The 125613-nt window shown below is 34.0% G+C and overlaps 2 protein-coding genes across 2 annotated transcripts; both read left to right on the forward strand.

The window, feature by feature from the left end:
• Nucleotides 1–790: 790 nt before the first annotated feature.
• Nucleotides 791–85397, forward strand: LOC134726053 (neuronal acetylcholine receptor subunit alpha-2-like). Its single transcript, XM_063590448.1, has 7 exons — nucleotides 791–1203; nucleotides 37850–38064; nucleotides 60712–60821; nucleotides 68802–69259; nucleotides 70356–70442; nucleotides 76111–76229; nucleotides 84926–85397. The coding sequence occupies exons 1-7, from the start codon at nucleotides 1152–1154 to the stop codon at nucleotides 85367–85369; spliced, it is 1485 nt and encodes a 494-aa protein (XP_063446518.1). The 5' UTR covers nucleotides 791–1151; the 3' UTR covers nucleotides 85370–85397.
• Nucleotides 85398–97832: 12435 nt separating this feature from the next.
• LOC134726740 (uncharacterized) lies at nucleotides 97833–98525 on the forward strand. The gene has a single exon (XM_063591158.1). It carries the CDS (start codon nucleotides 97833–97835, stop codon nucleotides 98523–98525), a length of 693 nt encoding a protein of 230 aa, XP_063447228.1.
• The last annotated feature ends 27088 nt before the right edge of the window (nucleotides 98526–125613 follow it).

Genomic DNA, 125613 nt, shown 5'->3' on the forward strand with positions numbered 1-125613 from the left:
TGTTGCTTTAACTTCTGAGATCAAACATGCATACATGTCAAGTTTTCTGAATGTTTCCTTATCTGAACTGATAACCTTTATGTTACTTTACTTTTTAACCCCGCCACATTATTTATGTAAGTGCCTGTCCCAAGTCAGGAGCCTGTAATTCAGTGGTTGTCGTTGGTTTATGTGTTACATATTTGCTTTTCGTTCATTTTTTTACATAAATTATGCCGTTAGTTTTCTCGTTTGAATTGTTTTACATTGTATTTTTGGGGTCTTTTATAGCTGACTATTCGGTATGGGCTTTTCTCATAGTGGAAGACCGTACGGTGACCTATAATTGTTAATGTTTGTGTCATTTTGGTCTTTTGTGGATAGTTGTCTCATTGGCAATCATACCACATCTTCTTTTTTTTTTATATTTAACTGATTTAATATATAATTTTAATTTGGCTTGTCCTTATGCATATGTATTTATAGAAGTAAAGTATGTGGCTTGTCCTTGAAAGCTGTATATGTTTTTTATGTCTTAAACTTAACAGTTGTATGCCTTTAATGTAGCTTGTTTTTAAAAGCAATATATCTTTATTTCATTCGATCCCTACGCCGATAGTTTAAAGCTAGTTACTAATTTTCCATTTTCTTAATCAGAGTTCTATAAAATCATCAATACAATTACAATGAAGTAGAAAATACAGCTGATTAAAAGACATCAATAAGTTGATCGTTTACCTGGTTTTTATACAGTAACGGAATGGTAAATAAACCTTACAACAAAGATCAATATAGATATATAACTTTATCATCTTTTGTTTCATCAAGTAGGAGTCACACTGGAAGGTTTGACATTAAACACACTGGAACCGGGTTTTATCATCTTTTGTTACATCAAGTGGGAGCCACATTGGACAATAAACACACTGGAACCGGGGAATTGTTTTCATTTCCAATTATGTACACCTTTCAAAGGATATATACCCAATCAGGAATCAGGAATAATAATATGTATTGAAAGAATAACAGTTCAGTGAACGTTGACAAATGCGCCAATCCATGATTAGGTTCAAATGCAGCATGCAGTACAATTAAACACAATTGATTTTTTGAGACGTGGTGAAGATTGTGTTGAATATTTTACAAGTTACAGAAGTGTAAGAGAATGAAGGATGTATTCAATTAAGTTTGTCATCGGAATTCTCTTTCTTCTCTCATTGAAAGGTAAGATCGTTTAAATATCATATATTTCAATCTTGTATAAAATTATATGGTTACTGTATGTTTTGAATCAAAACTAGTGAGTACTTCATTGATACAGTTATTATGTGTTTACTTTCTTGCTGAAAATAAAATAAAATGGTTAATCAAAGATTTGACTGCATGCAAGAAGTCTACTAACGATAAAGATTCTTCGGACTTCTCTTGAACTGAATTTTAATGTGCGTATTGTTATACCTTTACTTTTCTTCATTGGCTGGATATATAGGAGGAGGGTTGAGATCTCACAAACATGTTTAACCCCGCCGCATTTTTGCGCCTGTCCAAAGTCAGGAGACTTTGGCCTTTGTTAGTCTTGTATTATTTTGATTTTAGTTTCTTGTGTACAATTTCGAAATTAGTATGGCGTTCATTATCACTGAACTAGTATATATTTGTTTAGGGACCAGCTGAAGGACGCCTCCGGGTGCGGGAAATTTCTCGCTACATTGAAGACCTGTTGGTGACCTTCTGCTGTAGTTTTTTTCTACGGTTGGGTTGTTGTCTCTTTGACACATTCCCCATATCCGTTCTCAATTTTATTTTGAAAGATTTAGTCTCTTTTGAGTAATATTGGAGAATGTGTTAGAATTAATTGCTGTATATGAATGTGAAGAGTATTTTACTTGGTTCACATAAAAAAAGGTACATTTAACGATTAGTCATTAGAGAAAAAGATATCAATGAAGGACTTTATATAGAGTATGCAATAGCTGTGCATGCCTTTGAAATAAATAAACAATACTTAAAATGCAATTTTATTTAGGTAAATTAAGTGCATTTGAATGTCTCTTCTTCAATTGACAGTTTAATGTGTTTTCCATTCTCTTCATTACGCTTTCACATATTCTAATGAATCAAAATGTTTCTATTTAAATGTTTTTTTGAAATATCCGATTTCAAAATACTTGCTGCAAGTTATGCTTTCTTCTGTCATGTAATGAAGAATTTAATTATGCTTGATCTACTTACTAGATAGCTCTTTGGCACCATACATGTACGTTTCGACAAAACAGTTTACTGACAAATCGTAGCTAGTCTTTTCAGTTGCAGAATGCTCCTGTATCATTATGAGCCACTGTTTATGGCAAAACTCAGTGAAGATCCGTCTTAATTACTTTTAATTGAGATATTCAATAACATTAACCTTTATATTGATGATTTATTTTCGTTTAATAATCAATAATTCTCTAGATAGACTTATGAAAAAAAACCTCACTTAAAACATGTAAAAGGAACAATTTTTTCAGTGCATATTATTTAATATCCTTTTCCCACCTGTTGTTGCATTTCCTTATTTGGACATTGTTTACAGTGTTTTTATATCCCAACTTGTCCACAATTATGTACTGATATTTTGGATTTTAGTTATGGAATTATAGCTTACTGGTCTCTACTGGAATATAAGTCAATGATTTCGTTACCACAGATTGCAGAACTTTGCCATATTTTTCAAGCATAAACATATTTAGTTTTGATGTTTGGTTACATCAGTTGAAACCTTACAGTTATTACGCATGAAAAATTACATTCTACATTTAACAGTGATGATGTTTATCGTATGTTTGTGTTGATATATCTTAATTGACACGTTGTTTGCATGCATGTTCACACTTTACTGACTTCTTAGAAGTGATCGTCATACCTCAACAGAGTTATATAAGAGGAGGAACGATTAAGAACGTTTTTTTTATTCTATGGCTAGTCACCACTTCATTTTAATTATGTATATCTATTATATAGTCCTTTTATAAAATTCACTGTTTGCAAAACTATGTATTATTCTTGATAATAATGATGTTTTTGTCCCAGGCGTATAACCCTGGCCTCACAACTTTTTGGAACTTTTGGTCGATCTTCAACTTTTTACATCTGAGCATAGTTTTGTGTGGAAGTAGCACGCGTCTGGCGTATACAAATATTTTTTAACCTGAGTATATGGCTATTATTCGTTTGTTTCTCTGTCCTATATTTTCTCCCATTTATCTGTTTATTCATTGTAACCCTGTCGTGTAATGTTGTAATTTTAATGTTATAATTAACACTGCCATTAAAGCAGGAGGTTTTGCATGCCACAAAACCAGGTTGAACCAACCGTTTTTTCATAAAATGCCCTGTACCAAGTCAGGAAAATGGCCATTGGTACATTATAGTTCGTTTCTGTGTGTGTTAAATTTCAGTGTTGTGTCTCTGTTGTGTTGTAGTTTTCTTATATTTGATACGTTCCACTCAGTTTTAGTTTGTAACCCGGAGTTGTTTTTTTCTCTATCGATTTATGAATTTTGAACTCATAATACTACAGTTGCCTTTATTTATAAGAGGAGGAATGATTAATACAATTGAGATAGCCCAGCAAGCATAGTGGACAACGGAATTTATTAATTTATTTTCATACATGTATCTTAATATATATATATATATATAAACATCTGAAAACAACAATAACCACAATGACTCCTAATAACAAAAAGGGCGCAAGTTCCATAGCAGGAAAGTCGCCTCCCAAAACATCAATATGATAATAATAATAATACAATTGAGAATGGAAATGGGGGAATGTATCAAAGCGACAACAACCCGACCATAAAAAAAAACAACAGCAGAAGGTCACCAACAGGTCTTCGAGAAATTACCGCACCCGGAGGCGTCCTTCAGCTGGCCCCTAAACAAATATATACTAGTTCAGTTATAATGAACGCCATACAAATTTCCAAATTGTACACAAGAAACTAAAATTAAAATAATACAAGACTAACAAAGACCAGAGGCTCTTGACTTGAGACAGGCGCAAAAAATGCGGCGGGGTTAAACATGCTAATGAGATCTCAACCCTTCCCCTAAACCTCTAGCCAATGTAAAAAAGTAAGCGCATAACAAAACGTACATTTAAAATTCAATTCAAGAAATATTCGAGTCTGATGTCAGAAGATGTAACCAAAGAAAATAAACAAAATGACAATTATACATAAATAACAACAGACTACTAGCAGTTAACTGACATGCCAGCTCAAGACTTCATTTAAACTGATTGAAAGATTATGATTTCATCATATGAATATCAGACACAATCCTTCCCGTTAGGAGTTTAGTATCATACCATCATAACATATATGAGAAGAACATAACCCGTGTCATGCCAACAACTGGTTTTTGAATAAATGTGTTATTTATTTCCGATACAAAGACCCTATTAGGGAATCAATATTAACGCCAAACTAGGCAATCTTTAATGACCTGACACCAGTATTTGACTATATCCCTTTCTAATAAGTCTATTTAAAGGATTTGTTAGTTTCTGCGGTGAATACTGATATTTTTGTGCTTTATAAAGAATCTTTCCATAAAAATTGGATGTGAAATACCGAAACGTTTAAAAAGTCTGCATGTTGAGCTATATTTACGAATGATGTCCTTATACCGATGATAAAATTTAGTAAATGTTTTGACTAGTTTGTGATATCGAAAACCCCGGTGTAATTATTTTTCAGCAATACATAAATTTCTCTCGTTAAAATCTAAAATATTGTTACATACACGAGCGAATCGTACAAATTATATATAATATATAAGCACCGTAAGATGGTGATAAGGGAACGTCACCATCTAAAAAAGGATAATTTACGATAGGAAATGAAAAATCATCTCTTTTATCATTAATTTCAGTATTAAGCCTTCCGTTAGTGATATAGTTCTTGACACTCCAAAAGTAATTAATTCCACTATTTTCGAAAGTCTTATTTGAACAATTTATTATCAGGTTTTTTATTGTACCAAGTGTACTGGTCAGAAGAATAGACAATTTAGTTGTGGAACAATGGCTTGAAGTCGAAATAAATCTATATTTGTAAGGTGTTTTGTGGAGCTTCAGAAGCCAATACATAGTTGGGATTTTCATTGTATTTGGTTCTGCTTGTAAAGCGGAAGCTAAAAGTTTATTTTTGTTACAGATGTCGTTAAGAATGAAACTCAATAAATTTAAGGACACCATTCCAAATTGGTTGATCTATACAATATGTATGTGTCTTAACTTACTTATGACATTATGACACGTGATGTGTTTTAAGTTCGGTTGGATATTTTGGTAAGTCTTATGTTCACTATTTGAGACGACGTAGTTTGGTATATACATATTCCGCTTTCGGTCATTTAGTTGTTTTTTTTCTTTTACGTGTGCTTCCGATGGGACATTTTGTGCTGTGACATATTATGAAGCGGACATAGAGTTGCTTGTAATTAATCTATAGAGTTTTTGTTTGATGTCGATTTTTTGGATTTGATCTAAAATGATCTTGGCCGTACGATGACCTATAGTTGTTAATGTTTGTGTGATTTTGGTCTTTTGTGGATAGTTGACTCATTGGCAATCATACCACATCTTCTTTTTTATATTGCTTTATATTACAGTTATTTTATTACTATTATCTATATGTATGTAAAAAATATGATGAAAACTAGCTACTTCATTCATATGAATTTACGTTATGCACAGGATTAAACAAAACTATTCTCAGTTTTGATTTAGAGGAAAAACCAACAATGTTTAAAATTTATACAATAACAAACATAAATTAATTTTTCTTTTCATGGTTAGAAAACACATTAAATAACATCATTTAATACAAACTGAATCAAAAATTTATATTATTTTACGTATCTTTAAATAGAAAAAATCTATTTAATAGTTCTTTTGAAATATCCGATTTCAAAATATTTGCTGCAAGTTATGCTTTCTTCTGTCATGTAATGAAGAATTTAATTATGCTTGATCTACTTACTAGATAGCTCTTTGGCACCATACATGTACGTTTCGCTAAAAAAGTTTACTGACAAATCGTAGCTAGTCTTTTTAGTTGCAGAATGCTCCTGTATCATTATGAGCCACTGTTTATGGCAAAACTCAGTGAAGATCCGTCTTAATTACTTTTAATTGAGATATTCAATAACAGTAACCTTTATATTGATGATTTATTTTCGTTTAATAATCAATAATTCTCTAGATAGACTTATGAAACAAAATCCTCATTTAAAACAAGAAAAAGGAACAATTTTTTCAGTTCTTATTATTTACTATCCTTTTCCCCCCTGTTGTTGAATTTCCTTATTTGGACATTGATTTTTGGACATTGTTTAGAGTGTTTTTATATCCCAACGTGTCTACAATTATGTACAGATATTTTGGATTTAACTTATGGAATTATATCTTACTGGTCTTTACTGGAATATAAGTCATTGATTTCGTTACCACAGATTGAAAAACTTTGCCATATTATTCAAGCATAAAAAGATTTAGTTTTGATGTTTGGTTACATCAGTTGAAAACTTACAGTTATTGCGCATGAAAAATGACATTCTACTTTTAACAGTGATGATGTTTATCGTACGTATGTGTTGATATATCTAAATTGACACGTTGTTTCAATGCATGTCCACTTTTTACTGACTTCTTAGAAGTGATCGGCATACCTCAACAGAGTTATATAAGAGGAGGAACGATTAAGAACGTTTTTTTTTATTCTATGGCTAGTCACCACTTCATTTTAATTATGTATATCTATTAAATAGTCCTTTTATAAAATTCACTGTTTTCAAAACTATGTATTATTCTTGATAATAATGATGTTTTTGTCCCAGGCGTATAACCCTGGCCTCACAACTTTTTGGAACTGTTGGTCGATCTTCAACTTTTTACATCTGAGCATAGTTTTGTGTGGACGTAGCGCCCGTCTGGCGTTTACAAATATTTGTTAACCTGTTTTTATGGCTATTATTCATTTGTTTCTCTGTCCTATATTTTCTCCCATTTATCTGTTCATTCATTGTAACCCTGTCGTGTAATGTTGTAATTTTAATGTTATAATTAACACTGCCATTTAAGCGGGAGGTTTTGGCATGCCACAAAACCAGGTTCAACCAACCGTTTTTTCATAAAATGCACTTTACCAAGTCAGGAAAATGGCCATTGGTACATTATAGTTCGTTTCTGTATGTGTTACATTTCAGTGTTGTGTCTCTGTTGTGTCGTAGTTCTCTTATATTTGATACGTTCCACTCAGTTTTAGTTTGTAACCCGGAGTTGTTTTTTTCTCTATCGATTTATGAATTTTGAACTCATAATACTACTGTTGCCTTTATTTATAAGAGGAGGAATGATTAATACAATTGAGAATGGAAATGGGGATGTATCAAAGCGACAACAACCCGACCATGAAGAAAAACAACAACAGAAGGTCACCAACAGGTCTTCAATGTAACAAGAAATTACCGCACCCGGAGGCGTCCTTCAGCTGGCCCCTAAACAAATATATACTAGTTCAGTGATAATGAACGCCATACAAATTTCCAAATTGTACACAAGAAACTAAAATTGAAATAATACAAGACTAATAAAGACCAGAGGCTCCTGACTTGAGACAGGCACAAAAAATGCGGCGGGGTTAGACATGTTTATGAGATCTCCCCCTCCCCCTATACCTCTAGCCAATGTAAAAAAGTAAGCGCATAACAATACGTACATTTAAAATTCAATTCAAGAGAAATTCGAGTCTGATGTCAGAAGATGTAACCAAAGAAAATAAACAAAATGACAATTATGCATAAATAACAACAGACTACTAGCAGTTAACTGACATGCCAGCTCAAGACTTCATTTAAACTGATTCAAAGATTATGATTCCATCATATGAATATCAGGCACAATCCTTCCCGTTAGGGGTTTAGTATCATACCATCATAACATATATGAGAAGAACATAACCCGTGTCATGCCAACAACTGGTTTTTGAATAAATGTGTTTAGTTCCGATACAAAGACCCTATAAGGGATCAATATTAACGCCAAAATGTGCAATCTTTAATGACATGACAACAGTATCTGACTATATCTCTTCTTAATAAGCCTATTTAAAGGTTTGGTTAGTTTCCTGACATTTTTGTGCTTTATAAAGAATATTTCCATAAAAATTGGATGTGAAATACCGAAACGTATAAAAAGTCTCTACGTTGAGATATTTTTACGAATGATGTCCTTATACCGATGATAAAATTTAGTAAATGTTTTGACTAGTTTGTGATATCGAAAACCCCGGTGTTATTATTTTTTCCGCAATACATAAATTTCTCTCGTTAAAATCTAAAACATTCTTACATACACGAGCGAATCGTACAAATTATATATAATATATAAGCACCATAAGATGGTGATAAGGGAACTTCACCATCTTAAAAAGGATAATTTACGATAGGAAATGAGAAATCAACTCTTTTGAACAGCGGTATACTACTGTTGCCTTTATTTATCATAAATTTCAGTATTAAGCTTTCCGTTAGTGATAAAGATATCAAGAGCGAGGAAAGGGAAGTGGTCATTGTTAGTATTACAGTTATTTTATTACTATTATCTATATGTATGTAAAAAATAAGATGAAAAATAGCTACTTCATTCATATAAATTAACGTTATGCACAGGATTAAACAAAACTATTCTCAGTTTTGATTTAGAAAAAAAACCAACAATGTTTAAAATTTACACAATTACAACCATGAATTAATTTTTCTTTTCATGGTTAGAAAACACATTAAATAACATTATTTAATACAAACTGAATCAAAAATTTATATTATTGTACGTATCTTTAAATAGAAAAAATCTATTATGTTTTTAGACATTAACCTGTCTGTTTTTATTCAGCGGTTAACATGTTGTACTGTATTTTTATATTATCTATTTAATGTATTTCTAATTTCTTAGGGTTCTTGCGTTTTACTGTATTCCTTTCACGTAGAGTTTTTTTCTTGAGTATTTCTAATATTGTTATTTTTAATACTTGCAGTACGTTGTACATTTATGTATCATTGTAATTTTGCAAAATGTTTTCTGTTCTATTCTAACATCGGATTCGGACTTTTAAATTTTGTTGTTGTTTCTATATTTTAAAGTGAAGCATTCAAGCTATGCAAGATAGAACTTCCAAGATTTCTGTTATAGATAATGCATATTGTAATGGTTTTCTTGTCGTAGAACACACCGAAGGGTATCAGGATTGAACAAAAAAAAGACCTTAGATGGGAGCAAGAAATCGTGATACATGTACATGTAACATAAAAACGAATATCAATAAATACATGTAGGTCTCTGTTTGATTTTCTTTTCCGAATATGTCAAAGCCGTCTTTTTTTTCAAGTGTTATCAAAGTTTTACATTGAAATTCATTTCACATATATGATAAATGTCTCTGTACTGAAGCGATAAATTAACAAAATTTCAAATTACTTCTTTTTGATATCAAAATGAGGACAATGATGTTTTTACACTTTGATAGATTGAACTTTAAATTAATTCCAAAATAAGCAACAAAAAACATATAAAATTTTGAAGTCAATTGTAGTTTTCATTTTTAGGTGGGAAAATAATAACTTCACACCGGCAATTATTTTATGCCTTGTAGCATAATTAATTGAAACATGGTAACACCCGGGTAAATCTATCGAAAGAATGACCTCATCATATTCGATCTTAATACAAGAGATATATTTTCTTCGGTGATAAGGCCCTGAGGTTATGTTGTTAGTTAATAAATAAATAAAATAACTTATACGTATAACTACGTAGCATCTGAGTGTTCCACGTAGTGACTATAGCTAGATGTACAAAATCAAAATAATCAGAAGAATATTCCCTTAAGTGACATCACACCACACATTCCTCAAATGAAATGTGACTAGGCGCCTACTAATTTTGTTATATTATCACTGGTTATGAACTTAGGATTACTTACATATAGTTAAAACATTAAAACGAGAGGATATAATTAATAAATTCTGTTCAACTTATTTTTATTGATAAACGTTCTTGTTATCATGTTTAAAGGAATAAACTGTTGTGAATATTTCACATAAAATCTGAAATAGGGTTGGAAATTGCTCATCAAAAACATTTTAATTACTTAGGAAAGAAAATTTGGAAAAAATGCTTTAAATATGAATACCTAATAATAATCATTTCGTTTGACTTTTTTTCACAAGAAAATTGCTGTAAAATAGTTAAAAAGTGAAAGAAGCGGTAAAACTCAAGTGAAAGTAAAATTTTATGCTTTATGAATTTAAAAGTCTTTCTTGTCAAACTCTTGCCGCGGAAAACCTTTGCCTGACATAAAATGTCTTTTTTAGTCAACACTTGAAGATATAATAGACCGTTTGGGATATGACGAATGAGAAAGCATAATAGGTTCTCATCATTGGATACGGACATTAAATCTAACAATGGAAGCATATAATGTATAAATACAATCTGAACAGACCAATTCATTCTTACAATCAATGCATACAAAATGCTAAATCGAATAAATCTGGTTAGTGAAGAGCAGAAAATTATAACTCAAGGATCCAACTGTCATTGTAATCAAACAACTATCTATTAGCAGAAGGTTCCCAGATGAAAGTTTAAAAAACAAACTGTTTTATACTAACTTTAGATATCCTATCAAATGTAATACATAACAAACGAACAACAACAATCTCATAATAGTTATGGCAAATTAGATATACAAATGCAATTTATATATTTCCAGTGCATTTCATAGTGAGTAAACTAAATAAAGATACCAGGACTAAATCATGAACCATAGCACCAAACTACCATTTGTAAAAATGTGCTGTGCTGTATCACATGTCTCGTTATTTTGTACATTTTACGTTTATGTACTAGCAGTTATTTTTTTATGTTTTTTTCTGGTTTCGGTAGGATAATGTGTTATGTCTTATCGTATGAAGTCCAAATAATTATAAAAAAGCCTTTCTACGTTGTCATAAAAACAATTTGGACTGGCAATGCAGAAATACATGTATATATATACAGATTTTTAAACGACCTATATTGCTATTGCACTGTCGGCTCGTGCCCGGAGCTGATTGTTGAGTAAGGTTTTTTTCTACATTTTGGTTTAAGTTAGGTGCTTTTTTTTGTACATTTTCTTTGCATATACCCCCTAACGGCTGTTCCATTTTTTCTTAATTGACCCAAACCAAGTTAGGAATATGGCAGCTGCTTTGAAATAGTTCGTTTTTATGTATCTTGGCGTTGTTTTGATGCACCTTATTGTTTCTGTTATTTCTTTGTTTTACTCTTATAGTTGATGTTTTTTCCTCGGTTTTAGTTTGTAAACTTTTCTCTGAAACGATTTATTACTTTAAAACACCGGATTACTATTGTTGCCTTTATTTTTCAATAAGTAATCAATCCAATGTGTATTTCTAATAACCATTGCCGCGGTGCTTATGGATCTTGCAATATAAGAGGGACGAAAGACACCAAAGGGACAGTCAAACTCGTAAATCTAATACAAACTGACAACGCCATGGTTAAAAATGAAAAAGACAAACAGAAAAACAATAGTACACATGACACAACATAGAAAACTAAAGAATAAACAACACGAACCCCACCAAAAACTAGGGGTGATCTCAGATGCTCCGGAAGGGTAAGCAGATCCTGCTCCACATGCGGCACCCGTCGTGTTGCTTATGTGATTACAAATCCGGTAAAAAGTCTAATTCGGTAGGTCAAATTCATGAAAGGGAAGGGGATTGTAGTTACGACGTAAGGAACATATCCGATATCATTTGTGAAACGGTTATTCCATAACGGTCAACCAACTCGTGATGGCGTCCGTAAAATTTACGAAGGGATGATTTCAACTTCACCATTTGGAACTCTTGGTTTAATAGCTTCCTTGTGAGCAGTAACCCTCTATCAAGAAAATCATGATAGGAAATGCAAGCACGGGAATATCGTATCAATTGGGAGATATATACCCCGTATGCAGGTGCTGCTGGAATGTTGCTACTTAGAAATGGAAAGTTCACAATTGGAAAGCTGAAATCATCTCTTTTGTCGTAAAGTTTTGTCTTCAACCGACCCTCATTGTCAATTTCTAGATGTAAGTCAAGATATGAAGCCGACTTAACTGTATCTTAAGTATCTTAAAGTCTTGTATTTATTAGAATACAGATTAACGTCACGACAGGATAGCAAATGCCTTTTGTTATAGCATTTGTCCATTTATTTCCATCGTCTTTTATAAAAAAAAATGTGGTGGTCGATTTTGGTGGGACTGAATATTTTAGATCTCCTGAATATGGAATGTATTGAGTCCATATATATCGTGATATGTCACTAGCAAACTGTGTAGCTTATAATAAGTCTTTATATTATATTCAACTAGTGTTATATATGGGTATGTATCAACTTTTTAATATTTTTTGGCAGTCGACTTTGTATGGAATGATTTTATTTAACCATTTTTTTTACTTTATCAATATGAAATTTATTGACTCCACATATATCGTAAACTATGTAACTGCTGTTAATTCTTCATACTATGCAACTAGTGTTATATTTGTGTATTGATCTAGTTTTTATTGTATGATGAAGGCATGTAAACTTGAAACTAAAGAAGTTTACGTTATGTAGCACTTAAATTTTAGTCTACAGCTACCATACAATACATTAAAATGAAAACACTATGCCAAACTATACATAACTATACAACTCTTCACCATTCTAAGCTCTTTACCAATCCAAACCATCATATTCGATCTTAATACAAGAGATATATTTTCTTCGGTGATAAGGCCCTGAGGTTATGTTGTTAGTTAATAAATAAATAAAATAACTTATACGTATAACTACGTAGCATCTGAGTGTTCCACGTAGTGACTAGATGTACAAAATCAAAATAATCAGAAGAATATTCCATTAAGTGACATCACACCACATATTCCTCAAATGAAATGTGACTAGGCGCCTACTAATTTTGTTATATTATCACTGGTTATGAACTTAGGATTACTTAAATATAGTTAAACATTAAAACGAGAGGATATAATTAATAAATTCTGTTCAACTTATTTTTATTGATAAACGTTCTTGTTATCATGTTTAAAGGAATAAACTGTTGTGAATATTTCACATAAAATCTGAAATAGGGTTGGAAATTGCTCATCAAAAACATTTTAATTACTTAGGAAAGAAATTTTGAAAAAATGCTTTAAATATGAATACCTAATAATAATCATTTCGTTTGACTTTTTTCACAAGAAAATTGCTGTAAAATAGTATAAAAGTGAAAGTAGCGGTAAAACTCAAGTGAAAGTAAAATTTATGCTTTATGAATTTAAAAGTCTTTCTTGTCAAACTCTTGCCGCGGAAAACCTTTGCCTGACATAAAATTTCTTTTTTAGTCAACACTTGAAGGTATAATAGACCGTTTGGGATATGACGAATGAGAAAGCATAATAGGTTCTCATCATTGGATACGGACATTAAATCTAACAATGGAAGCATATAATGTATAAATACAATCTGAACAGACCAATTCATTCTTACAATCAATGCATACAAAATGCTAAATCGAATAAATCTGGTTAGTGAAGAGCAGAAAATTATAACCCAAGGACCCAACTGTCATTGTAATCAAACAACTATCTATTAGCAGAAGGTTCCCAGATGAAAGTTTAAAAAACAAACTGTTTTATACTAACTTTAGATATCCTATCAAATGTGATACATAACAAACGAACAACAACAATCTCATAATAGTTATGGCAAATTAGATATACAAATGCAATGTATATATTTCCAGTGCATTTCATAGTGAGTAAACTAAATAAAGATACCAGGACTAAATCATGAACCATAGCACCAAACTACCATTTGTAAAAATGTGCTGTGCTGTATCACATGTCTCGTTATTTTGTACATTTTACGTTTATGTACTAGCAGTTATTTTTTTATGTTTTTTTCTGGTTTCGGTAGGATAATGTGTTATGTCTTATCGTATGAAGTCCAAATAATTATAAAAAAGCCTTTCTACGTTGTCATAAAAACAATTTGGACTGGCAATGCAGAAATACATGTATATATATACAGATTTTTAAACGACCTATATTGCTATTGCACTGTCGGCTCGTGCCCGGAGCTGATTGTTGAGAAGGTTTTTTTCTACATTTTGGTTTAAGTTAGGTGCTTTTTTTTGTACATTTTTCTTTGCATATACCCCCTAACGGCTGTTCCATTTTTTCTAAATTAACCCGAACCAAGTTAGGAATATGGCAGCTGCTTTCAAATAGTTCGTTTTTATGTATGTTGGCGTTGTTTTGATGCACCTTATTGTTTCTGTTATTTCTTTGTTTTACTCTTATAGTTGATGTTTTTTCCTCGGTTTTAGTTTGTAAACTTTTCTCTGAAACGATTTATTACTTTTAAACACCGGATTACTATTGTTGCCTTTATTTTTCAATAAGTAATCAATCCAATGTGTATTTCTTATAACCATTGCTGCGGTGCTTATGGATCTTGCAATATCTTAAGTATCTTAAAGTCTTGTATTTATTAGAATACAGATTAACGTCACGACAGGATAGCAAATGCCTTTTGTTATAGCATTTGTCCATTTATTGCCATCGTCTTTTATAAAAAAAATGTGGTGGTCGATTTTGGTGGGACTGAATATTTTAGATCTCCTGAATATGGAATGTTTTGAGTCCATATATATCGTGATATGTCACTAGTAAACTGTGTTGCTTATAATAAGTCTTTATATTATATTCAACTAGTGTTATATATGGGTATGTATCAACTTTTTAATATTTTTTGGCAGTCGACTTTGTATGGAATGATTTTATTTAACCATTTTTTTTACTTTATCAATATGAAATTTATTGACTCCACATATATCGTAAACTATGTAACTGCTGTTAATTCTTCATACTATGCAACTAGTGTTATATTTGTGTATTGATCTAGTTTTTATTGTATGATGAAGGCATGTAAACTTGAAACTAAAGAAGTTTACGTTATGTAGCACTTAAATTTTAGTCTACAGCTACCATACAATACATTAAAATGAAAACACTATGCCAAACTATACATAACTATACAACTCTTCACCATTCTAAGCTCTTTACCAATCCAAACCATCATATTCGATCTTAATACAAGAGATATATTTTCTTCGGTGATAAGGCCCTGAGGTTATGTTGTTAGTTAATAAATAAATAAAATAACTTATACGTATAACTACGTAGCATCTGAGTGTTCCACGTAGTGACTATAGCTAGATGTACAAAATCAAAATAATCAGAAGAATATTCCCTTAAGTGACATCACACCACACATTCCTCAAATGAAATGTGACTAGGCGCCTACTAATTTTGTTATATTATCACTGGTTATGAACTTAGGATTACTTACATATAGTTAAAACATTAAAACGAGAGGATATAATTAATAAATTCTGTTCAACTTATTTTTATTGATAAATGTTCTTGTTATCATGTTTAAAGGAATAAACTGAATATTTCACATAAAATCTGAAATAGGGTTGGAAATTGCTCATCAAAAACATTTTAATTACTTAGGAAAGAAAATTTTGAAAAAATGCTTTAAATATGAATACCTAATAATAATCATTTCGTTTGACTTTTTTTCACAAAAAATTGCTGTAAAATAGTTTAAAAGGGAAAGTAGCGGTAAAACTTAAGTGAAAGTAAAATTTTATGGATTTTTTATACAAAAAGCAAACTATGCTATTAAAGATTAGGTCATTAAAGATTAAATATTTTTGCGTTAATATTGATTCACTTATAGGGTCTTTGTATCGGAACTAAACACATTTATTCAAAAAAACAGTTGTTGGCATGACATGGGTTATGTTCTTCTCATATATGTTATGATGGTATGATACTAAACCCCTAACGAGAAGGATTATGCCTGATGTTCATATGTTGAAATCATAATCTTTCAGTCAGTTTTATTGAAGTCTGGAGCTGGCATGTCAATGGACTGCTAGTAGTCTGTTGTTATTTATGTATTATTGTCATTTTGTTTATTTTCTTTGGTTACATCTTCTGAAATCAACTCAGACTTCTCTTGAAACTGAATTTTAATGTGCGTATTGTTATGCGTTTACTTTTCGACATTGGCTAGAGGTATAGTGGGAGGGTTGAGATCTCACAAACATGTTTAACCCCGTCGCATTTTTCCGCCTCGCCCAAGTCAGGAGACTCTGGCCTTTGTTAGTCTTGTATTATTTTAATTTTGGTTTCTTGTGTACAATTTGGAAATTAGAATGGCGGTCATTATCAAGGAACTTTATAGTATATATATGTTTATGGGCCAGCTGAAGGACGCCTCCGGGTGCGGGAATTTCTCGCTACATTTAACACCTGTTGGTGACCTGCTGCTGTTGTTTTTTCTTTGGTCGGGTTGTTGTCTCTTTGACACATTCCCCATTTCTATTCTCAATTTTATGCTACCCTACATACACTTCACTTAAATTAACTACAGTTAAATTCATAGCAGTCAAATACATTACAATATAAAACGATTTCATCCGATCCAACCCTGGCCGATACAACACAATGCAACTACATTTCAATACAACACAATGGACTTAAAAAACAAACCAATCCAATACAATACATTACAATTTAAGACAACACAATACAACACAATACAATACAATATAATATTGTACAATATAATACAATATTGTACAATACAATATTGTACCAAACAATATAATATTGTACAATACAATATTATATTGAATACCATATAATATTGTACAATACAATACAATCTTATTTTGTAAAATACAATTCAATACAATTTAATACAATACATTATTTTCCTATATAATACAGTATAATACAATGCTATACAATGCAATCCATTTCAATACCAAAAACACACAAAACTACATTTCTGAACACGTCACTCCAACCCACATCACTTGAATGCGCTATAGACTAATACAGCTAGTCATTTCAACTACAATACAATACATTTTCCACTTATTTCCATCCTATGGGTCTGATAATTGGTCATTAATACAGTTATGAAGAATATATATATATATATATATAAATATAAAACGGATTTTCTAGCATTTGAATGGGTTTTCACATTCTTTTAGTCCATATCGTTGCCTATAATTGAAAACATCCATTTGATTTAATTTTTGGTGGATACTTGTCTCATTAACAATAGTATCACATCTAACTATTATTATAGAGCTCATCTAATACGAGGATTATTTTCTCTAATCTTTTTTGTTGTTCAAAAGGTGTGTTATATGTCAGACAGGTTCATGTTAAAGTTGGTGTCACTTTCCATATGTTGGAATATATTTTCCTTAAGTATATACGATTATGGCCCGAAGACAGTGTAAATATCTAGTTGTGTCAACCGTAAAGGGTCATTTCTCTGTGAGAACGCCGTGTGAACTGTGATATATTTTCTTTTAGTACATACGAGTATGGTCCGAAGACAGTGTAAATATCCAGTTGTGTCAACCTTAATGGGTTATTTCTCTCAGGACGCAGTGTGAACTGTGATATATTTTCTATAAGTACATACGATTATGGCCCAACGACAGTGTAAATATCTAGTTTTGTCAACCGTAAAGGGTTATTTCTCTCAGGACGCAGTGTGAACTGTGATATATTTTTCTTTAAGTACATATGATTATGGCCCGAAGACAGTGTAAATATCTAGTTTTGTCAACCGTAAAAGGTTATTTCTCTGAAGACGCAGTGTGAACTGTGATGCATTTTCTTTAGTACATACGATTATGGCCCGATGACAGTGTAAATATCAAGTTTTGTCAACCGTAAAGGGTTATTTATCTGAGAACATAATGTGAACTGTGGTATATATTTTTAGGGTTAGTAATGTTGAACATGCTCCGCTTTAAGGGGACAACATTTGTTAAGTTATACCGAACTAATAAACAATTATCTTTTGAACATTGAAAATACATGTTTAAGAATCTATTTCACATTGTTTTATCATAGAAACAGATTGTCTTAACACTCCGTATGCCGCGTATGTACATCAAAGTAGAATATTTGAATAAACGACCATAAAAAAGGTCGTTTGTGTATGTATTTTCGAACTTAATATGGATTTCGAATGATTTTTTTTGTATCACTTCTAACGAGGTTGCTGCAATTTAGTAAATAAAATAGACGTCAGTGACGTCATTTCTATTGGATATAACTAGTCTCTGAAATGGTAATTGAACCTAGAATAAGAAGGCAATTCATCTTTTACGAATTATTGCATTTGAATAAAAATAAACCCACTAATACCTATTTTACTCTTCTAAAAATCGGTTTTATTCCCTTTATTATATTTGTGGTTATTTTGAGTCATTGGTTAATGAAGGTATCAAGCAATTGGTGTTTTCATTTTGATCCTTTATATATTCCTCGTACAATCTTATTCGGTCTCAATTAGCTGTATTTGAACTTGGCTCTGCCGCTAGCTTGTATAACATACCTCGATCCAATACAACGAGACAAATTGCAGGACTATTTAAAAAACAATGCGCATTTCAAAATACTATTTTTAGGTAAGATAACACTTGTTCATAAAACATAACAAAGTATTGTCTTAACAATTTAGAACATATTTACACCTTCGAGTAACATAACAAAAAGAGAAATCACAAAAATTATTGAACTCCGAGGAAATTCAAAACGGAAGGTTCCTAATCAAATTGGAAAATCAAATGCTAATACACATCAAACTAATGGATAAAACCAGAAACATTCCTGACTTGGTACAAGCATTTTCTTATATAGAAAATTGTAGATTAAAGCTGGTTTCATAAATAGCCACTCCTCTTATGACGGAACTTCATCAACACATTTTATTAAATTAGAATCTTTAATAAACTTATAATATTTCCCCCCTCAAACTATAGTATTTATAGTATTGTACGAAACATATTATTCACCTCCATCAACCCATTAAAGATATAAGAATTAAAAAAGAAAAAGCTACCAGAGTAGAAAACGATTTAACAGTTATTTATCTATCTGTCTTTCTTGTTAAATTATGTTATAAAGATCAATGAATTATAGTAAATTTCATTCTGTTATTACAATTAATCATTTATAATTATTCTCATATTGTTATTCAATCATAATTCTCTTCAATAATCAATTTGTTGTAACAACTTTAAACCTGTTATGACTAACTGTAATTCCAATATCATCTGTAAATACAGATTTCCTTAATGATTAAGCATTCTCCAGACATATTACTGATTTAACGGTTTTATTTTGATAACGCGGTATCTATATGATCACTTCGGGTTTAAAGAGTATGCAGATTTGTGAGTTCAAGACATATCATTAATCGGATAATTTGTATTTTAATTAGTTATCAAAGGTACCAGGAATATAATTCAATACGACAGACGTGTTATTTGATGAATGTTTAAACACTATTGGAAATATCTACTGCCATTATGTAACTTGATCCTAAATCCGTAAAAAAGAGGTCAAAGGTCAAACAAATACATATGTTTAGGTATATATACTTCTACATAGTTCCCCTGCTAATAAAAAAATATATATCATATTATAACTTGATTCAAATAAAAGAGGTTTCAAATTGTTAATAATTACATTAGATGTATGTTTCATCATAATACTTTATTCTGATTGGCTAACTACACATCACGTTTTATTCCTTAAGCAATTGCATAACACAATCAAACTTATCATTCATGATAACACGAGTTCCTGATATAAAGTGAACAGGTGAATTCAATATTTTTTTTTATATAAAATTCGTGTTTTCATGATCCTAACTATAAAATGTAATTATAAGTATTGACTGATTCTTTTTGTAACTTCATAGGGTTGTAAAAGCGTTGACCGTACGCACATTTATAGAATGAAGCGCTTCCGCGTGTCATTCAAAATGTACTTCGGTCAACGCTTTCACACTCCAATACAGTTACAAAGAGAAGCATTCAATTCTGGAATAAAAATTGTGAAAGTATTTCATACAAATGTTTCCTTAGGTTTAAGAAACGTTTGTTCTTTTTAATAAGTATGAATTCAATATAACGAATAATTAATCTACCATATCAAATCCTGTTCTGTTTTACAATTTGTTGTGTTGTGAATTTTTATTCTGTTATTTCAATTGTCACATATTAATGATTTCAACAATATAAAGAACTGCATTTTAATATTTAAACAATATGATTTTAAAATTCGGTAGAGGTAGAGGTGCAAAGTATAATATGATTTACATTTAAAAATGTCTTGATAACAATTAATATTATAACAATTATATTATAATAGTTATCAAAAGTACCAGGATTATAATTTTATACGCCAGACGCGCGTTTCGTCTACATAAGACTCATCAGTGACGCTCAGATCAAAATAGTTAAAAAGCCAAATAAATACAAAGTTGAAGAGCATTGAGGATCCAAAATTCCAAAAAGTTGTGCCAAATATGGCTAAGGTAATCTACTCCTGGGGTAAGAAAATCCTTAGTTTTTCGAAAAATTCAAAGTTTTGTAAACAGAAAATTTATAAAAATGACCATATAATTGATATTCATGTCAACACCGAAGTGCTGACTACTGGGCTGGTGATACCCTCGGGGACGAAACGTCCACCAGCAGTGGCATCGACCCAGTGGTGTAAATAGTTATCAAGAGTACCAGGATTATAATTTTATACGCCAGACGCGCGTTTCGTCTACATAAGACTCATCAGTGACGCTCAGATCAAAATAGTTAAAAAGCCAAATAAATACAAAGTTGAAGAGCATTGAGGATCCAAAATTCCAAAAAGTTGTGCCAAATATGGCTAAGGTAATCTACTCCTGGGGTAAGAAAATCCTTAGTTTTTCGAAAAATTCAAAGTTTTGTAAACAGAAAATTTATAAAAATGACCATATAATTGATATTCATGTCAACACCGAAGTGCTGACTACTGGGCTGGTGATACCCTCGGGGACGAAACGTCCACCAGCAGTGGCATCGACCCAGTGGTGTAAATAGTTATCAAAAGTACCAGGATTATAATTTTATACGCCAGACGCGCGTTTCGTCTACATAAGACTCATCAGTGACGCTCAGATCAAAATAGTTAAAAAGCCAAATAAATACAAAGTTGAAGAGCATTGAGGATCCAAAATTCCAAAAAGTTGTGCCAAATATGGCTAAGGTAATCTACTCCTGGGGTAAGAAAATCCTTAGTTTTTCGAAAAATTCAAAGTTTTGTAAACAGAAAATTTATAAAAATGACCATATAATTGATATTCATGTCAACACCGAAGTGCTGACTACTGGGCTGGTGATACCCTCGGGGACGAAACGTCCACCAGCAGTGGCATCGACCCAGTGGTGTAAATAGTTATCAAAAGTACCAGGATTATAATTTTATACGCCAGACGCGCGTTTCGTCTACATAAGACTCATCAGTGACGCTCAGATCAAAATAGTTAAAAAGCCAAATAAATACAAAGTTGAAGAGCATTGAGGATCCAAAATTCCAAAAAGTTGTGCCAAATATGGCTAAGGTAATCTACTCCTGGGGTAAGAAAATCCTTAGTTTTTCGAAAAATTCAAAGTTTTGTAAACAGAAAATTTATAAAAATGACCATATAATTGATATTCATGTCAACACCGAAGTGCTGACTACTGGGCTGGTGATACCCTCGGGGACGAAACGTCCACCAGCAGTGGCATCGACCCAGTGGTGTAAATAGTTATCAAAAGTACCAGGATTATAATTTTATACGCCAGACGCGCGTTTCGTCTACATAAGACTCATCAGTGACGCTCAGATCAAAATAGTTAAAAAGCCAAATAAATACAAAGTTGAAGAGCATTGAGGATCCAAAATTCCAAAAAGTTGTGCCAAATATGGCTAAGGTAATCTACTCCTGGGGTAAGAAAATCCTTAGTTTTTCGAAAAATTCAAAGTTTTGTAAACAGAAAATTTATAAAAATGACCATATAATTGATATTCATGTCAACACCGAAGTGCTGACTACTGGGCTGGTGATACCCTCGGGGACGAAACGTCCACCAGCAGTGGCATCGACCCGGTGGTGTAAATAGTTATCAAAAGTACCAGGATTATAATTTTATACGCCAGACGCGCGTTTCGTCTACATAAGACTCATCAGTGACGCTCAGATCAAAATAGTTAAAAAGCCAAATAAATACAAAGTTGAAGAGCATTGAGGATCCAAAATTCCAAAAAGTTGTGCCAAATATGGCTAAGGTAATCTACTCCTGGGGTAAGAAAATCCTTAGTTTTTCGAAAAATTCAAAGTTTTGTAAACAGAAAATTTATAAAAATGACCATATAATTGATATTCATGTCAACACCGAAGTGCTGACTACTGGGCTGGTGATACCCTCGGGGACGAAACGTCCACCAGCAGTGGCATCGACCCAGTGGTGTAAATAGTTATCAAAAGTACCAGGATTATAATTTTATACGCCAGACGCGCGTTTCGTCTACATAAGACTCATCAGTGACGCTCAGATCAAAATAGTTAAAAAGCCAAATAAATACAAAGTTGAAGAGCATTGAGGATCCAAAATTCCAAAAAGTTGTGCCAAATATGGCTAAGGTAATCTACTCCTGGGGTAAGAAAATCCTTAGTTTTTCGAAAAATTCAAAGTTTTGTAAACAGAAAATTTATAAAAATGACCATATAATTGATATTCATGTCAACACCGAAGTGCTGACTACTGGGCTGGTGATACCCTCGGGGACGAAACGTCCACCAGCAGTGGCATCGACCCAGTGGTGTAAATAGTTATCAAAAGTACCAGGATTATAATTTTATACGCCAGACGCGCGTTTCGTCTACATAAGACTCATCAGTGACGCTCAGATCAAAATAGTTAAAAAGCCAAATAAATACAAAGTTGAAGAGCATTGAGGATCCAAAATTCCAAAAAGTTGTGCCAAATATGGCTAAGGTAATCTACTCCTGGGGTAAGAAAATCCTTAGTTTTTCGAAAAATTCAAAGTTTTGTAAACAGAAAATTTATAAAAATGACCATATAATTGATATTCATGTCAACACCGAAGTGCTGACTACTGGGCTGGTGATACCCTCGGGGACGAAACGTCCACCAGCAGTGGCATCGACCCAGTGGTGTAAATAGTTATCAAAAGTACCAGGATTATAATTTTATACGCCAGACGCGCGTTTCGTCTACATAAGACTCATCAGTGACGCTCAGATCAAAATAGTTAAAAAGCCAAATAAATACAAAGTTGAAGAGCATTGAGGATCCAAAATTCCAAAAAGTTGTGCCAAATATGGCTAAGGTAATCTACTCCTGGGGTAAGAAAATCCTTAGTTTTTCGAAAAATTCAAAGTTTTGTAAACAGAAAATTTATAAAAATGACCATATAATTGATATTCATGTCAACACCGAAGTGCTGACCACTGGGCTGGTGATACCCTCGGGGACGAAACGTCCACCAGCAGTGGCATCGACCCAGTGGTGTAAATAGTTATCAAAAGTACCAGGATTATAATTTTATACGCCAGACGCGCGTTTCGTCATAAGCAACACGATGGGTGTCACATGTGGATCAGGATCTGCTTACCCTCAAAGAGCACCTGAGATCGCCCCTGGCTTTTGATGGGGTTCATGTTGCTTATTCTTTGGTTTTTTGTGTTGTGTCAAGTGTGCTATTTTTCGAATCAGTTTATTTTCGATTCATGAGTTTGATTGTCCCTCTGGTATCTTTCGTCCCTGTTTTTTTTAAAGTTAATTTTATGTTCTTGTTGTGATTTAAATACAACTGTTAATCTGCTGTTCTAACTCGTAAACAGTTTCCTAGGAATAGAATCCTGTTGATATTTCCATGGTCACATACATATAAAATATTTAACTAGACGTAGCGAAATATCAGATATCTCACTATAAATAATAAACTGTTATTTGCGAGTCGTAATTCCTTCGTTAGTATATAGTGCCGTATTTGTGAGTCATAATGTGCCGTTTTGTTTTTATAAAGGGACGTACCATCGCTACAAACCTTGTATGAAATAAGCCCCGCCTCCCTTCTTACCTAATTTGGAATATAAAGGGACATAACACCGCTACTAACCGTGAATGAAGTAAGCCCCGCCTCCATACTAACCTCATATGAAATATACATGGTCTCCACGCGGATACTCTTAACCAATCATATCCCTAGAAATGAATAGGAGGTAAGATAAATAGATAACACTTGAATATATGAATAACACTTGAATACAGATTGTGTCAAATATTTGGCATAGGTTTTATATAATTTTCATCAATATATCTGAATAAGAAATTGAATGATCTGGCGTCTCTCATCTTCTGCTTTTTGAAAAGTGTCCGAAGAGGTCGGCACATTTTCGTTCCCATAGGAATGTTGACAATTTGTTGACAAAATTACCTCTAATTCAACAAATGTGTTGTCATTAAGAAATATACTGATCAGTTGATGCTCTATGTAGCTTGTTTTACCTGTTTGCTTTCATTATTTAACAAAAAACGCCGTATGGTATCCTAGAGTGCAAACGTATTATGCGTATGCTACCATTTTTATGTTGAATAACATTGTGGATTATTTCAGTAAGCTACCATTTTTATGTTGAATATCATTGTGGATTATTTCGTTGGACCTTTTTTTTAATATCCAACTAATTTCAGAGAAAGATTGAGATTTAAATTAATTCACAAGTTCTTTATAATAAAGTTTTTTATAATCCAAATAATTATGGTTAATACCACTACGCAGGTAAACATTTTCACAGTATTTCTGACGATTATCTTTTGCTGCGGAAATAATCTGATCTAATGGACAATTCTTTTGTCGAACTGAGAGAGGCAGATGAGCCAGTAATCTATCGTTGTTTGTACGGAATGTTTGGGTATCAAATACAAACAAGATAAGTTGATCTATTGTTCGATATAATGTTCATTGAAGCCACGAAGCACTTATGATTCTCCAACATCACATTAAATTCAAATGATATGGTTTTGTATGTTGGATTACACAAGTGCGCATTTATTTGTACGATTGTCTTGAAAAAGAATTAGAAAATTTCTAATTTTTTTTCAAGACAATCGTAGTAGAACCATTTACAAAGACAATATCACTAGACGTCGACCAAGAATGAACATTTTCTTTCTCCGTAACAGATATCAGGAAGAATGTAAATCATTTTCTCTCTAAGGATTATCGTGTATTCCTGATCACAGTTCAAAACAAAGAATGTCTTCAAATTAATTGTCCTGAAACACGTTTAACAGCTTGAAACAATTAAAAATTGCAACTGACTATAAGTTAAATTTTGAAACGAAGAGAAAAAACAAAACAAGTTTAGAAAATTCATAACTTCATAATTACAATCAAATGCAAGCACTTTCAAAACAATGAAAAGAAAAGAAAGCAAACTATTTTTAGTATAAGTTATAACATAATTAATGTATCCGCAGTTGGTTAGAATAGTCATTTACAATATAACAAGTTAAACATGGAATTGAGATAACTTTTCAATTTCAAATTAAATGAATATTATTTGAATACGAACACGTTAAACTTTCGATATTATGCTATCATAGTAATAAATAACAGCGTAATGTCATGTGTCCTTTCTGTCTTGATACACTGTTCTATAAGGATTAAATGTATACAGAATACCATTTTTTTTCAATTGATATTGATTTTTTTAACAGTTTATGAAATCTTATTTCTTTCAATTTCCATTCTTTGTTATAAATCCATATATATAGTAACCTAGAACATAAGCCGATCGGGTATTGTTCATTACTTTGCGGTACAGCGGTCGATATATAAATAAACCTAATAAATTTTACCTGATATTATTGAAATTTCAACAAATAATAGACATAAAAAGGAAATATATTCCTGATTTTGAGCAATTTGTATTTAATCTCAATATGAATAAAATGTTTATCAAACAAATAGCATTACTAAATCAATATAATTTGTTTCATATACTATAAGATTTATGAAGAACAGAAAAGAATATATAAATAAAACAATCTAAGTTCGTGTTCAGGTAAAAATAAAACATGGTCGCAATATTAATACAAAGATACAAAAGATTCCCAATATGGAAACAAGCAACTACTAATATAGTCTCAAACACAATTAGCATTACAAAATCATTGTCCAGAAACAAGCAACTACTAATATAGTCTCAAACACAATTAGCATTACAAAATCATTGATTTCAGTCATACTTCCAGTTTTAAAACATTTGATACCACATACAATAAATAAAATTAAAAACTTATTATTCAAGAAAAGATAAAAGATCAACGTACGTAATAAAATGTAAAATGGATCCATAACTTACCGATGAAAGGTTATGTGGAATAAACCGAAGCCATTTATTAAAGTTTGTGATGAAATGTAGAAATACGACAATTCTGTATCGATAGAAAGAAATTTCATCTATACCGAAAGTAGTACAAACTCTATGTGATAAAATGTGAATTGCAACTTATCTGTACTGATCAAAAGACATGATGAGTATACCGACCTATTTTACTCATGTATGTGATTAATTGTAAAATGAAACCATTCATTACTATTAACAAGAAATGTAGGACATACTGAACTCCGTAATAACTGTATGGGATAAAATGTATAAAGCAATAATTCCGTACAGATAAAAAGACGCATGAAGAAAGTTGACGTTCTTAATAAATGCATGAGATTAAAGTGAAAAATATCCATTCTATACTGATTAAAACATAATGTGGAGTAAACCGACCTACTTCAAAAAATGTATGTGATAAAATGTAAAAATGCAACCATTTTATAATCAGCAAACGATTGATGGAGTATGCCGAACTACTAGATTAATGTATGTCACAAAATGTGAAAGTAATACAATCTGTAATTTTTAACTTTTATTTGTCTTTTTCTTTTTTACGGACGCCATCACGAGTTGGTAGACCGTTATGAAATAACCGTTTCAAAATGATATCGGATATGTTTCTTACGTCGAAAATACAACCCCCTTCCCTTTCATGAATGTGACCTACCGAATTAGACGTTTTTACCGGATTTGTTATAACATAAGCAACACGACGGGTGCTACATGTGGTGCAGAATCTGCTTACCCTTCTTGAGCACCTGAGATCACCCCTATCTTTTGGTGGGGTTCGTGTTGCTTATTCTTTAGTTTTCTATGTTGTGTCGTGTGTTCTATTGTTTGTCTGTTTGTCTTCTTTCATTTTTAGCCAGGCGTTGTCAGTTAATTTTCGATTTATGAGTTTGACTGTTCCTCTGGTATCTTTCGTCCCTCTTTTTCATACAAAATATCATGTCAATGTCAAAAGCTTAGACAATCGACACACTGTGTTATGATAATTCATCCTCATACGAAATACCATATCAATGTCAAAAGTTGAGACAATCGACAAAACATGTTATGATAATTCATCCTCACACAAAATACCATGTCAATGTCAAAAGCTTAGACAATCGACACACTGTGTTATGATAATTCATCCTCATACGAAATACCATATCAATGTCAAAAGCTGAGACAATCGACACAACATGTTATGATTATTCAGCTTAATACGAAACACCATGTCTATGTTAAAAGCTGAGACAAACGACACATCGTGTAGTGATAATTCATCCTCATACGAAATACCATATCAATGTCAAAAACTGTAGTTTGAATGCAAAAAAGGTTCTATGTGAACCACTTTCCGTTGTATTATTCGGATCCTGTCACACCACTTGTACTCATCATATTTTTACTTCCTTTGGCTTTATAACTATTTTGATCTGAGCGTCACAGACGAGTCTTAATTAGACGAAGCGAGCGTCTAGCGTATTAGATTATAATCCTGGTACCTTTGATAACTCTTGACAAATCCTACGATATACATTGTTTGTTTTACTCTGTTATAATATTTGAGAGATACAATTAACAATGGATAGTCAATGCTCTTTGTTATTTAAGCATTGACTTGTTTCATTAATTGACTAGAACAGCTTTATTTGTTGTTTAAGTATCGAATTGCCAAAATTAAAGACCGGTCCAGTTCTGTCCTTTATACAAGCATTACCATTATTAAAAACCTCACTGACTTGGTCATGCTCATCATATTGATTTATGATTTAATACATGACTTGCCCTTCTATGTTCATTGTCTGAATACACACTTAATGATTTATTTCACTTAATTCTTTCTTCAAAAGTATCAGATATTATCAAATACCGAGAATATGTATTGTAATAGTTCAATCAAAACTATTGTTTTGAAAGACAAGAAAGTTGCTTTAAATTGTTACTCACTATTAGTATATACCCGCTGATAATTTTGACATATTACAAAAAAGAAAGAATAATGCTAGTTTCGTTTCTAAATTATAATCCTGGTACCTTTGATAAATATTCCTTTGATCCTTTCGATGCAATCTGGATGACAGAATAAGAAAGGGAGGTTTCATTGTTTCTCTTGATAACCTTATATTGAACGATATAATGAAGTAGTGAACTTTTCCGCAGTTCGGTTTGTTTTATTCTATCGTCCTTGTGTTGAAAGAGATAATTTGTTACACACAACTCTATAGGGAATAAAAGAATCAGTGACAATGATTGGACTCAGTGATTGAAACGTTATTAAATTCTGTTGATAGAGTACTACAAGCGATGATGATGGCCCTAAGAGATTATTATATTTTAAAGATAAATTTGGAAAATCTTTGAAAGTGAAACATATCATTAATGTACAACTTTCAGTGTAATAGATTTTTGTACAAATTGATTTTCTGTCGAATTACCCTAAATATATCATACATAAGCGTGTTAACGACGTGACTATATTTTCACAAAAGCTGTGTTGGGAATCATTAATTAAATCATAAGTATATAAACATATACAGTAATTATATGTATTTGGCATTGATGATAAATGTAGAAAGAGTTCCATCAATTGTCATTTGCTGTGCCATTCTCTTGCTTTTTACGCTCAAAGCAATTGTACAACAAAACTTGGAGCTATATAATAATATCTTATATAATGAATGACATGATAGTGAATATGAAAGAATATTGCATGGCATTAGTCGTTCATCATTATAGTTCATAAGTATGTAGTTAGGTGCCGTTAAAGAGAATCTAGAATGCTAAATTAATTCTATAGGTAAAAAAATTGAAAATATCTGCCAAAATTATTGATATATTATTGAACTTTTGTTCGATATATTAAATTTGTCAAGAATAGCGGCAAAATGCAAACTTTTATCTAAATCAATCATTGTATTATTTTGGTCTCAATCTATAGGAAAAGAAATCTAAAATCTTCTCAAGATTTGGCGATGAGTTGTTGAAATCTTCTATGAACAGCAAATTGGTTGATAAAGGACAAACATTTTTATCCTGCATCGTATAAAAACAATCGAAAAAGTCCAAAAATAAAGACTAAAAACTCTCCTTATGTATTTAGTTTGACTGCTTCGAACCTCATATCAAATATTCACATTGAAGTCTCGTACTGAAAAAATATATATAAAAAAATAATCATATCTGAATGGACTAAGCGATACTCGCAATCTCAAGCCTATGCATCTATATAACTTTACGTGAATTATTTGCCATGCTTACAAGAGAAAGAGAAAAATACTAAAAGAGACATGCAAACTCTTTAGTCGAATGAACTGACAACGCAATGACACAGAAAAGAAACAGACCATAAAACAAACAACCGTATACAAATTATAACATACAAATATAAAGACTGATAAAACAGAAAACCCAGGTGATCTGAGGTGCTCTGGAACGGTAAGCAAATCCTGCTCCATATGTGGCATTTGTCATGTTTACCATGTATAAGTACAAATCCGGTAATATGTATAATTCGATAGATCATATTTTATATTCAAGATATATTTTATTTGGTTACTTATTCAGAGAGGACATATTTAATACACATGCATTACTTTTCATACGCCTTCAATACGCATACAATCATTAAATGCAAACGTTCTACTTTTAGCACCCAATACAATGGCATGGTTTACTTTAAATGTCTATGTCATACACATGTTTATCACAAAATACCTGCATATCTACTTTCAACTGTCTTCAAACATTTGAATGTCAAAAGAAATTATCAAAGTTGATTGAAAAATAGAATTTATTTTTAAGACTTTCTATTTGAATAAAACAAAATTGATGAATGTTTCTAATGATTGGTTTTTTCTATAACATACATCATTCAAACTTTTAAATCTTTATCATCTAAAGAGGAGATTATGAAAGATGAAGTTCATTCAAGTATTTTTATATAACAAGTTATACCTATACGGTGATCCCTTTTTTATTTTTATTTCCTAAATGCATACTTAATTAGTTATTTCATGTTAGAAATCAAACCCTCCAGATATCTTTTATGCCTTTTTTATGTTTATTCTTTACTGAATCTGACAATTTTTTGCGACATTTGGATACAGAAGAGTTGCCCAATACTTTTAGTTACATTATATTAAGACTGAATTGAGGCAAAATATTCTATATTCCGTCTTAGACTTACATCTACATTAAATTACATTCTATGCATTTTGTTTTATAATAATATCTACATATGTATCATTTCTTTTTTAGCATTAGTATAGTGTACTTTCTACACATGTGAATAAAAAACACAAAAATACTGAACTCCGAGGAAAATTCAAAAAGGAAAGTCCAAAATCAAAAGGCAAAATAAAAAGTCCAAACACATCAAACGAATGGATAACAACTGTCATATTCTTGCCTTGGTACAGGCATTTTCTAATGTAGAAAATAACATATCTTTCACTGTTTACTTGTGTAATAATTCTTCAATTATATTTTACTTTCTGCACAGGTACTACTGTCTATAAACCTATTGATGATTTCTACAGATGTATTACTCTTTACAACCTTTAATATAATGTCTGCAGATGTATTACTCTTTACACACAAATAATATAATTTCTGCAGATGTTTTTACTGTCTTCAAGTATTTAACCGTTTTAACCTATTTTATATTGGTTTTAAATCCATTCTCAGTGTTTGATCAACTAGCAAACACTGAAACAAAATTAACCCTGTCTATCCTCTTGTTATTGGAAATTCAAGGTTCACTGTCATTGTTGTATTCTACATCAAAATTGATATTGAAAACCTTTTAGCGCTTTGATAACATGTTGAAATACTATAAGACAAATTTATCAGAGTTTATTGGAAACGTACAGTTTTATTCTGTTATATTTATTATGTTCAATCAATGTTTGTTTTCGTCTGGAGATTCCTGCCGTTGATATACACTGAAACTTTCAGTTTTTAAGCTTATATTACTTTAATATATGTTGCAAGTTTTAGAAGGATCACTACGTTATAATGAAAATTTAATTGTGCTATAAGAGCAGACATTTAACTTCGAGATGAAAACCGGTTAAATACTCTGTCAAGTATGATCAATAACAAGTCGAGAAACTTATTCACTATTCAAGCGAACGTAATTGTGGTATATGAATCAAATGAATTTTGCATTTTCGTTCCTCGCATCTCAATGAGCCGCCTTCATTATTTTGTAACATCAAAATCTTATGAAAAATGATATTGTTCAATTACAGAAGTAAATGATTCGAAAAGATCTAGAGAAAACAAGACAATTTAGAAGTAATAAATCGCTAATGGTATACGAAAGCCATATCGGCGTCATAATCGAGCTTCCCTAAAAAGCAATTTGAAGTGGTATAGTAAGAGTAATTGGCAGATTGTAAAGAAATAAATAGATTATAAGAACGTGGATACAGATCGGATCAGATTAACATTGGACAATAAAACACCATTTACCAAAACTAAGAATCGATTCGCCGAAGTTTTATTGCATTCTGTCCGAATCGGTAAACGGAAGGCTATCAAATGTTCGCTGTACCAGGAAAATACATTTTATTACGTCGAAAGTTGTAAAGTTTGTAATTTGTTGAATATTTAACAAGGTTTCCATACATTTTGTTTTCTGTCTGAATAGACATTTTCTTGGATGTTAGGATTCAGATATATAACTACGAAAAATGTATATTTAATTTATTATTCAAGTTTGTACTGATCATTGTAATCTTTTATAATACATTTACTTTGATTAACATACAAATTCTTTACATACAAATGTACAAGGAAAATACAGAGTTAATGAGTACCTTCTGAAGACAAAATTAGTAAACACACTATTTCTCTTTAAATATAAAGAAACAAGACCGGGAATGCACCATCACAAAACAAAGACACTTCAAGGGAATATACCAATCTTTACCATTTACCATTAAGAAACAGCAATAGTGCAAAACAAACCATCAGTTCAATATTTCACAGTAAGTTGATTCCCTTCCCTTTTCATGAATGTAACCTAACGACTAAGACTATTTACCGGGTTTGTAATAACATGAGCAGCACGACCGGTGCCACATTTGGAGCAGGATCAGCTTACCCTTCCGCAGCACCTGAGATCATCCACAGTTTTTGGTGGGGTTCGTGTTGCTCAGTCTTTGGTTTTCTGTTTTATTTCTTTTTGCTGTCGTTTGTCTGTTTGTCTGTTTGTCTTTTTCATTTTTAGCCATGGCGTTGTCAGTTTGTTTTCGATTTGTGAGTTTTGACTGTTCCTCTGGTATATTTCTCCCTCTTTTAGAAACCCCATCTGGGATATAATGATCCTATTCTTATCATTACAAGATACCATCAGAGAAACATAGATATTACTCACTGAAATAAAAAAAAGTCACTACATACATGGGGTTGTAGAACGAGATGGGACAATTAAACACATCAAGGCTGTTTCAACCTGTCAAAAAGAAGAAGAGTGTCCGGTGTAACAATGGAATATCCAAATCTTGGAACGGATAGTTATTGCTATGAATACTTGATTGTATTTAAAATAATTAACTTTGGGTCAATTTGATCAGTACATTTAGAACATTTTTTTATTTTTAACGAAAAAATATCATGTCAATACCGGTATTTGTTTACCCCTGTGTATGTAACTAAAACGCAATTGGACCTTCAAATATACAGAGCAGACCTAAGCTGAGCTTTGGGTGCGGCATGACTATTTACCAAATGACCCTGTTGAGCGTACGGCCTTGAATATAGTTGAATGTATAATATCATTCTCTAAACAATTTCCATGTAGTATTTACGTCATACCACCACCTTATTATTTGCTCCTTTGTAAGCCAGTACGAACCCAAAACACTTTTCGAGTAAGTGATTTTTGATTTTAACGTTAGAACTGGGCGTATTATTTACTTTTTAATTTATTTCATTATTATTCTTTCGAAATGCTAATATCAACAATATTTACGCATTTATTTTAAAAGGAATCAATTCATAATTCATAACGAAAAAAAAATCTATTTAAGACCCCTTTTTTTTATTTAGAAATGTTATGACCTCCCTGTCTTGAACGATTTAAAACAAAATGAACAGATTTATATCTGTATTTCTATTAGAGATTTATTGATTTAAAGATAAAATTAAGGGCATTTATTGCAGATTGTATTTCCCTTCTATGAAAATTCTTAACAACATATCTTAAATTTAAAGTATATTTCTCAATTTTCATACAACAAACCCAACATGCCAAAGTTTACTAAAGTCTGTGACATAAATAAAGGCAACAGTAGTATACCGGTGTTCAAAAGTCATAAATTTATGAGAAGAAAACAATCCGGGTTACAAACCAAAACCAAGGGAAACACATCAACAATAAGAGGAATACAAAGGAGAGGAACAGCAGGAATACCGAATAGTGCGGTGACAGAAGTGTAAAAAGTCGTCTAGATCGCGAGTTTAATCTCCCCAAATAACACACGGCTAAAAATGGTCTTAACTTAAAGACAAATATGTCTTCTTTCGTTTTTGCCCTGTCGTCATAATTTCGTACGGTCACATTTTTCTAAAAAGTCGTTTTAATGACTAGTAGTATATTGGAGAGTTTCAACCCCCCTTTTTCAAAATGAAAAATTGTGTCTGTTTGTCTACATTTAATTGAAATAGTTTTTCCTGAAGCTATGTTTATATGTCAAAATATTCTATTCAGTACTTTATTTTCTTCTAATCTATAAAATTTGCGAAGTTTGACTGTTTTAAATTGTGGTAATTTTAATGCAAATTTGGACACAAACTTTAGCTTCTTCTTCATAGTAGTAATAAAGATTATCCCATTATATTTTAAGCATATAGTATTTCATAAAACTAATAAGTGATCAAAATTTCGGAACCAAAATATGAAAAAAACCTTAAGAAGTCAATGGAAAAAGAATGAGTAAAAAACTTTAATTTCAACACGGAACTCAATCACTTGCCTTCCGTCACTTTTTGTGTATTAGTCAATAATTTGCTCTCAACTGATATATGAAATTACTACCTTTTTCGCTATTATATACACACATAATTATCAAAGTGCACTGATATATGCCACATACGTTGTATGTTTATGTTTATATTCTATGATTTTTTCTTATAAACCATTAAAAAAAGTGTTATTGTAAAATCAAAATAATTGACGGATAGTTTCAGTAAATATTCCGTGATATGTCAAGTCCGTTGCAACTTGCTCCATTAAGTCCAAAGAACAGACAAAAGTCGTTAAATTTTATGCAGTGCTTAAATAATATGCCCCCCAAAAAAGTTCGACTGAAATTTTAATTTACCAGTATAGGGAAGTCGATTTTTGTATCTGCATTGGATAAAAGATTGGATGAGGTAAACATGTTAATTTGAAGAACTCCGTGAAGGCAGATTATCATCGTTCGTGCTACAAAAGTTACACTAGTAAACATATGTGTTCCCCTTTTTAGAGCAAAGAAGCTTCTTATCTCTGATATTCAATGACGACATACAATTATCTGTTGTCCCTTAGTTTCGGGTATTTGTAGGCGTTCTAGAATGCAGTCGTTCAACTGGAGCGCTTTTATTTTGTTGGAACAAAACATTTTCAAAAGATCAAAAACTACTCAAGCTTGAATCAGATGAGCGTATTAAAAATGATTTATCCGTGTCAGTCAAAGTTAAGGTTGAAATAGTTTCCCGTCCAACTTTTAAACTTCAAGCACTCTGTCATTTTGTTTGCATTGCAAATAATTTGCTAAAAAAGAAAAAAGAAAATAAAATCCAAACCCGCGGAAGCAGATATCTCAGATCACGATACTGCTTTTACTAATTTCATTTTGGCTATTGATAATGATTTAATGGTCATTCCTTATGACACCGTTACTTGATAAATATCATAGATCTTTCCTTCCGGCTGATTCTAATATAAAATATTCTACTTATAAAATGCAGTCGAAACTCATTGATTTCTATAGAAATACAGCTGTCAAACAACTTCAACAAGTTGAAGGCAAATATAACATAATATTCAGTAGCAAAATAACTGTTTGAGATGCCATATCTGCTGCTAGTCAATTGAAAACTGACCTCAAAATCGCAATGTCAACTGTAATAGATACAAATCACGGACAGATATTTCATTCCGCTGCAAGTATATTTAGAAAAGACATCGAAACTCTACAGAAGAAAACCCAACTTCGGATGAATTGTTTCTTCCTACTTCCATTCAGTCAATGCCTTCGTATTTATTGCAATTCATTTTATGGTTACTCGATAAAACTGCATACAGCCAAGACTTTTCTCAGGAAATGGCACCAGAGAAATTGCATAAATGCTAATCAATTGTTGAGTCAATTGTTTGTGTGGCAATTTTCTTTTTACTCCTTTTCATTTAGAATTGGCTTCACAAATGTACCATGAGTTTAGTTCAAAACACCCTGTTCAAACTGTGAATGCAAATGGATTTTATGCTTCTTAAAGTGAAGTGCGACGTTATCTAATGTGTTGCCAACCATGAAATTGAGCGAATTCATGATAGTGTGTATGTCTCGTATGTTTCCCCAGCATCTTTAATTTGCAGACAAGCATATGGTTGTCATCACACCTTCCTAAACCCTCCTTTTAGATATCTGTTAAATCTTGGATGAATTTATAGGAATGGTTTGAAGCTGGTGTTTTTTTTAGGAACAAATGTCTTCGGACTTCCTACAATACCTTGTCTGCACTTGTAAAGAAAAACTCAAAATAACGTGTTTGCTTTGAGCAGAACCTTTCAAGTGCAGACCTGTGGTCATGAGTAAAATGTATAGAAATATTAAAAAATGTCTTGTGACGGCTGATGACAATGAAGAAGATGGATATAAAGGTTGATTTGGTAGCTTGTTGCACTGATACACACAGTCCCAGCCCCCAGGTTAGGGGAGTGTTGGCGCACCCGTAAAAAAGCTAAACCCCGGCACATTCTGTATGTGTCTGTTTCAAGTCACGAGACGGTAATGTAGTGTTCATTTCGGGAATTGAATACTATGCAGTATAACTTTGACTCATTTTTGAAGCCCGTACGGGACCTATAATTGTAAATTTATGTCTCATTTGAAGAGTTGTCTCATTTGCAATCATATCACATCTTCTTTTTCTCATATGGAATACTTTTGAAGTTTGTGGTACATTGCAAGGGCAAAAAGGGGGGATATAGGTACTAAAGCTATAATGTAATAGATTTTAACCAGAGTAAAATACATGTAACAACAGATAATATTATGCAAGCAGTAATAATTGTGAAAAACCCCACAAAAGCAATGAGTAGTCTATAAAAAACATGAAGTATCCGCAAATTCAATTTGAAGTCATATTTGACTGTAGAGTTCTATTGCTTTGGTTTCATACCTCACCCAATATGATAGTTTAAAAAATAATTTTAAAGTATTGTCTTGCATGACACTTAATTTTTTACCTGAAATCGATTTTTCATAAGGTTAAGGTGCTCAAAACATTTTATAGGTTGAAAACTTGATTTTTGAAGTTTTGTTTATTAAACGTCGTTTTAGTATTTTTTTTTATAAAAAAATCTAAATGATTTAGGTTTATGTATAATAATGAACATTACTTAAGCAAAAACAGTATCATTTGTATTTAGGTACAGTTTAGAAATAGAAAAAAATGTCAAAATTGAAACCCTCCTAAATTTTCACAGTATTTTACATATGACCTTTGACCTCAATTTGTAAAATATGTGACCATATCAGGTCCTGACGACAGGCATATTACTATAGATCACGATTTCCTCTTTCCAACGATATATTATATAGGTGTGTGTTCGGTGGGGAGATTAAATTCGAAAAAATCTGCCTTCAGTCACCGCACTAGAAGTACAACAAAATCAAACGCCAACGCACATAACTTATTCACTGTACATTTAGCGTAAATTCGAAAAGTTCTACCTAATTTAGTTTTTTTTTCTACTTTGGGATTCAAGTCAATACTATTCATGTTATTTCTCAATAAAAAGTTTCACAATTTTGTCAAGATCGACATGTTTGAAAACCGAAATGTATGTCAAACTAAAGATTTGTCTGGGTTTGTCTGACAAAATATAGGAAATTAAGAAAAAGTTTGATTCTCTTCATACGAAACCATTACAGCTACGCCAGATAACACTACATACCTAATACCCGACATTAGGGAATATATAATTATAAAATAGCTTTTGTAAATATGACATATACATCAGATGACAATTTCACATAAAACACTTCATGAAAGGATGATTCATTTGCCTTTGTAGATCGCATTGATGATAATTTAACACAACATATACAAAAAACAAGTCATGCAAGGATTAGTAATTTACAAAATTGTTATATTTTGTAGATTTGACAGCTGCATTAGATAACAATACATTCGCCTCGACAGAAAAACAGTTGATTAAAGCACTGCTGGACCGGTATGCCCAGTTTGGTAGAATAGGACGACCGGTAATGAAGACCGACGAGAGTATAGATGTAGAGTTTGGTATGTCACTTATACAGATTCTCGATGTGGATGAAAAAAATCAAGTACTAGAAACAAATGTTTGGTTGACTTTCGTAAGTATATAGTAATAAAATTAACGGTACCAATTTTCTTGCACCAGATGCGCATTTCGACAAAACATGTCTCTTCAGTGATGCTCGAGGCCAAAATATTTAGTAAACGTTTCAGTTTAGTTTAAGAAGAGATGAGAAATTGCATTAAGGTGAAAAAAAAGAAATCTAGGAAACTACTAAAAAGACAGACAACATGGAGAAGGATTAACACTGAACCCAATGAATATTACAATGATGACAGTACCATCCTCTGTCATCAGTACCCCCTCTCCCATCTCACCAAAATAAAATGGAATACTTAATAAGCGTGAGGTTTGGCATGACATTAAGCCAGGTTCAACCAACCATTTTTGTTTAAATGTCATGTACCTAGTCAGTTTCTATGTGTGTTGGCGTTTGTTTTTGTTGCACTACGGTGTTTCTGCAGTTCCTTTGTTTTCCTCTTATAGTTTGTGTGTTTCTATTGGTTTGGTTTGTAACCCTGTTTTGTTCATTCTCAATCGATTGGTGACTTTTGATCACTGATATACTATTGTTGCCTTTATTTCAAAGAAAATAATGATTTTGATTTAAGCCTAGAAAAACACGCAACTACATAAACTGATGTTCCAAAAATTTCCATACGAAATGCATTATTGTTATCACCTTGTAAACAGAGTAGCAATCAAAGGTAGGCACATATTGCTCAGTCTTAACTTGATGTCTATTTTTACTAATTACTATTGTAGAAATGCATTTTACGATTTTGGTCGATACCTCTGCTCGTAGACTATATATCACCAAGGGAATCATGAGCCCTGTAGTCAATACTTGAGTACTGACATAATGTATAACACACCTTTCTAAAATTGGTCGTATATAAATTTTGAAATTATAAAGAAACTTCGACCTGAACTCCCTCAAGCAAAGTCTGCTTTTAGATTGATTTGGCTATTTTAAAGTCCTTTTAGTCATATAGTTCCTCAAATGGTTTGGTTCCTTGAACCTTTTAATTTCCAACTATTTGATGATGAGTGGTCCTAAAGATAGGTAATTCAGAAAGGCGCTGCAGACGTATGCCATTAATTTCGTGTTGTTTTCATTTTCGAAAGACTTCATACATGTAGGTGTTTTGCATAACTTGTCCCAATCGCGCTGTTGATTATTAGAACAAGTCAGCAGTATTCACTGTGGTATACAAAATTCTATGTCAAGGGATAGAATACTTAAACTGCATAAGAAACGATAAAAGACAATATTTAAAACATTTAACTGAAACTCAAGTATGATGAAGACTAACAAAGAATACATTGAAGCAACAGTAGTGAACTGATGTTGGAATTTGATGTCCTACTATTTGTGATGATTCTTTATTGTTCATGTACTCAATTATTATTATTATTATTTTTTATTATCTTCATGAAATGTTTTTTCAAGCGTATACCAAGTAATATTAAAACAAATATGTACCGTAAAATAATATTGCAAACTGTATTAATACTCAATCATGAACACTCATGTATGAAAAATACTTCCAAAGGAAATGATATAGTTTTCTTGTTATCAAAACATTTTAACTGTAATAAAGAAACAAAAATGCTTTTCTTACTGTAGTATTGTCTTTCCAATAATGTTTCATATTAATTTGCGAAACATTGGACATATATTTCCTGTGCTGCTTTGATGTTATAAACTTTATTTAAGGATAAGACATTACAATCTATGAATACGCAGCTTGATGTTTCTAATTAGATATATCGATCTTTATCTTTAGACAATTATAGATTCCAAGTTTATCAAATATTCACATTAAACCTAAAGCTAACGTTTTCACTTTTCGTAGGCCTTGCATAGTCATTCAGTCAAGTTCGGTTGAAAGGGTCACGCCCTGTGAATATGAAAGAACCTTTGCAACAACTTTTTGAAGCATCTGTATGTAGGCTGTTGCAAGGCAAACTATATTAGCCCAATTTCCACTCAACTTATCAACACTAGATTAATTTCCAGCAATTATTTATTTTTTACTGTTTTCAACAATAATACAGTTCCATGTATGAATTTTGAAATTTAAACAATATACTTGCTTATTTCTAATTAGATCCTAGTCTTATAGATGCCTAGAGGTAGCTAGTTATTCTATAAAATAAAGAAATATTCAAACTTATTATTCAGAAATATTTTCGTCTACCTTATATATGCGATTTAAGACAATTTTAACAATTTGACCATATCATTGATAAAATTCTGACATTTGAAGTGACAGAAACACCAGAAAAATGTTTAGTTTGCGTATTATTAATGAAATACCAATTTAAACTTGACTGGGAAAATGCAGTTGTCATAAAAGCACTTTTGTAACCATATATTTTTAGATTAAAGTCATAAGAAACCTCAAATCAAAAAAAAAATAATGGATATGTTTTTTTATAACTCAATGGATAGTTTTCATTATAAAAACTTATGTACATATACTTTTTTATGAAGAAAATTCTTTAATTTATTCGTATTTAGAAGAAATTTACTTTATTTAAATTGCTTCCTTCCCCGACATATTTTCCGTATGCAAAGTGACCTTAGTGTGAACCATCTCGTAAAAATCCGGTGATCACAATACGCATGGATGTTCTTAAAATAAACTATTATCTATTTATCTTATAACTACATGTTAAACACGTGCTCAATTTCCATGTTTTTTTGATGATTTTTTGTCGATTGTTGACAAACAGGTGACAATCGTTAAACTTCGGCTTCAAACACGAACTTTAATTACCTGCCATATTTTCACAACAACACTGACCGATTGAAAAAATATTGACGATTATACGAAAATGATAAATTCGTGCACAGAAGACTAAGTTTATGATGTTTGTATGCATTGGTTAAAGAAATGAAAGAACATTATTTTTCACCGGTCACTCGTTTCTTATGACTTTAAGATGAAGTTGTTTTTACATAGTTGTACATTAAAGAGACTGATGATAACCGGACGCCATTAATTGTATACTAAATTTATTTTGTGTTGGTAAACGACATCAGTATTAAATGGATTTCTCGATTGTACTTATAATTCATGGATTTTTATCGATTGCAAACAGCATTTTGTCAGTTTTAAGCCTTACTGAGATAGATTCAAATGTTTCAAGCCGTTGAAGCAAGAAAACGCATCATACCATTACTAAAATTGTGCAAATATCAATTACAACGTAAAGGATCTTATAAATCTTATCAACGAGCGTATAACATTAAACATCTGACATTGATGAGCGGATTCTGTTTGAAATTGAAGCTTTTCAGTTACACGTCGTAAGGTTAAATGTATTTTAAACAAAAACATGTCATCGTAAAGCATACACGTGTCGAAAACATGTCATCGTAAAGCATACACGTGTCGAAAAAGAGACAGAATCAGTTCCAATCAAATTCGAACACAAATAACTAGTTTACACAGTGTGAAATTAACCAGACATACAGTCTTAGCTAAACATTTTTAGCTTGAATTATATATTCATAAACAAAAGATATCATCAAACATATTACAAGGCAATTGACGTACAACCCCATTTAGTTTTATCAAAAGAGTATTATTAAAATGTTTGCGTTTGTATCACTTTTATTCTTGTCAAACATCTTTCATCAAACAAATGATACTGTACGTATGTATCCCGTCATACTTTGAACCACACCTTATTTATTTATTATTATTACATTTACTGTTGAGTCTGTTGTTTGTTATATCAACTTTACATGACTATGCATATATGTATACCTTCATACTTTGAACGACAAAATTATTTTTATGTCTACCTGTGCGAATTTCAAACGCGCAATTTTACACCAGCAATGAAAAACTACTATTCTTTACGGGTAGACTTTATATAGATAAATTAAGTGGTATAAGAAAAGCAAAATTAGTATATTAAATTTGATGTATGCCTTTTTGTGCTTCTTCGTTACATTTGTTGTTTTTATAGTTATGCAAGTATGTTTGTTTTGTTCATACTTTTAACGACAAAATTATTTTTTTGTCTACCTGTACGAATTTCAAACGCGCATTTTTACACCAGCAATGAAAACCTTCTTTCAATTACGGGTAGACTTTATATATATAAATTAAGTGGTACAAGAAAAGCAAAACGAGTATGTTAAATTTGATGTATGCCTTTTTGTGATTCTTCGTTACATTTGTTGTTTTTATAGTGAAATTAAGATGATAACACAATATTGACTGCTGTACCCCTATTTTTGACATTTTCACTCTTTGAGTAGGTTTGTTTTGTTCATACATCGTTGACAATGTAATGGAATTTGATGCGACTGTCATACAAGTGAGAGGTTTAGCTAGCTATAAAACCAGGTTCAATCCACCATTTTCTACATTAGAAAATGCCTGTACCAAGTCAGGAATATGACAGTTGTTATCCATTCGTTTGATGTGTTTGGACTTTTGATTTTGCCTTTTGATTTTTGATTTTCCTTTTTGAATTTTCCTCGGAGTTCAGTATTTTTGTGTTTTTACTTATGAATAAACAAGCATGTTTTTTTTTATGAAATTTATATGTTGATAGGATTTTCAAAATGGTCTATGTTTAACTATTTACATAAATTGTTTGAAATGTGATACTAAGCCTGTTAAGGAAAAGGTGTTATTGTCAGCTCTATAATTTGGTCTCTTGATGTGAAACTTCTGAATGAATTTATGAAGTTATGGCTCCCTTCTTTGGTAAATATTTCGTATGTTAGTTCTTTCATTTTCTGAAGGAAGCAAGTCTTTAATGAAACTCCATACATATGATAATAACCTGATATTTGGACAAAATAATTCAGAAAAAAACTAACTTAAAAATTAAAAGAACACGTCATAAATTTTATTCGTCCGAAGCGCTTTTTAGGATTTAATTTTTATTGTTCTGTTTACTTAATCATTAAGACACCTGCTATTGCTGATGTTATAGAATAAAAATATAGTTTTTAATGTCTGTTCTCTTAAATATTCCTATCAAATTCTTTATCTAGTTGGACGTATTAGTACTACATTAAATGGCAAACGATTTGTAACTTTAAAAGAGAGGCAAACAATACTTAGGGACATGCAGACACATAAGTCGAAAATAAACTGACAACGCAACGACATATTAAATAGAGAAAAACACATAAGTCGAAAATAAACTGACAACGCAACGACATATTAAATAGAGAAAAACACATAAGTCGAAAATAAACTGACAACGCAACGACATATTAAATAGAGAAAAACACATAAGTCGAAAATAAACTGACAACGCAACGACATATTAGATAGAGAAAAACACATAAGTCGAAAATAAACTGACAACGTAACGACATATTAAATAGAGAAAAACACATAAGTCGAAAATAAACTGACAACGCAACGACATATTTAATAGAGAAAAACACATAAGTCGAAAATAAACTGACAACGCAACGACATATTAAATAGAGAAAAGCACATAAGTCGAAAATAAACTGACAACGCAACGACATATTAAATAGAGAAAAACACATAAGTCGAAAATAAACTGACAACGCAACGACAAATTAAAAAGAGAAAAACACATAAGTCGAAAATAAACTGACAACGGAACGACATATTAAATAGAGAAAAACACATAAGTCGAAAATAAACTGACAACGCAACGACATATTAAATAGAGAAAAACACATAAGTCGAAAATAAACTGACAACGCAACGACATATTAAATAGAGAAAAACACATCAGTCGAAAATAAACTGACAACGCAACGACATATTAAATAGAGAAAAACACATAAGTCGAAAATAAACTGACAACGCAACGACATATTAAATAGAGAAAAACACATAAGTCGAAAATAAACTGACAACGCAACGACATATTAAATAGAGAAAAACACATAAGTCGAAAATAAACTGACAACGCAACGACATATTAAATAGAGAAAAACACATAAGTCGAAAATAAACTGACAACGCAACGACATATTAAATAGAGAAAAACACATAAGTCGAAAATAAACTGACAACGCAACGACATATTAAATAGAGAAAAACACATAAGTCGAAAATAAACTGACAACGCAACGACATATTAAATAGAGAAAAACACATAAGTCGAAAATAAACTGACAACGCAACGACATATTAGATAGAGAAAAACACATAAGTCGAAAATAAACTGACAACGCAACGACATATTAAATAGAGAAATACACATAAGTCGAAAATAAACTGACAACGCAACGACATATTAAATAGAGAAAAACACATAAGTCGAAAATAAACTGACAACGCAACGACATATTAAATAGAGAAAAACACATAAGTCGAAAATAAACTGACAACGCAACGACATATTAAATAGAGAAAAACACATAAGTCGAAAATAAACTGACAACGCAACGACAAATTAAATAGAGAAAAACACATAAGTCGAAAATAGACTGACAACGCAACGACATATTAGATAGAGAAAAACACATAAGTCGAAAATAAACTGACAACGCAACGACATATTAAATAGAGAAAAACACATAAGTCGAAAATAAACTGACAACGCAACGACATATTAGATAGAGAAAAACACACAAGTCGAAAATAGACTGACAACGCAACGACATATTAAATAGAGACGAAAAAGACCAACAGACAAACAACAGTTTACACTAACATTATATAGACTACAAACTGAGTAACACGAAACCTACCAAAAAATGTGCTTTATCCTATTGTTTCTATAAAACAAACATTATGCTAAAAGACTGTCACGACATATGGCTCACAAGAGTGTTTAGTAAATTTCAATTATAATCGCTGAGGTATATACCAGCCAGGTAGTCTTGTAGTTGTAACATACACTTCTAAATAAAATTGAGAATGGAAATGGGGAATGTATCAAAGAGACAACAACCCGACCATAGAAGAGACAACAGCAGAAGGTCACCAATAAGTATATGTTTATTTAAACATGTTTATTTGAATATAACTTGATTCATTCATTCTAAATTTGGTGTTCAATAAAAAGGTGGGAATTTTCAATTTGTGAATTAAGATGCTCAGTAATAAATATATTTGTGTCTCTCGTTTAATCGTATACTGAATGATTACCTATTTTACATTTTCTGTGTCTTACTCTATTCGAATTTTTAAGAATACATTCTCGCATGCGTATAACATGATAAAGAAAGCACGTTACTTGTTTGACTCGTGAAAATATTTTTCAACTTTTTGTAGCTTCATCTGTGTGATCGAAATTGATTCTGATGAAAACTTTTATAAAATGTGATGCAAGTACAAGGGACCAGACGATATGATATAATTGGCACTAATGACATGAAATATAGAAGTAAACTAATTCAAATAAATAATTCAACATTTTATATGAATTACATCATAGATGTAATATTACATCTATGATTACATCTTTAAGAATAACGAATTTATTTAATGATTTATCGACACGTGCCACGTTCAATATTGATTGCCATCTGTGTAATCGATTGAAATTCATGACCATTCAACCATGGACCGTTTATTACGCACGTGTGTACAAACAGTTTGAGCACGAATATGCTATTTCATCATGTGTTTGGTATTTGGTTTATAAAATAAATTATGGATATCGGTAAGGTCAATCGGAAAAACTAAAATACTCCATTTATCACAAAAGGCTTCACAAATTCCAAGAAATGGTTTGACCTACAAATATATATAACGTTAATTAAAACGGCGCATAAAAAAACTGAATCCATTTGTCGGTAAAAAACGGAGAAAGGAAATTGTAAAAAATATATTAGATCTTTAAAATTTATTAGTATATTTATCTAGTTTATAAATCAAAGGTTGATCACCAGCAGTATTTGTGCTCAACTAATTTAATGGGCTGTGATGTATGCTATTAAGCTAATGCCACATTCAAGACGTATTTTTTTTCTAACGGTTCATTAAAAAAGAGGGTCAGGATGGGGTTGATGAATAGAGAATAATGGGCTAAAAGTGCCGAATAAAGGGAAAAAAAATAATGACTACAGAAACATCGAGAAAAAAATAACGAATAGAGAATGACGAAGTGCTCATGTTTAATGTATACAGAAAAGGACTGAAAAAAATAATTGAATACAGTGTTGAAGGACCCCCGTACAAATCCTTATAAAATTGAAACATCTTATTTTCACACCTAGCAGTTTCCGGTTATATATGTTCCAGACCATATGAGTATTTGGACCGTACGCGTACGGTCCAGCTGACCAGACATGTTTTGAGATTGTTGTGAACGTTAATTATTGCGGCAGTACCTTTTAGTAAACGTTACGTCGTTCCCGGCAAATTTGACAGTTGCCGATTTAATGTTACGAAATTCCGCCAACATGTGGCGTTCGGATAACATCTTTGTTTTCTAGCTTGTTATGAATCCTACATTTCTTTAGTTATTTGTATTAACATGCTTTATATCGTTAAATCGGTGTCGAGACGTACGAAATCATGCTTGCTTTCTCTATAATTCATATTTAAGTAAGTACTGACAGTTATTTACATAACAAACCTTGACCGGTAAGGAACTATATTCGTACACGCAAGGATAAGGTGTGCTAAGAACTATAAAAACCGGACTTTTCTAATAACGAGACGAATTTGAACTGATCTTGAAAGATTCCAAGAGGTAATAACGCATACACGAAAAACACATTCAAACGTTTTAACATATTGTATTTCATTTACTTGTATTTATTATTATTGAAAATAATAATCTCTGATACTTTTAAAAGTTGTTTAGTCATTATTTAATATTCAGAAACCAAAGATATTGTTTTTAAATTAAAGATTGGCAACAATCTTTAAACTGGTGGCAGCGAATTTAGTTTTCCTTTTTAAGAAAATTTTAAGAATCTACGTGAATATTTTATTAGGCACGCAATTGATAAGTACATACATTGTTTCTGTCCATATTTTATGATATTTGGTTACAACAAAGGCTGAAAGAAATAGATAGTACAGTTGGTGAATATAAATTAAATTATAGTATATATTAAAGTAATTTTAAATTCAACAAGGATAAATTCTAATCCAATTTGAAATAAAATATAATAGTTAGTTTAAAATATATATCAATAAGGATAAATACTAATCCAAGTTGAAAAGTAATAATATAATAGTTAGTCAGAATCTATATCAACAAGGATAAATTCTAATCCAAGTTGAAAAGAATAAAATATAATAGTTAGTCAGAATCTATATCAACAAGGATAAATTCTAATCCAAGTTGAAAAGGTTATAATTTAAAATTGAATATATATCAACAAGGATAAATATAAATCCAAGTTTAAATAAAATCGTTAAGGTGTACAATTCAACAAAGATAAATTTTAATCTAAGTTGAAAGTTTAAATATAGTAAAAGTATATACCATATTCAACCAGGATAAATTCTAATCCAAGTTGAGTTTAAATTTAGGAGTCTATTTTAACAAGGACAACAACAAATGGAAGTTTTTAACGACCTTGACTGGCTATACAGCCCTCGCACGATAAATCTGAATCCATGTTAAATATTAAGACCATAATTTTTTAAAAGGGTCCAGTCATTAAATTAAGTCTATTTCAAAGTTGTATATTAAATAGTCTATTTCAAAAGTTTTTTTTTTACAAGGATAAATATAAATCTAAGTTGTAAATATAAAAATATTTGGAAAAGGTCAAAGATAAAAAATTTATAGTCTATTTCAAATTTGTTGTTTATATAGTCTATTTCACAAAGTAAGGATATTTTCATAAATTAAAAGGTGTTTTAAAAGTAAGACATAGGAAATTGTTTTTCTATTTCAACAAGGATAAAAAGTAATCTAAGTTGAATAATTCTGAAAAACTACAAGATTAACAAGGATAAAGTTTAATCCAAGTTGATTAGTAAATTGAAACTCTTGATTTCATTTAGAAATTATAAGTAAAATGTATAATTTAGGAGACAGATCTCGTATACCACAGGGGTCCTATTCACTTAATAGGGGAATTACCACATTAGCTAGTCCAATCATTCCCATTTGGTCTGTTGCATCTGCAAATATTGATACCTGCTCATTTGGGGATATCACTTCTCATAATTATTTAGCCGCAAACCAGGCAGTAAGCACAAATCCATTTCTTTTCCCAACTCAAAGTAAGAGTGATAGTGCTATAGCGACTATAACAAGAGAAAAAATCATTTGAGAGTGATGGAATAATAAAGATGAGACAAGAATTAGAGGCATTAAAAAATGAAAACCTTCAGAAATCATGTGAGAGTGATGAAGTGATGAAGATGAAACAAGAGTTAGAGGCATTAAGAAATGAAAACCTTCAGATGAAGAACAATGGTCAATATTTCCCTCAGATGAAATCTGATCCTCTTATCAGTAATCAAAATAGTTATGCAGAGACCCAGCAACGTTCAACAAATTCCTACAACAATATAACATTGCCAGAGACCCAGCAACGTTCCACAAACTCCTGCAATAGTATAACATTGCCAGACACCCAGCAACGTCCAACCTATTCATATAATACCACAACATTGCCAGACACCCAGCAACGTTCTACACATACATACAAAGATACAACATTGTCAGAGACCCAGCAACGTTCATCATATGCATATGCTGATATGACAATACCTGAGATCCAGCATCGTCCAAACTATTCTTGTACGAGTACAATCATGCCTGAAATCCAGCAACGTACAGATTACCAGCAGTATCCAAACAATTCCTCAGTACCAAACTGGTTACCTATGGCAGACCACAGCAACAGCATCATAATTATGAAAACTATGGCAGACCACAGCAACAGCATCATAATTATGAAAACTATGGCAGACCACAGCAACAGCATCATAATTATGAAAACTCCAAAATAGACAATGGGAGAAGAAACAGAGTGCCATTTTACAACGGCAGAGATCCTTGGAATGCCTATTTTATGCAATTCGAGCTTATTGCAGAGATCAACAGATGGGATACTGATACTAAAGCCATTGAATTAGTAACAGCACTGAAAGATGAGGCAATGGTTTATGCTTCCTACCTCTCACCAGAGACCAAAAGATCTTTCTTTGGGCTATGTGCAGCTATGTCAAATAGATTTGGTGACCATGGATATCCAGAGACGTATAGACAAGAGTTGCACACATTAAGAAAACAAGGAAAAGAAAACATCCATGAAAATGCATCCAGAGAAGAAATGTTAATCCGAAGGTCATTTTCTACTATTAGCGTCCCACTCACAGTATATTGAGTGTATTTTAAGAGGATTACCTAACCAGAGCATTGCTATAGAATTACTGACAAAGAGGATTACCAGTATGACTGAAGCTATTCACCAGGTCACTTTATATGAAACGTATAAACGAGGGAATAGAGACAGAAACATCCGTCAACTTAATACGCAAGAAACTGTGATGTAAAGGAAAGAGAAGATGATATTGAAATAAGGAATGTTGGTGGGAAAAGATATGAAACGGAGGAGAGACTAACGCAATTGGAAAGGGGGATGAAAGAATCCATCACCCAGTCACTAGAGAAAGTCATTCAAACAGAAATGGCAAAGTATTATACACAACAAGATTATGACAGTAGTTCATGGCATAATAAGCAAGTGTATAGAGACCATATGACCAAGATGAAGAATCGCAGATGTTTTAACTGTAATGAGGATGGCCATTACATAAGAGATTGTCCTAAAGAAAAGAGAAGCCCCTATCATAAAGAAAACAGAAGTGATTTTATAAGGAATGATGAAAGGAGTCAAACCCAAACTGAAGAGTCTTTAAACTGCTAAGGGTTGAGACTATCGACCAAGTGTCAGCCCCTAAACATGGTGAAGAAAATATTAAAGAGAATAACTTGCAATATGAAGAGAAACCTTGCCAAATGAAAGAGCATTTGGTTGAACCGAAAACATCAGTGGGTACAGTTATGAAGAGATCATTTGAAGAAGATAGCCTAGATATACAGGACCTAGATTTAAGTCTAGAGATGTTGTTTGAGGAGTCTAAGGAGATACAACAGAAAACACCAGAGAACACACCAGAGGAGGTAATGGGTAGTGCAGAAACGATCAGCAGGATTGAAGAGATTATCGTTGATCGGGTGACAGCAGCTAGCATTGCAGTTCCAGTGGTCATTAACAAGATTGCGACGAACGCAGTTATTGACACTGGAGCATGAGGTGACGGTTCTAAGTGAGAAGTTGTATAATCAGATTCCTGAAAGTAAACGGCCAAAACTAAGGAGAGCAGCAAAAAATTGGGAAGTTGCTGAGGCTGGAAAGAACTTGACAACAGGAGGAAATACAGAGGTGGAAGTTAATCTAGGTAGTGAAATCTTCAAATGGCCAGTTGATGTAGCGCCCATTGAAGAGAACACGTTATAAGGCTGTGACCTAATTTATGAAATGAAAGTAGCCAGAGTCGGAGAAAAGGACACTAATTCTGGACTTATCATTTACAAAGAAGCGGACATATGTGAGTTCCTGTCAACCAGAGATTCAATGGTAGAGCTGGTATTGGCAGATACCGAAAAACCCATGATAGCATGTACGCAGGGTACACAGATGGACAAGGTCGATGTTCAAATGTTGCCTGAACTGTTGCAACATGTTGCAGGAGAAAATAGAAATGTAACAGTAGAAAATATAACTGTTACAGAAGAAAACATAAAGGTTACGGAAGAAAATGTAAGCGTTACAAATGAAATTGTAATTGTTCTAGGTACACAAGACAATGAAAATGTTCCAGTTACTGAAGAAATTGTAAATGTTGTAGTTACAGAAGAGGATGGAAACATGTTCTGTCAGGAGGAAAAGATAAGTCAACTGAAAGAAAGTTTCCATAAAACAGATTTAGACCAAACTAAGAATGGACATGAGAATAAAAAACATGTAACTCGAGATACACAAAAAGATTGGAGGAAACGGAAGAAAGAGCAGAAGAGTACACAGGAGGAAAAAAAGAACAGAAGAGGACACATAAGGAGCACAGAACAGAAGAGGACAAAAAGAGACAAACCAATAATACAGTGAAGTTGTTGGAAAAAGAAGACGTCAAAAATTCTAAAAACATTTATTTATATTGAAAAGACACATAACTAGACATTTGTTGATATTATTAATATGATTGTATATTGTTTTTTATGCCGTTGTACAATTTAATCATTATTTATACGTGTCATAGATCGTGGTAGGTTATCCCGATATTCGTAATTTAGACAGGAAGAAATTTTCTTAATTTTAATATTCAATTGAGACAGCAGGTGCTTGTTTAAATTTTGATTGATTTTATATAATGATTTAATCTTTCGTAGTTATTTAAATTTCGAGACGAAATTCTATTTTGACGGAGGGCAGTGTTGTGAACGTTAATTATCGCGTCAGTACCTTTTAGTAAACGTTACGTCGTTCCCGGCAAATTTGACAGTTGCCGATTTAACGTTACGAAATTCTGCCAACATGTGGCGTTCGGATAACATCTTTGTTTTCTAGCTTGTTATGAATCCTACATTTCTTTAGTTACTTGTATTTACATGCTTTATATCGTTAAATCGGTGTCGAGACGTACGAAATCATGCTTGCTTTCTCTATAATTCATATTTAAGTAAGTACTGACAGTTATTTACATGATAAACCTTGACCGATAAGGAACTATATTCGTACACGCAAGGATAAGGCGTGCTAAGAACTATAAAAAACGGACTTTTCTAATAACGAGACGAATTTGAACTGATCTTGAAAGATTCCAAGAGGTAATAACGCATACACGAAAAACACATTCAAACGTTTTAACATATTGTATTTCATTTACTTGTATTTATTATTATTGATAATAATAATTTCTGATACTTTTAAAAGTTGTTTAGTCATTATTTAATATCCAGAAACCAAAGATATTGTTTTTAAATTAAAGATTGGCAACAATCTTTACAGAGATCATATGGGTTAAACTTTAAACAAACATTTATCAAAATCTTTATTTTTAGTTATACAAATTGTTATTATTACAAATAGATGGATGAAGTGAATTAGCGAACAATTGACCTAAATATTTGTTTAATTGTATATCTGGGTCCATATGCATAAAGCTACTTAAGTTAAGATTTTCCTTAGTAAACACTTAAGTTAAGGAAACTCCGCCCTTTTTATCTAAGTGGTATGCATACAAAATCTTAAACTAAGTATTTCTTAGTAAAATCTTAGTTGTTTTAAGTCACGCCCACAAAACTTAAGTGGTATGCATAAAACTCCTTATAGTAAGGAATCGCCTAAGATAACACTTAAGTCTTAGGTACATATAGAGCTTCCTTAAATTTGCAAAAATAGTTTAAAATCGATCGAAAGTATGCATTTTTTGCAAAACATCAATAGGTTACCTACAATTAAATTGATTAATAACTGTATCAGTAATTATAACATATTAATTATTCGTCTATTTATTGCTAAATATTAACGATCATCGTAATTTTCTTCAAAGCACGTATAATCAACAAATCAAGAGATAACAGTTGGTAGTTATACACTATTCCGATATCTCGTGTGTATACCGAAAAGTACTCAGTTTTTATACTCATGTAATTCATGGTTCTATTTTTCTTTTGTTTACTCCGTACGTGCACGTTTTTTTTATTTTTTTACACCGCGTGGGTATCATTTGTAACCGTATGTTAAAACAGAATTAAGGAATGAAGAGAGGGCATGCACAACTACATTTTTTATATCATGTGTGTGTTTTTTTTTTTTTTTTTTTTTTTTTTGTGGGGGGGGGGGGGGGGGTCATTTGAATTTTCAATTTAGTGTTATTTTAAAGATATAGGGCATACCCTAAAAATTTTTCACTTACAGGGACAAAATCAAAAAGTTTTAAGATCTACCCAGAGGTTGATTTCTTTCGTAAAGGGGAGGGGGGATTGTTAATGGAATCACTGTTATGGCAGTCAGACGTCTCCACTGCTACAAACCCATATATGGTATTAATGATACCTTACTCGTATTAATTTTTTTTTTATATTCCCTTATAAATTCAATGAGATATATTGCGGTTTCAAAAATATTGTTGTTGTAAAAAGGAAGTGATAAAAATGTAAATTTCACATTACAAGAGATGTTTTTCAAACCATAGCAAATATAAGCAAGGGGTCTGGAAAGGGAGACGTCAGTGCATGTAATAAGGTAAACTATTAGTAAACATTTTATTGAAAAAAAGTGTTCTGTAAATAAATGATTTGCTTACAATATAAAAAAGAAGATGTGGTATGATTGCCAATGAGACAACTATCCAGAAAAGACTACCCTTAGTATTGTGCTACGCCACTGAAACCTTGATCATGTTTTTATTAGAGTTTAAAACATATTGTTGTATCCAGAAAATATTAGTCCCGTTAAAAGATGATTAAAGATTAAGTAGAGGAAAGTCGGATTAGCGAAATATTTTTCTTCCAATGCTCATCCGTCAAAACATCAACCTTAAAAACCGTTGTCTTATATATGCGCAAATTTGTTCTTCATCATACTATGTTACGTTCTATTGAATTGTTTTACATACCTGTGTCAATTTAACCCCAGCTCTTTAAAATAAAAGAATGCATTGATCAATAAAAAAAAATCATAATAAACTTTTACATGGATGAGTACATGTGATGGGCTAGTATATATCATACGGTAATTAAAGAAAGGTTCCGATTTAAGTATTCCTTAGTTAAGTGAAGACTTAAATAAGTTTATGCATACCACTTAAGAATTTTACTTAACTAAGGAAATTCTTAGTAAAATCTAAGTTTAAGGAATACTTAAGTTAAGATGTTTTATGCATACGGCCCCTGAATCCTATTTTGTTACTCTGGCCTAAGGTGACACTAGTCTTTCTACCACAAAAAACGTCATACTTTTTTTTACATAAAAATGTTTTGTTCATGCATGTTCCTTTGCATATGCATTTTTTTTTGTAAAGTTCCTAAATATTCTATAACAATTGTCCTCCCACATTATGTTTACTTCCGATAACTTCAATTTCAATAAGCATACTGGGCTGCAATTAATGAATTACTGACATGTTAAATCCAGGAGATTAACAGATTTTAATAAGCGTGATTTTTTTTAAATAGTTAAAATATTAAGTTTTTATTTTAATTACTATTGAACTTTTTATATTAATTTGAGATATAAGTTATGTTGATCTGTTATATACATTTGTATCTAATAAACTTGACCAACTTCTTAATATTAGTCAGACCGTACGCGTACGGTCCGACCGTATACGTATTTTGAAAAAGTACGCATACGGTCCAGACCGTACGCGTACGGTCCAAATACTCATACGGTCTGGAACATATACAAATGGTGGTCAGCGTACATCTTCAATGTTCAATTAGGTGTGAAATTTTAATCTGGTAATTGAGATTAAATATAAAAGATGAATATAATGATTATTTCATTAAAATGTCGCATATTGGTCTTACAGTTAAAACAAAGATTAACACCCAGCCTACATAGAATTACGAGACACTAAATTTACAATTAAATTAATTAAAATTTATATAATAATAAATTGGTTACAAGCACATCTTTATCAATGAAATTAAAATAATATTCACATTAGATATTAGTAAAAAATAAATTAATAATTGAACAAATAAAATCTTAATTAAAATGCTAATGTTCTGATGGTATTGTAATTAAAATTGTCAATTGAAATTATCTTTCAAAAAGAAAATAAAGGTATATAAATTTCGGATATTGTATGAAGAACATCACAGTAACCTTTATGTAAAATACAAATGTGCACAAAAAAAGAAAAAAATAATAATGAAGATATATTGTTTGTAAATCATAATTTCATAAAAACTTTTTTCTTATAAGAAAAAAACAAAAATTCAATGTATGAACTAAAAACTTTTGTATGTATTTACAGTTCATAAGAGCGATACATCTTTTCTCTGTGTTCATTCTGTCAAAGTCATCAATATCTTCACGTGGTTTTTGAAAAAGTTCATATCGGAAGTCTGTATATAAAGGACAGACCATTAAAACATGTATTTCGTTTTCCACACAGTTCGTACTACAAAATTTTCAAAGTCTATCATTAAATGGTATCTGCGGTCTGGAAATATCGTTCCGTCTTAACAGCTAGCGGTAGTGTCCGATTCATAAATAATGCCATTCTACGTCTCACCGTTCGTAAATGTTGAGATGAGATGTAGTTTTCAGTGTCTAGCTTCGTTTTATATAAGCGGTACGCAGATGAAAATATGAAGATGTTAAACAAAAATTATTTAAACCTTTTTCACAGACTTTTCCCAACGTGTAGTATTGGATGATATTTTTGTGACTTTTATCCTACTAATAACAAACATGTGCGGCTTTTCCATCAGTATACATCATGTATAATAGACCTTTGGCCTATTTTCCCCCGTTTAATAGAGTAGAAATGTATTATATGGTTGACAAACATCGGGTAGCTATAATTTATGAATGCTATAGAATAAGATTAAAGATAAAAAATGAGAAGATGCACCTTAAGTATAGTCATGAATTGTGGTTCCATTTTGTAGGCTTTCCCTGAATCGTTTATTCCTTCTATAGTTCATGAGTTGAATAAACCTGATACAAAAAAAATGTGTCAACTCTATATCTAAATTTGAGAAAGAATTGAAAAACAATATATTTTAGTAAAGTTGAAACGTTTTATTTGAGCGGCCCGAGGAAATAAAAAAATAATTTATCTTAACGCAATTGCGATGCTCCGCTTTATTCTAAAATTATGAACTTTCCCAGCTTTTATCATAAATGATCTTTCTTGTCAATGTGTGTCAGATATTGAGGATCGGTACGTCTAAAAAAAAAAAACCCACACGACTTCCTGGGTGCAATAAGGACATAAAAAGTATACCCAAGACATGTTATAGGTAGGCATTTGATAGAAAATAAATTTTTTATCTTATACTTTTTGTTTTGATAAAATCAATTCAATAGTTGAGAAGCTATTTACAAAAACGTTAAATAAACTTTTCGTTTTGTTTCAACTTTATAATGAAAATCGTCCTCAATTTCACCTAATTTTACATAAAGTATAATAAATAAAATGTTCTCTCTGATTAGTTTGCCATCTACCAATTTCAATAGACATTTTTTTTATTGTGTTGTAAGTTCTAAATCTACAAAAGAATTACTATTTTTGTAACATTGAATACCAAAGAAAGCTTCGCAAGTTAGACTGTTTTTTTTTGCATAATTGTTTTTTATTCCCCCTTTTCTGAAACTCCTGATATAATTGAGCATTATAAAACAGCTTACACAAAAAGTCATGCAAATTTTGTTTAAAAAATATATTGTGCCATTAAAACTCATTCTTGTCCCGTATGACATTTCTTGAACGAGTGAACATCTGATATAATTATGTTATTAAGCTTATATCTTTATTGCGATAGCCTATTAATGAAAAAAGGGTATAATTTTAAATTTCATGTAAAAAGTTAGACCACCAGAGACATTTAATATACTAGTCAACAAAAGAAACGACACATTAACATTAACCATATATAATGAATTTAGATACAAAAGCTTTGCTCGTTATGGAAAGCCGTAAGGTGACCTATAGTTGTTAATTTCTATGTCACTTCGTCTCTTTGGCAATCATACCACATATTCTTTTTTATATTTGCGTTCATCAGCTTCATGTGAACTTTGGTGGATAGTAATAGTTTGATGTTGTCTCATTGTCAATCGAACCATATCTACTTCTTTTTATTCTGTCTCATTGTCAATCGAACCACATCTACTTCTTTATATTCTGTCCAAAACCGGGAATTATAGTTGCAAAAGGCATTGATTAAAAAAAACAACAGCATAAAGCACTGCAGTGGCTGTTATAGCTTGTTAACTAATTTTCATTTTGGTAGGAATTGGGGGGGGGGGGGGGGGGAGGGGGGCTTAATTTATATTTCTGTACTCAAGTCTACCCTTTGGGTTCGAAAAAAGGGAATAAGAGTAAATATTGATGACACAACAACCCAACAAAACAGACGATTTAGACATTTAAAGTCAACCTTCATTTTTGTTTTATTATAGAGAGATCCCTTTACACCTTATCAAGCCAAAAAACCGTCCCATGTATTAATAAAGTAAGGAGCTAATTTAATATTACCTATCATTAAAAATATCCAAACAAGCACATATATATTTTGTGTGAATGGAAAGTTTAACAATACCATTTTTATAATCTCAATTCGTTGAAATCAAACCATGTACATGAAATAAAAAACAGTACAAGGAAAATACTTTTCTATTTATTAACGATACAGTAGAGGATGAACGTTGATGATGCTTATATCCAGAGACAAATTCAAGTTCCAGACGAGAACATGTAAATGTTATATGAATATGACCAGCTGTTGCAAGGCTAAATTTCTGTTTTTATCCAATATATCCTCATTTTTCATAAGCATTCCAAGTTCCATGTCCATTCTCTCAGTCGACCATTTATATTTGCTATGAAAGGCCTACCTATTGTATTTATAATTAATGTGTTCTCGTTATGAACATAGATGAAATATTTGCCACAGAACGTAAAACAAACAACATTTATCAAATAATACAAACAAACTCATTAATAATATCATGTAAACCATATACAAAGGCAAGATTTGCACAATCCTATAAAGTAATATTTCCATGTATCCGTTTCGATAACTATGGAAACTTCAACGACCTTTTTCAGGGTTGCGTTCAATATCGTAGCAGCTATGTAGTGCTACGTAGATTTATGACTATTGAACGAGTAGCTAGCTTAGCTGCAATGTATATCTATGTAGCAGCTAGGCTAGCTACACGTTCAATAGTCATAAATCTACATAGCCTTATATAGGATAAGATATTGAAAGCAAACCAGGGTCGTGTTCAATATCGTAGCGGCTACGTAGCTGCTATCAATATCTATGTAGCAGCTACGCTAAATACAAGGGTTGAGTTAAATATCGTAGCAGCTATACGTAGCGATCAATATCTATGTAGCATCTAGTCTATAGCTACACGTTCAATAGTCAAAATCTACGTAGCAGCTACAATATTGAACGCAACCCGTGTATGTCTTTGAAAACCACTACATCGATTAATAGTAATATCAACTTTTTTTAATTTTTTTTTCTTTCGTTCTTAGATCTTCTGTTCACGATCTATTATATGATATTATGCCAATTTGTTATGGAACATGTAAGTATAGATTTTCAAGGGATGGTTTCTTAGTTAAGACGTGTCAAGGAAGGGATGTGAGACTAAACTAATAGTGTTTTTTTTCATGTTATAAATTCAATTTGTTTTTTAATTTAAGAAAAAAATTCAATCTTGTAAAAATATCTAACATATACCAGTTTTGAGCGAGCCACTAAAACCCACATTACTTGATTCTAAATAAATAACCATTAGTCCTTTCAACTGAATATCTTAGGGACCCTGTGTATATATAGGTCTGTTTGATTAGAAGTTGTGTTACAATCTGTTTAATTTTCTTTTATTGTTGGCGAGATTAACTTTAAAACTGTTTTGGTATGGTCTATTTCAAGGTCGTCAATAAGATGCATGAAATATTTGCCACTGAAGTAAATATCAATCAAAAATATCCATACATGATTGAAACGGAAATCACCGAAAACAGCCATTGGATATATTGCATTAACGAAAATTGTATATGTCATTGAACTGTCATTTATTTTGTTTAGTACGATTCACCAATCAGAATGAACAAATAATAAATTGATATGTGGAAATCATGTTGGAATCGCTATGATATATATGAGACGGCTATCCAATAATACAAGCTAAACAGTTTTTATTGTCTTAATATCTTTTCTATCAATTTGTGATGCTCCTAAGTCTGGACCACACACATAGCAGGATCTGCTTACCCTTCCGGAGCACCTGAGATCACCCCTAGTTTTTGGAGGGGTTCGTGTTGTTTGTTCTTTGGTTTTCTATGTTGTGTCATGTGTACTATTGTTTTTCTGTTTGTCTTTTTCATTTTTAGCCATGGCGTTGTGAGTTTGTTTTAGATTTATGAGTTTGACTATCCCTTTGGTATCTTCCGTCCCTCTTGCATTGAAAATCGTATTGTTAACGTTTGAAAAATATCAACAAAACTGACAAATCCATCTTAGATGACAAAACGTATCCAAATTTAATTCTATGGGAGAAAAAATAATCCTATCGGACAAAGTTTATCCTAAGGGAGAACAAAATATCCTACAGGACAAAATTTATCCTAAGGGAGAGAAAAAATCCGGTAGGAGAAAAAAATGGGAAAAAAACACCCCACAGGGTAAAGTAAATCCTTTAGGAGAAAAAATTATCCAAATGGACATTTGATTCTGACAAAAAGTCGTTCATGATAATCCTATAGGACAAAAAAATCCTATCGGATTTAACACTTTTTTTGAAAATCCTATTGGATTTTAAATCCCGTAGGATATTAATGTTATCCCATAAGAGATAAATTTTCCTATAGGATAAATAAAATATCCTACGGGATTATGACTTAATCCTATAGGATTTCATAAAATCCTGTAGGATTTCATAAAATCCTGTAGGATTTCATAAAATCCTGTAGGATTTTTAAATATCCTATCGGAGAAAAAAAATATCCTACAGGATTTTGTCACTATTTTCACTCCAGTTGCCGAACCAGGCGAGCCACACCAAATTTTTTATTGTATTGTGTTATTTATCGCCAGAGGTACATTATTGCCAAAGGACATGGTATGATAAGAATAAAAAAGTGTGGTTCCAATTTGCACTTATGAGAAGTGCAAATCAATCCAAGAACATGTTTCAAGACACATGTTAAAACCCGCCGCATTTTTGCGCCAATCCCAAATCAGGAACCTCTGACCTTTGTTAGTCTTGTCTGAATTTTAATTTTAGTTTCTTGTTAATAATTCGGAGTTTAGTATGACGTCCATTATGACTGAACTAGTAGCATATTTGTTGAGGGGCCAGCTGAAGAACTCCTCCGGGTGCAGGAGTTTCTCGCTGCATTGTAGACCCATTAGTGGCCTTTGGCTGTTGTCTGCTCTATGGTCGGATTGTTGTCTCTTTGACACATTCCCCATTTCCATTCTCAATTCTATTCATTATATATACAAGGATTCAAATTTTGCATTTGAGCCAGACGCGCGTTTAGTCTACACAAATGGTCATCAGTGACGCTCTAATAGAAAAAAGTTTAAAAGGCCAAATAATGTTCGAAGTTGTAGAGCATTGTGGATCCAATAATCATAAAAGTTTTTCAAAATACAGCTAAGGTACACTATTCCTGAGCCTTATTATTTAAACAATTCAAAGTTTTGTAAACAGTTAGTTCATAATTATGACCATATCAATGATTATTCATGTCAATACAGAAGTGTTGACCACTGAGCAGGTGATACCCTCGGGGAGTAGAAACTCCACCAGCAGTGGCATCTACTCAGTTAGTATGTTAATTGTACTTATAATCGACAAATATGCTAAAATACAACCACAACTTTAAGCCTAGTGAGCTCTTTTACCGAGTTTCATAAATACTTTTATTTTTTTTAAATTTTGATATAATTTTATTTACACTATTAAACTTTATATTTTTTATATAATCAATTTTATGTAATGAAACATTAATGGTTTTGATTTCAGAGTTGGACAGATGCACTTCTTGTGTGGAATGCATCAGAGCATGATGACATAAATATTATTCGGGTTCCTTCAGATTTGATTTGGATTCCAGATATAGTTTTGTATAATTTGTAAGTTTCTATGTAATGACATTTTGTATAAATTTAACTTATTGGATTAGTATAGAACGAGTCATATATTTAGCTGTATTGTCAACGGTAGACCAAAATAGGCAGATAGAAAGGTTATATTGTTCAGTTATTTTCAATAGATCTAAAAATAGCAATATAAAACTGCAATACTTTATTTCCATTGTTCATTACTCTACAAAATTATTTTCATGTACCTGTGTACATAACATATGTATAGTATTTGGCGGCATTATGTTTAATTTTTACATCGTTATATCATGCAAATATGGCATTTTGACAACGATATGGTTGACTTTCTGAAATTGTTTATTATCTCTTCCCTTATTTCATTCATATTGTATTTACGTTGTGTTATGGATCAAATTTATTCGTTCAGTGTATATTCACTTTGTTTGTTTTCATATGTCTTTTGATTGATTTAAGCCATTTCAATTTCTATTTTATAGTGTGTCTTTCTATGTTGTGATGTTACACTATGTTTCAGGTAAGGGTGAATGTTTGTATCTATTTAAACGTTCACACTCGCTGCATTTGTTTGTACCTGTCCTGAGTCAGGAACGTGATGTTCATAGTGGTTGTTGATAATTGATGAGGTTCATAAATGGTTCTCGTTTCTCGTTTTAAATACAGATTAGACCGGTGTTTTCCCCGTTTGAATTGTGTTATACTAGTACCTTTTGGGACCCTTTATAGTTGCTGTTTGGTGTGAGCCAAGGCTCCGTGTTGAATAACACTTTGAACTTTAATGGTTTACTTTTACAAATTATGATGTAGATGGAGAGTTGTCTCGTTGGCACTCATACCACATATTCTTATATCTCTTTACAGTATAATACATCCGCGAAATCGCGGGCATATACAGCTTGAAAACTGTTGTAGGGGGATTTTTTGTAAAAGATATTATGTATAGAGAATTTCATAAAAGGTATCAAAAGCCCTCTCCCTTTTTCCAAAGTCCTATATTTGTTTCCTTTCCGTTAAATTCAATTATTTTCGTGTTTCGTGCCTCAGACCACAATTATTCTTCTCCTTTGCTACAATGCATCTTTTGGTAATAGTCAAATTAAATTAAAAATTTGCACCGCTTCAAACATGAAATAAATGTAACTGCTTATATATAGACCATTATTAGTCTAATAAAATATGCTTCTAGGACAATCCATAAGTGCTTTTTCTTTTGAGAGCTTTATTAAAATGCCAATGGTAGGATATGAATCTTGTATAAATGACTAAGACCGACTAAGGCCAATTTGAGGGTGGTCGGAGGGGTCCTAATCCAGAAATCCAGGGCTTAAAACATGAAATCCCGAGATGCAGAATTTAAAGAAATTCATATCCCGAAATCGAAAAATATATTCCCGGATCCCGTAAGGAACAATCCCCAAATTCCGGGCTTGAAAACACGACCCGACGTCCAGAAAAAGGTCCTGCCTCCCTTTAATTTCAACCCTACTTTCATTTTTGCCAAATCACTACTTTCACTTCCAACAATATTTTTTTATGACCCATTTATGGGCATTATGTTTTCTAGTCTGTGCGTCCGTTCGTTCGTCCGTTCGTTCGTCCGTCTATCCCGCTTCAGTTTAAAGTTTTTGGTCGAGGAGGTTTTTGATGAAGTTGAAGTCCAATCAACTCGAAACTTAGTAAATATAGTGCCGATGTGGCATCCGTGTACTTTGGACACATTCTTGTTTCCACATGTTTTACTTATTTTAATATATATTCAACTGGTATGACCCCTTAAATAGTAATATATTTCAAAGAAAACTGCAGACAGAATACAGAGAGTCTCTATATATTTATAATCGTAGTTTACATGTAGATAAACGCGAAAAATAATTGTCCTCTCTAAGGAGGTATAATAGTTGTGGTTCTGGCGATCTAAACACCATGATATGGAGAACGCTCTAATTGGCTTATTTATTTTTTCATTTTTGTTATCTATCATACGATTGGTTATACTTGTGCGTGTTAAACCGGAAGTTTATCTATGACTAAAAATCAGTCTGATGACGGAATCAATATTCGTACTCCTTTTTTTTCGTTTTTTTTCCAAAAATAGCACAATCTGAATAATCATAAGAATGAATGACAAATGCGACTATGCATGTTACATATAGAACACAGAGGCATAATGATTAATTTATCGTGGAAGGAAGAGAAGCGACACACAAAATGAGGTCTTCTCGTTTAATAGTATAGATAATGGTTATAGCCTTTGGATGTGTTTGATTAGGGAAATATCGACATAAAGAGGAATATCGGCCTCAGACTTCGTTGTGCAACGGCGATAATTATATCATTTTAAATAATTCATATGAAGACCAATTTCGCCATACTATGTGAACTTCCAGTAAATATGTAAGACTCAGATCGGCGTCCGGTCTCTTATAGACGTCCGTTCTTCAAATCAACGTCCAAATCTGACGCCACATTTTCAAATCAGTGTCTGATACTTTAACCCTCTAATTGATGTCTAATGTGACGTTATGAATCACAAAAACGACGTCTTATTGATGAAAGTCTCCTCGCATCGCGATGCCAATAAGTTTTTTCAAACTATTTATTTTTAATATCTCATCTTTGCTAATCATGGGTTACAATCGATTCCCCTTGAGAGGACTCTTGGCTAGCGAAGATATCTGTATCGTTTTGTTGTTTTTGATGTGACAAAAGTAACTTTTCGTAACTAAAACTTTTATTATATATCGGTATCAAAATAAATTGATAAATTTAAAATCGTAAAATTACAGTAAGACGACCATCGACATCTTTATTACTCTAACGTGTACATGTATATTAATATGTTGGTGAAAGACGTTTATATTCTCGACCTTTGTTGTCGTTTTCTCTGTTGTTGATATACACAAATGTGTTATACATTGTACGGCGATGAGACAAACAAGCGATGAAAAGATAATCGAATGACATCTAGTACATGTATAAAGACTCAACCAGTTTAAAGAATAAAAACGTTCAGTCAATTGTTGAAAGCATTATGATCTATTTATGATTTTTTCAACAGCTACTGGAGTTTTAGGTTCAACTCACATTTAAAAAAAAGTGAATTCACTGAAATGTTCATAAAACGGACGTCAATTAGAGAAGCAAAACAATGGACGTCGATTTGAGAACAACAAAAAAGTCGTTAAGAGGGACATAACATTGGTCGTTAATTTGGAATGTTATTTGATTATGACGTCAGATATTAACGTAGATTTGAGGAAGGACGCCGATGAGAGACAGGACGTCCGAGTCTTACAAATATATATAAATTGATTATATGCATCGATTACTCAATTTGAAAATATTTGTCATTGATCTATAAAGACATTATGAGTTTAAAATGACTTCAGCTAAACTTGACCATTAGAGTTCAAGCTTTTCTAAACTTTATATATTAAGAGTTTTCTTATCTGTGGATTATCCATGACGTGCAATATTATCAGTGTGACTCAAAATTTAATAATAGTACTACCTATCAATTTTCTTATCTGTTCTGACAAATAATAGGAAATTTTGTTTGAATATATATTTTTAAAGTTGGGCTTTGGGGCTACAGTCTACAGGTCGTCAGTCTATCACTTCAATAGTTCCGACAACACTCTTATTTCAAGAAAACGTTGATGATTATTACTTTAATTGATGATCGCTAAATTTCCGATTGCACTTTTCAAATAATCACCCAACAACCCTGAGGACCATTAAACTAATTCTACAAATTGCCATTTATCATATGTAATGTATAGGAACGTATTATCTTTACTAATTACACATCTGAACTGTCTTATACAACATTACAAAATGAACAGTTAGGTATTACACAACGACGTTAACACTTAGGTTTGTAAAATTACTAGTCCTAGTTTAACACAAGTTTGTTGCCATTGATGAACGAAACCTTATTTGTAATGTTTGGGAACCATTTTACAAAATTATATTCAAAGCAATACAAACTTACCGCTATTATCTCAAAAATTAGCAGTCTAAGAATTTTCAAACCAGTTCGCATTGGAAAGATGAAAAGGAAAATCTATCTTTTTCAAAACTTTATTTTGTCACAAAGTCCTTTTTCATAAATCAGTTCACTCGGAAATATAAAAGACCAGTTTGTGCGTACCATTTTTTTTACCCATATGAAGCCTTTTGACTAAAAATTTCAATTACAAACCGGTGTTGGGGACCAAGGACAACTTTCCCGATTAAAGTTCCAAAACAAATTGCGAAATCAAAAGCAAAGGCACAGAAACATCAATTGAAAACAAGACATATTCCTTACTTGATACAGTCATTTAACGCGTTGATATTTGATAGAAATAGTTATCAAAAGTACCAGGATTATAATTAAGTACGCCAGACGCGCGTTTTGTCTACATAAGACTCATCAGTGACGCTCAAATCGAAATATTTATAAAGCCAAACAAGTACAAAGTTGAAGAGCATTGAGGATCCAAAATTCCAAAAAGTTGTACCAAAATATGGCTAAGGATATCTATGCCTGGAATAAAAAAAACCTGTTATTCGAAAAGTTCAAAGTTTTGTAAACAGGAAATTTATAAAAATGACCACATGATTAATATTCATGTCAACACCGAAATGTTGACTACTGGGATTGTGATACCGTCGGGGACGAAACGTCCACCAGCAGTGTCATCGACCCAGTGGTTTAAATAGTTATCAAAAGTACCAGGATAAGAATTTAGTACGCCAGACGCGCGTTTCGTCTGCATAAGACTCATCAGTGACGCTCAAATCGAAATATTTATTAAGCCAAACAAGTACAAAGTTGAAGAGCATTGAGGATCCAAAATTCCAAAAAGTTGTACCAAATATGGCTAAGGATAACTATGCCTGGAATAAGAAAATAGAAAGACATGGATAATCAAAGGGTCGTTCTATATTTCTTTGCAATTTCAATATGAACAGAGATGAATAACTGAATCTTGCCTACTTCATTGGTTACCTTCCGAACGATGCAATACTGCTGGGTCGTCCAAGTGCTCAACAAAACCCCTTGCTCAATGATAAAGATCAATCGTATAAGCAAACCAATCATGGCATTAAAGTTAATGTGAATCTACCTATTGTAAGAGGGACGTGAATTAGATGGGGATACTAAAATACCATAGATCTGTAAGATAACACTAAATCTTAGACTCTTTTATTTTACAATAGTATCAAACATTTCGTTTCATAAAAAGAAATACCAATGTTTTTTATGTATCTGGCCTAAGCATTCATGTCCAGTGCACGATGATTAATCAATATTGTAGACATCGCAATATCTTCAATGTTAACACGATATTGTGTCAACATTGTTTACATTGTTTGAACCCTTATATATTGTTTACATCGCTGACATCGTTAACATCGCGATGTATACAATCTAGAACATATATTGTGTTTACATTGTTTACATCGCAATGTATACAATGTTAACACGATGTTGTGTCAACATCGTATACATTGTTTCAACCCTTATATATTGTTGACATAGTTAACATCGCGATGTATACAATGTTAACACGATGTTGTTTCAACATCGTATACATTATTTGAACCCTTATATATTGTTTACATCGTTGACATCGTTGACATCGTGATGTATATAATGTTAACACGATGTTGTGTCCACATCGTATATATTGTTTGAACCCTTATATATTGTTAACATCGTTGACATCGTTTACATTGTCTTAACTCTTATATATTATTTACATCGTTGACATCGTTAACATCGCGATGTACATTGTTAACACGATGTTGTGTCAACATCGTTTACATTGTCTCAACTATTGTATATTGTTTACACCGTTGACATCATAAACATCGTGATGTATACAATGTTAAAAAGATTTTGTGTTTACATTGTTTTCATCGCCATATAAACTATGTTGACACTATTATGTGTCAAACTACAGCTATAACATCCCAATTTTTTTTTAAAGATTGTTAATAAAAAAAAAAGGAAATTGCTAACTGTATACATGTAATCGACAAACTTCATTGAATAATTATTATATAAATGAATGAAAAAACTTTTTTTTTATAATTTCAACATCATAATGTATACGATGTGAACGATGTAAATACCAAGGTACACACTATTTATACGATGTTGACGATGTAATTGATGTATAAACGATATTGTCAACATCACGATGTAAACGATGTTAACGATGTAAACAGAAAGTTATAGAGTTAATATACAACATAAAAACGATGTTGATACGATATTGTCAACATTGCGATGTATACGATGTGAACGATGTAAACACAAACTTAAGGTAAAGACTTGGTTCACAACATCTATACGATGTTGACGATGTAAAAACGATATTGTCAACATCACGATGTATACGATGTGAACGATGTAAACAGAAAGGTATGGACTCTATATTCAACATAAACACGATGTTGACACGAAATTATTAACATCACGATGTATACGATGTGAACGATGTAAACACAAAGATTAAGACTTGGTTCGCAACATTTATACAATGTTGACAATGTAAAAACGATATTGTCAACATCACGAATATACGATGTGAACAATGTAAACCCAAAGGTACAGAACATTAAGATAGGATACAATGTTAACACAATAACGACACTATATAGTTGACATTGCGATGTTGACAATATCGACAAAACATCGTGCACTGGACATACTTCGGCCTAAGGGGAGGATAAGTTGTACTTTATGATTCGTTACCTTTTGAGGACGTGTTATTAAAAGGCATTCGGAATTCCCAATAGCACGCACTGTGTTCCTTTTCACGTCGACCGGTTTCTATTAATGAGCCTGACTTCCAGCAGTAACGTGTTGAGGAAGAGGAAAGAAATAATTTGATGACTATGTTTAGCTGTCGAACTTTGTGTAAAGGATACCACAGATATATAATTTGACTATAAGGGTGAGCTGAAAACAAAGTTTTAGGACAATAGATTTTTCATATATCAATTGTGAACCTTCCATTCCTATGTAGCAATAATATAGCATATGGAATATATCTCTACCAATTATAACGAAATAATACTGCTTGTATTTTGTATAACGATACACTTGATAGAGAGTTGCTCCTCACATGAAAACTATTTATGCAATAGTGCCATTGGAGAATTTGAAACAATCTCATCGTAAATTATACAGATGTCATCACGAGTTGGATGACAATAATGGAATATGAGGGAGTTTCCGTTTTGAATTTTCCTCGGAGTTCAGTAATTTTACTTTTTATCACAGACGACAATGGATAGGTTTCAGTTGTCATGGCTAAAATCTCGCCCCTATCACATTAGACATGTCAACTGGTTTGTAATTATTTGAGCAACACAACGGGTGCCACATATAGAGCCACATTTGTTACCCTTCTAGAGTAACTGAGACCTCTCCAATTGTTGCTCAGTCTTTTGTTTTCTATGTTATGATTTCTTACTGTATGTTTGATTTTCTTTAGCTATGGTGTTTTCGACTTTTAGACCTATGCATTTTAAAAATGTTTATTTGTGACTTTCTTTTTTATATGAAGCTTGGTTTGACATGTTTAATAACTTGAAATAAAAAGTTTGACGACACATACATTTGATGTAAATAGACGTATATTACATACAGTAAGGCAACAACTGAAACGTATCTTGATTCATTGATAAGTAAACTATATGTGAAGTTTAAAATGTTCGCCGACTTATTTGCATCTCTGTTTAAGCAATAATACAAATGTTTCATTTTGTTCGTATGTTTAAAATTTATGAAATGATAAATTTTTATAACACCAAATGGCGGAACTCACTGTAGCAAAAGGCACACAACATAAACGTTATTCCAGAGGCAAAATAATTTACTTTGAAAACCCAAATTAAATACAACGACCTTCATAAATGATTTAATGTTTGTTCAAACTTGAGCTAACACTGGCAACTGGTCAAGCTTTATTTTCCTTTCTATATTTGCAGTGCAGATCCTAGGCTAGAAGAAAAAAGAGATGTATTGGTACTTGTTGAACCAAACGGACATATATTTTGGATGCCACAAGCTATTTTGAGGAGCTCCTGTAGTTTCGATACAACGTACTTTCCATTCGATGAACAGTACTGTCATTTAAAATTTGGATCATGGACTTACGATGGCACCAAATTAGATTTGTTTTTCTTTCAGAATCTAACTCAGTTTTCCTTGTCGGATTATATAGCTTCCACCGAATGGACTATAATAGAAAACGTTGCTAAGAAATATGAGAAATTTTACGACTGTTGTCCTAATACTCCATTTCCAGATTTAAAATTCTACTTACGAATGAAACGAAATGTTGCTTTTTACAGCTTTATACTGATACTTCCATGTTCACTGCTGTCACTTTTGACATTAGTCATATTCTGGGTACCACCAGAGTCTCCTGCAAAACTTGTCCTTGGTATGTATCTAATTATACCTGCTCTTAATTGGTACTTACTTCATGATAACACACGACAAACAGGTGTATACATAACTTGACGGTATAATGAATATCATTGAAATGTTTATTAATAGAACCAAAAAATTTCTAATTGCATTTTAAAGTTTTTTTTAAACCTAATAGTGTTTATTTCATAAACAATATCAGTATTTTTTGTGCATATTTACTTGCATAAAAGTTTTAAAAAAAAGTATTTTTTATGTTTTTACTTAAATTTTTATCATAATAAAAAATATCCTACCACCATGATATAGATTGAGCCAATTTATAGACAATTGTGAGCAAAGTATAATATACGCTATTCATGTAACTTTCTTAAACTTTCTTAAACAACACATGTTTTAGAAAGTAAAAACACAAAAATACCGAACTCCGAGGAAAATTTGGATGACCCTGTCTTAATGTAACTTGGAGCACAACTAATTGTTTGAACATTTACTTTTAAATATAGACATGCGTATACCAATGTCATGTGCTTTAAGTAAATGCATTTTATTTTTCATTTGGAAATATTTATTTTACATATCATTTGTTTGACAATTAAATATTAAGCTGTCATATGATCTGTTCGTATGTACATGGCGTTTTATATATTTTACCTTCAAGAAATTTAAATAAACAACCTGATATTTTTCTTCATACGTGTAAGATTTTTATGAATTGCAATGATCATGACTAATAGTGTGTTTGCAATACTTAATACTTAATTGAAGCGACCAATTTAGTCTTTTATGTGCCAAAAGCGTGATTTTAATTTGAAAACGTACCTTGCAGGATATGCATTATAAACATCATTTATTCTTTTACTATTATGTAGACAATGCTACCTTACATAGTAACGCTAGTAAATTGCTTGACTTTTTAAGGTTTCAAATTTTGAAAACACGTCTTATATAATCTACTCACAATACGTACCACAATTGTTATACATAATATACAGTGCTATATATGTTATCAGTTTATATAATTTTACTGTACGATTCAAATTAGATATTTCATAAGTTAGTAGCAGTTTACTGATTTATTAAAGTGACTCAATATTTTTGTTTTTCAGGAATGAATATATTCGTTGCTTTTTTTGTTTTACTATTGTTATTAGCAGAATCTACACCAAAAGCAGCAGATTCGGTGCCATTAATAGGTAAGTCAGTTACACATCATTAATAGGTAAGTCAGTAACACATCATTAATAGATAAGTCAGTTACACATCATTAATAGGTAAGTCAGTTACACATCATTTGACTAATTAGAATATGATTCACATCTGCAGGCACACAGGCATACATTCTTTGTTGGGAACGAATCACCTGTATGATAATATATAAATTACTTATGGGTGAGGGGGTGATAGAGCAGATTGTTACCCCGACAAAATACCGTGAACTGAGTAAAAGCCAAGATTGACAATGCCTTAAGGAGGGATAACAATGTGATATATCATTCTCTCAGATTTTTGTTATAGATTTATTATACTGAATATTACGTTATTACTGTCTATTAAATTTCAAATTGAAAGTAAGAAACTAAGACGTCTTGCGCATACCAACCATCTATATTTGATAAAGCGCAAACCTTATCAAGCTTCTCCATGAAAGGTAAAACTAGTTGTCAAATAATTTAGTAAATTGTCTCCCTCGTCCTGACCAATCAAAATCGAGCTTGTTAACCTGAAGTTTAACAATGAGTAATATTTTACAAAAAATAAGTCATTTGCAAAGTCACATTTTTAAGTAATCGTCCTTCACATAAAAAAGATACAAAAAAAACAAACATTTTTTATCGGGATTCTCCTCAAAATGTGTAAAAGGATACATTGTGTTGTTTAATGTCAACGCGAATTATGTGAATTTCAATGGATTATTTAATAGTATGAAAGGTGGAAAATCGTAAAACAAATCGGTAAATACCAAAAGATATTCACCGAACACTAACGGGACACAGTTGAAAATCCCCCCCCCCCCCAAAAAAAAAACTGTATTAAGAAAAAAAAAATAGATGTATAAAAAGTGTTCATATGGGATATAATTTACAATATCTACGAAAACAAATAAATACAAAACATTTGTATAATGAGATCTAATCAACAAATTGTTAGAGAGTAAACACATATACAATATTTGTAATATAAGTTCAATATACCATATGAATCCTTAACGAAACTAAATAAAACAAGCCAGCACTTTCATGAATTCCGAATTGTTTAGAGCATTTGTAAGATTTCTTGTTTTTAATAATTATTTTTACTTTTACATTTAGCCATAAACAGAAGTATATATATGAAGGCAACATTGTTTACAATATTTCATACTTGTTGTCGCTTTCACTACTAATGAGATTTTTTAAATTGTCTATAGTAATAATGGTCTTAGAAGAGTTATTTCCTTTGTGATTAATATCTTTAAGGAAACTAGATAGAGTCTTTGATTTATCAGTGGCAGATTGTATGTATTGAATGATATAGCTTTAATCTTTGTCAATCAAAGCAGAGCTAAATATTATTAAAAGTGCCCGTCTATATCCCTAGACGACAATTCTTTGTTTTACGCTAACATATTTGATTAAGATATTATCTCCAAAGTCTATTTTGGCAAGATATCAAACTATCAATTCCACCGGTTGCTTTTTAATTCCGCTTATGTGAAATATGTCTGATCAAATAAAGCAATCTGATAGATGGAATGGAGTGAAAGGAACTCCATGTAATGGAGGTGGATGACACGGTCTAATATTATTACCTAACATGTATTTTAAAAAAAATAGATGATTATAAAAGTTATTTTTGTTAGTTGTCCTTATCCGGTTTCGAAGATAAGAGACACCAAATATAAGTGCGTTATATATAGACCAAAATCAAATTATACAGCATAACATGACAGAAAAAAAATATTGTGACTAATGCAAGACAGCTTAATAGATAGGACATATAGATTTATGACAATTTACTCTATCACATGTCTGAGCGGGGAAGACCCATAAAAAATGACCAGATTTAATGTTTGAAAATGGCGGCTAAACAAATGTCATTTTCTAGGTCGTCGTATTTCCAGACTCGTAAGCTGTAAACAATGACGAAAACGTACATATCAGAAACTTGACAGAAGCGCTGTATTCTGATTCACATTAAATTAATCGTATACCGATATTCCGAAAACAAATAATGTCTTTTATAAAACATAAGGATTTTCAACAGTAAACTGTTAAAAATCTTTGTCGACGAGAAACATGCGTTCTCTTGAACGCAAAAATTAAAACTAAAGCTAGTGTATGTTACACAGGTGAACTATGACGTAGGTGAGTACATCTCTTGGATGTAATTTGTAATCACCTAGTTAATTGCGATGAGAACATGTTGTGAAAGCAAACATATTCTATATAATATAAATGTAATATCATGGTAAGTATATTTAACCAAATTCATATAAAATCTACAATTGAAAGGACAATGATTTGAATTGAAATCGAGTAATCAAAGACAAAGCTTTAGTACTACGTTTTGGCGCAGAACTTTCTGGTCGAATGTCAAAATAAAAAAAAAAAAAAACATTTTGCTTTACTTCTGTTGATATTTCGAATATCCGTAACAATGTTATGTACGTGATGTCCAAGAAAAATGCTTTGAATTTAAAATTCAACTGTAAAAGACAATAACGAAAGGACATTCAGTATAATAAATCAAATATGAGGGTGATAGATCAGATATTGGTACCCCTCGAAAAAGCATTGTCAACCTTGACTTCGCCGCTTTTGACAATGCTGTCGTGGGGTAATAATCTGCTCTTTCACCCTCTCAGCTATGTGCTATTTATATAATATATTTGCATATACATTACAGCAACAAAAGTAACACATTTTTTGGTTCAACATAGAAAAAGATTGTTTGTAAAAATCAATAAGGTTTACTGGTAGCATATATACATAGTTTCAACCAGTTATAAATTTCGAAATTATCAAAAAGCTAAGTATCAACCCCAGGCAAAATTGACCTTAGATAAATTAAACTATTCCTTTAATTTCCATTTTGGTCACATTACTGTTCATGTTTTCATGTATTTATACAATATTCGCTTTGTCAAAAGTTCCTACAGAACAGCGTTTCACACGAACGAAGCATATACTGTGTATTATTTTACTGTACAATAGCATTTTTAGAAAGACTCAACGTCCTTTCATAAACTCTTCCATATGCGTAGGATGGATGAGTTGTTGTGAAAAGGGTATTCATTTATTTATAAGTAAAAAATTCCAGATCGTTTTTGTCTATCGTTTCACACAATATTATATCTTGTAAATGTAGGACTCTAAAGTCCAATGGGGACGCTAAAGTACAATTATCACGCTAAAGTGCGGTGGTATGCGCTAAAGTGCAATGCCTCCATACGCTAAAGTTCGATGGTCCGCGAAATTATAGACGTCAAACGCATAGTTGGATTATGTCGTTAACAGTCGTTTTTACAACAAAAAAAAGTAAAATCACAAAAATACTGAACTCAGAGGAAAATCTAATTGGAAAGTCCATAATCACATGGCAAAATCAAATGACAAAACACATCAAAAACGAATGGACAAGAACTGTCATATTCCTGACTAGGTACAGGCATTTTCAAATGTAGAAAATGGTGAATTAAACCTGGTTTTATAGCGCTTAACCTCTCCCTTTGATGACAGTCTCATCAAATTCCGTTATATTTACAATGACAACATTCCGTTATATTTACAATGACAATATATACAACATGCCGGAAGGCAAATGACAAATATTTGAGTATTATATAAGAACTATTCAACCAAATGACAATGACTTAATTAATTTAAACCTAACCGTACTTTGTCGGCTAAAACAAAAGTGTTTTATTAAGGTAGCTGGTAGAAGAACTTGTATCCCGCAGACGACCGTTTTACTATAGGCATTAGCTGTTATAGATACAAGTAGTAATCGCATAGATAGATATAGGAAGATGTGGTGTGAGTGCCAATGAGGCAACTCTCCATCCAAATAACAATTTAAAAAAAGTACACCATTATAGGTCACACCGAACAACAAGCTATAAAGGGCCCCAAAATTACTAGTGTAAAACTATTTACCATTTATTTAGATAATTCATATAGTTTTTTTCACTGACCCCACTACCCCTTCCCACTCTTCTTAACTTAATTTGGGAAAAATTGATTGACCAATTAGGATATGTATAAAACCGATGTCAATTAAACAAAACTTGCAGCAATTTTTACCCCCCCCCCCCCCCCCGTAACTATTTGAGTTAAGTTTTTTTTTTTTTTTTTTTTATCTTTCATTGATTTTTTGATACATGTCGTTCCTTAAGACTACTGTTTAATTATAATGTCTATCACATATGGTTTACCTAAGCTAAGATTTTGCAAAAGGACTAAAATTTTACATTGAATGTTCTTGAACGATTTTTAAAGCCTTCGAACCTTACCCTATTGGTCCATCGCATTTTAGCGTGACATACCATCGGACTCTAGAAAACAAACAACCATCGCACTATAGCGTGAGACACCATCGGACTTTAGCGTAGACCATCGCACATTAGCGTGACCATCGCACTTTAGAGTACCATCGTACTTTCTCTGAAACTGACATTATCAAGATGCTTGATTTCTTGATTGACAACATATTTGTTACGTTCGGAGGGTGTGTTTTTTAACAGACTATCGGCGTCCCAATGGAAACGAATTGTGCCCCTCTTATTGCCGACTTGTTTCTTTATTAATATGAGGCAGACTTCATACAAAAACTTCTTAGGAAGAAAGACAAGAAGTTAGCAAAATCCTTTAACTCTACTTTCCGCTATATAGATGATGTTCTTTTACTAAATAATTCAAAATTCGGTGACTTTGTCGAACGCATCTATCCCATTGAACTAGAGATAAAGGATACAACAGATACAATTAAGTCGGCCTCATATCTTGACTTACATCTAGAAATTGACAATAAGGGTCGATTGAAAACAAAACTTTACGACAAAAGAGATGATTTCAGCTTTCCAATTGTGAACTTTCCATTTTTAAGTAGCAGCATTCAAGCAGCACCTGCATACGGTGTATATATCTTCCAATTGATACGATATTCCCGTGCTTGTATTTCCTATTATGATTTTCTTGACATAAGTTTGTTACTCACAAGGAAGCTATTAAATCAAGAGTTCCAAATGGTGAAGTTGAAATGATCTCTTAGTAAATTGTACGGACGCCATAACGAGTTGGTTGACCGTTATGGAATAACGGTTTCACAAATGATATCGGATATGTTTCTTACGTCGTAACTAATATCCCCTTCCCTTTCATAAATGTGACCTACCGAATTAGACTATTTACCGGATTTGTTATTTCATAAGCAACACGACGGGTGCCATGTGGAGCAGGATCTGCTTACCCTTCCGGAGCACCTTAGATCACCCCTAGTTTTTGGTGGCGTTCGTGTTATTTATTCTTTAGTTTTCTATGTTGTGTCATGTATACTTTTGTGTGTCTGTTTGTCCTTTTCATTTTTAGCCATGGCGTTTTCAGTTTATTATCGATTTATGAGTTTGACTGTCTCTCTGGTATCTTTCGTCCCTCTTTTAGAGTCTTACATCATATTATATTTTTTTGACTCCTTAGACACCTTCTTTTGCTTGAATATGATACTGTGTCTGCTATGTTATCAATCGTTTCACAAATTATTACATAATGTCTATATCATATTTTGAGGCACTTACTTTTGCTCGAGTATGATACTAATTACAGTATCTACTGTGTTATCAATCGTTACACAGAGTATTACATAATGTATATATTATATTTTTAGGCACCTACTTCTGCTTGAGTATGATACTTATTACTGTGTCTACTGTGTTATCAACTATTGTGGCGAACATGTTTTTTCGAGGAGTTCGGATAAATCGTGCACCATTATGGCTAAGAAAGGTAATATATTTGTTTACATTATGAAAACAAAACTATTCCAGAAGTATTTGGAAAAAAGACGACAAAAAACTAGTTTAATAGGTTAATACACCCTAGGTATTTACAACTTTTTGTACAAAGTAAGGACATAACATTAATTTTCGCTGTATAGTAATATGAAATTTATTTAGATATCTTAATTATTGGTCTTTAAATTTAAGCTAACTAAAACTATAGAACTTTGTTTAGTTCTAAACTTCCAAGTTAAATCCTCATATACGGAAACTGTTCAATGATTCTGATATTATATACTAAAAAATTGATAGGAAGGATAATGATAAATATAGTAGTTATAATAGTTATGTTAATAATGTTTACCATCAAATGAAACTATATTAACATTTATTCTTAATTGATTGTTAATTGCTTAACGTTCTAAGGGGCGATATGGCTTGCGTGTTCGTGATGAGAACAAATTAACAATGCATGCTATATGTAGGTCTTGTTATTGGGAAAAAATCATGAATTAAATTGTGAAAAATGCTACTGCTACTAGGACGAGGATATATCTTATAAGGCATAATTTGGAATCCCTCAAACAATTATTGCAAGGGTTCTTGACATGTAAAGAACATGGCCTATTTTCTAACGTAGATGCGTATTTGTACATCCTACCCGGCCAAACCAACGCCCCACTTCAGCCAATGTTTCACTGCCGATCAGAAGAAGACATTAGTTACAACATTTTTATATTTAATTTATAAAAGGTGTAAGAAAATAACACTTCTGGTTCATTAAATGGACTGTTTCTTAAAATTAAAGTTTTTAAGGTACTTTTTCATTAGTTCAGAGCGAAAATGGGTACTTCTTGTATATCTATTGTCACTTCCGGTTGACCTTTTAGATATACTAACCTATTGCAGAGACAAAATGACTTTACGATGAGCCAGAATGCATTTTTAGGAAAGGTCAAAATCTGAAAGGTAAATTTGACCTTTTACTTTGACTCAAATTCAAGATCATAGGTCAGTTATCTCAAATCGGAAGATCCTAGGTCAATCACTTGTATGGTTGAGGAGTTGTACTGATTTAAAATACATAAACAGAGAAAGGTCATATTAAGGATTACCGAAAGACTTAGAGTAAAATAGGCTTAACAACATTCATTTGTCGAAGGCGTTTATCTTTTAATGTCAAGGTTTCGTGTCAATTAAGATAACAAATAAATTTTAAAATAAAAAAAGATATGAAATTAATAGCACCAATAAGATGTCGTTGGATCGCTTTGGTTTGACTTATTCCTCATTACTTTACTAAAACTTTGGAAAAGAGGTTGACTATATCTTTCTCGGTATAAGGAAAATAACGAAAACAAAAAAAAAGGAAGAGAAGAGAAGAGGACACTCCTATACGAATGGGTGTTCGGGTACCTTAAAATCATCCGTCAAAACCATTATATGTCTCGAAACAAAAAAATCTTGACGGCAGAAGAGACAAAAAATAAGTAATATTCAGAACAAATTCCAAAGGTCTTTCAACGGACAAAGGAAAGACAAAATAATAATAATAATAATAATGATAATAATAATAATAATAATAATAATAATAATAATAATAATAATAATAATAATAATAATAATAATAATAATAATTAAAAAACAATTGTTCAGAGAACAATTGACGGTCTTTCCACACAAAACAATGTATTTTCATATGAAAGTAGTAATATTAAGTTTAAAATGTCATTTCAATCGTCGAATGATAGCTTATTGTACGCTGATTTCAAAAAATGGTTCCTATACAATATTTTTAAATATGGAGGATAATTTGTTACTTTCGGTTTGAAAAATGTTAACTCAGATTATATTTGAATATTTACTTGACACTGATTCCAAAATCGGGTTCTATATACTTTTATACTAATAAGGTACAAAAAATAGCTACTTCCGGTTTACACAAGGTCACTTCCGGTTATTTTTTCAAGGTTATATGGTTTGATACCTATTGCCAAAAGTCTCATGTCTTTATCATGTATACATATGAGGTAAAAGCAAAGGTCAAAATCTAGAACATCAAATTAAGATATGACCTTGAGATCAATTTGAAGGTCATAAACCAAGGACCTTAAATCAAAAGACCGTAGGTCTTAATTATATTAATCAAATTAATTATATATTACGTTCAGCGTACCATTGCAATCAAAATTTGCATGTTACGACATGTCGTAACTAACAATTTAGTAAAAATAATTTGTTGATGTCTTATACGGTTTTTGGAAATAAGTGAAAATAAGCCAAATTCAAATTTGGAATATGACCTTGACCTTTGACCTTGTCCTATTTTTTATTTTTTTGTACCAAGGACCTCAAATCAGAAGATCCTAGGTCTCTATCACCTATGGTTTATAAGATAGAAATGCATATCACTTATATTAAATGCATAAGGGGAAATAACTCTCATATGGAGCGTTTATATTGCTTCGGTCAAAATAGGACAAATCATGCGAAGGATATAACGAGCAATCTTATTAAATAAATTTGTCGCTTTATGTTACGATTATGGAGGAGATTTAGGCACAAGGAAAACCGTGTTCGGGGAGATAACTCTTACAAAGAAAATTGTTCGTCTTAGCAGGGTGAAATTTAAAAGCGCATGAACTAATGATACCATATGAGAAATATCTAAGCGACATATTGTGAAACAAAAATTTCTGAATGTGGCGGAAAAAAAAATAATCAGAAGAAATACAATAGGTCTTTCCACACAGTGGGAAAGCCAGTGACATTGAAGAGCTTCTTCCGGTGGTCACGCGGGAAAGGGGAGATAATCTAAAAATTTCGAGGTGGCGCTGTAACCAGCGTGTAAACAAAAACATAGCCTATGCTTCAGACAATAAATTTATTAAAACAACTAAACATCCATCAGTATTTGAGGGTAATTTTTCATTAGAATAGATTTTGGCACACGACTGCCAAAACAGGTAATAAAATAAGTGCTGCGTTACTGAAATATGATAAATCAAAAGACGTCCTCCGTTGATTTCCAAAAAAACGCGGGTAATCCCCATGTTTGCTAAGAACTGACACAAATGCATCCTAAAGCTTTTCATTGGTCGAGATATAAATAAATGAGACCCAGAAACATATGGGCACATGACTATGTATAGGATTCCCCGTCACTCTGAGTAGTGTTTACATAATAAATACTTGAACCGGAGGTCAAAATTCAACATTTTTCAAACGTTTTTGGAGTTATTTCGTCGCAAAAACAAGCAAATTATGTCATATTTTACAGCTTTTAACCACGAAATTGATTGAGACAATGAAGGATGATGATGTTACCAGGATTTTATATATTTTACTTAAAAATGATGATGGGTTCAAGGCAAAAATTTACACCGTCATTTGTTGATGTTTTTCATGTTGCTCAAACTCCTCGGTATTACATTTTCTGTAGTTAATTAATTATGCTGCAGTGTGTACCAGATGTATGTAGTACATTGAAACTGATTTAATCTATGAACGAATTTGTCCATATAAATGACTTTAATTGTCTGGAAGTACCCCCCCTTTTTTCCCCAACTTTTCAAATAGTTCAGTAAGGGGTAAGTCAAAAGTTATTGTCTGGATAAAAAGCCTACGCATGTGCAAAGTGTAAACACTCAGTTAATCTTTGTTTTAAGCCATTTGTTTTAGGGTAATGGTTACAGTCATTCATTGATTAAGTGAATTAATCTGAAATCAACTGGTCAATTTTAAAAAGTAACATTCAAAAATATTAATCTGATGCATCAATAATGTTCACTTGATTTTTAGTCCTCGTTCTTGTTGTTTATATAAAAAAAATACTAAGCACGTTGGAAGCTGACACTCGCACATGTTTATAAATGTCTGTCCTGTCCTTATCATGCATATCAAATAACCTGGTGTACACTAACCATTCATGTTTGAGTGTGTCTGGGCCCTGGGGCATGTTTAACTCTTGAGAGCTTGAGATTAACATTCAATAGGAATGCCCAATGCCTAGTACATCCAATTCTTAATACATGTTAGAGATATATGACCATTTAAAGCATTAACAAAATGTCTAAGGTCTACTTTGAAAATGGCATATGAATGTCTCACTCAGATTTTGGTGATCCTGTTTTCTTGCATTGATATTGATGCTTGACCCACATTTTTATTTTACACCAATCTACAAGAAAACAAAGCTTGGACACAGGATCTATAGTTTAATTAGAATCATACCATTCCTATATATCTGCGTGCTGATTTTTCTGCAATATAATAATTTTTCACACATTTTACTCCATTATAAAAGCACACAATTGCAATAATTTGCAAAATTATGTGATAACATATAGGAAAAGGGCACCAGGACATCTCATTCTAATACTACACTAGGAGCAGGATCTACTAACTCTTCCAAACACCTGATATCAATTGTATGTTGTGGGCTCAAGTTGCTCAGTTTTCTTTTTTCTAATTTGAATATTAGTTTAGACTTTTCGTCAAAAAAGTATGAAAAAAGAGAGACTACTGAAAATTATTTATTTAGGTGTAGGGGATACCACACTTCAGAAAAACAGTGAAAAGTCAAGTCATGATAGGCTATTTGAGAGACCTCAATGATACCTCACTATGTCTAGGAGAAGTGAATGATTCTAAACCTTTCTGTTTCAAATCTTTACACCTAAAAAATCATTAAAGACCATCAAGTTGACTTTTTATATCTCTGAAAATTTTATGTCTCAAATTCTATAGTACATACATGTATATGCCTGATATCAGTGACGGATCCAGAACTTTTTCTAGGGGGTTGCTGACTGATTAAGAGTAGCCCGCTCCAGTGATTTCCTATTAAATCAACCATTAAAGTCCTATGAATATGCTAGCTTTGCATCTATGAATCTCAGGATTTTATTGTATTGCAACAGCATTATTGTCTCATGTACATTTACCCCATGTTATCAATATAAAATGGTGGAGTGTTTCACATTGTATATTTAAAAATATAAAAATGTTTAGAAATAAACGTTTATTAAATGATGAATAAATACAGTCATAAAAATAGTGTTAAAATGAAACATATGTAAAAAAATATTTTAAATAATTTAAGAGTATTATTGTTAAAAAGTCCAAGTTAAAGTAAAATCAAGTCAAATAGTCCTCTGTCCCATACATGTAAATCCTCAAAATAGAAATCCTGCTCTTCTTATTCCTATTGTTATCTGAAAATATATAATTTTTGCAGATGATATTATCAAATGAAAATAATTTCGAACTTTTCTACAGTTGTTATATGAAATTATAATATATTTTAATTGCCTACTAATTTCCAAGAATGAGAACTTCAGAAGGTTCACATTTAAATTGGAATTGAATGTTTTTTATTTGAATTTCAATGAGACAACTATCCCAAAATACTCATTTTGAGTGGTAATATAGGTATTGTTTTTTGCTACATGAAAGCCTTTAAACATGAGAAAATCCCATAATGTATATACTATGATTGTTTTCAGATGTTTGATATCATTTCATTTAAATAAAATCATCATTATTTTAAATCTTAAATAAGCAAAAGGATGATTCAACAAAAATAAAGAAATTATTTTAGACTTTTAAAAATGTAAATAATTAATTTATTTTTAATGACTATAATTGAATTATCTTACATGTATCTGTTATGGGCGTAATGGGCAGTAAGTAAGTAAGTATCTGTTATTTAAAAGGTTACTTTTCATTCAATCATTCAATCATTCATATCTTAATTCTTCATACCAGTAATTGATATTAAATGTATCGATCCACCACCAATAAAACAGGGCCACAACACCTAGCCAATACTGAATGTGGCAATAAAATTCAACAATAAATCACATTATTTGTTGTTTTTTTTGCATGGAAGGAGGGGCAGAATTGATACTGTCCTGCTGGTTAATATTTCATATACCTGAAATCTCAAAAGATATTTTACATAGATATAGGAAGATGTGGTGTGAGTGCCAACTCTCCATCCAAATAACAATTTTTAAAAGTAAACCATTATAGGTCAATGTACGGCCTTCAACACTGAGCCTTGGCTCATACCGAACAACAAGCTAAAAAGGGCCCTAAAATTACTAGTGTAAAACCATTCAAACAGGAAATGCCTATATGCACTACTCAGCAAAAATAATAGTGCTGTTGTTCAGATAAACAAGCGTCTGAATGGGGTGTTCTCCATTTCTTTATCATTTATTCTTAACGTTCATTTGTCTCTATTTTTTTTTTATATTTTTTGTCCATCATTTCTCTTTTCTCAATATATAAATTAGCACATCAATAGTTCAAATAATTAATACGTCTGGCTAGGATATTTTATCATTTTTTTCTGGGATGCGTAGGAAGGCATCCCAGATAAAAAGTAAAATAGCCTACATATTTGTTTTTCGTTAAATTTTTTACATAAATAAGGCCATTAGTTTTCTCGTTTGAATTGTTTTACATTGTCTTATCGGGGCCTTTTATAGCTGACTATGTGCGGTATGGGCTTTGCTCATTGTTGAAGGCCGTAAGGTGACCTATGATTGTTAATGTTTGTGTCATTTTGGTCTTTTGTGGATAGGTGTCTCATTGGCAATCATACCACATCTTCTTTTTTATATTGTCAGACGTCATAATTATTTGGACTAGCATGGACATCATTTGCTCTATTCCTTATTACATAGTCAATTTTCTCTATTCTTTTTTCCTTTAGTCATAGTTCTTCAATTCTTTATACTTTAGCCATAGTTCCCAGTGGCGGATCTAGGGATAGGGTTCCGGGATTGGAATCCCCCCTTTTTATGGACAATCAATGCATTTGGATGGGGACATTAAGTTGGAACCCCCCTTTATCCTGGGCAAGGAACCCCCTTTTTAAAATGGCTGTATCTACCCCTGGTTCCCTATTGTGTGAACCCTCACCCTGTACTATCTGTAAGAAATGATGGATAGAGGTTTAGGATAAAATTAAACTAAAGATTATGTAGTTGTTTAGTCCAAATAATTATGCATCTGGCAAGGCTATTTATTTTGTTTCTGGGAAGCCTTCCTTAGACGAAGGCGTCCCAGAAAAAAAAATAGCCTTGCCAGACGTCATAATTATTTGGACAAGTAGTTGTTATATTTTTTCTATAATTTTATTTTGTTTGTTTTTGTTTTTTGTAACACACTTTTTGGGTTCAGAAATAATATTATAAAACAATTTAATTAACCTTTTTACGATTCGAGACAACCAAACAAATCAGTACAAATGCTTTACACAAACGTAATAATTTAATTAAAATTTAAATGCTAACATTGACATGCCAAAAATTCAAGTTTTAATCAAAATTGAAGTCTCGGGCTGAGGAAGGGGCGTTCAGTATTTCGTGTGGTCTGTGGGAATTTAATGGATTTCAGCATCGTAAAGAGGCAAACATATAGCCATAACCCGATCTGATCAATAATTTATGTTATGGATAATGTTCATATCTTTCTACTAACCATTAAAAGTAATAATACTAGGATTTCGTGAACTCAGAAACCTTGATTTGTTGATAAATGGCGTCGATTTATGTGCTTCCTTTTCGCAGCCTCAGTTACAATTTGTCACGGAGTGATGGGTATTTATGCAAATATTTAGGGACTCCTATCATCATAGATACTATTTTTGGTTATTTTTTATTTAAATAGCCAATAGGATGCAAATGTGTCAGTTATTTTCAGAAGGGGAAAACACCCGCCATATTTTTATCTTCCTAAATAACAACGTCACTTGCCATTTTCAGATGTTCGTTTCTTGTAAAATAAAATCTTCAAAGAAGAAAAAATAGCATAGTCACCTGTAAAACTTACCTATATAACTAATTGATGATGAAATGACACAAGTTTAATTGTCTTTAATAATAAATTTCTCGAAAAATCACACGTACACGATGTAAACAAATTACCGAGATGGCGCGATACTGTCGCTCTCTATGTAAAAATCGTGATTGTCGCCCTTGATTTTGTGGCCGTTACGTCTTATGGAAGGAGGCGCAGAATCGATCCGTGGCTTTCCTACTAATAAGGAAATAATACAATATGGGTAAACGAGTGGATGTAAAATCACAATAAAAGTGAAAACCAACAACAAAAATAGATAAATAATCAAGAAAATTTTCTCCGTGACCTTTATACCACATCTCGTTTGTTTTTTTTGCATTTAAGTAGATATTATTTTTCTGCTATTCGAATAATGAAGTACCAATATTTTCTAACGAAATGAAAAATTAAATGATATCGGCGGAAAATTAAAAAAAGGAAAACACAAACACATCAAATGTATGGTTAACAACGGTTATATTTCTGAATTGCTACAGACATTTGATCATGTAGAAAATGATCGATTAAACTTAGTTTTATAGCTGTCTAAAACGCTCACTTGCCTGACATTAGGGTCAAATTCATATATGTTGACATCAATGTGCAAAAAAATCAAATAATCAAATCAAATGATTTTTGTAGTATTTTCCCATTTTATAATGGTATAATGCTTCACTGCTGTCCCAGGTTAGAAAGAGGGTTGTGTACCTGATATGTTAAATCTTGACTTGAATCTTTTCTCATTGTTATCATGGATTTCACGGATACATTATATTGGTTAAAGAGGGATTTTTAAATATCCTCATCCTCATATTAACCTCATATAACTCTGATATTTTTCTATTTTAGTTGATGATCGATGTTGTAGCAAGGCTTTTCTGTATTCGCGACAAATTGGTCGAGAATGAGGAACGAAATGATGAAACCGTTCGGAACCTCTGGAGTATGAAAATGTCTTCTGACAAGAATTGTAATGCTGCTGAAGAAAAAGGTGCCAGAGTACGATTATTAGCAGAGAAAAAGGAAGAATTTTATCGCTCTGATATATATGAAAATGGACAATCGAATGGAGACATTGACTTTTCAATTCCAATGCGTTCAGGATTAGCAGAGGACATACGGGTTATACGAGAAATCGTAGAGAAATACCAAGATCAGAAGAAGAGAAATGAAATAAGAGAGAAGCACATCCGAGAATGGAAAGTTATCTGCTGTATAACTGACCGGTTGTTTTTTCTTTTATATTTACTAATTAATATTGTAGGTGTTGTCATTATTTTTTTCCTAGAATGAACCATTGTATACAATCTATGATGAACCATTGAATCAATCTATGCATGATGATACAACGATGACAACAACGAGATTACATAGACAATGCCAGTCGATGTTATGTACACTTTCAAGTTCATGTCTATCTTTGTCTATCTTTAATTTAAATTTATGTTATCAATCAAAAACTATTTATGTTTCGTAGTTTTAATATAGGACTGAAATCTTTGAAATACGTTATTATTATTAGCCCGAATCTAAGTTATTATTAGCCCGAATCTAAGTCTTTGATACACAATTTGAAATAATCAAAAAAAGAATGTTTCTTTTTGCTTCATTTTCACCTAAAACATAGGGTGTCAAACACCTGCATTCGTCGATTTTCTGTTTTGATAACCATAGCTGTGTTTGTGGTTTTTATTTTTATCAATGTATCTGTCAGTCAATTTAGGTCCGATTGTTTTCTTTATTATTGGTCTCTTGGGCGTATTGCATTTCCGCTAATTTTTCAAAGTCCCAATTGCTACGTTTCCGCAATTTGTATTTATTACTTTTCCGGAAATTTACCTGGTAAATTATAAATATTTGAATATATATTGACTTGAAAAATGTTGCTATGTCCTTATACAGAGACAGGCGAAAGCAGTTTCCAAAATTACCTAAATGTAGATTAGAAATTCACGAGACATTAATTGAAACTTATTTTCACTTTTAATTAGTCAATGATTTTGATTCGGGAATCGTTATACTTTCATGTTTCACCAACTTGGTATGTCTATGTAATGAAATGACTGATATTTTCATAGATGGCACATTTAAATCCTGTCCGAAATTCTTCTACCAACTCAGTTTTTTCGATACATGGATGTAAAAATGGTAACTACATTTGTACATTCGTCTTGTATTTGCGTTACTTCCACTTAAATCCGAGGAATGTTACACGAGAATGTTGGATCGGCTTATTGATGTGTGCACTACCCGAAGAATAACTATCCAGCCCGAGGTAGTTCATAATGACTTTGAATGTGCAATGCATACTGCTGTTACGAAAACACGAATTGTGCCGAGTCGTTTCATGCCCACTTGAACGAGCAGTTTTACGCTTGCCATTCTAACATTTTTGTTTTTATTGATGTGTTATTGAAACTGCAAACAACATCTTACATAAAAATGAGAACTCTAACTGTAAAAGCACCCGTTTGGAAATGTGAAAAGGAGAAGATGGACTTCCTTCTTGAACAAAATACAAAACTTGTAAACGGTGAATGTACTACTGTGGACTTTGTGCGGCGTGTTGGCTACAAATATTCTGCCAGAACTGACTTATGAACTCATTTATAGATATTTCTGATTAGTGCTGACTTTTGAACATACGTTTTCATAGATTTAAATGATATATTTTACTTGCATGTTATGATGACCTTTGACTTACTTAATATTTATTTTATATTATGGCTTTGCTTTTGATCAACAGGTATTCCTCAGGTAGCAATAAACAGTTAGGAAAAAATATTAATATTTGCCCTTATAAATTTTACCATCCCCTTTTCATTGCTTTCTTGCAATATCAAGCTTACTGTTTGTGTCATATATGGGCATATGTATGTAATCAGAATCTTCCATAGATTTAAAATCCAGTACATAAAATGGTAAAATATAATTTCTTTTGGGTGTATCCATGGCAACAATCTGCATTTATTTGTTATAAAATATTGCAAAAAGGGGGGAAAAGATGTCAAATACTTCCCCAAAATTAGACTAAAAGTAGAATTTCAATCGCTTGAAGTAATACCTTTTCTGAAACTGTGTACATATATCATTCAGCAAATCCAATGAAAATCATATGTCTTTCGTCTCATTTTTTTGTAAAATTGCGTCAAAAACTTCGTGTAGTAAAAAAGTGTTTGTAAACATTACATTAATTTCTGGAGCGATTGCCGGTCTAGCTATGAAAATACGGATTGTCAAACAGAAAACAGCCCATAAAACATGTAAAAAATAATCTTGATGCTCTTATAAACCATCTTTGAAGGCTAAACTAGCACTCAGCTGTCTAAAAATGAATTTTATTATACAATACCTTTCCTATTTGAAAAATCCACAGGGGCCAAAATGTGAAACTAAACTCCTAACTTGTGTATTGCTACCTCAATTATTTGCGGAAAAGAATAATTTATTTTTTCCGGAATAGTTACTTTTTTTCCGGAAAAGTAAGATATTTATTTGCGGAAACGTAAACTTTTTTTTCCGGAAACGTCATCTTTTTTTTTCCGGAAAAGTAATGCCAATTTGCGGAAACGTAAAACGCCGGGTCTCTTAAGTCAATTCATTATTTGATGAACATTTAGTTTTTCATATTTCTGTACATTAGTATTTTATTGTTTGTATGATTATAATGAAGAAAATTTTTATTAATTATACAAAATATGAAAGAATCTAAGACAAAATATCTTAAGTAAGAAAAGGAAATGTATGGTGCCATGTTATACACTTAACACGTTTCAATCCAAAATAATTAAAAAAGTGAAGTCTTGAATTATAATTAATTATTCACACATAAATTTATTTGAATTCATCTTTATTGTATTTTTTATTATATGGATTGTAGGATCGTTTTAAACTTTTGAAATAAATATGAAATAACTTTATATACTTTGGTTCAATTACTTTTCATTACGTATCAATACAGATGCAATCAAAAACTTATTAAAAGTATAAGTATGGGTGTCATTCGGTTTATTGAGAGAAATGATCGCGAAAGAATACCTGACGGTAGTCAAGTATTGCGATTGGATGGTGAAAGACATGGTACCGGATCGTGAATGTAATCAAATGTAAATTCTACCTAAAAAAATACTGAATCTTCAAAACGCGGTACAAATCCGAAAAAAACAACTAAATAAGTCTGTCAAAATGATTCAACATTCTCAACAAGACTGTGCAATAGGATAAAGAAAATATACAGTACTTTATGAGAAAACACAAAAGGCGCAACACATGTCCATGGGATTCATTAAAAAAAACACGCTTTTTGTACATTTAATGGTCACATTTTAATATATTATGATATATTTGAAATTTAATCTTTGGTTTTTCCAAAAATAAAAGTGTGCTCTTCCCTTGAAACCATTCATTTGTTTCTGAAACATTGGATTTTGTTGATTTGTCACCAAACTTGATCGTGAAAGATCAGGCAACGCACTATTTCGATCGTGAAAGACAATGCGTGACCAGACTTAATAATTAAACAAGACTGTGTTCCCAGTACACGGATGCCCTACTCGCACTTTCATTTTATATGTTCAATGGATCGTGAAATTGGGATAAAAACTCTAATTTGGCATTAAAATGAGAAAGATGATAGCATAGGGAATATGTGTACCAATCTTCAAGTTGATTGAACTTCAACTTCACCAAACCTTAACCAAAAACTTTAACTAAAAACTTTAGCCTGAAGCGGGACAGACGAACGGACGGACGAACATACCAGAAAACATAATGCCCCTCTACTATCGTAGGTGGGGCTTAAAATAATATTTCTATTATCAATTGATATACTTACAACTGATGGAAGCGTGTATTTTTTTTTTATAAGAACAAACATTTAAGCTTTCATTTTTTTTCTTTTAAATTCAACTCTTAACCTCGAAATTAAAAAAACCCAACTAAAACGTGTCTAGATAAGTGGATTTCGAAAATAGAAAGACCTCCACGAGCGTAAAATTTCGAAAAAAGGTTCAGGTGTTGTTTTGAAATGCATCCGCCTTGGAAATATATGCATGTGTACGCAATTTATTTGTGTGGGTTGTTACTTTCTGTCATGTTGAGTGTCGTTCGTGCATACATAGTATGACGCTATTGTTATTTCGTGGCTGCGCCGACACAAACTAAACAGGTCCAAAGATAACGTTATTTTTAACTAATTGTTTGTTAAATGTTTTCACAATAGCTTTAGGTCATTGTACCAAACTTAGTGGGGAAATTTTCATTCATCGTATACTTCAACTGGGATGCTTAGCTTGAACTGTTATTAAACTAATTCAGCTCTATTCTCAATCGTTACAACTTCTACTGAATCTGCACTGGTATGTCTAGCGATATCATCATGCAGCTCAGTTCATTCAGTTCGCGTGTGAAAATTCAGCTCTGAGAATTGGTGTATGTTAGAGCATCTTCGCTAGCCAAGGGTTACGATCCACCCCCGTTCTCTTCACCCTTGGCGGATTGAGATGAAATTTCGTAGACACCCCCAAGTTAAGGATTTGTATTGGTTGCAGTAGAAACTCGCTGCATCCTATCAATAAGTGCATATAACATGATCACGTGTAGATGTAGAAAGTTTTTGGAAACAATTGCCACGTGTTTATTGTGCAACAAGTCTTTACATCCTTAAACATACGACTTTATTTAGGGACAACTTGAATGTTTATAATCAACTAAAAGATGTTCCTGTGTATTTTTCATGCACGAATGCATGAATGTTGACGTATATTTCGTTTCCGGCTTGACCAAGTGTGTAGAATCTAGACAATACCGTGTTTTTACCTCCAAATTGAAGAGTTCAAGTGCTACCATTGGTCAAGATTAATGTATTCGAAATGGACGTGACTTGAATCTTCCCTCAATGATGGCGCAACATTGAGCTCACAAATTTTAGCTCAATCTGCCAAGGGTGAAGAGAACGGGAGTGGATCGTAACCCTTGGCTAGCGAAGATGAAGTTAGAGTTGTTATAGTAAAATTATGAATTGCCACCAAAGACAAATATTAGTATAACACAACTAAGGCAGACATATCTACTTACCGCCACTATTTAACAATAATAATATTGGTATGCAACGTTTAAATAAAGTAAGGTTATTAACCATTTATCATATCTAATAGCAAAACAGCATCTTTTGTTACCAATTTGAGCTTGGACTATAACCATGCAACCTTTTGTGGTACAGTACTTCCTTAAGTTCTTTATATACAACGTAACAGATGTGAAAAAATTATTGCCAATGAGATAACTATATATTACAAACTATAGAATATCAGAGCGCAAATGCTGAAATGCCTCGTCTACTTTACTTGTGATAGTATATATGTTGAACATCTGTAATAGTAAGGGTTTTACTAGAAGTGTCACATACACTTAAGATTGTCATTGATCAATGAAAATAGGTTAAGGTCCGATGAACCATGTCACACAGACCGGTACAAACATCCCGTACACCAAATATTGTGGTTCTTACGATCGGAACAGCCCAAACAATATATTCATATTTTACCACGGGTGTGTACTCAAAGCGTTTGAAGGACGTCATGTTAGAATTTTCGATAGACAACGTTAACCGAAAGTAGAGTTTCTTTTCGTAACCAATTCATTGAGTACATATTTCTGCGTTGGACTTTTATTTGTTTGTGAGTGAATTGGTCGAGTTTATACACCAATAAATTCCTTTAAAACGGCGTTTAATCCTATAATAACAGTTAAACAATGAAAACTTATCAAAGATCGATGACCTATGAAAATGAGGTCAACGTCATATATGAAACATGCAGACATAAATTTGGACATGTACACCATACACCAAATACAGGGGCCCTATAGCAGACGGTTATATAAGCATATAACCACATACAATAAACATTGCTGAGTGATACATGATAATGAGGCCAAAGTAATTTGACCTGTCTGGTCGAAAATGTACACCTTACTACCATAATTTACATCAAACACAGTTACTCTATTGATTAACGAATCCGGGATACGGACTTGACCACAAAACTAAACATGAATCCATGAAAAAAGGTATCTTCACTGTATACATATAATGGGTTTACAAATGAGTAATGAAAATAGTAAATACAAAATTAAACTATATCAAAGGAGTAGGTCCGGTAAGGGCCAATTTTGTCATCAAATTTCAGGTTCATCTGATGAAAGATTTTGGAAACATTTTAAACACTTAAGTGTCCACTTTAGTCGAATCAATTAGTATACTTGAAAGATTTTAACTAATTTAGTCACTAAAAACGCTCAAATTAAAGCTTAAATATGATTTTTTTTAAACATGCCATAACTGAATATGTCACTTTTCAGATATTTTTTGTCAACAATGAAAGTGGCCGCGCCGCATCCGTGTTCATTCTCAACCTTTATATATATTATGTATTATCATTGAATACAACTTATATTTGAATATTAAGAATGACCACAAATGCGACCACTTCCATTTCAAACGGAAACCGTCTAAAAAATAGCCAAAATGCAAACATTTCGATGATTTCAGTAATTTAGCATGACTTAATAATGCTAGAACCCGATTTTTGTTCATTGTATTGTAAAAAACAGCCCATATCTATGTAGCAGAAGTATTCTACTTTCCGATTAATAGCTAAAAGTTTACATTTGAACAATTTTGTAAAACTGCTATATTTTGGGGCCAAAAAGTGGTCTTACTGGACCTACTCCTTTGTATAAGAAACGGACAAATAGGCTGAAATCACTGTGTATCATCAGTACAGCGGACATAGGTACTAACCAAGCGGGCGTGATCGAATTTGACCTCACACAGTAACGAAAATCTTTGTTTTGTTCACATAATATCAATGTTTACCTCAATCTAAACATAATTGTTGTTTAAAGAAATGATTTGGTCGTAGGTTGATGATTAGAGATGTCTCATTATTTTCCCACAACAAGAACGATTACTACAAACATATCCAAATACTTGTCAAAGAAGTTGTCACTCGTCTCATCCGATATAATTCTATATTCATTGCAACTCGGTGTTTAGCTGGCCACATAAATCTTTCTGTACGGTGCATAGTTCAGTTGCTGTACACCGTACACAAAAACAAAATTTTCAACCTCATTCATTACCCCAAAACTTTCAAGGAATGATTATATGATTGGTAACTTTTACTTTTGCCCTGTTTTGGCTTTCTTTCAGGTAAAACATGTAAAAGTCTCGACAATTGTATTGAAATTGAAAGTTGGTGTTGACATTCACAACTATTTGCGCATTTACAAGTTAATTGTTTTTTTTAAAATATAAAATATGTCTTATAAATAGGAAAAAATCGAAGCAAAAATTATTTTTGAGCAGGAATTTCAGATGTTGAAAAATGTACATGAATGTTGATAAAAGAAAGCAAATATTTTCCTTACCGTGTCAGTTCAAAATTGATCATAGATATAGGAAGATGTGGTGTGAGTGCCAATGAGACAATTCTCCATCCAAATAACAATTTAAAGAGTAAACCATTATAGGTTAAAGTACGGCCTTCAACACGGAGCCTTGGCTCACAACGAACAACAAGCTATAAAGGGCCCCAAAATTCCTAGTGTAAAACCATTCAAACGGGAAAACCAACGGTCTAATCTATATAAACAAAACGAGAAACGAGAAACACGTATATATTACATAAACAAACGACAACTACTGTGCATCAGATTCCTGACTTAGGACAGGTGCAAACATTTGCAGCGGGATTAAACGTTTTAATGGATCCAAACCTTCTCCCTTTTTCTGAAACAATAACATAACATGCCTGCTTGATTAGTACCTATATCCACTGTACGATGATTCACGGTGGATATTGCTATAATTCACCTATGGTCATTTTTATAAATTTCCTGTTACAAAACTTTGAATTTTTCGAAAAAATAAGGATTTTCTTATCCGAGGAATAGATTACTTTAGCCGTATTTGGCACAACTTTTTGGAATTTTGGGTCATCAATGCTTTTTAACTTTGTACTTGTTTGGCTTTACAACTATTTTGATCTGAGTGTCACATATTAGTCTCATGTAGACGAAACGCGCGTCTGGCGTATTAAATTATAATCCTGGTACCTTTGATAACTATTGCTATAATTCACCAAGTTTGTGTGGTATTACAAGATTTTTAGATCCAATGGCATTGCACGATTATAGTTCTATTCATCATTAACAAACGAGACCCGGTTAGTCATAATTTATACGAATAATAAATATAAATTATCATATAACTGAATGATTTGAACGTCTTGAAATTTAGAAACGATCCAGGACTAGGTTGCACAAACGTCTATAAGGTAAATAGACCGTCACATAATAGCCGAAAGGAATCTGTGACGTACCCATCCTAATTACACAAGTGGGAAATACAGATACAGATATTAACTTCTAATAGACTATAAGATATCTAATTGACAATTAGTTAATAGAGTGATTTAAAAGCGTTAAACGAATCACTTTTAAGGCTACTATAAACTAATAGACAATTAAGTGACTATTAACATTTTAATAATCGATAAAGCTCCATTAAATTCTAAAATTGATTGTGACAATCGTGAAATTTCGCGATTTTCATCATGTTTTCCCAACGTCAATACGATTTTCTCGATTTTCATCATTTTTCACGACGTAATCATGATTTTCACGATTTTCATCAATTTTTCATGACGTCAACACGATTTCAGCAATTTTCATCATTTTTCAACGAGAGTACTTTCACATATTGACACCTAAACATGTCTAATTCAAAGACACAAGAAATTGAATGTGTTGTCATTGCAAAGGATAGAAAAGTCTCGAAAAAACGAGGGGAATGTGTCAATAAATAAGCATTAGTCTTAAATTCCATTATGATACTAATTGAAATATAAAGTTTATTGTCGACGTCCATTAAAGAAAATTGACAACTGCTGCTATATTTATACCTTCCATTTTGACAGTCTGACTCAACTCGAGTCGATTTTTCACTTCGATTATGGAAGGTTGTGCACATGCTCATTAACACTTATTTTATAACTCGAGCCAACCCGAGTTGAACGAATCAAAGTTTGTCGTCTGTTCAGCAACACTAAAATAATAATACTAGTAACATATCCTAAAGTACTTACAATATTATAATTTTGCGTGATTTCCAGTGGCAAATATTACTGACATGCATGTACAGGCTGAGAACAATCAGTTGACGGTAAATTAATTAGATAGGCCCTGTAATAGTTGCCATCCGGCATTAAAAAAGGTCAATGACACTTGAACTGCCACTGGACAATGAAAGTATATACTAGTATTGAATACGGACTGACGCGAATTTGCCTTGCAGTAGGCTCAGACAATTTATCACGGTTGGTTGGTAGATATCTATTAGTGAAAGTAGTTGGATATATTCACCCCCCAAAAATATAGAATGATTGAGGCGTTGTAGCGAACTTTCTGTCAAACTTAATAAGCTTTGTGAAGTTTTATCGAATAACTGTCATGATGATACACAGCTATGTATCTCTCCTAAAGCAGAGAAATAAGAAAGTTAAGACTCCAGTTATAGGCTTTACCGCTTAGAAGATTGTATGTGGGATGCTTGGTTCAGTGTACAGAATTACTTGGAGAAGAACATATTTCATGACTATTTTTAGTTAAAATACATTCTGACAGCACATTTTATTCATTTCTTATCCAAGTTTAAACCTTAATAAAGTCTTTTTTGTATTGAAAAATTACCACTAATCTTACAATTTTACTATCGATGTTATAAAAGAGGGACGAACAGAGAAATAACAGCTAATTTTGCTTCAAAGTGGAATATAAAGTTTAACTAAAACAAATCCAAGGTTATGATAATAGGTAAGCGTTTAGATAAAGATAAGAAGTGGCAATTAGGTAACCTGCTCCTTTAGGAAACAAATAAATACAAATATATCGGTATTTATTTTACCCGTTCATTAACTTTTGCTTACCATATAAATTGTTACTTAAAAGGTAACTTCGAGCGCAAGCTCAATTTATGCCCTCTGGAACTTGGTAATACGGCCATTTATCGCACACGGTTGTGCTGTATGGCTGCCGTCGTCAGTTTCAACAAAACAAATTCTTGAAACTTGACAAAATAAATCGGCGAAATTAATTTTAGTACTAATATGAATATCCCTAAGTCGGCTCTGTTCGTAGATTTGGGTTGGGAACCAATCAATGATTTCCTAGATAGACAAAGGGTGTATTATTTTGCTAGAACTCATGACCGAGATAAGAATAGATTATGCCGGATCATATTTGACGAGCTAAATGTTAACCTGAATATTTCCAAACAGTTTTTTGGAAGGTTTTTTCGTGAAAGATAATTTAAAGTTATAAGAAATAAAAGTAGTATAAATGCGTTCTCCAAATTCAACCTGGCGTCTGGTAGACATCCTTATTTGTCAAACTTGCTCGATTTTAGGTCTACAAGGTTAAAATTGTTAGCACGAACAAATTGTTTACCCATCAATCAAGTTTTGTATAGAATGAATAAGTCCGAGACTACCATTTGTCAAATGTGTTCAGGCAAATCTGAGGAGTCCGTGGAACATTTCGTTCTCTAATGTTCTGAATATTCTCCTAAACGAAATAAGTATTTTGCCGATATAAATGAGTACATAAGTACTAACTTCCCCGACTTTTGCTTCACAGAGTTACCGTCCTACGAAAAAATAAAGGGGTAGTTTCTTAATAAATATATATACATATATATGTATTCCTTTTCCTCAGAATAATTTCTATTTCGCCTGAATGGTTACTTGTAACTCGGTAATGTAGACAGAATGGTTAATTTAAATTTGAACTCACTTTTACAAGATATTTTAGTCATTCTTTAAATACTAATAATAAATTTCAATCATGACAAGCATTCTGAGAGTATAGCATCATGCATGGCAGCACATAGTCCACTACCAGTTCAATCTGAGAGTATAACATCATGCTTGGCAGCACATAGTCCACTACCAGTTCATTCTGAGAGTATAGCATCATGCATGGCAGCACATAGTCCACTACCAGTTCATTCTGAGAGTATAGCATCATGCATGGCAGCACATAGTCCACTATCAGTTCCATCTGAGAGTATAGCATCATGCATGGCAGCACATAGTCCACTACCAGTTCATTCTGAGAGTATAGCATCATGCTTGGCAGCACATGACAGTCCACTACCAGTTCATTCTGAGAGTATAGCATCATGCTTGGCAGCACATAGTCCACTACCAGTTCATTCTGAGAGTATAGCATCATGCATGGCAGCACATAGTCCACTACCAGTTCATTCTGAGAGTATAACATCATGCTTGGCAGCACATAGTCCACTACCAGTTCCATCTGAGAGTATAGCATCACGCATGGCAGCACATAGTCCACTACCAGTTCATTCTGAGAGTATAGCATCATGCATGGCAGCACATAGTCGGCCTCTACCAGTTCATTCTGAGAGTATAGCATCATGCATGGCAGCACATAGTCCACTACCAGTTCATTCTGAGAGTATAGCAACATGCATGGCAGCACATAGTCCACTACCAATCTGAGAGTATAGCATCATGCAAGGCAGCACATAGTCCACTATCAGTTCATTCTGAGAGTATAGCATCATGCATGGCAGCACATAGTCCACTATCAGTTCATTCTGAGAGTATAGCAACATGCATGGCAGCACATAGTCCACTACCAATCTGAGAGTATAGCATCATGCATGGCAGCACATAGTCCACTACCAGTTCATTCTGAGAGTATAGCATCATGCATGGCAGCACATAGTCCACTACCAGTTCATTCTGAGAGTATAGCATCATGCATGGCAGCACATAGTCCTCTACCAGTTCATTCTGAGAGTATAGCATCATGCTTGGCAGCACATAGTCCACTACCAGTTCATTCTGAGAGTATAGCATCATGCTTGGCAGCACATAGTCCACTACCAGTTCATTCTGAGAGTATAGCATCATGCATGGCAGCACATAGTCCACTACCAGTTCATTCTGAGAGTATAACATCATGCTTGGCAGCACATAGTCCACTACCAGTTCCATCTGAGAGTATAGCATCATGCATGGCAGCACATAGTCCACTACCAGTTCATTCTGAGAGTATAGCATCATGCATGGCAGCACATAGTCCACTACCAGTTCATTCTGAGAGTATTACATCATGCTTGGCAGCACATAGTCCACTACCAGTTCCATCTGAGAGTATAGCATCATGCATGGCAGCACATAGTCCACTACCAGTTCATTCTGAGAGTATAGCATCATGCATGGCAGCACATAGTCCTCTACCAGTTCATTCTGAGAGTATAGCATCATGCATGGTAGCACATAGTCCTCTACCAGTTCCATCTGATAGTATAGCATCATGCATGGCTGCACATGACAGTCCACTACCAATCTGAGAGTATAGCATCATGCATGGCAGCACATAGTCCTCTACCAGTTCATTCTGAGAGTATAACATCATGCTTGGCAGCACATAGTCCTCTACCAGTTCATTCTGAGAGTATAGCATCATGCATGGCAGCACATAGTCCACTACCAATCTGAGAGTATAGCATCATGCATGGCAGCACATAGTCCTCTACCAGTTCATTCTGAGAGTATAACATCATGCTTGGCAGCACATAGTCCTCTACCAGTTCATTCTGAGAGTATAGCATCATGCATGGCAGCACATAGTCCACTACCAATCTGAGAGTATAGCATCATGCATGGCAGCACATAGTCCTCTACCAGTTCATTCTGAGAGTATAGCATCATGCATGGCAGCACATAGTCCACTTTCAGTTCATTCTGAGAGTATAGCATCATGCATGGCAGCACATAGTCCTCTACCAATTCATTCTGAGAGTATAGCATCATGCATGGCAGCACATAGTCCACTACCAGTTCATTCTGAGAGTATAACATCATGCATGGCAGCACATAGTCCACTATCAGTTCATTCTGAGAGTATAGCATCATGCATGGCAGCACATAGTCCACTACCAGTTCATTCTGAGAGTATAGCATCATGCATGGCAGCACATAGTCCTCTACCAGTTCATTCTGAGAGTATAGCATCATGCATGGCAGCACATAGTCCACTACCAGTTCATTCTGAGAGTATAACATCATGCATGGCAGCACATAGTCCACTACCAGTTCATTCTGAGAGTATAACATCATGCATGGCAGCACATAGTCCACTATCAGTTCATTCTGAGAGTATAGCATCATGCATGGCAGCACATAGTCCACTACCAGTTCATTCAGAGAGTATAGCATCATGCATGGCAGCACATAGTCCACTATCAGTTCATTCTGAGAGTATAGCATCATGCATGGCAGCACATAGTCCACTACCAGTTCATTCTGAGAGTATAGCATCATGCATGGCAGAACATAGTCCACTACCAGTCTGAGAGTATAGCATCATGCATGGCAGCACATAGTCCACTATCAGTTCATTCTGAGAGTATAGCATCATGCATGGCAGCACATAGTCCACTACCAGTTCATTCTGAGAGTATAGCATCATGCATGGCAGAACATAGTCCACTACCAGTCTGAGAGTATAGCATCATGCATGGCAGCACATAGTCCACTATCAGTTCATTCTGAGAGTATAGCATCATGCATGGCAGAACATAGTCCACTACCAGTCTGAGAGTATAGCATCATGCATGGCAGCACATAGTCCACTACCAGTTCATTCTGAGAGTATAGCATCATGCATGGCAGCACATAGTCCACTATCAGTTCATTCTGAGAGTATAGCATCATGCATGGCAGCACATAGTCCACTACCAGTTCATTCTGAGAGTATAGCATCATGCATGGCAGCACATAGTCCACTATCAGTTCATTCTGAGAGTATAGCATCATGCATGGCAGCACATAGTCCACTACCAGTTCATTCTGAGAGTATAGCATCATGCATGGCAGAACATAGTCCACTACCAGTCTGAGAGTATAGCATCATGCATGGCAGCACATAGTCCACTATCAGTTCATTCTGAGAGTATAGCATCATGCATGGCAGCACATAGTCCACTATCAGTTCATTCTGAGAGTATAGTATCATGCATGGCAGCACATAGTCCTATACCAGTTCATTCTGAGAGTATAGCATCATGCATGGCAGCACATAGTCCACTACCAATCTGAGAGTATAGCATCATGCATGGCAGCACATAGTCCACTACCAGTTCATTCTGAGAGTATAGCATCATGCATGGCAGCACATAGTCCACTATCAGTTCATTCTGAGAGTATAGCATCATGCATGGCAGCACATAGTCCACTACCAGTTCATTCTGAGAGTATAGCATCATGCATGGCAGCACATAGTCCACTATCAGTTCATTCTGAGAGTATAGCATCATGCATGGCAGCACATAGTCCACTACCAGTTCATTCTGAGAGTATAGCATCATGCATGGCAGAACATAGTCCACTACCAGTCTGAGAGTATAGCATCATGCATAGCAGCACATAGTCCACTACCAGTTCATTCTGAGAGTATAGCATCATGCATGGCAGCACATAGTCCACTATCAGTTCATTCTGAGAGTATAGCCTCATGCATGGCAGCACATAGTCCACTACAAGTCTGAGAGTATAGCAACATGCATGGCAGCACATAGTCCACTACCAGTTCATTCTGAGAGTATAGCATCATGCATGGCAGCACATAGTCCACTACCAGTTCCATCTGAGAGTATAGCCTCATGCATGGCAGCACATAGTCCACTACAAGTCTGAGAGTATAGCAACATGCATGGCAGCACATAGTCCACTACCAGTTCATTCTGAGAGTATAGCATCATGCATTGCAACACATAGTCCACTACCAGTTCATTCTGAGAGTATAGCCTCATGCATGGCAGCACATAGTCCACTACAAGTCTGAGAGTATAGCAACATGCATGGCAGCACATAGTCCACTACCAGTTCATTCTGAGAGTATAGCCTCATGCATGGCAGCACATAGTTCACTGCCAGTTTCATCCAGAAGAAGAGATGTTCTCTGAGATTATGCTATTATTCCGGCCATACATGACCAGAAATAATGAACATGCTTTGGGTAAGTGGTTATTGTGGCATCCAATGGAAAAAGAAGTGGCAAATAATTTCTTTCAATGCAAACAGAGAACTATAATTCTTATTTTGCACATTCTCCTCGCACAAGTTACTAATTAAAAACTCAAGATACAACATTTTGGAAAATAATGATAATGAAAACAAAAATAAATAAAACCAGAATTATCATGGGAATAAACTTCTCCATTACCATCTTTGATTGATTTTTCTACTGACTGTTCTATGAGACACGCCGATTCCCCGTTATTATAAAAAGCTTGTCAAATGAGACAAAAAGAAGAATATTAACATCGGTTGATATGCAGCAAATACACTTCTGAATTAAAGTCACATTGCTATTAATTGTTCAAAAAAGTGTCCATTTACTAAAACAGATAAAAATGCATATAAGTGATACTTTTCATTTTAAGGGGAAAAGGGAGCAACATATGTCTCCCTCTTTTAATATTCTGTCTATACATTTCCTGGAAGGTTAAGAGGTCATTGATATATGGCTTCAATGGTCATCTATGATTCCTTAAGAAAATCCTGAATTTATCATTTCATTGTGTTTGGCTCCTCTGAAAGAAGTCTTCAATGATTTTGCAAGACTTTTTATTCAAAATGTTCGTTGTTTTTTGCACAAAGAAATAAGAGAAAGGGGTAGGCACATGTTAAATTTGCACCAAAAGAAAGGTTGTTTTATGATAGTAAAAAAAGTTTATTGAGAAAATAAATAAAACCTAATGAAATAAAAAAGGAGCAATTCTCAGTCCGGCGAATCGCAGCATTCGTTTTTATCTTACCTCCTATACATTTCTATGAATATTATTGGTTAAAAGCAACCGCGTGGCGACCGTGTATAATCCACATAAGGTTAGTAGGTAGGCGGGCTTATTCAATACACGATTAGTAGCACTGGTGTGACTTCCCTTTGAAAATAAACACAGTTGAGGAAAAATCTCAAAGGTTTCAACAGACAAAGAAATTGTAGATGAACGAATGAAATAAATTCATAATATACATTTAAAGCGAACAATATAAAAAAGAAGATGTGGTATGATTGCCAATGAGACAACTATCCACAAAAGACCAAAATGACACAGACATTAACAACTATAGGTCACCGTACGGCCTTCAACAATAAGCCCATACCGCATAGTCAGCTATAAAAGGCCCCGATAAGACAATGTAAAACAATTCAAACGAGAAAACATCTAGTTGTTATTGTTGTCATTTGTTTTAGTATAGACCAATGGAAGTAGTTTTTTTTTTAATACAAACGGTATTGAAGGCTTGATTATGTTGATAAGCCACTAGTCGAAATACCACGTTAAGATAGTCAGTAAGATACATTCGTTACAAAGTGTGCTAGTGACCTAATACGATGTATATGGGGTCAGTCAACTCCATATGAGGATTCCAGATTTGCTTTCACCCAATATGAAATTAACTGACCCCATATATATCGTATTAAGTCACAAACATACTATGTAACTAATATTACCAGGTTTGTATTAATATGAGCAAAACGACCGATGGGTGCCACATGTGGAGCAGGATCTCCTTACCCGCCCGATGCATCTAGGATCATCCCCACTTTTTGATGAGGTTCCTGTGCTTAGTATTTAGTTTTCTATGTTGTGTCTTGTGTGCTATTATTTGTCTGTGTATCTTTTTCATTTTTAGCTATTGCGTTGTCAGATTTTTCGATCTTTGAGTTTGACTGTCCCTCTGGTATCTTTCGGCCCTCTATTATAGATCATTATAGTGAAAAGATGTGTCGGAAGACATCTACATGTAACAAAATATCAAAAGATACAGTATTAAAATGTCTAGTAACGCGTTTGAAATATAAAATAGCACTGCAGAACACATCACCTTCTATACAACCAATGACACTATCATAATTTAAATGATGTAAAAACTGTTGGAAATATATTACATGTGTTCCTGTATGTTGGAACTTTACTACTTTTCAATCTATACACATTTGAGTCATTGAGTAATGTGGGGGGGGGGGGGGCATCAGTCATCATACAGTTCGCCAAAAACATCGAATTTAAATAACTTGACTTTTGCGTATCCAAATGACGGAAAAGAACGGTGATAATCTTAATTGAAACCGGGTAACCTATTTTAATTTCGAATTGATAATGTTTTACTGTAATACATCAATTTTAGTATCCACTAGTCAGGTCAATTTGTTCCTGGTTTTGGCTGTTTTAACTGTTTCCAAAGTACTGTAAAATACTGATTTTATTAAAGATATGAATGAAATCCTGATAAAAAATTGTTGTTTTTCACAATTCCATACGATAACTCTATTTCTAAGTAATTAAACCCCCTTTTGATCCCCTACACAAATTGACGGTGACATTGTTAACTTTTTCAACATACGTCATATAGCGTTAGCAAAATATGAGTCACTGTCATGAACATACATGTAGTGATAGTAAAGATTTACACATTGAAAAAGTGAAACAACAACAAAGATCTTCTTTATTGCGTTTGAAATTATACATCTTAGAAAATTTCATTCATACTAGAAACACATCTGACAAATAGCCCATGGATGGACAAAAGCACAAAAAAATAAACATTAGACAATTCATTGTGAAGAAAGTATCTGGAAGGAGAAACATACAAAAAAAGGAAATGAATGTTTGTAAGTTTTTTATTTATATTTTATAAGTTAAAAACCTTGCTGATATAATTATCTCTGTACTAAGTAAGCTACATAAATAAGAGCAAAAACTAACTTTAATATCAAGTCAAACAAGAAATTAAGTCATAGAGATTGTCAAATTTAATAATGCATTGATCATTATTAAAGTTAAATGCCAAAGATTTGTCCAACTAACTTTCCTTTGTGAAAAAAATATCCTATTATTCAGGAAACATATACAATATTTTGTTTATAAATATGTAAAGCAGCTGATACAGCAAACTGAAGAGGAGAGGTCCCATTTTTCTCTCAAAAAGTTTACTTTCATAATATATATATATATTACCATGAAAAATTAGACATGGGCGCTACTGTGCTGTCTAATTCTACAATAATAACGATGTTAAAATTCAAAATTAAGTCACATTCACATAAAATTTTCAACATTATATGTTTTTTTACAGAATTTCTATTAATATTGTTTGTAAACTTTTCCTTTGAGTGTAGGGTTTTTTCTAGGCAGTACTGAGTGTAGTAATGCTCTAAGTCTTTAACGTCAGGCGTAAAACAGTCATATTCGGCTACCGTTAGCGTCAAATTGGTTAAAATTTTACCGTGATTTGTCAAAATATCCTTATCGAGATTCGTCAGAGGTCTCAAATAATTATCGTTACCGTCGTTTTTTGAAAAAAAATAACGTCATTCGTCACAATCAGTCTGTTTTATCGTCTAAAAGAAAGTGTACATTTCATCGTCATACTTCAAAAATTACCGTTAACGTCATTTGGCAAGAATTTATACCGTTATTCGTCATGAAGGTACCCCCATTACAACCCTCAGTACTGTGCTGTTCAACTAAAGAACACAGGCTTGAGTTTAAAGGTTCTTATACTTTATAAACTTTTCGTGACTCTTGGTCCAACTTTATAGAATATAAAATATAAGTGATCAGTACTATTGTTTTTTTTTCATTTTGAGAAAGATTATTCTAATTGTTAAAAATATGTTTTTTTTTTGCATGAAACATTATTAGAAGTACACATGTGATTCTACTAGGAGTATGCCATTATATAATTTAAAAATTAAATTCCATCTGCTGGAGCTAATTTATATCAATATAACGTTAGTAGGTATAGGAAGATTTGGTATGAGTGTCAATAAGACAACTCTCCATCCAAATTACAATTTATAAAAGTAAACAATTATAGGTCAATGTACGGCCTTCAACACGGAGCCTTGGCTTACAACGAACAACAAGCTATAACGAGCCCCAAAATTACAAGTGTTAAACCATTCAAACGGGAAAACCAACGGTTTAATCTATATAAAAAAACGAGAAACGAGAAAAATTTATAAATTACATAAACAAACGACAACTACTGTACATCAGATTCCTGACTAGGTTTCTACATATAGATGACATTATTTGATTTTTACTAATTTTTATTTTTGTCTGTTAATATTTACATGTAATCCTTCTTTAAAAAGTAGGAAAGTCAATATGTCTTCTTTATATTACAATAACATAGTTGTAAATCGAATTTCGTTTATTTTCTTCCTGATATTTGTAAATAAACTCCCTTTTTATTTTTTACTGGTGATATCTATGGAAGATAACCACCTGCACAGATCGGCAAAAAAACCCCAAAAAAAGCACCGCTTCGTGTTGAAAATAACTTGACGTTTGCGTATCCAAAATTATCTTGCTTAGATATTCATATCGAGTGTTTGTCTTAATGCCTTCTTTAATTTAAATTCAGCCCATCATTTTTAGTTCCCTCGAAAATATATAGAATGTCCTATCAGCAGACTTGACAATATTCACGAAAACATCAAGTTAAATAATAAAATAAAGAATAAATGATTTTGAGTTGGTTTGTAAGTTTGAGTAAAACTATGTAAATTCAAGATTGTCTTCATCAATAAGTTATTATAATAGATATAGGAAGATGTGGTGTGAGTGCCAATGAGACAACTCTCGATCCAAATGACAATTTATAAAAGTAAACAAATATAGGTCAATGTAAGGCCTTCAACACGGAACAACAAGCTATAAAGGGCCCCAAAATTACTAGTATAAAACCATTCAAACGGGAATATTATAAGTATTTTAGTGATTAAAAAATGACGTTTGTCTCATCCGTTGTTTCATTGCATTTTCACGGTCATATGACCTCTATTATGCCTGATAGACTTATGGTCAAACCGGATACTGCTTTCCAATAACTCGAATGATTCAGCGCCTTCAATCAGTCAGTGTATTCTCGTTAATATAGAGATCATATTGAGTTGGAATATAACGACACTGAAGATCAGTCGGGTAAATGTAGCGATCGATAGATAGTCGGAATATAAAGACTGGATTAGTCGGGTTAATGTAGCGATCGATAGATAGTCGGAATATAACGACTGGATTACTCGGGTGAATGTAGAGATCGATAGGTAGTTGAAATATAACGACTGGATTACTCGGGTTAATGAAGAGATCGATAGGTAGTCGGAATATAACGACTGGATAAGTCGGGTTAGCTCTACAACTGCCTAATTTAAGCAAAACTGCATGTGTCACTGTAGCAAGAACCTCAAATTAACTCCACTTCGCTTTCACAAATGGAAGGCAGGTAATTTACCCAGGTTTGACCCACATCAACTCCACCTAATCTGAGGTGTTATTTTAATTCAGGTTCGCCCTGGTTTTTAAGGGTTCACACTACCTAAATTAACCCGTATTAACTAATTCGGGTCAAGCCCGGTTTGGAAAGGTATAGTGTGAACGTGGCATAAGTCTAAGATGCAATATTATTAGTTGTTATTGACTTTGATTAAGCTGACAGTAACTGTGAGTACTCTCTGATCAGTGTATTTTTGTTGTAGGGATGAACAAGTACCCTCCCACGTCCACTCTGGTTTTGTTATATTAATTTTTATTTGTATCCAATTGATGAGTTAAGCCTTTTTTCAACTGATTTTGACAGTATGTTCTTACATTGCACCGTTACACCACTGTCTGAATTCAGGGGCGTTGGTCATACTTATCAATTTACGTGCAAACAAGTATGTGTCAACAGTATACGGATGCCTAACTAGCACAATTTTCTATGATAATTGGACCATAAAATCAGTTTCAAAACTATAATTTGGCATTAGAAAAGAAAAATCATATATTTTTAAACATCTTTCAAAGCTGATTGGACTTCAACTTAAATCAATAACTTAAACCTGAAGCGCTTCAGACGGACACACAGACCGAAAAACATAATGCCCCATATGATCAATAGCAACATCAAATACAGACTCCTGACTTCGGACAGACACACATATGATGTGGTAGGGTTAAACATCTTAGCAGGAAGTATGTCCAGTGCACGATGTTTTGTCGATATTTTCAACATCGCAATGTCAACTTTATAGTGTCGTTATTGTGCTAACATTGTATCCTATCTTTATGTTCTGTACCTTTGTGTTTACATTGTTCTCATCGTATCTCCGTGATGTAAACAATGTCGTATCAACATCGTGTTTATGTTATATATCGACTCTATAACTTTCTGTTTACATCGTTGACATCGTATACATCGTGATGTTGACAATATCATTTTTGCATTGTCAACATTGTATAGATGTTGTGAACCAAGTCTTAATCTTTGTGTTAACATCGTTCACATCGTATACATCGTGATGTTGACAATATCGTTTTTACATTGTCAACATTGTATAGATGTTGTGAACCAAGTCTTAATCTTTGTGTTTACATCGTTCACATCGTATACATCGTGATGTTAACAATATCGTGTCAACATCGTGTTTATGTTGAATATAGAGTCCTTACCTTTCTGTTTATATCGTTCACATCGTATACATCATGATGATGACAATATCGTTTTTACATCGTCAACATCGTTTAGATGTTGTGAACCAAGTCTTTACTTTTCTGTCTACATCGTCCACATCGTATACATCGTAATGTTGACAATATCGTGTCAACATCGTTTTTAATTTGAATATAGACTCTATAAATTTATGTTTACATCGTTAACATCGTTTACATCGTGATGTTGATGATATCGTTTATACATCCTTTACATCGTCAACAGCGTATAAATAATGTGTACCAAGTCTATACCTTTGTTTTTACATCGTTCACATCGTATACATTGTGATGTTGACAATTTAAAAAAAAGTTTTTTTAATCATTTTTATAATAATAATTCAATGAAGTTTGTCGATTACAAGTATACAGTTTGCATTTTTATGATTTTTAACAACAAATCTTTAAAAAAAAATGTGATGTTATAGCTCTAGTTTGACACAAAATAGTGTCAACATAGTTTTTATGGCGATGTAAACAATGTAAACACAAAATCTTTTTAACATTGTATACATCACGATGTTTACGATGTCAACGATGTAAACAATATATAGGAGTTAAGACAATGTAAACGATGTTGACACAACATCGTGTTAACATTATACACATCGCGATGTTAACGATTTGAACGATGTAAACAATATATAAGGATTCAAACAATATATACGATGTTGACACAACATCGTGTTAACATTGTATACATCGCGATGTTAACGAAGTCAACGATGTAAACATTGTAAAAGGGTTCAAACAATGTATACGATGTTGACACAACATCGTGTTAACATTGTCTACATCGCGATGTTAACGATGTCAACGATGTAAACAATAAATAAGGATTGAAACAATGTATACGATGTTGACACAACATCGTGTTTACATTGTATACATCGCGATGTAAACAATGTAAACACAATATATTTTCTAGATTGTATACATCGCGATGTTAACGATGTCAACGATGTAAACAATATATAAGGGTTCAAACAATGTAAACAATGTTGACGCAATATCGTGTTAACATTGTAGATATTGCGATGTCTACACTATTGATTAATCATCGTGCACTGGACGTGAATTTAAATTGATGCGTCAGTTTTCTCATTTGTCATTTCAGTACGATATATAGGTGAATTTGCGGTATCGGCTTTGTTCACTATCGAAGCTCTTATGGTGACATAGAATTGTCAATTTCTGTGTCATTAGGTCTCTTGTGGCATCCATACCACATCTTATTATTTTTATATATGTTCAGGACGAGAACAATTTTAAAATATGAACAATTGGTATATCTTATAAAAGAGACCGTCCGGGATGAAGGTCGGGAGAACTTAGCTTGCTATGGGAACAATTAGTTGACACCTTAAAGAGAGTTAGTTGCCTGGGTTGTTAACGTGCAAAGAACATGGCACTCTCTCTACACGGATTTAACGTTCCATTCTGACCGTAAGTGGATGCGAACTTGATAAATCACGCAGTCAAACCAAAGATCCATTTGTCTAGAGTTTAGTGGAGGAAGGCCAAAGGTGACCAGATTTCTATTTCTAAGTTACTGTCGGGGGAAGGGGGTCTTGGAATGTAGATTATAGGTACTGACCTTGTTTATTATCCTAATTACGTGTAAGAGTGCTATTTGTATTTGTATATGTATATTGTTAACCTTTACTCTATGCTATTGTTAAATACTTTTTTCGTAACCCACTTTTGGGGTGGCTCAGTATTCATACATACTGACATTATATTGTAGTGCTATTGTCAATTTGTACAGTCTCTTTAAATTTTGCCTGTGAACTTTATAAAGTTTCTATATCCATTTTTTTTTCTCTATTGAAATATTTTTTAACTTTGTTTTATGGTAATTAAGGTTATAAAACCATGTCGACCATTGTACCCCAATTTTGACATTTTTACCTATCAAGTCTGTTTGATTTGCACATAAATTGTCGTCGACATAAATACATTCTATGAGACTGCCATACAAGTGAGAAGCTTAGCTAGCTATGAAACCAGGTTTAATCTACCGTTTGCTGCACAATAAAATGTGTGTACCAATTGAAGAATATGACAGTTGTTATCAATTCGTTTGATGTGTTTGAGATTGAGATTTTGCTATTTGCTAACGGACTTTCAGTTTTTCTATTTTACTTGTTATTTTTGTTATTTTGTTATTTTGATTATAAGCAATATATGTATGTCTTTGGTGTTGCAACCATTATTTCATCTGCAACGAGCTCCCCAAGGTTCTTCTTTTAACTCACTATCCATGCTGATGTCCCTACAGAAATACAGAATGTGTATGTAGCCTGATCGATATATTTTCACTTTAGTTACCCATATCATCGCAATATGCTGTTTTCTCAATTTAGCGGATGCACTTTAATGGAAGAGCACTTAGTTTTTAAATTTAAAACTTAATAAAACTAAAAATAGGTTGGATTAAAAGATTAAATGCAGAGCCATTCTTAGACTGGACTAATATTTGGTAACAATCTTCTTATATTGCAAATGAATCTGGATAGTATAAATTCAATACCAGATATAAAAAAAAATTACCAGAGTTTTATCTTGATATAATCAAAGTTTGGATTAAGAATAAAAATAATTATGAAAATAATAAATACCCGAAAAACTACAGACTAATCCGCCAACAAGTCATTTGGGGAAATCAGTGGATAAAATTTCAGGAAAAAACATTATTATTCCAAAACTGCTAAACCAAAAGAATGGTTTAATATATTAGCTGAACAATGTTCAAGAACAACTAATGTACTAACAGATAATGTTGTGTATATTTATGACAAAGATAACTTTAAACTAAGTATAAATAAATTAGAAACAAGTAAAATTTACAAAATATTATTAGAGCAAGATAAAGAAATACCAATTGGCTTTTACAAATGGAAGAGACTACTAAATTTTGAGAACATAGAAAATAAAGCTCAAAACATACTAAATTTTTTTCATAATTATTTGAAAGAAAATAAATTAAAAATGATCAGATCGAAACTATTACAATTTATTCTTCCAAACCAAGTTTTATTAAAACAATGGAAAATATGCCCAAACTCAGACTGTAATCACTGTAATATTACAAAAGAATATAAACACTTTTTTATTACATGGCACTATCTTGATAAATTTTGGAAAAACATATTTAGTCTGTTAGAAAAAGTTTAACTTGGAAAACACATTTTGAAACTAAAAAAATTGATTTGGGGGTTACAAAATAAGTTATATAGAATATTTTTTCTTGGTTAGGGTTAGGGTTAGGGTTAGGGTTAGTGTTAGTTTTTTTTACTAGACTGCATCTGATTTGCACTAAGGGAGATAATTTGTTTTAAGTACAAACCTGGCTGATTTGAAACGAACCCAGAAAATAAAATTCAAGTGACTTTGTTGTATTTGCGCATGTGCATACATTTAAGTGTAAAATGGCGATACGATTTGTGAGCTACATGACGTCATAGGACGTAACAAAAAAATAAGAAATAACATAAATACATACATACATAAATACATAAATATATACATACATACATACACACATACATACATACATATAAAAAAGAAGATGTGGTATGATTGCCAGCGAGACATCTATCACCAAAAGACCAAAATGAAACAGACATTAACAACTATAGGTCACCGTACATAATAATTACATATATACAGACAGACACACAGACTCAAAAACTGACAGACATACATTATCAATTATATACATACATTGACTTATATCTGCAGACGACATAAGCAGAGCGACCCACGCATATAAAAAGGAGATTATCATGCGCACTCATGGTATTTGCATAATATATGTTATAAACATATGTTATCAAAGAGCAGAGCTACATTAAACAATGGTTTATAAGATGTATGTACATTATACATGTCTGAGGTCTGGAAGACAAAAGGTGGGCAGGTGGTGCGTGCAAGGCAAGCGGCTCATACAGCGGCTCATGGCATGAACAGAGTCGCCATTTTGAAAACGTTAATGATATCTTTTCATAATGTATATTCTTCAGGTCTGAGTGGCATTGTGTACTGATGGAGTTACTCAGAGTCACTGCTTATGCGCATTCATGTCATTTGGTTAATATGAAGTGTATATATACTTTAAACGATCTGAGTCAGGTATGAACATTGGATCGAATTTTTTACTTTTATTATTGATGTGTTCATGTGTCTGTGAAAACCAGAGTGAAACCAAATGTGTTAGCTGCATGACATTGAACGACGTAAAATAGGTTTTGGAACCTACACACAAACTCACATATACGCATATAAATATAGATTATAACTTGGCATTTTTCATATCAGACCTCTTATCAGCCTTAGGTCATGACTTCAGCCTAAGAGCCGGATGGACTGATAGAGGGTCTGATATGAAAAATTATATGTTGTTCTGTTTATCATAAACGTCAACAGAATACATACTAACAAAGACTATTCTTCAAATGCTTTTGTTGTAATATATGTTTTGCATTTTTTAATAGTATAATTTTTTGATACCTAATGATTTCTTTTGTTAAACTTTGTTATGTTTTACACATACCAATGTTCCATTTAGGTATATTTTCCGGAATTTACTGAATGACATCAAAATGTCATGCGATACGTTACAGCAACGCATGCGATAATAAGCCGAAGCAGTTGATTAAAAACAGAAGCAGTTGATCTAAACAGTAGGCAGTTGATAACAAAAGTCATATCACACGGGTAAGGTAATTCTTCAAATTTGATGAATAAATATATGAACACATTAATTTTATCATGGGGTACACTTATACCATTATTTTCTATAAGTATATGATAAACATACATACATGCGTGTAAAATGCACACCTACAAATAAATGCATACATATATAAAAAAAACATACAAACAAAGAAACATACAAACGTACAATCTTATACACAAACATACACACAGTCAGGAATTCGTCAAAACCATGAAAGACGCAACATCAAGTCTGATCTCATGATGTCATCAAAATTAAATTTTTTATACTGTCATCTCGATCTTACTCATGATCATTGCCTAATGTTTTTATTGTAAAGAATGCTAGTAGTTATATTATGCGTAATTATAAATCAATTATCCCTTTTAAAAAAAGTGATCTCTTATCGTTCATACCGCACATGAGCTTGCGGACTGAATATCGGCGTTAACGTTGCGATGGCTGCAATGTGAACATTTGTGAAGCAGGAAAGGTCGTAGGAGATCATATCACCAAAATTTGCAAGGATATTGACTTCCGGCCATTGAGTTTCCCTCCTCTACAAAAGTTGATTTCGTTCGGCCTAAAAACATCTTTGCAACTAGTGCTCATCTTAAATGTACATTTAGTAAAGTAACACGTTTTCGCAATCGTGTATTTGCTTAGCTATTTTTTGCAACAGGCACCAGAAACCAACTCTTTTTTGTTGTTGAAACGTTGTATGAGCCTTGATATTACCCTATAGAATGTCCTGCTCGCTTTTTATCATGAAAAGTATTATGCTAATATAGTCAATATAGGCGGTTGGTGATCCAATAGAGGAGTAGGGGTTGAATTAAGTAGTTTGTTTCCTTATCATCGATACATTAACGTATGGAGACGACATATCCAATTTTACGGTTTCCTTATCTATGTAAGACCTCATAGGCAAACCTATGAGGTGATTGGTAAATATTATACCTCTAATAAGTAACTGGCCACAAGAAGATTGTCTTGCCGTTTGGTCTTGATATTTGTAATTCAATTCTTAGGAAAATGCCGAGATACTTCAGAATATATTATCAGTATTCAGCCGACACCTGTTAAATAATAGTGACACATCTTTTAGAACTAGTACAGTTTTTTTAAGCATATGTTTCTTATTATTCAAGTTTATGGTTAAGGTTAGGATTACAATTGACTTTGCAAAGTCCCTTAATCTTTATTTAAGCATATGTTGGCTATAATTGAAGATTAATGATGAGGTTAAGCTTAAAGTTAATGTTAAGGTTAAGGTTAATTTTTCGTTTAACCGGTTAAAGGTTAAGGTCAAAGTTAAGGTTAAGGTTAACTTTCCATTTAACCTTAATCATTTCTTAAGCATTTGTAGGCTATTTTTTAAGTTTAAGGTTAAAGTTAAGGTTAAGGTTGACTTTTTCTCAACCTAAATCTTTATTTCAGCATATGTTGGCTCTTATTGAAGATTAGGATTATGGTTAAGCTTAAGGTTAAGGTTAAGGTTAATTTTTCGTTTAACCGGTTAAAGGTTAGAGGGTTAGGGTTAGGGTTAGGGTTTAGGGTTAGGGTTTAGGGTTTAGGGTTAGGGTTAGGATTAGGGTTAGGGTTAGGGTTAGGGTTAGGGTTAGGGTTAGGGTTAGGGTTAGGGTTAGGGTTAGGGTAAAGGTAAGGGTAAGGGTAATGGTAAGGGTAATGGTAAGGGTTAGGGTTAGGGTTTGGTACATGGTAGTGTACTTTGACGAGGGTTTGTGAGGTGTCCTTTTTCAATTCTGCGTATGTCTGCCCTTTTTTGTAACTGTGCATGCGTGGAAAGGGTTAGGGTTAGGGTTAGGGTTAGGTTAGGGTTAGGTTAGGGTTAGGGTTAGGAGGTTTTTACTAGACTGCAACTGAGTTGCACTAAGGGAGATAATTTGTTTTTAGTATAAACCTGGGTGATATGAAATGAACCCAGAAAATAATATTCAAGTGACTTTGTTGTATTTCCGCATGTGCTTAAGGTTAATTTTTCGTTTAACCGGTTACTGGTTAAAGGTTAAGGTTAAGGTTAAGGTTAACTTTCCATTTAACCTTATTTATTTCTTAAGCATTTGTAGGCTATTTTTTAAGTTTAAGGTTAAAGTTAAGGTTAAGGTTGACGTTAACTCAACCTTAATCTTAATTTCAGCATATGTTGGCTCTTATTAAAGATTAGGATTGAGGTTAAGCATAAGGGTAATATTAAGGTTAATTTTATTCTTTAACCGGTTACTGGTTAAAGGTTAAGGTAAAGGTTAAGGTTAATTTTCCATATAACCTTAGGGTTAGGGTTACGGTTAGGGTTATGGTTAGGAGGTTTTTACTAGACTGCAACTGAGTTGCACTAAGGGAGATAATTTGTTTTTAGTATAAACCTGGGTGATATGAAATGAACCCAGAAAATAAAATTCAAGTGACTTTGTTAGGGTTAGGGTTAGGGTTAGGGTTAGGAGGTTTTTACTAGACTGCAACTGAGTTGCACTAAGGGAGATAATTTGTTTTTAGTATAATCCTGGGTGATATGAAATGAACCCAGAAAATAAAATTCAAGTGACTTTGTTAGGGTTAGGGTTAGGGTTAGGGTTAGGGTTAGGGTTAGGTTAGGGTTAGGGTTAGGGTTAGGGTTAGGAGGTTTTTACTAGACTGCAACTGAGTTGCACTAAGGGAGATAATTTGTTTTTAGTATAAACCTGGGTGATATGAAATGAACCCAGAAAATAAAATTCAAGTGACTGTTGTATTTCCGCATGTGCTTAAGGTTAATTTTTCGTTTAACCGGTAACTGGTTAAAGGTTAAGGTTAAGGTTAAGGTTAACTTTCCATTTAACCTTATTTATTTCTTAAGCATTTGTAGGCTATTTTTTAAGTTTAAGGTTAAAGTTAAGGTTAAAGTTGACGTTTACTCAACCTTAATCTTAATTTCGGCATATGTTGGCTCTTATTAAAGATTAGGATTGAGGTTAAGCATAAGGGTAATATTAAGGTAAAATTTTTTGTGTAACCGGTTACTGGTTAAAGGTTAAGGTTAATTTTCCATTTAACCTTAGGGTTAGGGTTAGGGTTAGGGTTAGGGTTAGGGTTAGGGTTAGGGTTAGGGTTAGGTTAGGGTTAGGTTAGGGTTAGGGTTAGGAGGTTTTTACTAGACTGCAACTGAGTTGCACTAAGGGAGATAATTTGTTTTTAGTATAAACCTGGGTGATATGAAATGAACCCAGAAAATAAAATTCAAGTGACTTTGTTGTATTTCCGCATGTGCTTAAGGTTAATTTTTCGTTTAACCGGTTACTGGTTAAAGGTTAAGGTTAAGGTTAAGGTTAACTTTCCATTTAACCTTATTTATTTCTTAAGCATTTGTAGGCTATTTTTTAAGTTTAAGGTTAAAGTTAAGGTTAAGGTTGACGTTAACTCAACCTTAATCTTAATTTCAGCATATGTTGGCTCTTATTAAAGATTAGGATTGAGGTTAGGTTAGGGTTAGGGTTAGGGTTAGGGTTAAGGTTAGGGTTAGGTTAGGGTTAGGGTTAGGGTTAGGGTTAGGGTTAGGGTTAGGGTTAGGGTTAGGAGGTTTTTACTAGACTGCAACTGAGTTGCACTAAGGGAGATAATTTGTTTTTAGTATAAACCTGGGTGATATGAAATGAACCCAGAAAATAAAATTCAAGTGACTTTGTTGTATTTCCGCATGTGCTTAAGGTTAATTTTTCGTTTAACCGGTTACTGGTTAAAGGTTAAGGTTAAGGTTAAGGTTAACTTTCCATTTAACCTTATTTATTTCTTAAGCATTTGTAGGCTATTTTTTAAGTTTAAGGTTAAAGTTAAGGTTAAGGTTGACGTTAACTCAACCTTAATCTTAATTTCAGCATATGTTGGCTCTTATTAAAGATTAGGATTGAGGTTAGGTTAGGGTTAGGGTTAGGGTTAGGGTTAAGGTTAGGGTTAGGTTAGGGTTAGGGTTAGGGTTAGGGTTAGGGTTAGGGTTAGGAGGTTTTTACTAGACTGCAACTGAGTTGCACTAAGGGAGATAATTTGTTTTTAGTATAAACCTGGGTGATATGAAATGAAGGGTTAGGGTTAGGGTTAGGGTTAGGGTTAGGGTTAGGGTTAGGGTTAGGGTTAGGGTTAGGGTTAGGGTTAGGGTTAGGGTTAGGGTTAGGGTTAGGGTTAGGGTTAGGGTTAGGGTTAGGGTTAGGGTTAGGGTTAGGGTTAGGGTTAGGGTTAGGGTTAGGGTTAGGGTTAGGGTTAGGGTTAGGGTTAGGGTTAGGGTTAGGGTTAGGGTTAGGGTTAGGGTTAGGGTTAGGGTTAGGGTTAGGGTTAGGGTTAGGGTTAGGGTTAGGGTTAGGGTTAGGGTTAGGGTTAGGGTTAGGGTTAGGGTTAGGGTTAGGGTTAGGGTTAGGGTTAGGGTTAGGGTTAGGGTTAGGGTTAGGGTTAGGGTTAGGGTTAGGGTTAGGGTTAGGGTTAGGGTTAGGGTTAGGGTTAGGGTTAGGGTTAGGGTTAGGGTTAGGGTTAGGGTTAGGGTTAGGGTTAGGGTTAGGGTTAGGGTTAGGGTTAGGGTTAGGGTTAGGGTTAGGGTTAGGGTTAGGGTTAGGGTTAGGGTTAGGGTTAGGGTTAGGGTTAGGGTTAGGGTTAGGGTTAGGGTTAGGGTTAGGGTTAGGGTTAGGGTTAGGGTTAGGGTTAGGGTTAGGGTTAGGGTTAGGGTTAGGGTTAGGGTTAGGGTTAGGGTTAGGGTTAGGGTTAGGGTTAGGGTTAGGGTTAGGGTTAGGGTTAGGGTTAGGGTTAGGGTTAGGGTTAGGGTTAGGGTTAGGGTTAGGGTTAGGGTTAGGGTTAGGGTTAGGGTTAGGGTTAGGGTTAGGGTTAGGGTTAGGGTTAGGGTTAGGGTTAGGGTTAGGGTTAGGGTTAGGGTTAGGGTTAGGGTTAGGGTTAGGGTTAGGGTTAGGGTTAGGGTTAGGGTTAGGGTTAGGGTTAGGGTTAGGGTTAGGGTTAGGGTTAGGGTTAGGGTTAGGGTTAGGGTTAGGGTTAGGGTTAGGGTTAGGGTTAGGGTTAGGGTTAGGGTTAGGGTTAGGGTTAGGGTTAGGGTTAGGGTTAGGGTTAGGGTTAGGGTTAGGGTTAGGGTTAGGGTTAGGGTTAGGGTTAGGGTTAGGGTTAGGGTTAGGGTTAGGGTTAGGGTTAGGGTTAGGGTTAGGGTTAGGGTTAGGGTTAGGGTTAGGGTTAGGGTTAGGGTTAGGGTTAGGGTTAGGGTTAGGGTTAGGGTTAGGGTTAGGGTTAGGGTTAGGGTTAGGGTTAGGGTTAGGGTTAGGGTTAGGGTTAGGGTTAGGGTTAGGGTTAGGGTTAGGGTTAGGGTTAGGGTTAGGGTTAGGGTTAGGGTTAGGGTTAGGGTTAGGGTTAGGGTTAGGGTTAGGGTTAGGGTTAGGGTTAGGGTTAGGGTTAGGGTTAGGGTTAGGGTTAGGGTTAGGGTTAGGGTTAGGGTTAGGGTTAGGGTTAGGGTTAGGGTTAGGGTTAGGGTTAGGGTTAGGGTTAGGGTTAGGGTTAGGGTTAGGGTTAGGGTTAGGGTTAGGGTTAGGGTTAGGGTTAGGGTTAGGGTTAGGGTTAGGGTTAGGGTTAGGGTTAGGGTTAGGGTTAGGGTTAGGGTTAGGGTTAGGGTTAGGGTTAGGGTTAGGGTTAGGGTTAGGGTTAGGGTTAGGGTTAGGGTTAGGGTTAGGGTTAGGGTTAGGGTTAGGGTTAGGGTTAGGGTTAGGGTTAGGGTTAGGGTTAGGGTTAGGGTTAGGGTTAGGGTTAGGGTTAGGGTTAGGGTTAGGGTTAGGGTTAGGGTTAGGGTTAGGGTTAGGGTTAGGGTTAGGGTTAGGGTTAGGGTTAGGGTTAGGGTTAGGGTTAGGGTTAGGGTTAGGGTTAGGGTTAGGGTTAGGGTTAGGGTTAGGGTTAGGGTTAGGGTTAGGGTTAGGGTTAGGGTTAGGGTTAGGGTTAGGGTTAGGGTTAGGGTTAGGGTTAGGGTTAGGGTTAGGGTTAGGGTTAGGGTTAGGGTTAGGGTTAGGGTTAGGGTTAGGGTTAGGGTTAGGGTTAGGGTTAGGGTTAGGGTTAGGGTTAGGGTTAGGGTTAGGGTTAGGGTTAGGGTTAGGGTTAGGGTTAGGGTTAGGGTTAGGGTTAGGGTTAGGGTTAGGGTTAGGGTTAGGGTTAGGGTTAGGGTTAGGGTTAGGGTTAGGGTTAGGGTTAGGGTTAGGGTTAGGGTTAGGGTTAGGGTTAGGGTTAGGGTTAGGGTTAGGGTTAGGGTTAGGGTTAGGGTTAGGGTTAGGGTTAGGGTTAGGGTTAGGGTTAGGGTTAGGGTTAGGGTTAGGGTTAGGGTTAGGGTTAGGGTTAGGGTTAGGGTTAGGGTTAGGGTTAGGGTTAGGGTTAGGGTTAGGGTTAGGGTTAGGGTTAGGGTTAGGGTTAGGGTTAGGGTTAGGGTTAGGGTTAGGGTTAGGGTTAGGGTTAGGGTTAGGGTTAGGGTTAGGGTTAGGGTTAGGGTTAGGGTTAGGGTTAGGGTTAGGGTTAGGGTTAGGGTTAGGGTTAGGGTTAGGGTTAGGGTTAGGGTTAGGGTTAGGGTTAGGGTTAGGGTTAGGGTTAGGGTTAGGGTTAGGGTTAGGGTTAGGGTTAGGGTTAGGGTTAGGGTTAGGGTTAGGGTTAGGGTTAGGGTTAGGGTTAGGGTTAGGGTTAGGGTTAGGGTTAGGGTTAGGGTTAGGGTTAGGGTTAGGGTTAGGGTTAGGGTTAGGGTTAGGGTTAGGGTTAGGGTTAGGGTTAGGGTTAGGGTTAGGGTTAGGGTTAGGGTTAGGGTTAGGGTTAGGGTTAGGGTTAGGGTTAGGGTTAGGGTTAGGGTTAGGGTTAGGGTTAGGGTTAGGGTTAGGGTTAGGGTTAGGGTTAGGGTTAGGGTTAGGGTTAGGGTTAGGGTTAGGGTTAGGGTTAGGGTTAGGGTTAGGGTTAGGGTTAGGGTTAGGGTTAGGGTTAGGGTTAGGGTTAGGGTTAGGGTTAGGGTTAGGGTTAGGGTTAGGGTTAGGGTTAGGGTTAGGGTTAGGGTTAGGGTTAGGGTTAGGGTTAGGGTTAGGGTTAGGGTTAGGGTTAGGGTTAGGGTTAGGGTTAGGGTTAGGGTTAGGGTTAGGGTTAGGGTTAGGGTTAGGGTTAGGGTTAGGGTTAGGGTTAGGGTTAGGGTTAGGGTTAGGGTTAGGGTTAGGGTTAGGGTTAGGGTTAGGGTTAGGGTTAGGGTTAGGGTTAGGGTTAGGGTTAGGGTTAGGGTTAGGGTTAGGGTTAGGGTTAGGGTTAGGGTTAGGGTTAGGGTTAGGGTTAGGGTTAGGGTTAGGGTTAGGGTTAGGGTTAGGGTTAGGGTTAGGGTTAGGGTTAGGGTTAGGGTTAGGGTTAGGGTTAGGGTTAGGGTTAGGGTTAGGGTTAGGGTTAGGGTTAGGGTTAGGGTTAGGGTTAGGGTTAGGGTTAGGGTTAGGGTTAGGGTTAGGGTTAGGGTTAGGGTTAGGGTTAGGGTTAGGGTTAGGGTTAGGGTTAGGGTTAGGGTTAGGGTTAGGGTTAGGGTTAGGGTTAGGGTTAGGGTTAGGGTTAGGGTTAGGGTTAGGGTTAGGGTTAGGGTTAGGGTTAGGGTTAGGGTTAGGGTTAGGGTTAGGGTTAGGGTTAGGGTTAGGGTTAGGGTTAGGGTTAGGGTTAGGGTTAGGGTTAGGGTTAGGGTTAGGGTTAGGGTTAGGGTTAGGGTTAGGGTTAGGGTTAGGGTTAGGGTTAGGGTTAGGGTTAGGGTTAGGGTTAGGGTTAGGGTTAGGGTTAGGGTTAGGGTTAGGGTTAGGGTTAGGGTTAGGGTTAGGGTTAGGGTTAGGGTTAGGGTTAGGGTTAGGGTTAGGGTTAGGGTTAGGGTTAGGGTTAGGGTTAGGGTTAGGGTTAGGGTTAGGGTTAGGGTTAGGGTTAGGGTTAGGGTTAGGGTTAGGGTTAGGGTTAGGGTTAGGGTTAGGGTTAGGGTTAGGGTTAGGGTTAGGGTTAGGGTTAGGGTTAGGGTTAGGGTTAGGGTTAGGGTTAGGGTTAGGGTTAGGGTTAGGGTTAGGGTTAGGGTTAGGGTTAGGGTTAGGGTTAGGGTTAGGGTTAGGGTTAGGGTTAGGGTTAGGGTTAGGGTTAGGGTTAGGGTTAGGGTTAGGGTTAGGGTTAGGGTTAGGGTTAGGGTTAGGGTTAGGGTTAGGGTTAGGGTTAGGGTTAGGGTTAGGGTTAGGGTTAGGGTTAGGGTTAGGGTTAGGGTTAGGGTTAGGGTTAGGGTTAGGGTTAGGGTTAGGGTTAGGGTTAGGGTTAGGGTTAGGGTTAGGGTTAGGGTTAGGGTTAGGGTTAGGGTTAGGGTTAGGGTTAGGGTTAGGGTTAGGGTTAGGGTTAGGGTTAGGGTTAGGGTTAGGGTTAGGGTTAGGGTTAGGGTTAGGGTTAGGGTTAGGGTTAGGGTTAGGGTTAGGGTTAGGGTTAGGGTTAGGGTTAGGGTTAGGGTTAGGGTTAGGGTTAGGGTTAGGGTTAGGGTTAGGGTTAGGGTTAGGGTTAGGGTTAGGGTTAGGGTTAGGGTTAGGGTTAGGGTTAGGGTTAGGGTTAGGGTTAGGGTTAGGGTTAGGGTTAGGGTTAGGGTTAGGGTTAGGGTTAGGGTTAGGGTTAGGGTTAGGGTTAGGGTTAGGGTTAGGGTTAGGGTTAGGGTTAGGGTTAGGGTTAGGGTTAGGGTTAGGGTTAGGGTTAGGGTTAGGGTTAGGGTTAGGGTTAGGGTTAGGGTTAGGGTTAGGGTTAGGGTTAGGGTTAGGGTTAGGGTTAGGGTTAGGGTTAGGGTTAGGGTTAGGGTTAGGGTTAGGGTTAGGGTTAGGGTTAGGGTTAGGGTTAGGGTTAGGGTTAGGGTTAGGGTTAGGGTTAGGGTTAGGGTTAGGGTTAGGGTTAGGGTTAGGGTTAGGGTTAGGGTTAGGGTTAGGGTTAGGGTTAGGGTTAGGGTTAGGGTTAGGGTTAGGGTTAGGGTTAGGGTTAGGGTTAGGGTTAGGGTTAGGGTTAGGGTTAGGGTTAGGGTTAGGGTTAGGGTTAGGGTTAGGGTTAGGGTTAGGGTTAGGGTTAGGGTTAGGGTTAGGGTTAGGGTTAGGGTTAGGGTTAGGGTTAGGGTTAGGGTTAGGGTTAGGGTTAGGGTTAGGGTTAGGGTTAGGGTTAGGGTTAGGGTTAGGGTTAGGGTTAGGGTTAGGGTTAGGGTTAGGGTTAGGGTTAGGGTTAGGGTTAGGGTTAGGGTTAGGGTTAGGGTTAGGGTTAGGGTTAGGGTTAGGGTTAGGGTTAGGGTTAGGGTTAGGGTTAGGGTTAGGGTTAGGGTTAGGGTTAGGGTTAGGGTTAGGGTTAGGGTTAGGGTTAGGGTTAGGGTTAGGGTTAGGGTTAGGGTTAGGGTTAGGGTTAGGGTTAGGGTTAGGGTTAGGGTTAGGGTTAGGGTTAGGGTTAGGGTTAGGGTTAGGGTTAGGGTTAGGGTTAGGGTTAGGGTTAGGGTTAGGGTTAGGGTTAGGGTTAGGGTTAGGGTTAGGGTTAGGGTTAGGGTTAGGGTTAGGGTTAGGGTTAGGGTTAGGGTTAGGGTTAGGGTTAGGGTTAGGGTTAGGGTTAGGGTTAGGGTTAGGGTTAGGGTTAGGGTTAGGGTTAGGGTTAGGGTTAGGGTTAGGGTTAGGGTTAGGGTTAGGGTTAGGGTTAGGGTTAGGGTTAGGGTTAGGGTTAGGGTTAGGGTTAGGGTTAGGGTTAGGGTTAGGGTTAGGGTTAGGGTTAGGGTTAGGGTTAGGGTTAGGGTTAGGGTTAGGGTTAGGGTTAGGGTTAGGGTTAGGGTTAGGGTTAGGGTTAGGGTTAGGGTTAGGGTTAGGGTTAGGGTTAGGGTTAGGGTTAGGGTTAGGGTTAGGGTTAGGGTTAGGGTTAGGGTTAGGGTTAGGGTTAGGGTTAGGGTTAGGGTTAGGGTTAGGGTTAGGGTTAGGGTTAGGGTTAGGGTTAGGGTTAGGGTTAGGGTTAGGGTTAGGGTTAGGGTTAGGGTTAGGGTTAGGGTTAGGGTTAGGGTTAGGGTTAGGGTTAGGGTTAGGGTTAGGGTTAGGGTTAGGGTTAGGGTTAGGGTTAGGGTTAGGGTTAGGGTTAGGGTTAGGGTTAGGGTTAGGGTTAGGGTTAGGGTTAGGGTTAGGGTTAGGGTTAGGGTTAGGGTTAGGGTTAGGGTTAGGGTTAGGGTTAGGGTTAGGGTTAGGGTTAGGGTTAGGGTTAGGGTTAGGGTTAGGGTTAGGGTTAGGGTTAGGGTTAGGGTTAGGGTTAGGGTTAGGGTTAGGGTTAGGGTTAGGGTTAGGGTTAGGGTTAGGGTTAGGGTTAGGGTTAGGGTTAGGGTTAGGGTTAGGGTTAGGGTTAGGGTTAGGGTTAGGGTTAGGGTTAGGGTTAGGGTTAGGGTTAGGGTTAGGGTTAGGGTTAGGGTTAGGGTTAGGGTTAGGGTTAGGGTTAGGGTTAGGGTTAGGGTTAGGGTTAGGGTTAGGGTTAGGGTTAGGGTTAGGGTTAGGGTTAGGGTTAGGGTTAGGGTTAGGGTTAGGGTTAGGGTTAGGGTTAGGGTTAGGGTTAGGGTTAGGGTTAGGGTTAGGGTTAGGGTTAGGGTTAGGGTTAGGGTTAGGGTTAGGGTTAGGGTTAGGGTTAGGGTTAGGGTTAGGGTTAGGGTTAGGGTTAGGGTTAGGGTTAGGGTTAGGGTTAGGGTTAGGGTTAGGGTTAGGGTTAGGGTTAGGGTTAGGGTTAGGGTTAGGGTTAGGGTTAGGGTTAGGGTTAGGGTTAGGGTTAGGGTTAGGGTTAGGGTTAGGGTTAGGGTTAGGGTTAGGGTTAGGGTTAGGGTTAGGGTTAGGGTTAGGGTTAGGGTTAGGGTTAGGGTTAGGGTTAGGGTTAGGGTTAGGGTTAGGGTTAGGGTTAGGGTTAGGGTTAGGGTTAGGGTTAGGGTTAGGGTTAGGGTTAGGGTTAGGGTTAGGGTTAGGGTTAGGGTTAGGGTTAGGGTTAGGGTTAGGGTTAGGGTTAGGGTTAGGGTTAGGGTTAGGGTTAGGGTTAGGGTTAGGGTTAGGGTTAGGGTTAGGGTTAGGGTTAGGGTTAGGGTTAGGGTTAGGGTTAGGGTTAGGGTTAGGGTTAGGGTTAGGGTTAGGGTTAGGGTTAGGGTTAGGGTTAGGGTTAGGGTTAGGGTTAGGGTTAGGGTTAGGGTTAGGGTTAGGGTTAGGGTTAGGGTTAGGGTTAGGGTTAGGGTTAGGGTTAGGGTTAGGGTTAGGGTTAGGGTTAGGGTTAGGGTTAGGGTTAGGGTTAGGGTTAGGGTTAGGGTTAGGGTTAGGGTTAGGGTTAGGGTTAGGGTTAGGGTTAGGGTTAGGGTTAGGGTTAGGGTTAGGGTTAGGGTTAGGGTTAGGGTTAGGGTTAGGGTTAGGGTTAGGGTTAGGGTTAGGGTTAGGGTTAGGGTTAGGGTTAGGGTTAGGGTTAGGGTTAGGGTTAGGGTTAGGGTTAGGGTTAGGGTTAGGGTTAGGGTTAGGGTTAGGGTTAGGGTTAGGGTTAGGGTTAGGGTTAGGGTTAGGGTTAGGGTTAGGGTTAGGGTTAGGGTTAGGGTTAGGGTTAGGGTTAGGGTTAGGGTTAGGGTTAGGGTTAGGGTTAGGGTTAGGGTTAGGGTTAGGGTTAGGGTTAGGGTTAGGGTTAGGGTTAGGGTTAGGGTTAGGGTTAGGGTTAGGGTTAGGGTTAGGGTTAGGGTTAGGGTTAGGGTTAGGGTTAGGGTTAGGGTTAGGGTTAGGGTTAGGGTTAGGGTTAGGGTTAGGGTTAGGGTTAGGGTTAGGGTTAGGGTTAGGGTTAGGGTTAGGGTTAGGGTTAGGGTTAGGGTTAGGGTTAGGGTTAGGGTTAGGGTTAGGGTTAGGGTTAGGGTTAGGGTTAGGGTTAGGGTTAGGGTTAGGGTTAGGGTTAGGGTTAGGGTTAGGGTTAGGGTTAGGGTTAGGGTTAGGGTTAGGGTTAGGGTTAGGGTTAGGGTTAGGGTTAGGGTTAGGGTTAGGGTTAGGGTTAGGGTTAGGGTTAGGGTTAGGGTTAGGGTTAGGGTTAGGGTTAGGGTTAGGGTTAGGGTTAGGGTTAGGGTTAGGGTTAGGGTTAGGGTTAGGGTTAGGGTTAGGGTTAGGGTTAGGGTTAGGGTTAGGGTTAGGGTTAGGGTTAGGGTTAGGGTTAGGGTTAGGGTTAGGGTTAGGGTTAGGGTTAGGGTTAGGGTTAGGGTTAGGGTTAGGGTTAGGGTTAGGGTTAGGGTTAGGGTTAGGGTTAGGGTTAGGGTTAGGGTTAGGGTTAGGGTTAGGGTTAGGGTTAGGGTTAGGGTTAGGGTTAGGGTTAGGGTTAGGGTTAGGGTTAGGGTTAGGGTTAGGGTTAGGGTTAGGGTTAGGGTTAGGGTTAGGGTTAGGGTTAGGGTTAGGGTTAGGGTTAGGGTTAGGGTTAGGGTTAGGGTTAGGGTTAGGGTTAGGGTTAGGGTTAGGGTTAGGGTTAGGGTTAGGGTTAGGGTTAGGGTTAGGGTTAGGGTTAGGGTTAGGGTTAGGGTTAGGGTTAGGGTTAGGGTTAGGGTTAGGGTTAGGGTTAGGGTTAGGGTTAGGGTTAGGGTTAGGGTTAGGGTTAGGGTTAGGGTTAGGGTTAGGGTTAGGGTTAGGGTTAGGGTTAGGGTTAGGGTTAGGGTTAGGGTTAGGGTTAGGGTTAGGGTTAGGGTTAGGGTTAGGGTTAGGGTTAGGGTTAGGGTTAGGGTTAGGGTTAGGGTTAGGGTTAGGGTTAGGGTTAGGGTTAGGGTTAGGGTTAGGGTTAGGGTTAGGGTTAGGGTTAGGGTTAGGGTTAGGGTTAGGGTTAGGGTTAGGGTTAGGGTTAGGGTTAGGGTTAGGGTTAGGGTTAGGGTTAGGGTTAGGGTTAGGGTTAGGGTTAGGGTTAGGGTTAGGGTTAGGGTTAGGGTTAGGGTTAGGGTTAGGGTTAGGGTTAGGGTTAGGGTTAGGGTTAGGGTTAGGGTTAGGGTTAGGGTTAGGGTTAGGGTTAGGGTTAGGGTTAGGGTTAGGGTTAGGGTTAGGGTTAGGGTTAGGGTTAGGGTTAGGGTTAGGGTTAGGGTTAGGGTTAGGGTTAGGGTTAGGGTTAGGGTTAGGGTTAGGGTTAGGGTTAGGGTTAGGGTTAGGGTTAGGGTTAGGGTTAGGGTTAGGGTTAGGGTTAGGGTTAGGGTTAGGGTTAGGGTTAGGGTTAGGGTTAGGGTTAGGGTTAGGGTTAGGGTTAGGGTTAGGGTTAGGGTTAGGGTTAGGGTTAGGGTTAGGGTTAGGGTTAGGGTTAGGGTTAGGGTTAGGGTTAGGGTTAGGGTTAGGGTTAGGGTTAGGGTTAGGGTTAGGGTTAGGGTTAGGGTTAGGGTTAGGGTTAGGGTTAGGGTTAGGGTTAGGGTTAGGGTTAGGGTTAGGGTTAGGGTTAGGGTTAGGGTTAGGGTTAGGGTTAGGGTTAGGGTTAGGGTTAGGGTTAGGGTTAGGGTTAGGGTTAGGGTTAGGGTTAGGGTTAGGGTTAGGGTTAGGGTTAGGGTTAGGGTTAGGGTTAGGGTTAGGGTTAGGGTTAGGGTTAGGGTTAGGGTTAGGGTTAGGGTTAGGGTTAGGGTTAGGGTTAGGGTTAGGGTTAGGGTTAGGGTTAGGGTTAGGGTTAGGGTTAGGGTTAGGGTTAGGGTTAGGGTTAGGGTTAGGGTTAGGGTTAGGGTTAGGGTTAGGGTTAGGGTTAGGGTTAGGGTTAGGGTTAGGGTTAGGGTTAGGGTTAGGGTTAGGGTTAGGGTTAGGGTTAGGGTTAGGGTTAGGGTTAGGGTTAGGGTTAGGGTTAGGGTTAGGGTTAGGGTTAGGGTTAGGGTTAGGGTTAGGGTTAGGGTTAGGGTTAGGGTTAGGGTTAGGGTTAGGGTTAGGGTTAGGGTTAGGGTTAGGGTTAGGGTTAGGGTTAGGGTTAGGGTTAGGGTTAGGGTTAGGGTTAGGGTTAGGGTTAGGGTTAGGGTTAGGGTTAGGGTTAGGGTTAGGGTTAGGGTTAGGGTTAGGGTTAGGGTTAGGGTTAGGGTTAGGGTTAGGGTTGGGTTAGGGTTAGGGTTAGGGTTAGGGTTAGGGTTGGGTTAGGGTTAGGGTTAGGGTTAGGGTTAGGGTTAGGGTTAGGGTTAGGGTTAGGGTTAGGGTTAGGGTTAGG

Source organism: Mytilus trossulus, chromosome 7 (genome assembly GCF_036588685.1).
Source record: "Mytilus trossulus isolate FHL-02 chromosome 7, PNRI_Mtr1.1.1.hap1, whole genome shotgun sequence".
Lineage (NCBI taxonomy): Eukaryota > Metazoa > Mollusca > Bivalvia > Mytilida > Mytilidae > Mytilus > Mytilus trossulus.

Coding starts and splice junctions, on each gene's coding strand:
- LOC134726740 (XM_063591158.1), top strand. CDS start 97,833: ATGGCAGCACATAGTCCTCTACCAGTTCATTCTGAGAGTATAGCATCA.
- LOC134726053 (XM_063590448.1), top strand. CDS start 1,152: ATGTATTCAATTAAGTTTGTCATCGGAATTCTCTTTCTTCTCTCATTG. Junction 38,065..60,711: donor CAAATGTTTGGTTGACTTTC/GTAAGTATATAG, acceptor TTTTGATTTCAG/AGTTGGACAGATGCACTTCT. Junction 76,230..84,925: donor CACCATTATGGCTAAGAAAG/GTAATATATTTG, acceptor TTTCTATTTTAG/TTGATGATCGATGTTGTAGC.